The 127,077-nt window shown below is 42.1% G+C and overlaps 6 protein-coding genes across 8 annotated transcripts in view; 4 read left to right on the top strand and 2 right to left on the bottom strand.

Moving 5' to 3' along the window:
- The first annotated feature begins 10,752 nt into the window (after nucleotides 1-10,752).
- On the top strand, nucleotides 10,753-47,619 carry vldlr (very low density lipoprotein receptor). 2 transcript variants are annotated; one of them, XM_034095710.2, is made up of 20 exons: nucleotides 10,753-11,099; nucleotides 17,787-17,906; nucleotides 20,140-20,262; nucleotides 24,433-24,555; nucleotides 25,934-26,142; nucleotides 27,954-28,116; nucleotides 28,781-28,903; nucleotides 29,887-30,009; nucleotides 30,767-30,886; nucleotides 31,884-32,009; nucleotides 33,038-33,209; nucleotides 34,105-34,329; nucleotides 34,422-34,540; nucleotides 35,539-35,678; nucleotides 37,637-37,778; nucleotides 38,164-38,313; nucleotides 42,919-42,978; nucleotides 44,964-45,041; nucleotides 45,373-45,542; nucleotides 46,612-47,619. In XM_034095710.2, the coding sequence occupies exons 1-20, from the start codon at nucleotides 11,033-11,035 to the stop codon at nucleotides 46,642-46,644; spliced, it is 2,586 nt and encodes an 861-aa protein (XP_033951601.1). In that variant the 5' UTR covers nucleotides 10,753-11,032; the 3' UTR covers nucleotides 46,645-47,619. The 2 variants fall into 2 exon arrangements, with proteins under 2 accessions (XP_033951601.1, XP_033951602.1); XM_034095711.2 differs by lacking the exon at nucleotides 42,919-42,978 and having other exon boundaries at nucleotides 10,754-11,099.
- A 6,406-nt stretch (nucleotides 47,620-54,025) lies between these two features.
- Nucleotides 54,026-68,878, top strand: kcnv2a (potassium channel, subfamily V, member 2a). The gene is made up of 9 exons (XM_034096425.1): nucleotides 54,026-54,151; nucleotides 55,012-55,149; nucleotides 55,728-55,906; nucleotides 55,999-56,170; nucleotides 59,234-59,425; nucleotides 63,856-64,110; nucleotides 64,751-64,867; nucleotides 65,470-65,595; nucleotides 66,799-68,878. Exons 1-9 carry the CDS (start codon nucleotides 54,026-54,028, stop codon nucleotides 67,087-67,089), a joined length of 1,596 nt encoding a protein of 531 aa, XP_033952316.1. The 3' UTR covers nucleotides 67,090-68,878.
- On the bottom strand, nucleotides 68,725-76,420 carry pum3 (pumilio RNA-binding family member 3). Its single transcript, XM_034096020.2, has 18 exons — nucleotides 76,316-76,420; nucleotides 75,717-75,784; nucleotides 75,442-75,636; nucleotides 74,364-74,550; nucleotides 74,005-74,080; nucleotides 73,509-73,602; nucleotides 72,987-73,053; nucleotides 72,430-72,604; nucleotides 72,232-72,335; nucleotides 71,888-71,966; nucleotides 71,585-71,683; nucleotides 71,249-71,302; nucleotides 70,973-71,053; nucleotides 70,715-70,857; nucleotides 70,143-70,365; nucleotides 69,927-70,014; nucleotides 69,653-69,743; nucleotides 68,725-69,374 (listed from the first exon to the last, which is right to left on the bottom strand). Exons 1-18 carry the CDS (start codon nucleotides 76,351-76,353, stop codon nucleotides 69,245-69,247), a joined length of 1,992 nt encoding a protein of 663 aa, XP_033951911.1. The 5' UTR covers nucleotides 76,354-76,420; the 3' UTR covers nucleotides 68,725-69,244.
- A 429-nt stretch (nucleotides 76,421-76,849) lies between these two features.
- Nucleotides 76,850-112,062, top strand: LOC117456452 (cilia- and flagella-associated protein 44). Of its 2 annotated transcripts, none has more exons than XM_034096345.2 (35): nucleotides 76,850-76,981; nucleotides 77,136-77,247; nucleotides 78,014-78,140; nucleotides 78,250-78,412; nucleotides 78,993-79,095; nucleotides 79,170-79,386; nucleotides 80,458-80,572; nucleotides 80,997-81,161; nucleotides 82,167-82,325; nucleotides 82,409-82,456; nucleotides 82,687-82,786; nucleotides 83,435-83,529; nucleotides 84,512-84,721; nucleotides 84,854-84,964; nucleotides 85,852-86,004; nucleotides 86,969-87,178; nucleotides 88,058-88,200; nucleotides 89,433-89,712; nucleotides 89,932-89,987; nucleotides 90,158-90,320; nucleotides 97,380-97,510; nucleotides 98,424-98,632; nucleotides 99,133-99,274; nucleotides 99,559-99,736; nucleotides 100,557-100,798; nucleotides 101,193-101,427; nucleotides 102,378-102,581; nucleotides 104,815-105,010; nucleotides 105,108-105,218; nucleotides 105,543-105,673; nucleotides 105,856-105,972; nucleotides 106,629-106,830; nucleotides 108,619-108,779; nucleotides 109,151-109,285; nucleotides 110,341-112,062. In XM_034096345.2, exons 2-35 carry the CDS (start codon nucleotides 77,172-77,174, stop codon nucleotides 110,623-110,625), a joined length of 5,373 nt encoding a protein of 1,790 aa, XP_033952236.1. In that variant the 5' UTR covers nucleotides 76,850-76,981; nucleotides 77,136-77,171; the 3' UTR covers nucleotides 110,626-112,062. The 2 variants fall into 2 exon arrangements, with proteins under 2 accessions (XP_033952236.1, XP_033952235.1); XM_034096344.2 differs by having other exon boundaries at nucleotides 105,105-105,218.
- On the bottom strand, nucleotides 91,167-95,718 carry LOC117456453 (gastricsin-like). The gene is made up of 9 exons (XM_034096346.1): nucleotides 95,641-95,718; nucleotides 95,342-95,483; nucleotides 95,120-95,237; nucleotides 94,741-94,859; nucleotides 94,193-94,392; nucleotides 93,955-94,071; nucleotides 93,686-93,833; nucleotides 91,612-91,710; nucleotides 91,167-91,492 (listed from the first exon to the last, which is right to left on the bottom strand). The coding sequence occupies exons 1-9, from the start codon at nucleotides 95,694-95,696 to the stop codon at nucleotides 91,328-91,330; spliced, it is 1,164 nt and encodes a 387-aa protein (XP_033952237.1). The 5' UTR covers nucleotides 95,697-95,718; the 3' UTR covers nucleotides 91,167-91,327.
- A 12,894-nt stretch (nucleotides 112,063-124,956) lies between the features above and the next one.
- Nucleotides 124,957-127,077, top strand: part of LOC117456402 (gastricsin-like) — a 5,335-nt gene continuing 3,214 nt past the window's right edge. Inside the window, exons 1-3 of the mRNA XM_034096275.2 lie at nucleotides 124,957-125,028; nucleotides 125,186-125,327; nucleotides 125,432-125,549. Of these exons, the coding sequence (XP_033952166.1) occupies nucleotides 124,973-125,028; nucleotides 125,186-125,327; nucleotides 125,432-125,549 (316 nt within the window). The 5' untranslated portion in view covers nucleotides 124,957-124,972. The remainder of the gene's footprint in view (nucleotides 125,029-125,185; nucleotides 125,328-125,431; nucleotides 125,550-127,077) is intronic.

Genomic DNA, 127,077 nt, shown 5'->3' with positions numbered 1-127,077 from the left:
TTACATGCTACTTTACGGAGGCACATTGCCCATAAACTCCATGTCCCACAATGCATCTCAAATTTGACTTTTTTCTCAGAATTTGGCTTTTCTTTTTAAATCATTTTGTGACATTCTCACTGAAGAGACTTACAATTATTTGCCCTAGACTTCTGCTTTCAGACGTAGTTAATTATGAAGATATTACCCTATCCGATAATAATCCAATGCAGAGCCAATAATGTAATATAATACATTATTTTATATATGTTAAATATTTATATACGTATTTTTATATAGTCTTAAAGTTACAACCGGCCCTTTGAGTGCAACCAAAATGCGAATGTGGCCCGCAATGAAATTGAGTTTGACACCCCTGATCTAGATTGATAAATGGCACTACAGGCTAGAAGAACTATGACTAGTTTTTGATTTTGGAGTGTGTATAACGCGCGTGTGGGGATGTGGCTTAAATGGAGCGATCTGGTGCTGTACATGTGCATTGTGGGTGGTGTGCAGGCAACCTGATCTCACCAGAATGCGTGACTCCACCACGACTCCTTAACACCACAATGCGTGGTGGAGTCACGAACTTTGTTACATTTGCGTGTCGGCACCACGCAAACAACCCCAATGTAAAGTGAATGAGGCTCCTTTGTCGTGGTGCACACACGCATTTCTACAACGTGCATTGTGTGTAATGCAACTGTTATTTTTATTAAATTAGTTAGTTTTTAAGGAAGGCCAGAGCTTCAGCTGTGTCAAATAGATTGTTCCCTTCAGTTAACGTTATTTAAAAGATAATGATCATGTCCCCTGTATTGTATTACGAGCGTCCATTCCCATTGGATAACGGAGAATTTTACACCCGGAAGTAAGTAGCCTATTCCCCTTACTGTCGATTGATTTTACAGTGATATCTGCACTACTCATCGACTAAAAAACACCAAATTGTCCTTAATTACACAACATTGATTGGTTTGAATTGTGTGCAATGCTTTTGTATTTTCCCCCTTCGATTCGGAGAAACAAATATATTTTCGGAGTTTTTGGACGGCAAAAGACACTACACTACCCAGAATCCTCAGCTATCGTTTGGGACTACACCATGTGCTTAGCTTGACAAACCCCGTGATCAGTCCTCAACCTCTGTGATTGGATGCGCGACGTTTACACAGAACGTCCAAAAGGACTTTGAAATGGAATGAAACCCATCGACGGCACACTATTCAAAACAGGAATCGAACGTGTCCTACCCCCCTCCCCCCCTTAGGTCACAGGCTCCTCCAACAGTGCTGCTACGCAATAAAACAGATGCACAGAAAAAATAGTGAAATAGTGCAATAAGAGTCTATATACAAGTGATTGGAATATGATATATTAGATAAATAATTTCTAAGTAGCAGCCAGATGAATGTTATTTCTAAGTTCAGGTGTTTAATAGTCTTCTGGCCTGTGGGATGAAGCTGTCTCTGTGTCTGGTGGTTTTAGTCCGGATGCTGCGGTACCGCCTGCCAGACTGCAGCAGACAGAACCGTTTGTGGCTGGGGTGATGGTGGTCTTTTATAATCCTGAGGGCTTTCTTTAAGGTTAACCTGGTATTTTTAATCCACTACATTTATTTTAGTTACTTTACAGATTTGGATTAATGATGTGAAATATAAACAACCCTTAAATCAGACTTTAGTTACACCTGAATGAAATTCAGTGAAGGTGATTGTCAAGTGCCAACAATCAGGCGAGATATTTGATAGTTGGTTGCTTGAGAAGACTAAATATTTATCTGCAGATCCGTTTAAAGCATATTCATTACTCGTTATTCTCTAATAGTTCATTAAAGACTGTATATAATTGCTATTTTGCACATCCCTTTCAAGATTTCAAGATTTTCTAAGGTTTATTGACATATCATATACACAACAGTGTAGTTATGCAATGAATGAACAACTTGGGTCACAGGTTCATCAACAGTGCATTACAAGACATCTATCAATGTGTGTATACTTCCACCATTACACTGTTGTATTCTGCACATTTCTTTAAATAAAGCCTTATTAGTTTGTCTGTTTTGCACATCCTCCTATCAGGCACTAAACTGTTTTACTCTAGATATCATTTGAGTATCTTCTTGATATTTTCTATTCTATATTTATATAATTGACCTTCTACTTTCCCACTATTTTGTATGTACTCTTAATATTTGAATGTTTTCATAAAATATAACACATTCAAAAGTGCGTTACAAAAATGAAAGACATTAAGAAAAAGGCATTTTAAACAGTCATTAAAAAGCAACACAATCTTCCTGCATTGCAATTACTCTAAACATGTAATAACGTGCTTCAACCAGTAGGTGGTTTGGGTTAAAAGGCTGTCAAGTTTACAGTGTTAACAAAATAAAATATACTGCTGTTTCCAGTTTAGTTTACGACGAATATTATTTTGTTATTGTTTTGATATTTGTAACACAAAAGCGATGGGAAAAACCCATAGCAACACAGAAAAGATGGTCTTAACATGACCCAGTCGTCTAGTAGTTAATAAAAAACAATAATATCAAAACAAAATATTACTACTAACTTTATTGTGAAATTAAAACAGAACGGTAAAATAATAGTTTCCGGTGTATTCTGATGCCCGATCTCTGTAGATAAATAAAGAACTAAGACAGATGTGTAATATTTAATGCAGCCAAATCATTTATTACAATGCATTCATGTGATGACTATCAAAGAGTAAAGCAAGCACTGCTGAAGAAAGTATGATTTTCTCTTTTACGAAACGTTTTTTTTCATATGGAATGCAGTTGGAGGTCAACCAATCAAAGAACTTGAGGACTGATCACGGGGTTCATGGTGTAGTCCCAAACGATAGCTGAGGATTCTGGGTAGTGTAGTGTCTTCTGCCGTCCAAAAACTCCGAAAAAATATTTGTTTCTCCGAATCGAAGAGGGAAAATACAAAAGCATTGCACACAATTCAAACCAATCAATGTTGTGTAATTAACAAGGACAATTTGGTGTTTTTTAGTCGATGAGTAGTGCAGATATCACTGTAAAATCAATCGACAGTAAGGAGAATAGGCTACTTACTTCCGGGTGTAAAATTCTCCGTTATCCAATGGGAATGGACGCTCGTAATACAAGACATGATCATTATCTTTTAAATAACGTTAACTAAAGGGAACAATCTATTTGACACAGCTGAAGCTCTGGCCTTCCTTAAAAACAAACTAATTTAATAAAAATAACAGTTGCATTACACACAATGCACGTTGTAGAAATGCGTGTGTGCACCACGACAAAGGAGCCTCATTCACTTTACATTGGGGTTGTTTGCGTGGTGCCGACACGCAAATGTAACAAAGTTCGTGACTCCACCACGCATTGTGGTGTTAAGGAGTCGTGGTGGAGTCACGCATTCTGGTGAGATCAGGTTGTGTGCAGGATGACGCCATGCAGTGACATGTGTGTGCCATGTTCAATTAGAGATCATTGACAGCGCACACATAAATTAGCCTTTCAAATTCAACCTCTCAGTTTGCAGCGCCGCAGACTGGCTACATAGTGGTGTGCGGAGGGGGGTTTATTTGAAAGCATTTTTTAAAATGGGTATCTCAGTGTGCTAACAGGATACTTCTATCGTTAATTGTTTAACCCTGAAGTCAAGCGTCAAGGGAAAAACACATCTGAAAGTGTTAGGAAAATAGTTAGAGTTAAGTCACATACAAGGATATGGTTCAACTCACACACATGAGGTGCTGCTCAAAGAAGCAGGGAGTAACATCAAGCGTATATAGTCCAAAGTGAGGAGGTAACAAACAAAGTGGTAAATCGGTTTGGCGTCAGCAGGTGTCTGGACACCTCTGGAGAGGATTCTCATCACGCCGATGCTGCTCTTTGCCCCTCGAAGAGGTGAGGAGAAGTAGCTGCAAGGTCACACGCAGTGCAAGGTCACACGCAGGGCAAGGTCACACACAGTGCAAGGTCAGACACAGTGCAAGGTCACACGCAGTGCAAGGTCACACGCAGGGCAAGGTCACACGCAGTGCAAGGTCATACGCAGTGCAAGGTCACACGCAGTGCAAGGTCATACGCAGTGCAAGGTCAGACACAGTGCAAGGTCACACGCAGTGCAAGGTCATACACAGTGCAAGGTCACACACAGTGCAAAGTCATACAGTGCAAGGTCACACACAGTGCAAAGTCATACAGTGCAAGGTCACACGCAGTGCAAGGTCATACACAGTGCAAGGTCATACACAGTGGCATGTCTATCAGAAAAGAAAACCCACGCATGGGAAAGCAACTTGTATTTTTCCCAACAGAAAGTCTAATATACTAAAAAAATAAATCAAACTAGAGGAATGAGAAAATACATGTGGAAATATAAAGACAAATAACAAAATATAAGAAGTATTTTCGTTTATTTCCATATTTCTTTATATATTTGCATTTACATTACAACATTTTTTCTTATATCTTTCTTTTATGTATTTTTCTATTTTTATTTAAATTATATATCTGTGAAAAAAAACGTTCCAATCTTGTTTATTTTTTATTCCCTACCTATTTAGGGTTAAAAAAAGATCTTGTTATTTAGACTTTTTTAATTTAATTTGATTTTTAAATGTTACAGTAGAGGACGTCAGGACCATTTTAGTTTGAAAAGACAACCAAAATGAACAGATAGACTTACGTATTATGGTTATAGAGTGATATTAATACAATAATACATTCCCCTTTATTTAAAACATAAATAAGTCATTGATCTGAACATTGCTGTTTATTTGGTAAATAAAAAACTAGTTTGGTCTTTGGTGAATCTTTCCAGACCTTCAAAGACTTTGTAGTCAAAGTAGTGGGAAAGTACCTCATTGACTCCAGTCGGTCATCTTGACTAGTTTTATGGATGTGGTCTCCATTTGACCTGCTCACAGAAACAAAGCTTGCATTCCTGAGGCAACTCTCATTTGTCATGGCTCCACTTAAAATAAAAACAACAATAAGACACACGTGCTACTCTTGCCCCCCTCTTGGACATGTCTTTCCAGCTCGTCCCTATCTGTCTCCATGTATCTATCTGTGCGCTCATGGAGCCTCCTGCACCTCCCCCCCTTCTTCTTGACCCTCTTCTATACCAGGTGTGAAATCCTCATCTCTCTCATGTAGTGGACATTTGTATTATATCCTTATATGCTTAAACCAAATGCTTCTCAAAACATTGTAAAACACCTATATCATTTCCTGAGATGGGCTGTTTTCTTCTCATACTCTACTGTGGGTTTATTCCCAAGCGCTTCAAGGCCACAGAGCTGCTTTGGCTACGAGGGTGAGACTCACACAAAGTCACACAAGAACGTCCCTACTCTGAGAACCGTTATGCTATCTCCCGCTCAAGGCCAGGTGTCTAATAACAATGTGTGACTGTGTGAAGACAGATTTCTGAACTTCCCACTCCTTCTTGTATATAAGCTTTGCTACTATATTGTACTGCGCACACTCACGCAGACTATCCTACACTCTGTGGGACCTGTGACTTTGTATTGCGTTTTTGTATTTGAAGCTTCAATAAATAACCAGAAAGACAACTCTGTCTGTTTCACCATTTATTTGTTTTGATCACTCTGACTTGTACTCTCCACAGTGTTGGTCTCAGATTTCCATCTCTCTCATCATCTGAATCTCCCTGAACTTTCTGGTACAGGAAATGTCTGCTTCAGTTCCGTCTCCTGCAACAATATTGAGTCATAAAGTCCATGAAGACGGTCCTGCATTTGGACATGGACATTTATAAAAGAGCTGTTATTTCAAAACTTGAATTATTGAATTGCTTTCAGAACTAATTATATAGTTCCTCACATGTTAATAAACAAGATCACGTGATTTCCATGTTAAAAATAACAAGTATTCAACAATATTTGACTTCTCCTGCTTCTATAACATTTTGTTTTTGGTATGCCAGTCATTTTGGATGAAAATAAAGAGGAACTTCCCAGCATGCAATTTTAACCAATGGCATATCACTGGAAAGCCCAGGATGTCCTCTGTACCACTCCAGTGGACATTTGTCAATGGGCTGGGTCCCACATTTGTATCCCTATTTTTGTCTTGTTCTTTTCCCTATTGGTTTTTTTTGGGTCAATCTTTCATAATTGTATTATTCTACTGATGAATTGAATGTGTAACAACCCTGCCCCTTATAACAAATGATCATGTTTTGCCATGGGAAAACAGAAAACCCTACTTGTTGTCTTTTCAAATCTGTAAATCATTCTTTAGTTTTGAAATCATGGATTTTAATCCTTTAAGTCAGGGGTGTCAAACTCAAGGCCCGGGGGCCAAATCCGGCCCGCCACTTCATTTTATGTGGCCCACAAGAGCTTGCAAAGAATATAATAAGTTTATTATAATGTTACGTGCCGCTTTACAGGAGAACGTTGCCCATAAACTACATGTCCCACAATGCATCTCATTTTGTGACATGCGCACTGAAGAGACTTGCAATGATTTGCCCTAGACTTCTGCTTTCAGACGTAGTTAATTATAAAGTTATTACCCTATCCGATAAGAATCCAATGCAGAGGAAATATTGTAAAATTATACATTATTTTATATTTATTATCTATGTATATTTATATAGTCTTAAAGTTACCACCGGCCCTTTGAGTGCAACCATAATTCTAATGTGGCCCGCGATGAAATTGAGTTTGACACCCCGTTTAAGTCATCTGCACTGTTCCGGTTCCTGCTGGATAGCCTGCAAATAATGACTTTCCACAGTTGTATTTCACGAGAGGCTGGATTCCAACCATTAGATCTGCTATCTGTGTGCGTGCGTTGTGAGGAAGACACAGAGTCAGAATGATGGATTGTGTGGGAGCCTTTTTTTAGGGAATTTGAGAAATCTGGGACAGAAGGAGCCTTGGGGTGCTCAGCAGCCACCAGCCATCAGTGAAGATGATGTTCAGTCCTCTGATAAGAACCGAGGAGAGCCTCTGAAACCTGGCAGCACACAGCGATCTGAAGCAGCCAAAGGCTTGCTGACCAAAATATGGAGATATTGCATCAGACAGACGGGGGGGGGGGGTGTACGAGATGAATTTGGTTGCACGATTTGGTATTCACTTTTTGAAAAATTAGACATCTGCTTTTACAAAATGATCCGCAATAAAATAAAAACGTTACATATGGTGTGATTGATCCGCTGGGTACTTTCCTTCTTTAGTTGCCATTTCACTTTCAGTCATTGTGTCATTTTGACTGATGAGCTTCTAGTAAGTGTGCCTTTTCCCAGCTGGATACAAAAGATTATACCTGATGGAGAAATGTAGGTATCCTTTCCAGTGGTGTTTTTATATTTTCAAAAGTGGTGGGGCACAAACAACAGATGTGTATATATAAGCTTCTGGGGCTTTCTGGAACACGTAAACAAATAGCTGTGGCTATCCATGGTTCCGATAGACAGAGCAATAGCCTATAGGCAAAACACAGAAGATCAACAACATATATGACATAAGATGAACTTACCAAAACTGAAGTAGATCATCAACTTCATTCATTTTCTTTCCGCTTTACTGATTTTAATCGCTATACGCTGCTCTCTCTCGTCTTCTCTTCACAACACTTTTCGTGGCACACATACTTAAAGGAATGGTCCACTCATTAGATAATTAATCAAAACTTCAGTATTTAGTGAAACGTTATGTTTAAACCATACCCTGAAGAAATCAGCGATATTCCCCGGTAAATAATGATTTTATAGCTCTTTTTTATCAAGACCTGTATATTCCGTCTGGCCGCCGCCATGTTTGCCATTTTCAGTAGTCACGTGATGGTCGTGACGTCATCCATGCGTTCACTTTGTCAACACACGGAGTATTTCAGTTCGAACTCGTCAGCAGAGGAACAAGTTTTGACCAATGTGAAGAGATTGGATGGGGGAATTCAGCCATACATATCAGTATGACAATACGACACCCTCTGTCCGTAGACCCTCACATCGTACAAGGAAAAACTTCCGAAGAAAACCCCCAGTTTAAAGGGAACATGGGAGAAACCTCAGGGAGAGCAACAGAGGAGGGATCCCTCTCCCAGGACGGACAGACGTGCAATAGATGCCGTGTGTAAATTGAAAAGATAATACATTTGCAACATAGGTAGTCCAAATGTTTGGAAATGCATGTGTGTATAATGGGAAGATTATATACGATACTATATGTATGCATGTAGTACCACCCTTGCTAGCGATTCCCTCTCTAGTTTAGCATACTCAGCTTCGTTGTCCCTGGCCATAGAATCACGATTTTATGGGGCCGGAAAAACTGGGGGGAAATACACACTAGCCGGTACTACGCTATATGGAAAGGCCACCAAAAACTGTCCTGGCCTGGACGTTAAAACGGGGCTAGCCGCTGCAATGGAAATGCGCTATAACATACCTTATTCTTACTCCGAGCACTACTTCTGCTCCTCCGTCGCTTCACACTTGCAGAGGGCGATTTCTCTACTGGCCGAACTGGTGTCCTGGTCGGTGATGACACCAGAAAGACCGATGGTACTGCATCTCCATTGAGTAATGGTTGTTCTTTAAATCCCATGTTATGTTTGATCATACTCTCAGAGTAGTCGTCCGGAAATGTGAAATGTTCGCTGCATACATGAGCCTGTAAATCTCTCGGTTCGGGCCGGCCACATTTCGCTAGCCACTGCCTCCGAATGTACTTCTTATGCTTACCTTTTGGCAACAGATGGAACCGAGCATTCCGTGGATTGTTCCTATCCGAATTATGGCAATATTTCGCGATACAGTGAGGCATATTTGAATAGAGAAACTACAGTAAATAACATGGAGATCAACGTGTCTTCGAAAACCAAACGCATGGATTGCGTCACGTCCGGAAAATGGCGGCGCCCACAGTGTTGATGTTATTTCGGTATATAATCAGTTTAAAATCACTGATAATGTCATCGGATTAAAAAAAAAAAGAGAGAGAGAGACTGGCAGAGACTGGTCTGTTTTATCGGATGATAATTTTAAAAAAATGAGTGTCATGAGCATACCATTCCTTTAAAGGTGGGGTATGGTAAGTTTGAGAAACCGGCTCGAGATACGCTTGTTGTTATATTCCATGGAATGCTCTTCACATCCCGATAGCAATGAATATCTGAAGTGCTTTGACGAAAAATACATGAACAAATGTCATCTGTGGAAGCCGTGGTAATAGGCTACCGTAAAAAGCACGACCAATCATCTGAGCCGGCCCGGCTAAAATAACTGGAAGGCCTACCTGCCTGTCAGCCTTCCATCTGTGCACAAACTTGCACGTGCACGCGTCCGTGTGTGTTGGAGGGGGGGCTCTGTAAGGAAGTGGCAGATTTTTGAGAGACAGCAAGCGCAAGATGCCAGAGTAAGAAGAAGCGACAATTGCCAAGGGCGTTGTAACCCTCACTCGCCAATATTCCATCATAAATATAGCACGTTTGTTTATTTTAGCAAACCAGGCTCCAAGTCAAATTGAATAGAAATGATAATGTATAATCTTTTTGAAAAATAGAGATCGCACATCAGTCCTGTGTACTGATCAGTTCGATAAAGTCATGCCTAAACAGCGACATTTTACACGATAAATACGGGTTTAAATAGCAGCATTTGCCACGGAAGGCGAGTGGCAGCTACAGTAAACCTTCTCTTACTCTGGCATCTTGTGGCAACTCCCGTTGAGCAGCGGCAGATGCCTCGGCAAGTTGTGGCATCAGTGGCATATGCCGGAAGTACTTGCCACAGATGCCACGGAGTAGTGGCATCTGTGGCAGATGCCGGAAGTACTTGCTCAATAGGCACACTGTGGACTCTAATTGGAAGAACACAGACTAAAACAGCAATGTACAGACGAATCATACGACTAAACATGATCTCAAAATATATTTAACATATCTATTTTTTGCATATTTTTGGAATTATTATTTTCATTACTTTCTGCTGACACTAGGTGGGGCTGTGCCTGTACCTGCCCCTAATGACAAGTCGCCACTGATCCTTTCTGGAATATGTTTAAAGATATCTCTGTGATACACACCTTTCTGTTTTCTCTCTCCACTGACCTGCCATCCTTGAAACGTCCACTAGATGTCCTCTAACCCTAACCCTCCAGGCACCTGACCCCCCCCCCCCCCCCCCCCCTCACCTGTACAGTACACCTGTTCTTACACCTAATGGAGTGTAAGAATGCAATAACACTAAAGTACACTGTATTGCTGCTATTTTGTTGTATTGATTTTCAATTTGAGCCAACCACCATAAAACAAATGAGTGTAGACATATATCTGCAAAATATAATTATTCTTCATTATTATTAGTATTCATTATAATAACATACTAAATATTATTATTGTATTTTGTTTATTTGTTGTCTTTTTAAATGTAGACTGCATACAACTGATGATATTATGTAAATAATAATAATACTAAGAATATGTATTTAGACTACTGTTCATACAAGTATTATTCATAGTATTGATGTCCTTATTATTGTTTTTGTTGCTGTTATTATTATGATTGTTATTATTATTATTAGCCTACCTACATCCATCCATACATTTTATTATTATACATAACATATGTATTGCCTATATGTTATTATTTCATGCGGATAGTGAAGGGTTAACATTGTTCCAAGACGCAGCCTATAGGCTACTGAAGGAGGGAATCAAAATCCTGATCAGTGTAGTACCACTAACATAAACGGTTACCGGGGCTGCTCGTTACCGTCCACTTTAAGTAATGGATTTCAGCTTGAGGGGAGTGAACCGGAGCCCGAACGCCCCCCGCTGCGCGTAGTTGTAGGACGAGATCAAAAGGCGCGTGGTGTGCGTCTCGAATGCATCCGTTTACTTCAGTTGTGAGCAGCGCGTGCTGCTGATCGGTCGGTGGTGTCTGCTCTCTGTGACTGTGTAGGCAGAATCAAAGACGAAGCAGGCCAGCGCGAGCCAGCAAGAAGGATCGAGGCAGCCCGCAAGCGCTCAGCTAGCAACGGTTACGGTACACTGCGAGAAATGGTGACTTATACACCGGGAGTCCTTCTGCTGCTGACATGTCTCCAGCACTGCATGCACGTCCACGGTAAGTCGAGTCCTCGGTGGGTTTTAAGTGGGGTTTTGTTGGGAATAAGGCGCACTGTATCTTTTGAGGTTAGCTAACATTACCGAGCTGAACACCTGTCTTGAAGAAATTACCGTGCTACACCTTGGGCTAGTCCACCTTGCTGCTTATTCTTACCAAATAAACCATTTAAAATTATGTTCATTTGGGGTCAAAACAATGTATTTTCTGCTTGCTGTGTGCTTTAAATGCACTTAAAGGGGATGTGTTATTCCAATTAGTTATTCATTAGCTTGGCGTGTGTTATTGCAAGTGTGTATGGAATCAGGGGGAAATACGCACTCTCTCGTGTGGTTAGCTAACATTACCGAGCTTTAGCTACACCTGTCTTGGCTTCTGCTTGAAGGAATTACCGTGCTACACCTTGGGCTAGTCCATATTGTCCTTAGCTAATAACCCCTTTTTTAAATCGCGTAAATGTGGGTCGACCGCGAGTCATTTGCGGCTCTTTGTGCTGGACATGTATAATGTAGGGCTGTATTACATCTAGCTTGAGTGTATTGGCTCAATATATTTAGTAATGAAAGGAGGAAGGAGGGGCCGGGTGGTTTGTGTTGCCTGCTGTACAGCAACTGCTTGTCGCTTCTCATTTAGGGCCAATTAGCCCTGCGGTCAATTAACGTCCCCTTTAACACACGCAGCCCTCACGAATACACCCCTGCTTCTTGACTGTGTTGGCGTCTGTGCGTGTCCTGATTTCTCTTTCACTTCCACTGTGGGATTCTCTTTTACCGTCACCACCACCCCCAGCGAGATGGATAATTTATTTATTTATTCCTGAAGTGGAATCCGACACAGAGAGCGGTGGCAGGGGGAAGAAAGGGGATTACAGTGAATTGAAATAGAGCGATAAAACGAGAAGAAGCAGCTGAGTGCACGGAGGCTGAGGAGTGACTGGCCAATTATCGAGCACAGGTGATTTCAATCAGGGTCTAACTATGAGCAGGGGTGCCACACTTAAGTTGTCATTACATACTGGTGGAAATGGTACAGCATTAGCTGAAACTACTGATATCACATACCATAAGTTTTGATATTTATAAATGTTTTCAGGAAATGTAAGTTTGAGTTTCTCCTTGTCGTTTTTTTGTATGTCTTTGGATTTTAGGCCATCGGTTGTAGAACAAGAACATTGAATTCACAGGCTTTGTCATACTGTATGCACAATAGCTATATAGCCTAGTGTTGGAATCTTAAGTGTCCTCCAACAGTGCAACGTACAATATGCTTAAGACGTCAAACAAATAAAATTGGTGCAAGTGACCATGGAGCAACTAAATGCATACATAAGTAAACCATATACATGTAAAGTAGAATAAATAACAATGTAACATTTTAAATACAGTGGAATAAAAGTAATGTTGAATATTAATTAATTAACATGTAGCATGTAAACGGATGGATGTATTCTAAACAAGGCAAGCAACCTAAAGAAACTTGGGTTGTGACAATGTGAGGTTTTATTTTTTACCAAGCCTTTTTTAAATGATGAAACCTCTGTGACAATCTGGAGCAGATGTTTTGATTTTATTTATCAGTTACCTAAAGCTATTATAAATTGTTTATTTTTGAATTGCCTGACCTGACTGCAAAATGAACCAGTTATTTCAGCAATGATTAACATACTTGGACACTTTTGGCTAAGTGAAAAAGACATGGTTTGTCTTTACAGTCAATTTAATAAGCGTTTATTTGGCAAATATTATCATGACTGTTACTCCTTAGTCATTTGCTCCCACCATATGGGTTGCTATTAAGATAGATGCAACTAATTTCCTTAATTGTTCAGTGACTCAGTATCTGAGTTGTTGGACATACATTTTCAAGTATGTGATGTAGTATGACAGTCCTGGGTCCGGACTGAAGTAATTGCTGATATTGTAAAAGGCTTTTTCTGGCCCGAGGTACATAGAATACATTGCATACGTGACGTAATTGTATTCATGCAGTGTCTAATCACTTAAGCAGTAGTTTGCACGCATTGGCTAAATTATAAAACGGCTCATAAATGCAGAGCTGCTTCTAGCTGGCACAGGTTGCAGTCTCCAGAAAGCCCTACCGAACATGGAAAAGGGCCTTTTTGAATGGAATCAAAGCTAGTGCATGTAATGTGCACACGCTCACTGTAGCGTTGTCACTACACATTTCTCATTTTCAGCAGCAAACACACATGCGCTTGCCTACAGACTGAGCATGTGAGGCTATTTGAACAATACGTAAGGCTTATGAGATAGCGACCAGCACGGCGGCAGCAGCTTCACTGGCCTGATTTAAAATGGATGTTGTTTTTCCTCCACGGTTACTGTGATGCCATGCTAGACCCAGATCCTCAGCGTTATGAGGGGGGTGCGGGTGCGCTTGTTTCTTGGAGTGGTGGACAGAGGGAGGAGGGGGAGTACACTGCAACCATTTCTGTTACTGGGGAAAATTGCATTACCGTGACCTCCAGTGTGACGGCGTTTATACAGCGCACAATTATCTACTATTTTGGGAGGTAGACGGCTCGTTGCGGCTCCACGCCTGTTGAGTCTATTATCCCACAATAATCACCATGGGAAATAATCTGCCTCTAAGTCCTCGCCTTCAGTTAATAGCTGTATCAAGATAATTGGCTCTTCAAGTTAAAATACACCTTTTTGTACATATAAATATATATTTTTTATTTCGCATTTTTTAATCGATGTTTATTCGGTATATATATATTTTATTATATTCTAAATTGAATGAGTTGTCAGAAACCCAATCCTCCTCCGGTTTAAAGTATTTAGATGTTATCAACGCAGTGACTTGGGTGGTGTACTTAGTTAAAAAAAATCAATCTTAATTCAAGAATCTTTTTGAGTCAAAATGAGAAATATAAAGCAGTTTTGGGAAAATTCAAATCACAATGGGGGTAAAAAGTGTTTCATCACAACACTTCTTCTGAGAGTAGGGTTTTCTGTTTGGCTTATTTTTCTCCAGTTGGTCAAACGTGTATTAAAAACCTTTTTTCCCTTCATTAATAGAAACTTACTCTACAGTTTAGCCAAGGGAGAAATATTGCTTCTTTCTGGCGCTCTCAAATCGAAGGTTATTTGTTCTTTGTCGTCATGAACTATTGTTGCAGTGATGTGTGCAAAAGGAAACAGATTAGGCACACAAAGGATTCTGAGGGGATTGAAGCGGTTGTGTTTTCTCAAGACAAATAGGGGAAAGCGTTCAATTCGTATTACGTGTTAGCGTTCAGACTTTAAATGTCAGCTGAAATGGAGTCTGACGCTGCAGGGAAAAGGGAGCATACTCTGTTACAGGTTTAGAAATACTTCAGGCTGCTATTGAAGTCTGTTATTGTACCGATTGGATCAAAGTGCAGGGTGAGCAGTTTCCCAGACAGCAAGTCAATGCGTCTGTGGAGACGCCAGAACCTAAACACAGTGGTGTACAGTAGCAGCCCATTTGAACACGGGACCTATCATATTGAATTTACTCTGCAGTCGACCCTTTTGCAAAGTGTGCAAGTCATATCCCGATGTGTTTTCGGTACAGGGTGTCCCCACGGAGGATGTTGGATCGCGGAGGTGATGGGTGCTCTAAAGTGCCCATGTTGCATTCACATTAATTGGTAGGAGAGTCTTGAATTAGTTGCGATGTTCAGTCTACATTATGAATGTAACTTTAGCGCATGTATTCAGAATGAATGTTAAATGTGATGGTGGATAATACCGCCTAATTGGCTTTAAAGTCAAGATTCCTTTTGTAAAACCAATGGTGGCCATGATTTCAGAAAACTGCTAATCTGTGCTCAAGGAGCTTAATCTTGTATTCACATTGGCTTTTTAGGAAATGTCAGTAACCTAACCGATCATTAAAGTCATTTTAAATCTACAGTTTGGCAATTATCAGTAAACTCTGCTTATTCCACTAGTTTAAAAAACATTATTTTAACTTGTCAATATTCTAAGAGTCTTAACGTCTGTCTGTTGAAATGCCATTTCAAAACTGCTGGATTTCAGAGAAGAATCAGCGATTAGACCTTTATCAGTTTGCAGTTTAAGGAAAGTCTTTCTATATACTATGAAGAGATCATCACATACAGCAATACTTTCTAAGTGAAGTATTGAAAGATGGCGTTGAAGGCCTGGTCAGATTTCTTATTAACTTATATTTTGATCAGGAGTAAATCCAAAGTTGTACAAGCTGACAGTCTCATCTGAACCCTGCTGGCCCCGTGTTATGATACTGATGAGTTGAGCTGGTGGTTTGTTTTGATCAACACCGGACTCAGCAGTTCGTGCGCCTGAGGCTCTGATGGCTCCGGCTCTGCCTCCGTCAGCATTACATGGCCGTCAGCAGCAGAGAGCAGCAGCTCAGGCTGATGATGAGTCAGGGCTGTTGTGTTTACCTCTGACTTTGCTCATATGTTTCAGGGTTGTTATGTTTATGCATCACGACTGGAGTCAGTGGCTTCAAAGTGAAATGAAGTAAAGACTGCAGAAGGTCCCAGCAATGTTACTGGGTGATTTTGATATGGATTTACAGTCATTTGAAGAATACAGGCGCAATAGGTTTAAATTGTTCTCAGTGTGTCTGGAAAGTCTAAATCTCTGTACAGTGCTAACAAGGTTCTGGACAAGGGGCAGCACACTCTAACAGTGGATGCTCTCCTCAACATCTTACACAACTCTACTTACATTCACTAATGTATCATTTATTTTTAAAAACATCAGTGAAATCTTTCATTCAACCCACTGCAGGCAGAAAAAGAGCTTATTTTTGTTTCCTCTTTACCCAGGAAATGTCTTGGTCTAGTCAGATTTTCAGTTTTTGTCTCCTTTATGAAACCTTGTGAAATAAGTTAGTTTTCCAAGGAAGTCTTCTAGTTTGAGGAATCTGTATTTGTGCTCGGTTCATAACCGGGTAGATCCGTGAACTATGGCTGCTGACCCTTAATCACACACACAACTGACATGTGAGATGCGTATTGCCCTTCCCTCTAAAGTGTGTGTTCCAGTCTTTCTGTAGGTCAGTGGTTATTTGTTTGCTCAGTGTTTTGAACGGGCGGCGATCCAATGCTTTGGGTTGTTGTGGATGAAAGGTCAGCGATTCTCTGCTACAACGGGACATTGGTGCAAGTACAGCTGGTGTAGTCACGGTTTGAATATATTGGACTCGTATCCGCCAACCAAAGAGGAGTTAACCGTTAAACGGATTCCTTCAAAGTCATGTTTTATGTACTAAATGCAGGTTTTGGAGGCTTATTATATTCTGATGAGATTCAAATCCTGTGGTGAATGCCCTTAGAGCGGAGAAGTGTCTTCATTTAGAAAACATCATTAAGTTTTTACAGAGACTTTATGAAGAATAGTTGACCTTGTAATGGATCAGCGACGCATCTGCAACCTCTCCTGTGCTCCTATCATCACTGCTCCACTAACCCAGCTAAACGGACACAGAGCCACAATGAAAGCAGTCGCCAAGGTCACACGGATGTATTTCAAGCCCTAGTCGTCTCCAGTGGTAAACAATCCTCTGGTTGTTATGAGCTCAGATTCCCTTCAGTGTTTCTAACTGACTCGCCGTGTGGTCTTTGACTCCATGGTTATACGCCTAAACGGATTGGAACATCAATTGGGAGTCTGAAGTGCAATGTAAGAAACGCTATTAAAGAGTTGGTGTATTATATCGTATCACAGTTAGTGGGTCAAAAACTTCCCGTTGGAGCCCAAACAGTGTCTCGTTTGGTCCGAACTATAGTTACAGGTCATCAAGACGACTGCAGTGAAGACGAGAGGCTGGAGCAAACCTTTTCACGCTGGCTTGAAAATAAGTTATTTTAAAACGATGTAAGATTCTGTTTAACTGATGAGTGAAGTGTCAGTTCTTCTCGGTGCGAGTGGCTTCTCTCAGCGGGACCAACAATTTATTTGTATTTCCTCTCGACCTAGATATGGTTGATCTACAGCGCTGAATACTTCTGACAGTTTGTTTTCTTCCCTTGTAAGCGTCTGACTCTGGGACGTTACGATCGGCCTCATCGTTTCATTAAATCCTTCGGGCCTATCGGATTACATCGTTTATTTTTTCCCTCAATGTCAGTTTTTGCAAATCTGATGTCCTTCATACGACGGCTGAACAGATGTTACTGCAGTTGACATTTTCAGGACACCAAGGTTTAGTTCTTCTTTATAAAATATTGATGGCACTTCATCTTCAATTTAAAATGCCAAACGTGGGATGCAAGATCAGACTTCAAGAGTGCTTCAAGCGTTAAAGATGTGTTTTCTCTCGTATGTTTACAGGGATGTATTCTGAGGACTACACTGTTTTAGATCGGAGTCATGACTTGCACAAAACGAGCTTGAGCATGTCACTGCAATCCCTTCATTGTTGTTGTGGTGTAGAAGAGCTACAGTTGTAAAATTGCAAGTCAGTCACGAGTCCAAAAGAACCGGGCTTTCTCTCAAAGTCCAGCATGAAGCTATCTCCGCAGTCATGGCTGAGGTCTGCTCTGAGTGAGCGCTGTTTACAACATTGTTTTTAAATTGCAGCACCGCAGGCACTCTTGCTTAAGCTAATCAAATGATATCTAAACAAACAGTAACTGATGATGAAAGCATTGGGGACTGTAAACACTTTCCTAATGCCCCCCCTCTGTGTCTCCCCCCGCAGGTACGAAGACGGAATGTGAGGCCAGCCAGTTTCAGTGTGGGAACGGCCGCTGCATCCCGTCCGTCTGGCAGTGCGATGGAGACGAGGACTGCACCGACGGCAGTGACGAGAACTCCTGTGGTAAGATGCTGAACACGCTGCCTTCAGCACAAAGTACGACCTCACTAAAACCACTGGGCACGCAGATATGCACAAATCCCACGGGCCAGAAGAACATGCATAACATTCATCCGTTTGCAACTCGCATCATATCAATATTCCAATGACTGTATATTGACTATTCTGCACAGTTTCTATCATATTCTGTTTCTATTATATTCTATTTTATTTACTACACTCTAGCTAGTATGCACACTTTACAAGAAAAGCCTTGAAACTTGAAATGATAGAAAACAACAGATGGCAAGGGAATGTTTTTGTGTTCACTTAAAAAATGACAAATCAACCTCAGTGTAACGACTCCCAAGCCAGCAATGAGTTGATCCTGCTAGCAAGTTGTGTGTCGAATGCCTGATGTATGCGATTCCTCTGAATCAGCTGGGTGACGATGAACACATGTTTTCACTGCCCTGGAGATCTCAGGATTTGGAAATGTTGTTACCAATACAAGCCCAACGGGACTGTGCCCTGGCAGTTAGCGGTTGGCGTAACTAGCTCTCCACGCCCTCGCCTCCTTTGTTGCCTTTTCTCTGTGGATCAGTCGCCATTTCCGACACTTCTTTGCCGTATGTGGGCTGGGGTTGTTTGGAAGGCCACATTGAAAGTGTAAATACAAGTGTGGCCGACTTGATAACAATCCAACTAATTACATTTGAGCATGATTCCTGCCAAAGTGAACAAAATGAAGTCTGAAATGGAGTCTGACTTCAAAGGTCAGGTGAGCTTTTGACACGGTGGGAAGCCGCCTGTAGTTTCTTTCTGTCCGGTTAATGCAGCGCCACAGTGTACACTGCTTACCGCTTTAAGCCCCTTCCTTTTCCACCAGCTTGTCTTAGCTATGCAATTAACTGCAAGCAGCATTACTTACATTGTGGGAAATGAACAATATTCAAACCTCGGACTCACAATTTAAAATGGACCATGTTCACTTGTGGTTCGCTTACTCTCAGTATGGCTTCCAGTGTTTTACGTCTCGTACATCACTTGCTAGACACTGCATGAGATCATCAGTCTGCTGCACACATTTCCATTATTATTATACTTATATATATATATATATGTACAGTATGTGTATATATATATGAGAGAGAGCCCACAGACTACATAGAGCATAAGGCTCATGTTCTCACTTCTTCACACGTAGATGTCACATGACAATCTAAACCCTTGGCCCCTCCAGACTTCCCAGCATCCCTTGGGACTGAATGACCTGGTGACGTGAAGGTAGCAGATAGAGCAGAGCTAAATATGGATATGACGGAAGTGGGCATTTGTGTGTTTCTCCAATACATTTCATATCGGTCTCCATTTCCCTGTCCCTTATCTATCTGGGTCATATTACACTGGAGGGAGGAAAGAACAAGTGCAGAAAATGAGCGAGGAAGGAGAGGGGAAAAGAACAGCTGATCGTACTGCAGGGCAGTATTGGGAAATGTATTTCAATAAGCAAAAGACTCCCTTAAATATAAACAAACGGGACTTCCCTCAGGAAAAGACGAGGGAGGTGGGAGATCAGAGCTGCTTTGACTTCCAACTCGGACGGATCTGAGACGTGTGAAAGATGAGAATCCAAAATGAATTCCTAAAACAAGCTCGATAATGAGGCTCGCTGCGACTTGCTGCGGTCGTGGTTCAAATGTGGACTTGGTTGTTTCTTGGGTGCATATTTGTATTCTGGTCAGACTGAGGGAAAGCCTCAAGGAGACACTCGAGCCTTGCATGGAGGTGCCGAGATTGGAGGGGTTTAAGGCACTTTGGAAGACCCTCAACTCCTCTTGAAAGACTCTCTCATCCTGAAGGACCATCAGGAATACTTTCAATTAGCTTTGAACCCTTTGTTTTGCTTACTGTACATTGATTAGCAAAAGACCAACATAACCAGGAGAATGGGCGAAATAATTAACCAGTTATTTCAATATTGGCATCAAAATCTCCAAAGAAAGATGTATGAAATAATTAGAGTGTTGCACAACTTAAAAGGCGAAACATTTAAAACTTGTGTCTGTTCACCTGATGAAGGGCTCATGGTAGTGTACTACATTTAATATTCATGAGGTGTGGCAGCATGGCTTTGGTCCTTCCCCTTCTCTTCCTATTACTTCTGTGTTTCTATTTGTTAGATGTGAGAAATGTTATTAAAGAACATGTCTCTCTTCTCTGTCTAATAATAAATCCATTTATGTTCCTCCTCCAGTCAGAAAGACGTGTGTGGAGGTGGACTTCGTGTGTCGCAACGGCCAATGTGTCCCGAAGCGATGGCATTGCGACGGAGAGCCGGACTGCGAGGACGGGTCCGACGAGAGCGTAGAAATCTGCCGTGAGTACATCACTTAATCTGAACCAAATCTGACTTGAGGGCCTACCTACAGTATACGAGATATTACAGGCAGTTTCATTGCTTTGATATTTTAAGAATTTACTACATTTTCAGAACTGCTTTCAAAGACACACTTTTATTGAGTTTTAGCAGACAATGTAAATTCACTTGTTTGGGACGTGGAAGTAGATTGAGAGGTTATTTCAGGACATTTTGTTTAAGTTATTACTCGTGATTTAATGGTGAATGTGGGGATGGTACGGTTCCCTCCTGTGAGCTGCCATGTAAAATAAACAAGTATGAAATGGAACTGAGGAGAGCGGCTGAGCTTTAAGTGGTATAGCATGATGGGAGGTCTTCCCAAGGCGCTCGTTGGAATCAAAGAGATGAGTGAAAGTTTATACACGTCGTTTTTAATAAGCGCCTCTCCGGCGCTGCCTTCACCGTGCTGTTACGAAGACAAATGGCGTCTCCTCAAGCGCAGAGATAAACGTCACAGGGAAGATGAAGGCACCTCATCATCACACACGTTGGTTTCAGATTTACTGCCAACTGAAATCTTCCTGAATGCTTACTCGTTTTTAGCAAAGCAAGTTTATTTATATAGCACTTTTCAACACAAGGCAATTCAAAGTGCTCGTAAGTAGTAGCTAGTAAGTCAACTATAAAGCGTTTCATCCATGGTACACCAAGTTCATGCTGAACTTCGGGGCAATTCCAAACTCAAGGCAGAAAAGTACTTGGATGAAAGCAGACTTAGGAGAGGGAGACGGGAGAGAGGCTCGAGACTTTTCAAAGCGTCTTAGCAGAAGAAAAGACGACAATCTGTCAGCAGCTGGTGTATTAAGTCCATATCAGAATCAAGTGTTCTCTCAGGTGCTTTACCACAAACAGATATAGATACAAATATAGCCTGAAGAGTTGATGTTAAAATGAAACAAACGAATGCTTGCTTTTATCCAAAACGATGAAAGGAAAGTCAGCGCTGCATTACAGAAGGGTAAGTGGAGCGATGGTTAAAGAGAACATGAGTAATAGTTTGAAATATCTTCAGAACAACCGCTTTGTTTAACAAATGACAGCACATAGTTGTACAATACAAATATGATGAACAAGCAGGAATACATATCTCTAGAGAAATATTAGATGTATCATCAGATCCTCAGCAGTACGACGTGTAGAAACGGCTCTAATGTTGGCAAAGGCTGAGCAGAGGGCCTCGGACTGATGGGAGTAAAGCCATGCATCAACACGGAAGGTTCCACAGTGGGTATATTTAGAGCTTCGCATGTCATTCTGGGTCCTACGTTGAGAGCGGTTAAATCCTCTTTATGTGTCATCACATGATGCAACTGCCCATTAGAACGCCGACAGTTTGACCTTTCACTTGTTAATGGAGTTACCTAATGCTGCACAGTAATAGAGATAACTTATTTCATGCTGTCAACTATATCCTAACAGTAAAGGGCTTACAGTAGGTTGGTTTGGGAAGGCACACGCAGGCGTTGAGTTGTGTAAAATGTAGCTTTACTTTTTGGTTATAATAGCAAGCAATACTTGAGCCAGACGTGGAATAAGACGTATAACCTGAGACCCACTCTCTGTCCAACTCAGTCGTGTTGAGGTGATATTTGCTGGGGAAGCAGAGGTGTGTGTGTGTGTGTGGGTTACACTCCATCTGTTTCCCAGAGCAGCCCGCTGCTTCTTGCTGCAGAGTGTGTGTGTGTCAACACAGCAGGCTGAGTGCAGAAACCCGAAGCAATGCACAAATAAAATCTCTACCCTCTGGCAGAAAACAACACTGCATCTTAGACTCGGGGCAAATCCCGCTGCACTTGGATCTGCGTGGCGCCGTCTGCCCACACATGAGAGCGGTGCCGTTTGGGGAGTCTCTTACACACCAGCATTATTCAAAGCTGGTGTGTTTGCTGTTGCCAAGACCTTTACGGTGCACTCTGAGGAGCTGCTGGATCTAATTTGAACATTATCCCCCAGATAATGGACGTAGCCGTGTGGGGTCCCGAATCTGCCAGTATCTGTTCTCCAAGCTTTCTGGGATTACGTAGGTTAGCAGAGAATTAACTTGTCACCATAACAAGCGTGCATTTATTCAGACGTCACAAAAAAGTCGGATCACTTTCATTTTTTTGGGTCATTTGAAGTTCAAATTATTTTTCTGGGGTTCGAAACACTAAGATTATTATGTGACTCCTGCAGTGGTACTCTCTAAAAGATGCTGCATGGACAACAATGCACGCCTTTTAGTTACCGCCTCGTCTGGCAATGTTCCCTCTTTAAACATTTATTCCCACGCCTTTGTGATCCAAAAGGTGCCATCAGTGAGGTTCCCTGCTGAGAAGCTCAGAGCGACGGAAAGGCCATTTGATCTTCCTCTCTTTACACTGGTCAACTTCCTGACATTTGCCCCTTGTGTATAAAATGGTACGACCCGTGTGCGCATGTTTCCACTTGAAAGGTTGGCCGTCAACTGAAGGTCATCAAGCGTGTGCACGTGTTGCACGGGCCTGTGTTTTAAGTGGCGGTGTTAAGTTCCAGTCATGGCTACACTTGTGCACGTGCAGTTCAAGCCTGAGGCTATTGCTGTTACATCACTGCACTGTTTGACCAGCTGTTGCACATGACTTGGCTTCTGGGAATGGAATCTAAAGTGTGTGTGTGGGTTTCATGCAAACGTCTCCTGGTAGTTTCTGTGTTAAGTTACTGCGGGTGTGTTTCCGTCGGTGTCAAGTTAAGGAAGTGAATTTCAAAATAAAGGAAAGATACAAGCAGGACATCATTGACTCGGTTCCAATGGTTCCAGTCACACAGCGTTTGGCCACTCAGGTTCACTTTGTGGCTGTTGGGGAGAATCGTTATCTTCAGTCTCCACTTTTTGGAACAGAGATGCACAAATTGCATTTTCTTTCTTAAAAAGATGAAATGGCGACACGCACAAACAATTTTGTAAATGTTCTTTCATGGAAAATGTTGAACGCGGCTCTCTTGATAATAAACATTTATTAATGTATCACTTTTCTCAAAACGAGTAACAGAAATGTCCTGCTGTTAAAACCATTTTGGACACGAAGCCGCAGTATGTAAATTCTACCTATCAAAAATAAATAAACTTATCAACAGTGTTACCATCTTGGTGCCCAATTCAATATGTGATGTTAAAGTGGTTGAGCACTTACGAATGCATCACTTCACGAACAGTAGAGTAGTTGCAGTACACGGTTTGGATACAGGCTAAGTCTGATCCACAGTGAGCACAGTATACTGTCATAAACTGACTTGAGAGGACACGGCACACATGGAGGATCAACACAACTACATCCTAGTCAATAATTCACCGCAGCCTTTCAATCCGCCCAGCAGCTCTTATCTCAGCGCTCTCGATCTCCTGTGCCACGCTGCTTGTTCTCTCCCTCCACAGTGTTGATCGCAGGGATAAGAGGCACAACGTCTTGACGCTGCATTTTTATGCACACCTCACTTTGGGATGAAGATGCTGGGATACAAAGTGGTTCCTAGTGACGCAGGACGATCTAGAGTTTAACCTCCAGATGACATCAAAGTGTTTTTAGAACAGAAACTAACCATCTAAAATGATAGGCCAGATTCAAATCTTGAAAAATAATATGCAGGAGAAAGTGTTTACATGTAATTAAGACTAATGACATTACCGTCTAAATACAGTTGTTTAGACCTCAGCTTTGTTTTCACCTCACGTCTCTTTGACAGGTAGCTCAACTTCATTGGTTCCAACACAAAGCCAGTCGTTCCGTCCTATTGCTGTCGGGGAAACACTCAAAAGGGCAACAAGTCGAGCCACCGCAGCTGTGGGACTTTCTGACTCCCATATGATGTACAACTGCAGAAGTGTCTCATTCTCTCCCTTTGTATATATTATTAAAAAGTGAACGGGACATCTCTGATACAGCTGCAGGCAGTTCACTTGGTCTAGGTTACAATCCGTTAGAATTTAGTTACAAATAAAATAATTAAGTTGGTACTTTAAAATTGGCTTATAAAGTGGCTTCCTAGCAGCATTGTGACTTCCTACACTAAACGATGTGGATGTGACCTTGCGGTTTCTAAAGCCAGGTGTTTATTGGAGATAAAAAATCATGCCATACAATGTTGACGTTGTGTTTCTCTCCCTTGCAGACATGCGGACGTGTCGTGTGAACGAGTTCAGCTGCGGAGCGGGCTCCACTCAGTGTATCCCCACCTTCTGGAAATGTGACGGAGAGAAGGACTGCGACAATGGAGAGGACGAAGTCAACTGTGGTGAGTGGACATGCATCCTCGCATGGGAGGAATATCTGACTAGATGTCTAAAAGTTGTCGTTCTAAAGGCTGAGGCGGTGATGGTACACGTCAAGGTAGAACACTTCTAAATACCTGCAAGTTGAGATCTGAGAAATGACAAACATGTGTGTCTGTAGATCAGGAAGTCAGTAGTAAATATGAAATGTATCTTTTTAGCTGCAAGGAGATCTGAACCGGTTTTTCCTGTCGACGTGTTGGATGCACCGCCAGTAGACGCTAGACTCTTAACATCTTCTCAAAATGGTCCAACCTCATAATGACGAGCATTAAATGCCCATTTATTGTAACGGCTTGGTCGGTACTAGCACTGAAACATAACATGGACGTGTGTATTAGTTACTCCTCATCCTCCAGCTGTTTGTCCTAAACGCTGCATCACCACACACCACCAGCCTTTCACACAGAATGCCGCTCTGCCTGGACAAACTGTAAACTAAAATAATTGGATCTGACACAAAAGCAGCCTGTAGCGTGTTAGTCAATTGTATCCATCCATTTATTTGCTGCCGCTTACCTGAGGCTCTAGCAGCAGCTAAGCAGCGACATGTACTTCAGAATAAAGTGACGAATAATCACTGATGATGATGATGATGATTAGCATTGGATTTCTACTGCTGACGATGCAAGATGTTAATCACAACAAATATGACGCATCCTCAGTCTATACCAGGCCACTTCTGAGTGAGTACAAGGAGCGGTATGAGGACTGATGCCAGCGCTGTGTGTACCGTCCCCTCTGGATGAAGATGCTAATCACTGAAAGCTGCTTAGAAGGAGACGTGTGTTAATTGTCTTCACATTAAATCTCTGTAGTGGATGCTTTGTGTCGTGGGATGCAAGGTTTCAGTGACTTTAACCTCGCATGCTTCCTTAAGCTGCCACACATTGCATCCTTCTGCCATGTTCTACTCCTAATGTTAGGAGGAGGAGGTTTTATTAGGAACGCAGTGCAAACATGCTAGTTTTAATATGTCTGGTATGACAACAAGATTAAAGATGATGTGTACCTAAAGTGTGCGTTCAGTGTGAAGTCTCCTCACTGTGAAGGTCTTTACTGCGTTAGCTGTCGTGCTCCTTTCCTCCTCTCCGTCTGATCAGTGGGCGGCGGTGATTGGGTGGAGCGAGAGATGGCATTGAAACACTCTCTGCTAACATGTTGCATTTGATACTACTTGAAAATACTGACATTCAAACGTTAGGAAAAGACTGCTGACTGCTAAGCTGATTTACGCTGTATGAAATGACTTCTGGGACTTCAGCTTGTTGTAAATAAATGTATTTTCCTTTGAGCGACTGAGCCGTTAAGCCTCTCACATTCGTTCCTTCTGTCCTCCAGGTAACATCACCTGCGCTCCAAACGAGTTCACCTGCTCCAGCAGTCGCTGCATCTCCCGTAACTTTGTGTGCAACGGCGAGGACGACTGCGGCGACGGCTCGGACGAGGTGGAGTGCGCGCCGTCCTCCTGCGGCCCCAGCGAGTTCCAGTGTGGAAACTCCTCGTGCATCCCGGCCAGCTGGGTGTGCGACGACGACGTGGACTGCCAGGTAAGAGGAACCAAATAAAACGCCACACATTTAAGAAGGTTTAGAGGGAAAAGTTGTGGACAAGGTGCACGGATAGAGGAAGGCAGTTTGAGCCTCTAGTGTCCTCAGTTTACCAGCCAAACCAATTTAAGTGACGCATTGCCGCGGTATTGTGATGTGCGTTTGGTAAAGCCCCTTGACTACTGGCCTCCCCTCGGAAAACCGCTTCAATGTGATGAATGATTCTGTTCTGCATCTTTTTATAGCTGGGAGTTTTCTGACGCCATTTTTTTGTATCGCAAAATACTTAATACAGTCACACACAAACACACCCTCTTATTTTCTCTGCAGATGTTGCCTCACTATAATGAACTGTCCGTTGTGATATCCCTGGGGACACGTTACACACATACACACCGGTTCTACAAGTTACACACACAGTGACTTTGACACTCCCAACACAGCAGAGCCAGTCTTACCGAGTCTGCAGTTTGCCCATTTGCTGCTAATTGGCTGTGTGGTTATCACTGCGGCGACCTGAGCAGGAGAATGGAAACTGTGTTGCATATACTCACACCCACACATATTAAAATGCTTTCTTCAATTAGAAGGTCATTGTTATTCACTGCTCTCTCACACCCGGCCCTTCCTGTGTCACAGTTAATAGTAAGAGCGCAGACACAAAAGCACACAATCTTGGTCTCCATTCATCTGCTCCCACGGGAGTCGGTGACTTTCTGAGCTGATGTAAGGGAGAGAAAGTCTTCCCGCTGCTCCCCTCGATCCCTTCCTGTCTGATTGCCCGGGTTTGATTCCTATTAGTGCTAATCGCCTGTGAGATCAGAGTCCTTAAAGCGCCATCACTGCGGCCCTGCGCATCAGATCACCTGTCGATCAATGTGTCACACAATTGTCAACTAGTCAGCACTTCATTGTCGTAGGTGAATTGTTTGTCTGGAGAATGAAAGACTCGTCTCATCCCCTGCAAGGAAGCAGTCGTTGTTGTTACTGCAGTCTCAATGTATCCTGCTGGTTTGGGCCAATCGGATCAAGGCTCATTTCTTAACAGCCTCTCAAAGACTAGGTGAAGAAAAAATACAAGATACGTCTTCTGCAATTAATTTCCTTGATTACTTTCTGGGCGATATTGATGAAAATGCATCAGTCGTGAATTCCCTCGTGGACTATTGTGTCTTTGCTTGGATTGCCCGATAATGAGGTTGGTCTTTACTTTGTGTCTGATATCTGCAAATAACTAAGTCAGGAGCGCCAGCCTGCTGCATTTAAACACACAGGGAAATGTGTGTTAAAAGCGGTAGTAGGAATCCTCTCCTTATTCTTACTGGAGTCTATTTCCCCAGATAACATAAGAGGAAAGCTGAGTATGTAAATCTTCAGGTTGACAGATTAATGAATTGTTGTTTTTTAAAATATGATTTCCCTTTTACCAAGGCTCAGTGCAGTGACTCCAAAAGCTAACTGTCTGGCAAAGTAAAACATCATACGCGCAGAATTCAGATTTTAAACGCTACACAAATATATAACTGAAATTAATTCAGCCTTGATCTCGACCGGTATGTTTGTATTCTGTCTGTTCAGTCAGCGGGCCTTACCACTTTAAAATGTCACATGCTACAAAATTGCTCTTAGTTTTTCCAAATGCTTTTAAAGATTCATAAGTGAAATGTCAGGCTCCCTGCTGGGAAACTGCCAGCGAGCAAGTGTTGGTGACAGCGAGTGAAAAGCAAGAGGCAACACTGTCACACGATGAATGTGCGCTACAACAGAGCAAAAGCAGTAACTCAAACCAAGACAATGTCTGTCCTTTGCAGGATCAATCCGACGAGTCTCCCGCCCGCTGCGGCCGCCACCCGACGCCGCCCGCCAAGTGTTCGTCCAGCGAGATGCAGTGCCGCTCAGGGGAGTGCATCCACAAGAAGTGGAGGTGTGATGGAGACCCCGACTGCAAAGACGGCAGCGACGAAGCCAACTGTCGTAAGTACACACCAGCTGTCGTCACATAAATAAACAAGTTAACATCATAAAACATTTGTTACCCCAGCACGTGGGTAAGACTTCTTAAACTGTCACTTTGTATCCGTCAGATGTCGTTACTCACCTGCTTTTTCCAGCCTAGCTTTCAGACTGCCAAGGCAAATAAAAGAGTTTGGGATGTGTCACTGAAATCAAAGATATGCATCTTTATCAATTACTAGGAAGTTGACCCTATTGTGTTGTGAACCTGATGAAACATCTGTTTTTGAGAGACTTGAGGGTGTAAGTTGTAAAACCTCGTACCCCGTGTTTTATCTCTGACTCAAAGTCAAAAACCCATACGAATTCTATTTAAAATGACTGAAGAAAAGCACAAATCCTCAACTTTTAGAAGCTGGAGCCAGGGAATGTTGCCTTTTTTAAATCATATTTATCTTAAATTGCTATACCAGTATTAAAAATGATAGTTTAGAATCAGAATACCTTGAGTCCCACTGAGGGGAGATGTACGTTATTACAGCAGAAAAAAGTATTAGTTATAATAAAAACACACACATCCTGTAACATTGATTTTACTGCTTGAGTTTATCTCAATCGACACATTGAGGAAAGTTTCAGCACTACTTTTATGCGTAACTCAAGTGTGTGTGTGTGTCCTTGGCAGCTGTACGGACGTGCGGATCGGATCAGTTCAAATGTGACGATGGAACGTGTGTCCTGGGCAGCAGGCAGTGCAACGGCCTCCGAGACTGCGCTGACGGTTCAGACGAGGTCAACTGCAAAAACAGTAAGTGCTCCGTGTGCGCAGCTTTACAAATAACCGTTATAAATGTCAGGGGAAGAAAAACTGTGCTTTCAACTAAAGTCATGTTGGTCGAGAGCGTCTGAGGAAACGGTCGGTTTGCCTTCACAGTGTAGAAGAATTTCCTTTTTCTTCCATCTAGACCTTTTTGATTTTTCAAAATTCCTCCTTTGACTTGCATGTGGGTCAGAAGAAGAGAGGGTACTGGTGCAGCTGCATGTATTTTCCAAGTGGTTTTCATGCACGTCATGTTGTGCTCAGCGTGTGTTCACTGAGATGTGTTTTGAAAGCCTATTACTAACAATGCCGTGTTGTCGTGTGTGCTGATGGAGAAGAGAAATGAATCCTTCTGGTTATCAAGTTTACATGAGCGTTTGTTCCGTCTCCAGTAGCATACGCCTTGGCCGTGTACACACAGTAGTTATGGAAGATCGTCACTAGATGCTGAAGGTGTTTGTCACCATTTGAAAATGCAGCCATTTGAGGTTCCTGTAGCTGTGGGCAGAAAAGGGCTTTAGGTGTTTCAAACCTGAATGTTTACTTTGTTACAGAATCCTGTTTTCTCACTCATTCGAGCCGGTCTATTTTCTGCAGTCTGGCTTTCTCAAGTTCAAATGGAGTTTAAAAGCTTGTGGCGCTTTAAGGAGAATGTAAACACTTAAAGAATTGTTGGTCATTTTGGGAAATGTGGCTATTCGCAAGAAAGGAAATTGTGTTGCGTATAGAAAGAAAGTTGATGCCATAATTCTTGGTATCAAGTACTTCGATTGATCCACTGGGTGCTTAGCTTAGCTTAGCTTAGCTTAGTTTAGCATACAGACCTGATGAGGGCGAAACTGCTAGCCTTGATCTGTTTAAAACCAAAAGGTAGAGTCCTGATATGAAATGATGCATTTGCAGCTTTCTGGGTAATTGGAAGTTTGTGTGTATTAAAGTACGCGTGTAAACGTCTTCGTATCCCTCCACAGTGACTCAGTGTAACGGACCAGAGAAGTTCAAGTGTCGCAGCGGGGACTGTATCGAGATGAGCAAAGTGTGCAACAAAGCCCGAGACTGTCCCGACTGGAGCGACGAACCCATCAAAGAATGCAGTGAGTAAAAAGAAGACTTGTGTTGCACTGGAGTCTGTTGATATGAGAGATCTTTTAGGCTGAGCTGTGACCGACCCACAGGGTGTCCGTCTAGCGGAATCTGCCGATGTCCCTTGTTAAAAAGTCTCTGCGTGCTTCGCCTCCTGGCAGCTCTAAATGTCAGCAACGTGTTACTGAACTGCAAACACTCGAGCTCGGTTTCCCAATAAAAACAAACCAAAGCGCAGAAAGAAGATTTAACATTTCGACTTGTCTCGACAGGCCACTCGGTCACTGTTTACACGGCAAATTGCTTTTCAGGGAGTACATCTGATGACTTCCCCTCTGGGCAGGGAAGTGTCCATACTTTGAAAGATGCGAGTTGAATTTGGGCAAAAACTAGAGCACATTTCTCCCTGTCCAAATGGATGTATCTGATGTGTTTTCTGCCTTTAAAGTGTCCTGCACTTCAGCGCGAGAGAACGAAAAGTGCTTCTAAATCATTCTCTTTCATGGATCAAACAACTAGGCCGATCGGAATACTAAACGTCCGAGTTTTACCACAGCTCAGGAAAAAAAGATTATCGTGTAAATGATGAATTGAATGAAACCAAATAAAAGCTCCTTCTCTTGCTTCCAGGCTAAACTCTGAATACCTTTCAAAGAAGAATCTTGATGTAACATCAACTGTTGACTATTGAGCTCCAGTGTGTGTCTTACTTCCATGATGGCTGTCCCTGTTTAGTTTCAACAAAGCCGTTTCCTTCATGTGCTTCAGACCTCAACGAGTGCCTCCTGAACAACGGCGGCTGCTCTCACATCTGCAAAGACATGGTGATCAGCTTCGAGTGCGACTGCACGCCTGGACTTCAGCTCATCGACCACAAGACCTGCGGAGGTAGGTCGCCTGAACACTGGAGCTTTTTGACGAAATATTTTCACTGTCGAACCAAATGTATTTTGTACTAGGGATATCTTTTAGCAGTTAACATGTATTTTCCAAAAGAAAAGTTGTTTTAATGTTGCAACATAAGGATAATGCTTATATGTAATCGATAGTCCGCAACCCTTAAGTTGTGAGGAAGCATACTGTCGGATGAAAATGACTTTGAGTTGGATAGTGTGAGAAGATTGAATGGTTGCTTTATTGAATTACGCTCTGTATTTGGCAGCTTTTATTTTTTGTTTCCCACAGGTCATTAATTTACTGCATGTGAAGTGTAGGCTACCGTAGCAACAGATTTTCCGCTTTAATCATCACGTTGCTCACAATGAATCCCGATGACAAAGCTCTTGGCAGGTTAATGTCCTGGATGCTTTGTTTAGACTGAGGTGTGTTGCTATCCAACAGGCTGGGTCACACATACTTAGGGCTGCAGGTATTTCGCTTAAGGCTGGTACGTGGTCATACTTTGCCCTTCTGTCCTTCAAAGGCTTTAGTGTGCACTGTGATTGGCTGTTGTAGTTTAGTATTCCATCTCTAAATCCTCTTGATTATATTCAGGAGTCTCTGTTCCAACGCTTGTGTTATTGAGCCAGACTTGGCACGAGCACTCCTCTGGATACTGGGAGGTGTGTAATCCCTCCTGGAGTGAAAACACTGGTTGCATAATTCTCTTAATTGACTCCCAGGTACAAGATAACTACTCAATCATCTGCATGTTAACATTTCATTCTGACGAGGGCAGACACATCCATAGTGATTATATTCTGTATATCCCGAGCTCATTAGTTTCCAATCTCATGCAATAGATATCATGGGACTGTTTCAGAAGGCAATTGTTTTCAGAGCCGTGTGCAAACGACTGATTATCCAAATTAAGTCATTCAGCAGACGTGATTCAACAACTAGTTTTTTCCTCACCCCTCTTCTCTTCATCCCTCTCTCCGTGCAGACATCAACGAGTGCATGAACCCCGGCATCTGCAGTCAGATCTGTATCAACCTGAAGGGCGGCTACAAGTGCGAGTGCCACAACGGCTACCAGATGGATCCCACTACCGGAGTCTGCAAGGCTGTTGGTGAGTGCAAAGGAAACTAGGAAGTGGATTCGAAACGTGTACAAAGATATCGTTTGAGAAATGTTCATTCAGAAGCAGTGATGTGAGAAAGGTATGCTATAGTTGGTCCATTTAGCGCAGCTTTCCTGTCATGCTCAAGGTGTGGAGAATTAACCAAGATGTCCTGTAGAAATGCTGGGTTATAATATAACGGGTTATTTACGGTGATGTATGGTCTGTCACTGCACTGTCATGGAGATCAGAAGCGCCCGAAGTCTATTTCAGTCTGCAAGGTGAAGCTGGGTCAGAGCACAAGTTTAAATGATGTCGGGGGAATCTTCCAGCTTTAGAAACGGACGCTTCTTGACATAAACATCGTGAATTTACGAGGCTGGTCAAATTCATATTTTAATGGAGGGGCAACTTCTCTCGGTTACCCCACTCTATTCACGCTGAGCGTCGACTGTCCTTATTCACCACTCTTTAATCACATGTCAACACATGGTTCCTAGGTTTCAAAGAAGTGTTTCTTGAAGGAGACCTGCATAAGTCAAGTCGTAGTTTTATTTTACTTACATTTTGAGGTATGGTGGAAAATGTAACCATACATTGATGTGGTAGAAATATAATAAAAATAAGCTGTTAAATATCGAGAGGCTGTCGAGTTGTCCTGCTGCTGGATTCAGTCGTCTCCAGTGTGATCACATGCTGCTGTATTGTTGATTGTGTCGCTGTTCGACAAAGACGTCACTGTTTGTTTCCGCATGATGTTTTGTTTTCCAAGTAAATTGCATAACGTTTCTGAGCCGTTACTCATGATACGATTCCTCTTCTATCACACATGATTATCTCTTCAAAAATGGCACCTAGTTGGACGTTTACTGAGAAATGGTAGTTTCTGTTCAGGCTCATCATTTGTGACAAAGAAGCCCACACATTCATTATGTCATGTGATGGTCTCCAACATCAGCAAGTATAACCGAGCAACCAGATGTCCATTTTGAAGACCTACATTGTCAGATTAAGCTTCTCCTCCTCCCGGTCCTCAGGTAAGGAGCCCTGCCTGATCTTCACTAACCGCAGAGACATCCGCCGCCTCGGCCTGGAGAGGAAGGAGTACACTCAGATCGTGGAGCAGCAGAGGAACGCCGTGGCTCTGGATGCTGACTTTGGCCAGCAGCTGATCTTCTGGGCTGACCTGGGCCACAGGGCCATTTATAGGTAGATTACACACCTCCACACACACACCATGTGAAGAAAAACAACAACGATGCACAATAATCTATTTGTAATTATTTCCAGAAGATCTGATTTCAAGTCATCATTAAAAACTCACCTGTTCCCCATGGCCTTTGACCCCGAACCCATCGCAGTCCCCCTGCTTCCACTCCTACTGCTGGCAATTAAATGTTTTACTTTATTATCTGCCTATAAAGTGGAACGGATATTCATGGTGTCCAGGGGATGAACCCTCTTAGGTGATCACCAGTCGGTTTCTGTCCAGAAAATCAAAGTGGTCACTAATCCTGTGAAATATCTAAACATCTGTTCCATGTCATACATGGCCCCCTCAGGATGAAGAGTAATCAATTTGATGATGTTCAAACTTTTCATCCTGGCCCTTCAAAGCTAATGACATGCAGTCACAGCTGGACTATGTCAAGTGCTAATTGGCAAATGTTGCTAATATGCTAAAATAAGACATGTTGGCGTTTAGCTTTAATTGCCACCAAATGTTGCTAAAGTAAGGCATCTGCCTGACGGTTTATGGGGTGTTCTGTTATAGTGTTATGAGGCCAACTTGGATGTAAAGACTTGATTGAAGAGTTTTACCTTCATAACATTCATCTGCTACTTTGTAATTATTTATCTAATATATCATTCCAGTAACTTGTATATAGACTCGTATTGCACTATTCCAATTTTTCTTTTTTGTATTACTTTTAATATAATATACTTTAATATTGTCTGCTTATCTGTTTTATTGTGTTGCATTGTTGGAGAAGCCTGTGACCAAAGATTTTCAACGACATAATTACTCTGTAGCTATGTTAGTTTGACGATAAAGAGCCTTGAACCTATTGTGACTTAACCCCAAACGTTGTGTTCCTCGCAGCACGGTGCTGGACAAGCGGGGGGACGTCGGCACTCACAACAAAGTGATCGACAACCTCCAGACTCCTGTGGGCGTCGCTGTGGACTGGATCTATAAGAACTTGTACTGGACTGATCTCGGCAGCAAAACCATTTCTGTTTCCAACTTCAACGGAACCAAGCAGAAGGTTCTGTTCAACAAAGGCCTCAAAGAACCAGCATCCATCGCCGTGGATCCCCTGTCCGGGTGGGTGGAAAGTCGTTATGTCACGTCAAATATATCGTAATCTTCAAATGAGAATGTACATTTACTTTTGTATTCATGTCTTGGTCCCGTAGGTTTCTGTACTGGTCTGACTGGGGCGAACCGGCCAAGATCGAGAAGTCTGGGATGAACGGAGCTGACAGGCAGGTTCTGGTGGGGACGGACATCCAGTGGCCGAATGGAATCACTCTGGGTAGGAACACAGACACACACACACACATCCCAAATTCAAATGTGCTTAAACACATAATTGAGTGTAGTGGAGTACAAACCCCTATATTGGAAATACTCGGATACTATCCATAGTACAAGTACCTCAAAATAGTACTGAGTAAATGTACTTCACCACTGCACACACACCCATGAATGTGTGTCTGCTCTGAAGCTGTAACACAAACTCTTGTGCCGCAGCACGACTGCAACTGAAATGCCTTTGTGTTTTATCCAACACTCAGTAATTGCAGTGTGAATATTTGCAGTGATTACAATCCACTCGCAGAACACTTTCTTTCCCCTTGTCTGACACTCTTCACAACCGATGTCAAAATGTCCTCATTTTGTTCACTTCTGCCCGTCTTCGACTGCCATGTGGTGTTCCTGTTCTTAAAACCTTACGAATGACTTTTCCTTTGAAGATGAAGCCTTTTCTAGTTTGAATGTGCATGCTAAGGAGCACTTCCCTCCCACCCTGAGATAAAAGTACTTATTAAAAGGAATAAACAATACGGCTTGTCAGGTAATCCAATTCCCTCCTCGTCGATTTGATATTGATAATTATATTCTCTAACACCTGAGCAGATCGTTTAATCACCGGCTCCTTTTGCTCCCGTCTCTTCCTCGACTTCCATCTTTTACACCGTGGAACAAAGCTATTGAGTTGGCCCTGTTAATGAAATGTATTGATTTAGATTTCTCTCCTTATCTTCTTTTCCCCTTATCTGACCAACTGGCCTCGTCTTCTTTCTCGTTCTTTCATCCCTCTTTTCTTCAACTGCCTCGATTTCCACTCATCACGCTTTTATTCCATGCTCCCTTGTATCACTCCTTTCTTTCCTCGTGTTATTATTCAATCCCTTCTTTCTTGCTCTGCCGTCAATATACTCCCATTTATCATCCATTGTTGTTTCTCCCTCTATTTCTCTCCTCTCCCCCCCCTCTCCGGTTTGTTCTTGCGCTTCATCTTCCTCTCAGATCTGATCAAAGGCAGGCTGTACTGGGTCGACTCGAAGCTGCACATGCTCTGTAGCGTGGATCTGAACGGAGACAACAGGAAGAAAGTGCTCCAGTCTTCAGAGTACCTGGCTCATCCCTTCGCGCTCACTGTGTTTGAGGTACTGCTGCTGTTCTAATGTCTGCAACACACTCTGACGATAACAAGGACACACTAAGCTGAATATATGACTGATTGGAACAAGTTGCACGGCATCTCTTTCAGTCTCGGTCAGTTTGGGTTGACAGTCTGGAAATGATCCACCTGTGGCGTCTATCATTTACAATTATACTCAAGTGTCCTTTTAACGACTCAAATCAGCAGTCATTGTAGAAATGACATCAAATCGGAGGTACAGGGTCCCACCATTGAATACAGTTAGACTGAAGCACTCTTTGGTGCACCGGCCAATCCTTAAATGTAGCTAGATTTAAATCTAAATCTAATCTTTAAATAGAAAGTTATGTTAAATGCCTGTATGTGTCCTTGTGTGCCAGTGGAGCTGCTGTGACTCAAGAAACAATTCAGACTTGATGTGAAGATAAAGTAGTTTTGTAAATAAAGTTGCTGTGACCGATCAAGAGAAGGTGTCCATGTAGTAAAAGTGTACGGTGTTTAATGAGGATGAAACGAACCATAACTGAAGCAGGACTGGACGATCCATCAAACCACAACCGGGTGACGATTACCGTTAACTACAAATGTTTAGTGATAAGGATTCACTCGGACTCTGCAGAGTTACAGCTCACTTAAACTTCACATCACCCAAGCTGACAATTCTTCTCCCTCTCTCATCCAAATAGATTTGTGTCACTTTCCTGCAAAGATGTCAGTATAATTAAGAAAGCAAAGCTATTTTGATAAATCTTCTCTGTGAGAGTTCAGTTATACGTAAGCGCTCTTGGTAGTTTCCGAGCAAAGACTCACGTAATTAGTCTTGATGATGTCTCTCATTGTCCAATATGTGCCCCTTTTGTGCCGGTCGAGACCAACCGTGCATGTTTATGGAAAAAGTGTGGAGTGCATTTCGATCTTAATGTGAACACAAGTTATTCTTCCATCCTTTCACCCTTTGATTATAGCATTGAGGAAGTTGTGATTCAGAGTAAAGGCTCAAATTCGGAATAGCTTGGACTTTTTAGTGACACAAATAAAGCATCTGGATCAGCACCGCGAGGGACTGAAGAGCAGCTCATGGTTTCTATCTGAAACTAAAGTGTGCTCACGGTAGATACAATGATATTTGTTATGTGCATCAGGACTGCCTTCCCCATGTAACCTTCGTGAATCATGGACATGTGGCGCTCCGTCTGTCTCTCTCACCTACACCCACTCGTACAATGCCAACTCGCTTCACACACATCTACATGCAGGCCCATTTGCTCATCTCTGAACGCTCTGTAGTTCACCTTTTAACTGACCCATGCACGAACACATGGCTACATTACTGTGTAAACAAAACCACATTAGCTTTGTCCTTTTACAGCTAAAATAAACGTGATCCAACTTCTAATCAGTCCATGAAGGGCTTTATATTCAGTCCTCTCATCACACCCTCTATTGGGAATGTGTTCTGCTGCACAGGAAGTTCTGTTGTGTGTGTGTGTGTGTGTGTGTGTGTGTGTGTGTGTGTGTGTGTCATGTGAAGAACAGATTAACATATCACCTTGAGCAGCGACATCCTTCAAGGCTGACGAGACCAGAGTGCAGTGCATCTAAATCAGCAGAACGTCACATTGATTGACAGCTGGTTCTTGTGTGAACGCCACACAGATGGCATTAGGACACAGATGGTGGAATATGTAATGACAAATCCCACCTTCCCCATTTTGCGCAGTATTTAAGCTCGAACACTCGGAATAATCTAGTGCAATGTTTACCAGAACATCATCGAATATCACACTCTTTCTGTATCTGCAAAGAATGAATTATTTGTATTGTATCTAAATAATATAGATATGAATACTATAGTTTACTAAAAATGTTATCCTGTTTCTGATTAGCTGGCAGTTGTCTTTGGAAACGTTGTAGGTTTTAGCTATTAATATGAAAATAAGCTGTTTCCTGTCCTCCCTCCAGGATCGGGTGTTCTGGACAGACGGTGAGAATGAAGCCATCTACTGCGCAAACAAGTTCACTGGCGCCGACGTGGTGACGCTCGCCAGCAACCTGAACGACCCGCAGGACATCATCGTGTACCACGAGCTGATCCAGCTGTCGGGTAAGAATCTGCTGAGAGGGAAAAGAGAGCTGCAGGGATGACTCTTTAAACCTCGGCACTTTTTTTTTTGGATAGAAACCTGAAATAAGATCTATGGTTTTCACATTTCGTGCTATGAAAGAAAAACAGTAAAAACGTAACTTGGGAATGCCTAAAGCTTCTATGTAGTTGTGAACAAATATATTTGACAAAGTGGCTGAAAAGGTTGCTGAAGACGTCGTCATGTGGCTTGATGACTGGGTTTTATTCTCCTAATTGGACTCTAACTGTAGACTGGGACGCCGTACACAAAGTACTGGACCATCTCCCTGTGGCTTGTGCTTAACGATTGCAGATCTTGTTTCTCCATGGCCATCATGGTAACAAGTGTTGCCTTTTACTTCAGGTGCTAACTGGTGTGTGGAGAAAGGTGAGAACGGGGGCTGCAGCTACATGTGTCTTCCCGCGCCGCAGATCAACAAGCACTCTGCCAAATACACGTGTGTGTGCCCCGACGGACAGGAGCTGGCCGCTGACGGTCTACGCTGCAAGCCCGGTGAGTCGCGGTGCCAACACCTCCTTTACTTATTCATGCATGTCGTGTTTACGCCCAAACAGGAGCACGGATTTGAATCACGCAAGCTGCAATTTCAATAAATGTATTCTCATTATTTTTAATATAATCAAAAATATGCTTTTTCAATAAATCGTAAAGTAATTGTTACAAAGGAGGGACATCTGAATTGGCATGTGAGGCCTCCGCAGGACTCCCAAATGTATCTGCAATTTGCGAGCAACAATTATTTTTGAAACTGTATAATGACGTTGACCTTGCAAATTGCCTTTGTGAAATAGACCCCAGGGCTTTTAAAGACGAAACGATTTCTGTTCTAACGTCTAAGAGTGTACCAATTGAATCAATATCATAACAATCAGTACGAAGATCTGATCCATGAAAGCAAACACTTTTAACTCAAAGTTGCATCGCCAGATGACGAGACTGAATACCAGTGATTCAATAAAGGGGCAGAAACTAAATTATTCAAAATCATGAAACCCTGCAAGTGTCTACGAGAGAGAGGGAATACATTCATCAAATCTACATCTGAGATATTGCGGGATAGGATACTTTGTGACAATTGTAGTTCTAATTTAATCCAAACAATCTTGTGTGCTATTTTAGTTTGATTAGGAATAATCCATTGAGAAATAAGATAATATTTCAAGAAAATGAAACATTTCTTGACTTTTAAACGTTAAGAAACCCTGCCTTAAAATGCCCAGCGATCGGAGGGGATGACCTCATGGGAAACCGGGGGGGGGGGGGGGGGGGGGGGTGTTGTGTCTTGGGAGAGACGAACTAGGACGGTTTAAGATGCCAACAGACTGTAAACCCAAAGGCCGTCCGCTGTGCTTCACCTCCCTTTGCCTACTCAAAGTAACGGCGTTCACTACGGTCCCCCAAAACTCAGTTCATTGTAAGAAACGTAATTTATTCTTTGGGTTTGGTGCAAAACATAAAGAATCATTCACCCCCTCTCTTTTGCCTCTGCTTCTCCGCTGATGGAGCATGTTCACGGAGTGTCGATGTGTTCCCTGAGTCTTCATCTGTATCCATGCCAGCCTCAGGCCCAGCTGTCTGTGTGCGTTAGTCGTGACAGCTGAACAGATGCTGAGTCAGTTGCTGTTATCATCCAGTTTTTGGCGTCTCTACGGCGAGCCTTATCACCGTCGCTGTTCATATCTCAGCCTCGTCTCCTCCCTCGTCTCCTCCCTCGTCTGTTGAAAGTGTGTCTGTGGTCTCAGTCTGACAGATAAAGTGTGTGGGTTCTGCTCTGTTCATTTCTGCGGCTTGGTTCAGTGCCAGTGTGAGCTGCCTTCAATTCTGTGGACTCATGAGTGGAAATGGCTCTTGGAAGTGAAGATAAGAACGAAGTACTTACTTGATCCCAATTTGGGAAATGTTTGCATTGCAGCATAAAGGCTTTGTACATTAGAGGAATTAAAAGACTAGAAATAAACAATCACACATCTCAAATAGAAATAAAAGGGCATTAAAATACGTTAATATACATGTTGAAATGGGGCTGCTCGATTATGGCAAAAATCATAATCTCGATTATTTGGGTCAATAAATTAAATCTCGATTATTAAAAACGATTTTCCATTGACTTTAGAAACATCAATTTATTGAAAAAAAATTAACAGTATGTTTAACAGTTTATTTCCCTCAACTGTTGGTATAGTTTAACTGAAACAATAAAATAAATAATTAAAAGAAGAGAAAAAATAATAATGGTTTTGTTTCGATGTTTTCATAATCGTTGCAAGACAAAATCGTAATTGCGATTAAAATATGATTAATTGAGCAGCCCTATGTTGAAATGCAAATGAATCTGCTGACATGCCAAGTTCACTTTTATGTGATGGCTCTCCTCAAGATTTGTTGCAGTGATTTGCTTTCTGTAGCTAGTCGGCGCCCAGTTAATAAATAATAAATGCTGTTCATCCCAAGGTTTAGGGCTTTAACCATTTATTTTAACCGCTTAGTTTAAACATTTTCAAATAGTGTGGTCATGAAATGTCATTGCGACATATTTTACCTAATACTAAACTTGCTTTCTGTATATAATTAAAAACTTGTTAAATAATATTACTTCCCATTTGAGATTAAGTATCATCTTGTTCTTAAAAGTGCCAGTTTAGCCCTCCCATCGTCGGTCTCTTATTCTTTGCAGTGGAAAAGGTTGCTGGGAAACTCTCAGCCCTCTCTCCGATCTACTCGGCGCCTTGCTGCGCTGCCACAGATTAGCCTTTTCAAACGTATAGGAACCTGGCGGCTGACTTTAGCGCACAGACTCTGCTAATTGGACTCAAACTGTAGACACTGTACACAAAGTACTGGAGCATCTCCTTGGTAACTCTCCGCACTCTGTTCTCTTCTGTGCTCTCCCATTCTCTGTGAGAACTGAGTCCGCTCCCAGACTTCCTTGTCAGTTTGTGCAGCTGTCCTTCTTTCTATATGGCCCATTTTTATATCTACGTCAAATATAATTGCCTGTTCCATGTTGAACATTGGTGAAAGAGTAGTTTTTATTTTATGTGTCCCTCAATTCCCCCTTATCTTTGTAAGGAAGCTGCAGTCGCCAATATTCCACCGGAGCCTCACTCCTCCAGCCACTGAGGACGGACTGAACCACCCAGACTGTGCTTCTTCTTCCCCTCTGCATCATTTCATGCAATTATGGGTGTTGTTGTTTCTGCAGAGTGTCTGCAAGTGCGTGCGTGCATGCAGTTCCAGGGAGAGTTTCTGGGCCTGTATATCCATGCAAACTTGTTTCTTTAATCTTTACAAGTTTGTGCTTGGGTTGTCTGAGTGTCTTTTTGTGAGTGTTTCAACAACGGTTTCTCGCCTGTCTGTCACTGGTGCCGTTTGAAAGTGAGATTAATGTGGGAGGGGTTACGGTCGCACTGAATGCTCCTCCACCTTCCTCCTAGTTGGGCTGCAGCCAGACCTCCAGCGAACATATTTATCCCATTTTGCAGCGGAGACAAACGGGACTGGAGAGCATTGTGCAGTTGCAGCTTTGACCGGCTCTAATCTTGTTAGTGAAAGAAAGTAGTAAGCAATGCTCTTCACTGTCGGTCGAACCCGAAACTACCACGGAGAGATTTATAACCGGCTTTAGATGCAACCGGGGAGTGTTTCTCTTCAGGCCGAAGATGTTGTTGTGGCTCTCGGACTTCACTTAGTTCCACAGTTTGTCTTTAAACAAACATTAGAGATAAATCATAAACACTTTTACAGTTGTAGAAGGTTTTGTAGGGGATCAAGCTCAATTCTGAATCAGACGTGCCATCGCGATCAAAGCCTTTCTTATCCCTTCCATTTAGTACCCAGTCCCCTTAGAGTGATACTGGTAATAATGGAGTTCTTCATTGGATCGGTTTGTACCTGATTCCTTTCCCCGCAGTAGAAGCATCCGGTTGCATTCAGCCGCATTAACGTGATCAGATGCCACGGGGTACAAAGCTGTATATTCAAGCATGTTGGCGCCATCAACGCGCTGACCTGCCAACTCCTAAAATACATCACCCACGACTTCAGCCAATCACAGACTGTTAGGCTCGAAGCTGATGCAGTTAGTGGACCCGTCACAGGTCGCAATAAATCTGTTGCCCTGATTGGATGCTAGCAAAACATGCACCTTGGCTAGATGTAGCTTCATCAATCGCCTTAAGTATTGCTACTGAGCGGTCTGGTTATGTTGCCTTGTTGGTAATGTAGGTGTGTATATAATGTAGGTGTATATAATGTAGGTGTATATAATGTAGGTGTATATAATGTAGGTGTATATAATGTAGGTGTATATAATGTAGGTGTATATTGGTTCTGCTGAATCGATTTTGATGCTTTTGTCTTTTAAACTGCAATGCTTAATTTGTGGAAACTAAATAATTGCTAATTTTGCGTGATAACTAACTAATTGAATGACTGAAATGATCTACACTGTGCGGTTCATCTTTCTGATCACTTGTCTCGGCACTAGTATAATGTCCCGTAGATAACGGCTTCTACTTTGAGTTAGACGGCACCTACCATTATATTGTTTGGCAGTGAGTATGATGTGCATTCATTTGCCACTCCCACACAGCAGACCCCAGAGGCCTGTGGTTTCACAGTAAACAAAGCACCACCTCGCTGCCTCTGCATCCATCGACCTGCACATGTTTTATTGCTGCAGCAGCGTCTGTCCCTGCTGTCCAGAAGCTGATGGTGATCGATAGTTAACGGTGGTTCTAGACCTCTGTCTTCTGAATGTCGCCCTCTCTTTCAGCCTTTGTGTGTCTGGCTTTAACTGTTGTATCAAACCGGAAAACCACATGCATTGTCTCCATGTAAATATGCTGCCGTTTGTGTATAATGTCGACGGTGTTATGGAAACGCTCGTCTCTTTGCGAAGCGTCTGCGGCTTTCTCAGTGAACAAGAAACGTATCCCGCTTTCATCTGTCGAGCGTTTACTCGCTAGTTTAGTCCCCTGAGAGCTGGGCTATTTTCAAAGGAGCCTACTGTGAGAGTGTGCAGTTTAAAACTAGGACAACTTCTGCAGCCGGATCTGTTGTCATGCCGTAAGAATGACTCTTGGCTCTCTGTGACAGACCATTCTGCCAAAGGTCACTCAAAGGATGATGGGAAAGCTCGAACACGACCACCCTCAGGTAAAACCGTGCACTGTTGCCTCTCTTTAAAGCATGCTGGGCTTTTTACTAAGCGAATGAACCGGTCGTCTCCTTCCTAACTGCACCTTAATTAAGCTGCACATCTGTCTTTAATTATGTGTCTGCAGCTTTATGTAGTTTATATGGCTTTTCTTCTTCCAACATTCACCCTCCAATCAGGCTTCCTGTAACAAAATGAAATGGTAACATCTCTTCTCGTGTCCACGTTGCCGTATGCTGACTTTGTTGTTGTTTGTCCTTTAGCTGGTAGCGTTTCTCTAATAATAGCTTCTGTTTGTGCGTAAGTGTTTCATAACGCACTTTCAGATGTGTTTTAGGGCTTAGTGCAGAAAAGATAAACCGATTAAAGTCTGTTTAAACTTAATTTGTAACACATGGCCAAGTAGCCTGAGGTATTCATCCCAGCTGCCCACTGGTCTGTTACTCAGGCCTGAAAGCTGTGGGTTTAAGACTAAACTTCAATTTGGTGTATATGAAGTTAAGTTCATTGTTTCTTTAACACTTAACTTACCCTACAACCTGATGCTGTAACTAAATGCTTGCTCAGGCTACATGTGTCCCCTTTAGTGTTTATGAGATCGTCTCAATCTCTTGCTTTGTGCAGTGATCAGAGTATAGCTCAGTGTTCATATTGTGAGTCCAGTACTCTTCAGGCAGCTGCTGTGAGAAGGACAGTCTAATAAAGGAGGCTTCAACCAGTCCTCATTAATGATTGACCTTTGTTCATGGTGTCTGCTTCAGTGTGTCTAACACCTCTGTGCTCTGTCTGTCTGGAGTTCATACGTCTGGCTCCACCTAAAACACTTTGCACTCACTAGGTTTACATTTGATTAGTAAACCTGCATGAAGTGTTTGCTCACTAACGTTGTCCAAATGCAGTCGGTGATTGAATTAGAAACGGGAAGCCTAATGAGCGACACAACGTTTTCTGATGAGTGTTTGTTTCTGATTATAGCTTGTTCTCATAACTAATTTAGTTAGTCCCTCCATTTTAAAAGCTATCCATGTTTCCCAGCTGCTCAGGATTTAGTTCAGATCCGCCTGCACATTGTGTGGACGTTTTAATCTGCTCCGATACTTTATTGCTGTAGGAGGTAATCTGGATATATATCATTTACCTTCAAACATCTCACTATCGGTTTGAAGCGCAGCCCGTGAGCAGCACCTGGTGGCTGAGAAGAGGAAGTGTCTCGTCATTCATGATGACTGCAAGCTTTTACACTTGCATAGTTAACTTTAAATGTTTTCTTCATCCATGGAAACTAGAGGAAAAAATCGTCTCTGGGTCTTTCGGCTGTGACTCATGTTGATGACATCATAAGGCTAATTGGCAGCAGACTGACGAGCAGAAAGAACACGACTAAACAAACCCTGCTTTTTGTCCCTTTGTCCTGAACTCTTTCAGCCGAGCTGTTTGCCAGTCATGTCACTCACTGACACGAAACACTCCGGCCTGCTGAGACTGCAGGATGTTTGCTGGGGGGGGGGGGGGGGGGGGAAACTTAATTTACTCACTGATGTAACAAGTTTAAGGTTTTGGCCACACTGTCAATATCTTTGAAGGTTGTGAAAATGCCAGCTCCGTTTTACAGCAGCTGACATTATCTCAACATCAACCGGTCTGTATCCAGACTTTTATCCACCATGTTTTAATGAAAGAATGTAAACATAATCTGGACTTTCAATGGCTTCGATCATTCGATCATTGTGGTGCCGTTTCCCAGAGACATCACTGCCCTATTTTAGATCGTTACTTTGCTAGTGGTGAACAAACGAGCCATCTTCTTAACCTCAAAGACAAACTCCCCTCTCCAGTCCAGACCCCTCACACCGGTCCCAGTTGAATGTCAGACTAACACAATGTATTGCACAATTTAGAATACACACGTGTAAGAGATATCGCAGGAAGAGGTGGAACCTATTGGTGTGTTGGATTTGAAGTGTTTACCTGTCCTGTTTTCCAGAAGCCAACGTGAGCACGTCGATCCAGGTGAACGCCACAGCAAGAGGGTCAGCTGCTGCCTGGGCCATACTGCCAGTCTGTGAGTACACACACACACACACACACACACACTCGCATAGGGAGTCTGATGAATCGATTGAACCTTGCTTGATTAGTAATATGTCTAAAGTTAATCATACTTTATGTATGCGATCAGTTGGCTTGAAATGTGTCCTTTTTTAAAATGGGGTTGAGTGGGAATTGCTTTAAAAATAAATGTTACTCGTAAATAACTTCAGGTTTGTAGGCTGTGTGACTATTCAAGAACTCTGGACCAATCCACTTTTAGTCCCAAAGATATTCATGGCTTGCATACAGACACCAGATGCCCCTAATGAATGTGTCTGACGGCTGCCCTGTGTCCTGCTCAGTGCTGCTGGCGATGGCCGCGGCCGGGGGATACCTGATGTGGAGAAACTGGCAGCTGAGGAACCAGAAGAGCATGAACTTTGACAACCCCGTCTATCTCAAGACCACAGAAGAAGACCTCAACATCGACATCACCCGGCACGGCGCCAACGTGGGTCACACCTACCCTGCGGTAAGTAAACAACCGCTGAGCCTAGTGCATCATGGGTAAAATGGGTCCAGGCTCCATGTACTAATCCCAAAACACACTAATAATTCATTATTGATAGAGAATATGTGAGCTGGAATCCGCTCTCTGCTTCACACGGCAACCCTAGCATCACCAAAAGCTCCTCGTTTGGCTCAAAATAATTAAATACCAAATAATCTGTAAGGTTTCATTTCATCCTGACACAGGATGGAGACTTGATGTCAATGACCTTCACCTGCATCATGACCTTGTGGCCTTTACTAATCCTTAGTCTTATTATTGCACATCTCTTGGGACACAGATTAAAGAGATTAGCCTTCACCGGGCCAGAGGGCACAATATGGACACACACGCACACACACCTCTGCTATTCTCACAGTTGCAGCAGGCAGAAAGCAGCTGAAGAAAAATGTTTTATATTTCCTGTGCTTTGTAAGTTAAACAAACAAGATATGTGTGAACTTTAGAGACGTTGTTCTCTGTACAGAACCGGCCTAGATGTGTCTCCCTGCCTCCAGTATTGCAACAATGATTTTACATTTCTTGAATCGGGGTAATTCGAGGTTCTTATCCAAAGTCAGTGTATAACGTTCCAGTAGCGGTCGGCACGCTCTGAGTTTAGAGAAACGGATGAGTGCAACAGAAAGCCGAGTAATGCTACCGTGGAACGAGGTAACCGTACATCTTACTTTAGCCTCCTAAAAACATCAGTTAAAGTTCACCCTGTCATGGATATGTTATTTGAGGAACCCAAGCAGTCATCAATGCGCTCTTTAAAGCAACCGGACTACTTCTGACAAAAGGGACTGTCCATGTTCCAAGAGGTGAAATGTCTGGTTGGCTTAAAGAGCGCATTGAGACCGGTTCCAGTTACCGCCCAAAAAGACTACTGAACTGTAGTTCACACGATGATGCAGCTACTCCAACATTTAGACGGCCATCTTCTGTGTGGAGACTATGGAGAAGTACCTCGCACGACAAAAGAGATCTCTATGAAAACATTTGAATAACCGATTGTCCCTCTGTCCCCCCGTCCCTCTTCTGTCTCCAGATTTCCATCGTGAGCACAGAGGACGATTTATGATGATCATCCTCTTCTTTCGACGCAACCTCGTTACCATGCCTACGGTTCCGTCGCAGCAGCCCTTACTGTACGACCACATGCCTTCTGAAGTGCATTATCTTTGGAGAGGATGACTTGAGGAATTGTTATTTATTATGTGAATACTACAATGAATTTAATCAAGTGTCCGCAACTGCTTTTCACTCGTCCATGAGGATTATTTCCCCTTTTTCGGGTCCCTGCTTCCTGATTTTTGCCCCCGCCTTTTTTGAAGGAGGGAATCGGACGGTCCCAACTGACCGGAGGACGCAGGGTTTCTCTCTGCGAACAGATCTACTGCTGGACAGGATTTCAAACTGGATCTGAGCTGTCGGTATTCAAGACACTTTCCATCATATTCTAAGTTGAGCAGGTGAAAAAGAATCATGGGTGATATTGGTCTAAACTTCATTGCTTCCTCCTCTCGTCCATCAGATGTGTTAATATTTATTTTCCAAGATAATTTGCATTTTGTTTCCAACTCTTCCTCCTGGAGTGCATTCAGATTTCAGACGAGCTTTTCTTTCTACCAATGTTTATTCTAAGTATTATTATCTAGGCTTTGTAAGATCACTACAATTACAGCATTTGTAAACATTGTATATATTTACCCACTATCCCTCAAAGACATTGCCGTCAATCAGGACTCTCTTCGATGCACTTTGATCAAATGTTCCTCGTGTAAATAAGATTGTATACATTTGACTTGAAATTAATTTTTTGCTATGGTTGGGCATTGTGCAAGGGTTGGAGTTCAAATGTATTTAACAAGAAAGAAAGCGGGAAAAGAATAATTACTGAATTTGGTAAAACTATTTTGTATGTTTGTGTGCTGTTGCTGTGAACTTTTTCTAGCCTTGTACAGTGAGGGGGGGGCGGGATATTATTAGAGGGTACACGCTCTGTAACTGTGAAGAAACTGAGTCACTTGAGAATTAAAACCTAATCCACAACGTTGTTCGAACATGGTGTCTTGCTTTTCTCCATTGTGTGTTTGCGAGGATACTAACGGGAGACTACACTTACACAGGTTTTACTGTCCAGCGATGCTAAGGATATACTCTTATCTGGGATAAGACGATAGTGTTTCTAACTTCAACATGACGATGCCTCAAATATGGTTTATTCAAAGTGGTGCAGGGATGAGTCCCTAAAACCCAGAAAGGAGTTGGAACAAAACGTGTCATAAAACCAAACTTAATTCCTGCCATTTACCGAATCCCATTGGTTTTTGACAAGGGAGCAATACGATGTTTAACATCGAGCGTCTTTTTAATACTTTAGATCAGTGTTTCTCAAACTTTTTCATACCAAGGACCACTTAACCAATACAAAAACACTCGTGGACCACCTAACTCCACAAATATGGAGTGGCAAAATGTGTGATGAAGGTGTTTATCTGGGCTATATCATGCAATCGAAAGTGAAACTTAAGCTCGCTCCATTGCGGAGATATTCCGGCGAGAGTGCGGAAAACTTTAAATGTATTTCAAATGTGAAATGTTACCAATATACTCACGGACCACCAGTGGTCCGCGGACCACACTTTGAGAAGCACTGCTAGCTGATATCTCTGTGCATATGAAAGAAACCAATCTTTAGGATCAATGCTAACTTAACTGCGCCCAACGGTACGATGGGTCAAATGCAGAGAAACCATGTTATTGCAGTAACTGCACTGTGAACCAAAGCAGGGTGATTAATCTGGGACGATCGCAAGGAGTCATGTTAAGTTAAAGGTCACCTATCGTGCAAAATCCTCTTCACGTCTCTTCTACATCAACACGTGTCCCCTCTTCTTCATGTCTCTTCTACATCAACATGTGTCCCCTCTTCTTCATGTCTCTTCTACATCAACATGTGTCCCCTCTTCTTGTCTCTTCTACATCAACATGTGTCCCCTCTTCTTTTCTCTTCTACATCAACATGTGTCCCCTCTTCATGTCTCTTCTACATCAACATGTGTCCCCTCTTCTTCTTCTTGTCTCTTCTACATCAACGTGTGTGCCCCTCTTCTTCATGTCTCTTCTACATCAACATGTGTCCCCTCTTCTTCATGTATCTTCTACATCAACATGTGTCCCCTCTTCTTCATGTCTCTTCTACATCAACATGTGTCCCCTCTTCTTCATGTCTCTTCTACATCAACATGTGTCCCCTCTTCCACATCAACATGTGTCCCCTCTTCTTCATGTCTCTTCTACATCAACATGTGTCCCCTCTTCTACATCAACATGTGTCCCCTCTTCTTCATGTCTCTTCTACATCCACATGTGTCCCCTCTTCTTGTCTCTTCTACATCAACATGTGTCCCCTCTTCTTCATGTCTCTTCTACATCAACACGTGTCCCCTCTTCTTCATGTCTCTTCTACATCAACACGTGTCCCCTCTTCTTCACGTCTCTTCTACATCAACATGTGTCCCCTCTTCTTCATGTCTCTTCTACATCAACATGTGTCCCCTCTTCTCCATGTCTCTTCTTCATCAACATGTGTCCCCTCTGTGGAAAGAGACTCTGAAAGTTTCAGGAACAAAGATTTTCTCTCTTTTTGATCCATTTCTATAAAAACTTGTCTGAAAATGAGCTGATCAGATTTTGGCCACTTTATGATGTCATAACGATGTTTTGGCTCGTGTCATCATTAGCCAATCAGCAACCAAGGCACCCCCCCCCCCCCACCACCTTATCTGAGACCTACTGAAACCAGTATAATAGGGGACCTTTAAAAATGTGTTAAAGAGACCGTAGCAGAGCTCATAAGTCGTTTGTATTTGTGCGGCTCCGTCTGGTCATTATCCCGTTAAACTGCAGCACGGATTAATCTCCACCTATCAGAGGGACAGAATACGTCAAACCCACACTTGGATTAAGTCAGATGTCAGTTATGAAGGTCTAAGGTTTATAAACAAAGGGCTGTGGGGCAGTGACTGCATATCAACATATTTAATAACCTAGAAAAAATCTGAAATTGAAAGCATGACAAACCAAATGTTACTGAAATGACCCACTCATCTCTAAACAATGATTGTCATATGTAAAATCCATACACACATTTGACAGGCCACTGCAGTCAGCATGTCATGATGGCTGGTGCTTTGCTAGCTTTTCAGTATTGTTTCAAATTAAAAAATTTAAATAATCCAATCATTATTTGGGGGGGGGGGGGGAAGTAATGTATTTAATACAATATGGGGAATTTGTAATTTGACAATCTTGTTTCAAAATATATTTTTTGTTGAAGTCCAAAATCAATCAATCAATCAATGTTTATTTATATAGCCCAATATCACAAATGTTACATTTGTCTCAGTGGTCTTCACAGTGTGTACAGAATATCAGTATGACAATACGACACCCTCTGTCCTTAGACCCTCACATCGTACAAGGAAAAACTTCCAAAGAAAACCCAGTTTAAAGGGAAAAATGGGAGAAACCTCAGGGAGAGCAACAGAGGAGGGATCCCTCTCCCAGGACGGACAGACGTGCAATAGATGCCGTGTGTAAATTGAAAAGATAATACATTTGCAACATAGGTAGTCCAAATGTTTGGAAATGCATGTGTGTATAATAGGAAGATGAATCCACGAGGATATCCATCCAGGACCTATGATCCAGGACCACAGCCACGACTCAAGATCCAGCGCTCGCGATCCAGGACACAGGACCGCAGGATCATCCATGACTCCGGATCCCAGCGTATATAGACACCAAAAAGAAAGACATTTGGGGAAGCTGGGTTAATCGGAACATGAGTGTACACGGGTATAGACAGAGAGAAGGAAGAAGTAAGATGTCCCCCGACAAACTAAGCCTATATCAGCAAAACTAGGGGCTGAATCTAATCAGCCCTAACTATAAGCTTTATCAAAAAGGAAGGTCTTAAGCGCACTCTTAAAAACGGATAGGGTGTCTGCCGCCCGAACACAAACTGGAAGCTGATTCCACAAATGTGGAGCTTGATAAGAAAAGGCTCTGGCTCCCATTGTACTTTTAAAGATTCTAGGAACACCAACAACCCTGCATTCTTGGAACGCAATGCCCTAGTAGGACAGTAGGGTATAATGAATTCTTTAAGGTAAGATGGCGCCTGCCCATTAAGGGCTTTGTAGGCGAGAAGAAGAATTTTAAATTCTATCCTGTGTTCTATAGGGAGCCAGTGTAAGGCAGCCAGAACAGGAGTAATGTGGTCCCTTTTCCTAACTCTGGTTAGTACACGAGCCGCAGCATTTTGAATCAGCTGAAGCGACTTGATTGACTTCTTAGTACTCCCTGATAATAAAGAGTTACAATAATCCAGCCTAGAAGTAACAAATGCATGGACTAGTTTCTCTGCATCGTTTTGAGGCAAGATATGCCTGATTTTTGCAATGTTACGTAGATGGAAGTAGGCGGTCCTTGAAATTGATTTTATGTGGGCGTTAAAGGATAAATCCTGATCAAATATAACACCAAGATTCCTTACAGTCTCACTGGAGGCCAAATTAATGCCATCCATAGTTAGTATGTCTTTAGATAATTTGTTTCGTAGATTCTTCGGGCCAAGTACAATAACTTCAGTTTTGGTCGTGTTTAACATCAAAAGGTTTAAGGTCATCCACGTTTTTAAGTCCTTAAGGCAGTCTTGAATTTTATTTAGATGATTAATTTCATCAGGCTTGATTGATAAATATAGTTGAGTATCATCCGCATAACAATGAAAGTTTACAGAATGATTCCTTATAATATTGCCTAACGGAAGCATATATAATGTGAACAAAATAGGTCCGAGCACTGAGCCCTGTGGCACTCCATGGCTAACTTTGGTTTGCGTGGAAGATTCATCGTTAACACGTACAAACTGAGAGCGTTCAGATAGATAGGACCTAAACCAGCCTAAAGCAGTTCCCTGTATGCCAACTAAGTGCTCTAGTCTTTGCAATAGGATATCATGGTCGATAGTATCAATGCAGCACTAAGATCGAGCAAAACAAGAATAGAGACAAGTCCCTTGTCTGAGGCTATTAGAATATCATTTGTGACTTTAACCAGAGCTGTCTCTGTGCTATGATGTGTTCTAAAGCCAGACTGAAAATCTTCAAATAAATCATTGTTTTTTAAGTAATCACACAACTGTTTTGCGACCGCTTTCTCAAGAATTTTTGAGAGGAACGGAAGATTAGAAATAGGTCTATAGTTGGCTAAAACCTCTGGATCGAGGTTGTGCTTTTTAAGAAGCGGTTTTATCACTGCTACTTTGAATGATTGTGGAACATAGCCTGATAATAAAGACATATTCATAATATTTAATAAAGAAGTGCTAATTAATGGAAAAACTTCCTTCAACAGCTTAGTTGGAATTGGGTCTAACATGCACGTTGATGGTTTAGAAGAGAGAATCATTGAATGTAATTGTTCAAGGTTAATGGCTGAAAAGCATTCTAGTTTACTATCTAGTGAAATATTAGAACTTACGATTCCGGGAGCTGTTGATAACACTATACTGGTCGAAAGAGGTCATTAATTTTGTTTCTAAGAGTAACAATTTTATCGTTAAAAAAGCACATAAAATCATTACTACTGAGTGCTAAGGGAATAGAAGGCTCAATCGAGCTGTGGCTCTCTGTCAGCCTGGCTACAGTGCTGAAAAGAAATCTTGCATTATTCTTATTCTCATCTATTAATGAAGAGTAGTAGGCTGCTCTCGCTTTACGCAGTGCTTTCTTATATTCATTGAGAGTAATATGCCAAATTAAACGAGATTCTTCAAGTTTAGTGGAACGCCATATCCTTTCAAGTTGTCTAGACTTTTGCTTTATTTTGCGGGTTTCGGCATTATGCCATGGAGCTAATCTATGTTGTTTTATTTTCTTCTTTTTCAAAGGAGCAACAGAGTCTAATTTTATTCGCAGCGCATCTATAGCACTATCAACAACATGATCAATTTGGGGTGGTGTACATTTTGTATAAGTTTCCTCCCCTACATGCAGACATGCTATCGAGTTAAGTATTGGTGGAATCTCTTCCTTAAATGTGGCTATAGCACTAACAGATAGGTTTCTGCTGCAAGAGCTTTTGACTAATGCTTTGTAGTCTAGTAACAGTACTTCAAAAGTTACTAAGAAATGGTCGGATAAAGCAGGATTATGCGGTTCGACTAATAGTTGCTCAATTTCAATACCATAAGTCAGAACAAGGTCGAGAGTGTGATTATAACAGTGGGTTGGTTTATTTACACTCTGACAGAAACCAACAGAATCTAATATAGAGTTAAATGCAACAGTAAGGCTATTTGTATCATCGTCAACATGAATATTAAAGTCACCTACGATAATTACTTTGTCTGTTTTAAGAACCAAAGTTGATAAAAACTCAGAGAATTCTGATAAGAATTCTGAATAAGGACCTGGTGCACGATACACTGTAACAAATAAGATTGGCTGCAAAGTTTTCCAGGTCGGATGCGTAAGACTAAAAACGAGGCTTTCAAAAGAGGTATAATTACATTTTGGTTTAGTATTGATAAGTAAACTTGAGTCAAAGATTGCTGCAACTCCACCTCCTCGGCCCGTGCCTCGAGCAATATGAGTGTTGACATGGCTGGGTGGAGTGGCCTCATTTATGCTGACATATTCTTCATGTCTCAACCAAGTTTCAGTGAGACAGCATATATCAATATTATAATCTGATATTAAATCATTTACCAATATTGCTTTAGATGCTAGAGATCTTATGTTTAAGAGACCACAAAATATGCTTTTTACATCTATAGGCCTACTTGACGTTAATGCTTATTTACCTTAACCCTGAACAACTAAGTAAAATAACAATTCAGTATTAAACGAATGAAGTTGCACGGTTAAATACTTGACAGAATGAATATTGACGGTTTATTTTAGGTGGCTACATTTCGCTTTGCTCCAATGATAATATTTCTCTTGGACCAGTTCTTAATTTGACCAACAATCGGAACTATCATTTTAAAGACAATTATAATATATGTTTTTGACTTGAATGACAGTCTATGCCAGGATAGCCAGATGTGTAAAGTTATGAGATGTAGTAAGTGGGAGGAGTGAGAGATCACGAGATGGATAAAAGAGGATAACACTTTAAGCACCCAGATCATCTCAGTCAGCTGTGCGGCAGGACCACGGTCACTTCCTACCTCATAACCGTGTGTGTGTGTGTGTGTTAGCTGTATGTCTGTTGACATGATTCCTCTTAAGGTGGAAACATGTCCCGTCTATGAATGCCTGGTTACTCATGTGTGCATCTCGTGTGTGTGACCAAGGTTTTGTGCACACGTGCAAGGTGTGTGTGTTCGGTCAGGATGTCTCTACAAACAGGTTGATGGATTTTAGGTTCGAAAGACATTGAGCGACATGTTGACCCACATCAGGGCTCGCAGCAGGAGTCTGTACCCCAGCTACAAGCCCGGCGGGGGGGCTCAGGAGCTCCAAGACCAGGCCGACTATCGGGACTTTGTAAAGCCATGGAGGTCCATGCAGGTCAGACACTCCGTCTTTATTTTGAGTTCAATGTTCCTCCATGTATCCCTTGCTTTCTATATAAACATTTGTTTTTGTATTCGGGATTATGGGAAACGGTATTTTGATCTCTCTGTCTGTACACACAAACAGAGAGATTGACAATAAAGTTGACTTTGATAAATCACATCCCAATGTAATTTACCCGAATACATGTATATTCAGAAATATAGAACCTCTGTATATTTAAAATGTTCAAAACACAAGAATATCCTGTTCTTGACAAGTGATTCTGTTTCAAGGTCAACACACTACTGTCCACTGGTTGGATTACAGGCTAGCTCTTACCTGATGTTCAACATGGCAATCTGAGGACATCCACATAGTCTGTTAATATCCTCTTGATGCCTGACATTAGATCCTAAAGATATTACATAGCTATACATCCAAGAAAAGCAGCAACTTGACACATTTGAGAAGCTATAACGTTTTCCTTTTATGATCTATTGGATATGAATATTGTGGATTATTATTCACTTAAAAACAACTTGAAAATAAAGAACAGCAGAAAATAAAATACAGAATTTATAACAAAAACAACCAGATACATTTTCTGTCCGTTATTCAACTAATTGGTTAAGTGTAACATGCAGAAATAATCCATAAAGGAAATAAATCCTGCAGGTAATACAGACAAAGGTCTACAATATGATTATTAGATGTCTCTTTTTTGTTCGTTTTGTTGTTTAATAACCCAGTGGATGTTAAAATAGTTTAATTATTTCTTGGTTGTAACGTGCTTAGTTTAATCGTTATCGTCTCATTCACCTTGTTCAAAGCTTAAAGTGCTGCATTCATGAACCTTGGTGTTATTTGTGAAGGAGCTGGGCAGAGATATCTATGACATGTATGCTGAGTATGAAAGTGAGGATGAGGAGGACCGGCTGCCGGTGACTTCCTCCCACTTCCTGCTCTCGCCAAACAAACACTTCAATCTCAACATCAACGTCGGAGGAACGGTAACTTTACTCAACTTCTATTTTACAGTGCGTACACGTTGTGTGATATCGCCTTGTAGGAGAAATCGACCCTACTTCCTGCTTGATTTACGAACCCATTTCAGTTTCACGGGAGATTTCCTGCTCATGAAAGTTCGTTTTAACATTTAACTCCACCATGCTGAATTGAAGAAGACTTGAAACTATCTATCGAGACCATCAATTCATTAGGAATATGTATAGTGAGTTAATAAATCAAATGAGGGTTGTTTTTTTCATATACTTCTATACAATCAGGCCTATTTTTGCAAACCACGTTTAATGCACTTCCAGATTTACACGAAAAATAATTTCTTTCAAGGACAGTAAAAGGAATATATTTGTTTTTCAGCGGAGGTATTATGTAGTTTCAGCTGATAAATGAGAGGCATATTAATGGAGACGGTTGTAATTTCCAAAGATCATTCATTATAAGGTGTATTTTTCCGGTCTCCATAACGATTTGAATGTGTTCCAGTCTCACTTTACTTACTTAAATTCTCCTCTTACTTGTCATTAATTAGAGTTTCCTTTCCCCTGATTGTCTCCCTCTCCTCCAGGTGTACCACTTGCCCTACAGGTTAGCAGCCAAGTATCCAAAGACACGGATCGGGCAGTTGGCCACGTACAAGGACCACAGCAGGAAGTTGGATCTGTGTGACGACTACATCGTGCACAGCAACGAGTTCTTCTTCGACCGGGACCCTCAAATCTTCCACAACATCTTCACCTTCTACAGGTGAAAATAAGATGTATTGTTCAATGAAAGAAGTGAGTTTTCCACTTCTCAATGGGATCATTATGGACCTGTGCTTCTGTCCTCTCCATCAGAACTGGAGTGTTGTACATTAAAGACGAGCTGTGTCCCCACAACTTCCTGGAGGAGATAAACTACTGGGGCGTCAGAATCAGAAACAGCCATCGCTGCTGCCGCATCTCCTTCGAAGAGAAGCAGGACGAGCTGAACGAGCAACTGAAGATACAGAGAGAGCTGATAGCAGAGGTGGGTTGGCGGTTTTCTTTTTATGCTGAAGGTTTTTTAATTATTTCCATGGATCACCACAATAGGAATTTATGTTCTCAATGAAAAGGAGTGCTTATCACAAGGCCTGTGTTCAACATTGAACCTTCAGAGTGTTTGCTGAATACGCTTAGCCACAACTCAGATAGAATTAAGCGTGCTGTGGGGATGACTGTGAGTTAGCAACGCCCTTGACGAAAAGCAGATTTTTTCATTGGCTCTTGAAATATAGAATCTGTAGCAAATAAAAGTTCATTGCACTTAGAGACTTTGTTCAGCAAGATACTCTATAAATGAACACCACTTTATGGTTGTTGAAACCAAATGGAAGGGGACGATTCTAATTGAGTGAACTTTAAAGTGGACCTATCATGCTATATTTGAAACATATATTGTAGGGCCATACTTATATAAAACATGTCTGTGAAGTTTCTTTTTCAAAATGCCAAACAGATCATGCTTTTTAGCCATGCCTCATTTCGCTCTATTTGCTCTTTTCCAGCCCTGTTTTTGCAAGGGCTGATTCTGCTTTTGTGGCAGACTACAGCGCCACCTACAGGCCTGGCATATGTACTACAGCGTCTCCAGCGCTTTCGAGCGGTCTCTCATTCCCCTGATAGGTGGAGAGTTGCACATATAGGCGGAGCACCCCTTTTCTGACATCAGAAAAATTCAAATAATAATCAGCCCCGTTTTTAGAGTTTTGGGTACGGAGGAAACGAGAGAGGGTTGTGTTTTCTGACACTTGGTGAGTTCCCTGACACACCGGGGACACATATTATAAAAGACGTACAAAAGTGCATTTTGCGTGATAGGTCCCCTTTTAAATGGTCAGTTCCTTGTATTAGCAACAGTGTGCAGCTACGATATATATACAGTAGCATGGGGATCTTAAACCTTGTTCATTCAACTTCACGTTACCCTGAATATTCAAGGTTCAAGGCTTTTATTAGTCATACGTACATAGCTTCAGTGTTGTTTTGATGATGAACATCTTAGGTCACAGGCTTCTCCAACAGTGCAACTAAAACATTTGAAAAACAGAGCATACTTGAGGCAGTTCTCAGTGGAACACAAAATCCCCTCAACACTAAGTAATAATATTGTGTACACACACATGACTTTTTCTCCCTCCAGTCTCCTTATGTAGTTCTGAAAATAAAGATAAGAGGTCTCCACCTTCGGGCTGCTGTGGTTCAGCAGTCGATGTTTTGTATTGGTACCTGTGAGATTGAGTTGGCAATCTGCTGGCCGAGTCTGCGTCTGCCTGACCTACATTATAAATCACCGCTCCGCCTCGCCGTCTTGACAGATGGAGAGCAGAGAGTAAGCTTGTTTTATTGGCACAGGTTCGGACAGATGTTTCTATCACAGAGGTCCCACGCTCATGCGGTTTGCGTAACAGTTTCTCTCCCGTTGTGTTGTCTTGGCTCACGAGTTGGTGTGTTGCATTTTTTCAGTCCTCAATCCAAAGTGTCCTTGGGAAAGAGATTGAGACCAAAATGACGCCCAAAGGCAGCAGTGTGTGAGCATGTGTAGACAAGCATTAGATAAGAACCTGATAAGCCTCTACCATCAGTGTGTGAATGTGTGTGAATTTTGATATGTAGTGTTTATCTATTTTGAGTCGTAAGACTATAAAGACTCATTCTGACCATCAGTTTCTGATCTGGACATGTTGGTGGTTTTAAACTGGCTTTTTTGTTTATGAAACTGTGCTTTATTGTTGATAAAAGTTCTATTATTAGCCATAGTAAGCCCCTGTTAAAAAAAAATGTATTGTCCCTTGTCGTCCAGATGAAGGAGGAGGAGAACGAGGTGTTATCTGTGTGAGAATGTGTAGACAAGCATTAGATAAGAACCTGATAACACCCTACCATCAGTGTGTGAATGGTAGTGAGTTGTTGTTGGTAGTGAGTTGTTGTTGGTCTATAAGACTGAACTGCTTTTCCTTCCGGGAAAAGATTGTCCCACTCTTGACCTAACAATCAACATCGGCCCCTCTGTTGTTTCCCCGACCCAGACTGCAAGGACTCTGGGTGTGAGCCTAGATAACAACCTGTCCTTCACTGCAAACATCGCTGCTACAACCCGCTGCTGCAGATACACGCTTTACAACATCAGGAGGATGCGTCCCCAGCTGACCCAGAAAGCCACGCAGGTTCTGGTCCAGGCTCTCGTCACCTCACGCCTAAACTACTGCAACTCCCTCCTGGCTGGTCTACCTGCATGTGCCATCCGACCTCTGCAGCTCATCCAGAATGCAGCGGCTCGTCTGGTCTTCAACCTTCCTAAATTCTCCCACACCACGCCACTCCTCCGCTCCCTCCACTGGCTTCCGGTAACTGCTAGAATCCACTTCAAGACACTGGTACTTGCGTACCATGCTGCGAATGGATCTGGCCCTTCCTACATCCAGGACATGGTTAAACCGTACACCCCAGCACGTGCACTCCGCTCTGCATCAGCCAAACGACTCGCTGCACCCTCGCTGCGAGGGGGACCCAAGTTCCCATCAGCAGAAACACGTGGGTTTGCTATCCTGGCTCCAAGATGGTGGAATGAGCTCCCATTGACATCAGGACAGCAGAAAGCTTACACACCTTCCGGCGCAGACTGAAAACTCATCTCTTTCGACTCCACCTCGAGCGATAGAACTATTAACAAAGCACTTATATACTAATAAAGGGCTGGCTTACCTAAAGCCAGTTGAGCAGCACTTGAAATGTTTTGCTCTATGAAACCTGATGTACTTTATGATTCTGTTTTCTTCAAGTTTGTATTTTGTTGGTCGAACGCACTTATTGTAAGTCGCTTTGGATAAAAGCGTCAGCTCAATGCAATGTAATGTAATATAAAGCTGATATTTGACAATCAGTTTCTGCTTCTTTACTTCAGTTGCGTTTAGTTTTTCGTCTGGACATGTTGGTGGTTTTGCCATGGCAGGATTATTCTTCATTAAAGTCATATTATTGGCTGTCGTTGGCACATGTTCAAAAAGATATTTCCTATTCTCTGACCCGGATGTATTTCTGTCCCTTCCAGATGGAGGAGGAGGAGAACGAGGTGTTATTCGACGGCTTGGTCTTCGGGCCGATGCGGAAGAGTATCTGGAACGTCATGGAGAGGCCGTTCTCCTCCGTCATCGCCAAGCTGATGGGCATCGCCTCCTCCCTTTTTGTGCTCGTCTCTCTGGTAACCATGGCGCTCAACACCGTGGAGGAGATGCAGTACAAGGTGTGTGTGTGTGTGTGTGTGTGTGTGTGTGTGTGTGTGTGTGTGTGTGTGTGTGTGTGTGTGTGTGTGTGTGTGTGTGTGTGTGTGTGTGTGTGTGTGTGTGTGTGTGTGTGTGTGTGTGTGTGTGTGTGTGTGTGTGTGTGTGTGTGTGTGTGTGTGTGTGTGTGTGTGTGTGTGTGTGTGTGTGTGTGTGTGTGTGTGTTAAAGCACATACATTCTGTGCAGGTTAATGAGTTGTCAACGTTTTCTTCGATTGCAGGGCTATAGATTGAACTGCTTTTAATCCATAAACAAATAAATAAAAAACCAATGTGTAAAACAACTATAAAATAATAATACAGAAAAGAAAGATCAGTTAAACACAACGTGCATTTTAGCGTGTCAGTTAAAATCTTGATATTCTTACAAACCTAAAATGACGGACAGGGTTTAGTTAAGTAATAAATCTGATAAAAAAAAAATCTTTTTTCATAGACTTCTATACAATCAGTCTTTCTTGAAACCAGAGGATTAGATATCCTTTATTTATTTGTTATTAACCATGCCGTTTGAGAAATGTGACAAAGTTATAATCTTGAAAGGTCAATAATTATGAATAGGTTTTTTTTCCAGTGTTGATAACCATAAGAGTATTCACAGTATTATTAGAATCCAGCGCGATATTCATGGATGTATGTTCTTTTCAAACAAATAGAAGCAGTTCAACAAAAACGGGCATCTTGAATGAAAATCTGGACATTCAAAAAATAATAATTCCCAACTTAATTGTAAAATAAAACCATTTACATTAAAGGTCCCTATTATACTGTTTTTCATCAATATATTACAGCTCTCAGATATATACAAACATGTTTCTGTTTGGCTCCAAACAGATCATTGCAGCATTACCCATAATCCCCTCTGTTTCAGCCCTGTTTCAAAAGTGCTGATTCTCTGTCTGTTACTTCAGATGAAAATAAGGAGCCCCTCCCCACGCCCCTCTGAGAGAGATGTGGTTACAAAGAACTCAATGGTGCTCTAGGAGGAGATTCAGGTGATAAAGTGGGGGGGGTGCCTTGGTTGCTGATTGGCTAATGGTCACACAAGACAACACATCGTTATGACATCATAAAGTGGCCAAAATCTGATCAGCTCATTTTCAGACAGGTTTTTATAGAAATGGATCAAAAAGAGAGAGAATCTTTGTTCCTGAAACTTTCAGAGTCTCTTTCCACAGAGGGGACACATGTTGATGTAGAAGAGACATGAAGAAGAGGGGACACATGTTGATGTAGAAGAGACACGAAGAAGAGGGGACACGTGTTGATGTAGAAGAGACATGAAGAAGAGGGGACACATGTTGATGTAGAAGAGACATGAAGAAGAGGGGACACATGTTGATGTAGAAGAGACACGAAGAAGAGGGGACACATGTTGATGTAGAAGAGACGTGAAGAAGAGGGGACACATGTTGATGTAGAAGAGACGTGAAGAAGAGGGGACACATGTTGATGTAGAAGAGACATGAAGAAGAGGGGACACATGTTGATGTAGAAGAGACGTGAAGAAGAGGGGACACATGTTGATGTAGAAGAGACATGAAGAAGAGGGGACACATGTTGATGTAGAAGAGACATGAAGAAGAGGGGACACATGTTGATGTAGAAGAGACACGAAGAAGAGGGGACACATGTTGATGTAGAAGAGACATGAAGAAGAGGGGACACATGTTGATGTAGAAGAGACATGAAGAAGAGGGGACACATGTTGATGTAGAAGAGACATGAAGAAGAGGGGACACATGTTGATGTAGAAGAGACATGTAGGAGAGGGGACACATGTTGATGTAGAAGAGACGTGAAGAAGAGGGGACACATGTTGATGTAGAAGAGACATGAAGAAGAGGGGACACATGTTGATGTAGAAGAGACATGAAGAAGAGGGGACACATGTTGATGTAGAAGAGACACGAAGAAGAGGGGACACATGTTGATGTAGAAGAGACATGAAGAAGAGGGGACACATGTTGATGTAGAAGAGACATGAAGAAGAGGGGACACATGTTGATGTAGAAGAGACATGAAGAAGAGGGGACACATGTTGATGTAGAAGAGACATGTAGGAGAGGGGACACATGTTGATGTAGAATAGACATGAAGAAGAGGGACACATGTTGATGTTGAAGAGACATGAAGAAGAGGGGACACATGTTGATGTTGAAGAGACATGAAGAAGAGGGGACACATGTTGATGTAGAAGAAACATGAAGAAGAGGGGACACATGTTGATGTAGAAGAGACGTGAAGAAGAGGGGACACATGTTGATGTAGAAGAGACATGAAGAAGAGGGGACACATGTTGATGTAGAAGAGACATGAAGAAGAGGGGACACATGTTGATGTAGAAGAGACATGAAGAAGAGGGGACACATGTTGATGTAGAAGAGACATGGAGAAGAGGGGACACATGTTGATGTAGAAGAGACATGAAGAAGAGGGGACACATGTTGATGTAGAAGAGACATGAAGAAGAGGGACACATGTTGATGTTGAAGAGACATGAAGAAGAGGGGACACATGTTGATGTTGAAGAGACATGAAGAAGAGGGGACACATGTTGATGTAGAAGAAACATGAAGAAGAGGGGACACATGTTGATGTAGAAGAGACGTGAAGAAGAGGGGACACATGTTGATGTAGAAGAGACATGAAGAAGAGGGGACACATGTTGATGTAGAAGAGACATGAAGAAGAGGGGACACATGTTGATGTAGAAGAGACATGAAGAAGAGGGGACACATGTTGATGTAGAAGAGACATGGAGAAGAGGGGACACATGTTGATGTAGAAGAGACATGAAGAAGAGGGGACACATGTTGATGTAGAAGAGACATGAAGAAGAGAAGACACATGTTGATGTAGAAGAGACATGAAGAAGAGGAGACACATGTTGATGTAGAAGAGACATGAAGAAGAGGGGACACATGTTGATGTAGAAGAGACATGAAGAAGAGGGGACACATGTTGATGTAGAAGAGATATGAAGAAGAGGGGACACATGTTGATGTAGAAGAGACATGAAGAAGAGGGGACACATGTTGATGTAGAAGAGACGTGAAGAAGAGGGGACACATGTTGATGTAGAAGAGACGTGAAGAAGAGTGGACACATGTTGATGTAGAAGAGACATGAAGAAGAGGGGACACATGTTGATGTAGAAGAGACGTGAAGAAGAGAAGACACATGTTGATGTAGAAGAGACATGAAGAAGAGGGGACACATGTTGATGTAGAAGAGACATGAAGAAGAGGGGACACATGTTGATGTAGAAGAGACATGAAGAAGAGAGGACACATGTTGATGTAGAAGAGACATGAAGAAGAGGGGACACATGTTGATGTAGAAGAGACGTGAAGAAGAGGGGACACATGTTGATGTAGAAGAGACATGAAGAAGAGGGGACACATGTTGATGTAGAAGAGACATGAAGAAGAGGGGACACATGTTGATGTAGAAGAGACATGAAGAAGAGGGGGACACATGTTGATGTAGAAGAGACATGGAGAAGAGGGGACACATGTTGATGTAGAAGAGACATGGAGAAGAGGGGACACATGTTGATGTGGAAGAGACATGAAGAAGAGGGGGACACATGTTGATGTAGAAGAGACATGAAGAAGAGGGGACACGTGTTGATGTAGAAGAGACATGGAGAAGAGGGGACACATGTTGATGTAGAAGAGACATGGAGAAGAGGGGACACATGTTGATGTAGAAGAGACATGGAGAAGAGGGGACACATGTTGATGTAGAAGAGACATGGAGAAGAGGGGACACATGTTGATGTAGAAGAGACATGGAGAAGAGGGGACACATGTTGATGTAGAAGAGACATGGAGAAGAGGGGACACATGTTGATGTAGAAGAGACGTGGAGAAGAGGGGACACATGTTGATGTAGAAGAGACATGGAGAAGAGGGGACACATGTTGATGTAGAGGAGACATGAAGAAGAGGGGACACATGTTGATGTAGAAGAGACATGAAGAAGAGGGGGCACATGTTGATGTAGAGGAGACATGAAGAAGAGGGGACACATGTTGATGTAGAAGAGACATGAAGAAGAAGGGACACATGTTGATGTAGAGGAGACATGAAGAAGAGGGGACACATGTTGATGTAGAGGAGACATGAAGAAGAGGGGACACATGTTGATGTAGAAGAGACATGAAGAAGAGGGGACACATGTTGATGTAGAGGAGACATGAAGAAGAGGGGACACATGTTGATGTAGAAGAGACATGAAGAAGAGGGGACACATGTTGATGTAGAAGAGACATGAAGAAGAGGGGACACATGTTGATGTAGAGGAGACATGAGAACGTGGATTTTGCATAATAGGTGACTTTTAAAACAAACTGTCTAAAACTTGACCTGCTCATTGTTCTTCCAGACGCCGGCGGGCCAGCTCAGCGGCAGAACGTACGGCGAGTACGTGGAGTCGTCCTGCATCTCCTTCTTCACGCTGGAGTACCTGCTGCGCCTGGTGTGCACCCCCGACCTCAAGAGCTTTTCCCGCAGCGTGCTGAACACCGTGGACCTGGTGGCCATCCTGCCGCACTACCTGCAGATGGTCCTGGAGTGCTTTGAGGACCAAGACACACAGCTGCACTCGGAGGAAGTGCAGACCGTGGGGCGGGTGGGGAAGGTAAAGCTGATGGGAGAGGGGAAGCGGAGGTGGGAAGGAGTACAAATACTTTGTTACTGTACTTAAGTTCATTTTTCTGGTATCAGTACTTTACTCCACTACTTATTTTTCTGACGACTTTTTACTTTTACATACTCAACACAAATACCTGTACTTTCTACTTCTTACATGTTGAACTCAAATACCTGTACTTTCTACTTCTCTCATTTCCCAAACAGCTGGTTCCTTTAGTCTGAATGTGTGTTGGTGCGTGGTCATTATTCTTTAGAGTCATGGCGTGCCTATTGATTTGAACACGATCCGTGTATCCATCACTTCCTGGTCTTCTCTAAAGAAGAGGGACCAATGGAAACGTTGCCGTTGTTCAGCATGGAAACATTCATTAGCTAACAATGACATTATTGTTCTATTGATATAAAGGGAGGTCAGGTACTCTTTAAAACAGCTGCTAGCTATGGGTACTTTTTACTGAAGTACTTTTCAAAGCCCTCTTTACTTGAGTAAAGACGTTTAGTCAGTACTTCTACTTTTACCAGAGTATTTTTAAACACGAGTATCTGTACTTCTACTTGAGTAAAGGTGGGGAAGATGGGATGTTTGGACTCGTCTCACACAGTTCTTCCTCTGGGTTTTTCCGCAGGTGGGTCAGGTTCTCAGGATCATGCGTCTGATGAGAATCTTCAGGATCTTGAAGCTGGCTCGACACTCGACCGGCCTCCGAGCCTTCGGATTCACACTGAGGCAGTGCTACCAGCAGGTGAGACATACAGCTTGTGAAAGAAAAGCCATATCTATACATGGATACCAAAAAAAAGAGGAATTGATTTTGGAGTATTTTATAGTATGAACAAAACACACAAGGCTTTGCCAAGGTTCAAAATGCTAGAGAATATGTTTGCTTAGTTTTCATTGCATGGTACGGCTCTGCATGACTTGAGTCCCGTGTCTCGCTGGAATTCAAGACTCTACATTACACATATGTATGTTCATCTTCAGGTTTATATCTGTACTTTGGGATTGTAGCCTTTGCAGAAGATGTACATGCTCACTACAGGAAAGGGAAAACCCCAAAAAGCAAATAGATGGGGCCCCTTGACATCTTGAATTCGGATGAACTAAAAACCCTTAATTAGTCTCCTGATTTCGTTAACTCTGCTGAGGACGATGGACTTTGACCAAGGTTGTGCTTTCCTCAACTTTTGCTAAAAAAAAGAAAATAGCCAATGATGTGAGAAGAGCTCTGCCTTCCCATGCAGTTGGGATGCAGCATTCGATTAGAAACAAGTGTAGCCTGGATGTTTAGTTAAGAACGAAGACATTACATTTACGAGGGAATATTAAACATGTTTCCTTGTTCAGGTGGGCTGCTTGCTGCTCTTCATGGGCATGGGCATCTTCATGTTTTCAGCCATGGTGTACACGGTGGAGCACGACGTTCCCAACACCAACTTCACCTCCATGCCGCACGCATGGTGGTGGGCCGCCGTGAGTCCACACACATAAACATGAACACAATGACGTTCAAACAACATGTTTTCTATCTGTTGTGTTTGTGTGCTGGGGGATTACAATGGTAATCCACTGGGAGGCAGATCAGTGCTCAGTCTTCCCTGACTAACACCATTATCTTCCCGGATGATTTTCCTTATACATAACTCCGCATGGCAGCACCCAGGGAAGTAAGCATTGAGGTTAGGCGTTACAATATTTTATTTTTGTATTGACTTTATTGGTCCATTCATGTTATTTGTTCAGACTCATTTTTGTACATGCCGTACAGTAAAACAAGACAAAGAAACACACCTTATCGAATGCCTTGAATCACATACATACTTATATATAACTGTTTTGCAATCAGCTTATTATGCAAGTGTTTTATAGTTTTTCTCGTATCCCCCTTTAAAATTATTATTATTTATTTTATATCTATATCTTTTTTCCCTTCAAGTCAGTCTGATATGTAGAATTTGTAGGTTTTTTAGATTATAATTTTTTGATTTGAACTGTAACCCATGCTATTCGTGGTAATACATTCGTTTACACTACCTGTGACTGCCTCACAATAAAAGCCTGTATTTTTATGGCTTTATAAAATGTATGAATTCATTTCCGACAGTAACAGCGAAAACTACTAAAGAAAGACTTGGATTACATTTAATTTTTATAGTTCATTTCACAATATAAATTGAAAACACTGAATATCTTGAATGTCTTATATTGTGAAATTATGTTTAGGGAATTAGGGAAACGATGTATGACATTTGAAAACATTACACTTATTGTTCTCCCCCAAGAAAACACATTTTTAATTAAGGTCACACCAAGGGCAAAACGTCAAAATGGGAAATCCTTGCCCTGAAAAAAGAAAACGTATTATAAATATTAATAATAATAATAATACACAACACTTATATAGCGCTTTTCTAAAAATTGAAAGACGCTTCGACAGAGATAACACAACAACAAAAACAAAGAAAATTACAAAAAGAGACAAACAAAAACTGAAGAGAGGGGTGGGGGGGGGGTATTGATAAATATTTTGACAAGTGAATATATTGCATCGAAAGAAACTGAAAGGTCTTTGGAATAAGAAAGATGAGCATGTCCTCAACATCTCATTCGGTCTTAAGTATTTCCACGTGTTTGTCTAATTTATAATATTGTCTGGTTTTGTCTTTAATCCCCCAGGTGAGTATTTCCACGGTGGGCTACGGCGACATGCTCCCTGAGACCAACCTGGGCCGTATCTTCGCCTTCGCCTGCATCTCCTTTGGCGTCATCCTCAACGGGATGCCCATTTCCATCCTCTACAACAAGTTCTCCGACTATTACACCAAACTCAAGTCCCACGAGTACGCCGCCGTCACCAAGGCCCGCGGGAAGGTGCACTTCGCCAAGAGGGCGGTGAAGAGGTTTCACGACTGCTGTGAGGACGTCGTTCAGCCAAGGAATTCCCATCTGCACACAACAAGGTTTTAGATGTTCACAGTAACATGTGTGGGAGGTAAGGAGTGACAGTCAGAGATGTGAAATGAACCAAAGACTGACTATGGACATGGTCAACATGACGTCATATGTTGGTTTCTAAACTCTCAGTTTGGCATTTTGGCCATCTTGGATTTTTGGAGGCAGTAGTTTGAGAGGCTGGAGCAAAGTGCAACCAAACTCTGGACAAGACACTATCCTGAAGTGAGAAGACACAGAGACGTAAAATGGGCAACATAGTGGAAGTGGCCTGTCAGTCGGTCACAATTGAATCCCTAAAGCATTCCCTGCTTTAAGGGTTATTTCCATTATTAATAACATCATGCTGTATTGAAGAAGACTGAAAACTAGCACGGGAGACCATAAACCTGTCAGGAAAAGGTTTACTGTGGAAATAAATCAAGTGAGAAGTACGTCATTTTCTCAGAGACTTCTATACAATCAGGCTTATATTTGCATCCAGTGGAGTTGCAACCAGTTGCTGCTTTAAATGAACTGTCTGTGACATTCTGTACAGGCCGTTGTTGTTGCAGAGTAACCTTTATATCCTTCATCCTCCATATTTGCTTATTTGTGCTATCTCAGCATGCATTGGCAAAAGGTGACGGAGAAAAACCCTAAATATATTGGTTAATATTTTTATTTATACTCATCATTATACTATTTTTTTAAATACCGTAAATCTATGCTAAAGTTGTCTGTATCACAATCATCATCTCCCCCCCCCCCCCCACACACACACTCCATTAGTCCCTACAACCCACAAGTAATCCAGGAATCAGGAGTGCATGGCATGAATGGGTCAGAAATAGATCATAGGTTGAAGAGTGGACATCTGGACGACAGCATTAGACCTGTTTATCTTCCCCATGCATCTCTTTAATAATAAACCATGTTTCATACTGAATCCCAAAGCTGTTTGACACAATCGACATTCAATCAGTCGTTTTAGCTGCTGTCATATGAACAGTTACTTTATGGTTAAAAGCAAAAAGCATTATAAGGTGATCAGGATTTGGTGGAGGTACTCTATAGGAAATGTTGCTTTCTTGCAGAGTAACATTAGCAAATGGCTAGCAGTCATAGCTCAACACTTAATATAAATCCACCAAGAGATAAGCTTAGCACAGAGACTGAAATCATGGCTCTGTTTAAAACGTTTTAAAATAACTCATCACTGTGACATTTGCCAAGAAACCAACAGGAAGTAAATTCTCCTGACCATTACATACATAGTCTGGCAAATAACTGCCCTTTAAAACACAGGCATTATTTAACAGTTATGTTCTACCAAACAGGTATATAATCTTGATTGGTGAGATCTGCTGGAGGCTTGATTTTGTTACCTGATAAACCAGGCTGCGTTTCACCATGCTTTCTGGCGCTATGCTTGTCTAATGGCTGCAATTCGTAGTATAATCTAACTCTTGGCAGAAAGGCAAGAAAGCACATTTGACAAAATGCCATGATATTAATGTGAAGCTATAGCCAGGAGATTATAAAGATTAACTTCCAGACAAGAAGCACACTCCAGGAAGTGGTTCTCACATCACAAACAACAATGTGTTATCTTTTGACAGAGGTATCAATAGTTACTGCTTTTACGTAAGTGATTGTTAAATACTCAAATGTGAATACAATAGTCTTTATTTTGCAGATACAATTAAAACACATGATACAAAGAGGACTACAGTACTGGAGCAATACAGACGGATTGTTTTTATTTGTCCTGTTGAACAGATGCAGCTGAATCCAAAAACAGAATAAAGTTATTTTCACCATTCTGCTGCTCTGAGTTTCTATTAACTGTATATCTCCTTTGCCGTTAGACTACTGTCAATAAAAAGCCTTCAGCATCCCAAAGGGAAAGAAACTGAGTCATTGGGAAAAATATGGCAAAGTGTGTTTACATTAGATGTATAATGTTGACCTGTTGTCTTGTTCAAACATCTTTCATTTAATTATCAACAGATACATTTACACACAAATTCACGTCCATGTTTCCATCAGGGACGGACATAACAGAGATCCAGGTCGCATACACCTCCTGAAATCGTTCCCATTCGCAGCTTCAAGCGTCTGCAGTCTTGTTTCTCTGCTGCACAGGAAATGATACGATGACATCACCAGTCTGTTTGGAATAAAGTCTCTACTTGTTGAGGTTCTCCAGCAGGATCTCAGCTCCTTTGTTGTTGGCGAGGCTGCTGAGCTCTCCTTTGATGGACTGCAGCGCCTCCTTCACCTCCGCAGCCACAGACTTCTCATAGCTGTTCAGGAGGCTGCAAACAAAACAGTTTCATTATTTATCCATGTCATGCCTAGTGTTGCTCACATTAATGAAATGTTCCCCATTAGCACAGCTGACAGAATGTGGAAGGACAAGAAAAATATATCTTTTTTGTTTTAAGCGTTTAATTGTTTTGAGCATCACACCTCCAATCTCTAATCTCCATGGGGTTGTTATGGCAGAAATCTCACGCTTAAAATCACAGTACCCTGACAAGTACAGATACTACTAGAGGGACATTTGTGGTTGTGTGTGTGTGTTCTCACTGACCTGCAGAGCACCATGGCTCCTCGGTTGACTTTGACCCAGCTCTTCAGTTTGTCAGTTCCCACTGCGTCCACCAGAATCCTGCTGAAGCGCTCTGAGAGGAAAGACATGTTTTAGTTATCAATATTTTAGCTCATAATCTTACATTTGTTACCCTTGTCTCAAAAACGTCCCTGATTTCAATTTAATTTGGTTAATAAAAAAGAAAACGTTTGGGCGCAGTTTTGCAAATGAATGTATGACTTCATGGCCTGGCAGTAGGTGTGTGTGTCTTTACCTTCCTTGCCGGCCTCTGCCAGCGTCATGTCCTGCTCCAGGAGCCACTTCAGCACCAGGTGTCCTGCTGGGTGCTCGGCCATGTGAAGCTGCAGCAGAAACAGGAAGTCAGTGCGAAGAACAGCAGACGTTGTTTTGGAAAGCCATTCATTGTGATGAGAACCTCCATGCTCGCTTCTTCTGATAACCCTCCCCACACACACACAAGCACCCCTACCTGTCCGTCTATCCCCCCTGGAACTAGATCCTGATTGGCCAGCTGAGCCACGGCTGTCATGGCGGGCCGCAGATCCCCGCAGGCCGACGCCAGGATGTCACTGATGGTGACGCTGGACGCCTTGTCTATCACCATGGTGTCGGCGTTGGTACGGAGATGCTCCAGCAGCGGGGGGGAGACGACCTCCAGCAGCTCCTTTCGCCGGACCGCCATGTCCTTTTTACTGATGAGAAGGAAACAAATCTGATGTCACTCCGCTGCAGCGTTTACATCCTTCACTACTGATGTCCTCCCTTCAGGAAGCCGTGTGAATGAGCACTTTCCCTACCATGAGAAGTTTAAATGTTTATTTGGAAGCAGTTGGTGAACTTGCTTGCTAGTTGAAGGATAGACAACCCCAATTAAAAAATGGAAACTATCCCTTTAAGAGCAGCAGGGGGCATGTGATTGGCTGAAAGGTGAGAAGCTTGAAAATAACTCCATTGTCATAAAAAGTGAAAGCAAATTGGGATAAAACGTTGTTGGCAAAAATGTAGTTTTTATATTTTATTTAGACATTTGTGACGAGTTACCTGTGTGTGTTCCCGTCTCCTCGCGCCAGCACCTTGATGATCTCCGGCAGCAGGTGAGCGGGGTCTCTGGGGGTCAGCAGGTACAACAGAACCTTCTTACCGTATTTATTACCGATGACCTCATCCAGAGACAACAAGACTTCCTGCACAGGGAAACAGGCGAGACTTTTAGATCATAACTACAACCTGATCACATTAGCCATTAAATCATAGTTGAGTTTGATTTTGCACCATCAGAGCACGTGGGCTCAGACTCACAGAGAGCACGGCCTGTTTGACCAGCTTGGTGTCGTCCACACAGTCGAACATGGCCAGAAGAACCAGGTGACCGAACTCTCCCTGTGGACAGAGAACAGACACATGAACATCAGGAGTTCAGGTAAGATATTCACTGATGAGTTTAGATATTTATAAATGCAACCTTTTCTCCAAGTAAATACATATAATTAAGAGTTGTGTTCTCTAAAATCCAACGAGGCAACACAGGTACAGACGGCTTGTTTCTAAAATGAATTAATGGCATTGAGAACTCACCGTGGCAAACTTCACCATGTAGGTCTTCATCGTTTTGATGATGACTTTTCTGTCCTGAAACATGACAAATAAAACTGCTGTTCAAGACAAGGACATGATTGGTTGATGCATTTAGTTCTTGGAAAAAAAGCTTTTTAGCTGTGGTATTCATTTCCTGTGAGGCAGAATTAATGACCAGAACTAGTTTGAAAATATATATTCATGCGGGAATTTATCGCACCTAAAATTCGGCAAGTGTGTTGGGCATACAAGTTTATCTTCATTATAAAGAATACATCAGATGTGTGTGTGTGTGTGTGTGTGTGTGTGTGTGTGTGTGTGTGTGAAAAAACACACCTTGGCCGTCCCGAACCACAGACAGTTCATGGCCACTCGGGCTCCGTCGTGTGTGTGAGCCATGTAGACGACTGACTCTCTGATGGACTCGATCATCTCCTGCTCACACCGGAGAGAAGAAACATGTCATTCCATTCAACAGTAAATACACTTTAAAACATTTATATTCTTGTTCTTTGAAAGTGTAACATTGGTCTTGTTTTACTGCTTTTCATTGATACATTTACTTTTATTTGACAGCACATTGTATCCTTCTTAATAAAGAAATATATACAATGTGTTAGATGTCAAAGAGCTGCTCACCGTTCTCTGTTTCTCGGGTGCGAACAGGAAGTAGTCCAGGAAGACTTTGTGGACCAGAGAGTGCTTGATGACTTGTTCTCTGAAACACAACCACAGAAGATGGAGTTACCTTGTTTTTCATTCAACATACTAACATACAATCAACACGGGTGACATTCAATCACATGAATGAGAAGGAGAAACAGCTTTTTATTTTCTTTGACTTATCCAAGAAATGATAACTAAACATTGTTGGTAAGGAATCAAATGTCAACCGTTAAGACTCCAAACATTAAGAAACTGTTCAAATGACTTGTCTCAAAGGTTACCAACTAAAGGCAGTGACATAAAACACGCTGCCTTACTTCTGGGCCATGGGAGTGAGCGTCTGCTTCATCTCCTCGATGATGTTGGCCAGCTTGTCCGGGTTCGCCTCGGCCACTTTCTCGATGGTGTTACACACTCCAGACTGAAACACAGGAAGAGGAACGTTCAGGCACTCGGAGCAGCAGACACAGTGACATCATCAACACTGCCCATCATCATAGTGTGTGTGTGTGTACCCTGCAGACGGTGTAGGTGTTCCCGTACAGCTCCTCAGTGAGCATGAGTCTCTGCGCTAACACGGCTTTGTCGTTGTAGGCGTACTCGATGATGGACGAGGCGGCGGCGTGACGAAGCATCGAGCGCACGTGACCTTTGAACGTTTTCATCACAGCCGCCATCAGCTCCTTGTTCCTGTGGAAGCACACACACACACACACACACACACACACACACACACACACACACACACACACACACACACACACACACACACACACACACACACACACACACACACACACACACACACACACACACACACACACACACACACACACACACACACACACACACACAACTATTTTTAACAGAGTGGTGAATGAGTCCTAAAACCCAGTCGGGTAAAGGTTGAAAAATCCCATTGGATCTTTGCGATGCTAACTTCCAGCTCAGCTTACAAAAATATGTCGTCTATGCACTCCTCGATATATATATATTGATATATATTCAAGTCTGATTTGAAGACGGACATCTTCTTGAAAGGAATAGAAGAGAGCACTATGAGCAGACTCACCCATACATCAGCATCTTCTTCACCACGTGTTTGCCGTACTGCGACTTACACAGAGCGATGATGTCATCTGTGGGAGACAGGAAAATACTGACGGTTAATGTTTTGTTTATTAGCGGCTCGTATATAGAGCTGGAGTACAGGTCAGCTGACCCTCCAGCCGTCACGTGGCAGACGCTGCTGATCAGGCAGGACGTGAACATGGAAATGATTCAATTCATGGATGCGTTTCCTTTTTAAAAGAATGTAGGATATTGTCAAAATGTTAGAAATGCAGCCACCTCTCTCCACTGTGAGATGGTATGTTCTGGAAGTCATTGATGCAGAGTAGATGGCTTGGGCTTTTATTGTGAAAGTAAGGTCGTGAACCCAAGGCTAGTGTGTATTGAGAGTCTTACAGGGAAGTTTAAAAACCCTTAGCTTCCTGAAGTGTATGAAAACTTCAGTATGTCAATTTAAACGTAAGGTTTATTCACAATTGTCTGATGATGTGAACACAAAACAAAGTCCATGAAGCACACTCACCTTGGAGCTCATCGAAGACCTCCTGTCTCTGCTCGTGGCTGCCGAACTGTGTGAAACACTGGAGAACTCGCACCGAGTCGTGAGCAAACGCCATCTGGGGGAAAGAGAACAGTGAGAAATGACTGTCAGACAGATTTCATATTAGAAGTTATTTCCTGTCTAACTACGTTTGACATATTAGACCATTTTAAACGTGTCTGTGTGTGTCATCAAATCGCAGCTATTAACTTGGCAAGTCCAAGAAAGTATAATTATCCCGCCGCAGGATAAAGGAAAAAGTGTAACAAAAAAGGGGAATGTGTCTACTGGTTGAACGGCACCTGGCAGCAGGACTAAAGTAAAGTGCATCCAAATAAAGTCTTAAGACACTGATGTTCCAAACCCTTTGATTGACAGGCGACCTGCAGCCATTTAGCCGACATCACATGTTTGTTTTTCATTCAAGGGATTCTGTTAATGAGCCCTGTAGTTCCTGAGGGGGCAGAGTGAGGCTCACCTGCTTGATCTTCCCGCGGACCAGTTCGTGAAGCTCCCCCATCAGTTTGGTCTTCAGCTCTTTGTCACAATTCTTCCTGTTGACACACACACACACACACACACACACACACACACACACACACACACACACACACACACACACACACACACACACACACACACACACACACACACACACACACACACACACACACACACACACACACACACACACACACACACACACACACACACACACACACACACACACACACACACACACACACACACACACACACACACCATCATCAGTCAGTCAGTCAGTGAACAGGAATATTACATCATCTATTAATATGTTCGGCCCGTGTGTGGTTGTACCTCCTGAGGTCGCCCCACAGGCGTTTGCACTGACGGATGATATCGAACATGTCCTTCCTCTCCGCGTGCTGCCTGCTGTCCTTCAGATCCCTCTTCGCCTGCTGCCTGTTCTTCTTGATCTCCTCCTCCGTCAGCCCCTCTGTGTTTGGCTTAACTTCGCCATCCTTCAACTTCTTGGCCTCTGGGCCTGATCACACGCAGAAAACGCTCACAATGTGTCCGCACTTCGGTGATAAACAACAGTAATATTTAGGCTGAATCCAGAGGAGCAGAATTGAAGGCTTTACCTTACAGCTTTGAGCGGAGCAATGTGTACAGCAACTAATCAAAAGTCCATGTGCATGTTATTAATATGGTCAAACAGTTAATCAACATCACAATATTGGTAAATATTAAATAATATTGGCAAAGTATGTGAAAATATGATGGATTAGCTTTTGTGGTGTTGCATAGATTTCCAGGCCTACAAAACAGTATTTTTAAAAAATGCATTTGTTTGGTATATATCCTCCTAAAAAAACACCCTGATCATTTTAAATATATCTAAAAATTATAAATTCTTCCAATATAGTAATCTCCATACCATTCAAAAAAACATTTCAGTTATTTCTCCCAAATTGTGCAGCATTAATGATTGATATCCTTTTGCTAAAGATAAATAAAATATATTACTTGAACTGCAATTATAACTCCAAGTTTACTTGTGGGAGAGTGACATCACTACGTAACACTCGCACTTATATTGGCTAGCTCCAACACATTGTACTTGAAAGACTAAGTGGCATGACATCTCTTAGCGGTTGACCAATCACAATAGAGCCGGCCAGCTAACCAATCAGAGCAGACTGGGCTCTGGTTTCAGACGGAGGGTGAAAAGAGGTGCTGCAGCACAGTATGAGAACAATAAAGAGCTTTTTGAACATTAAAGCATGGAGACGTGTCCCAGTAGAGACACCAAATATCAACCTGAAAATGAGCATAATAGGGCCCCTTTAATTAAGCCATGAGGAGTAAATGACTAAATTTTGCAAAACCTTATTGACATCTTTTTAAAGTCAGCATGTAGAGGTTTCCTCACCTTCCCCTTCTTCTTCATTTTTCGCCTTAAATGGCATTTTTCTCTTCTGCGGACCAGGCCCAGCTTTGGAGAAGGCAGGTTTGTAGTCTTTGTTTCCGCCATTTCCACCCTTCCACGGTTTGCCCCCTGTGTTGTCATACGCTTTGAAGGGCTTCTTACCGGCCGGTTTTCCTCCAAGTTTGGTCCCCATTGAATCTGGACAGAGTGAAACATGCCAATGTCAAACCTGGTTGAAAGTGATGCTGTATAGCTGGTTAATGTTAACTAGAGCTCACCTTTTCCTTTCTGTGTAAACTTCTTTCCACCTTTAGGAGAAAAGGGTTTCTTCGATTTAGCCTCCATTCTAAGGTTGTACCCCAGAAAGACAGCAGCAGAAGACAGATTAAATATACAGAAATAATGCACAATCCCACATTTTTCCAGGCCTATCTCTTGAGTGAGCAGTTAGTCTACATAAAGTGAACTATCTGCAGAAAGAAACACTTCCATAACACATTTCAAAATCAATATCACAATCTTTTACTGCTAGGAGTATCTTAAACTTAAGTATTCGTACAAAACTTGCAGGAAAACGTATATTTCAAGACTGACTGTTTCTGTATCCTTCAATACTCAAGCAAATGTAGCTGGTATTCATTGTTTGTCACGTTTAATGCTGCATATTTCTTCAATTTGGTTTGTTTTCTCTCACTTGGATAACGTTGTAAAGGTGTTGCTACTTTTGCCAATGCTAGTTAACATAGCTAATAGCATAAACAATATCTGTCAACACATCTTAATAACATACATATAACCCTACGCCACGGTTTTTTGTTTATCTCTACTTTAAAGACGAACAACAACAGGTATATACAACATTTTACTGGTGACTTACATTTCAGATAAACACACGCTATCGCAGCTCAGTCCCATGCGTTCTGCGACCAACACGGTTTACGGCACCACACCATCCAACCAAACTGAAGCTTCGCTGCCGTAAAACGTAGGATGATGCGCTGCCAGCATGTTAACGCCGTAAAGAAGCAGGACATCACGCTTTACAAATATGTATCATTACAATAAAATCTGTAATCTGCTCAACAAACGTAAATATTAGCGACAACAACGTAGTGTTCAATAATAATTTTTCTAGCGTTTTAGGCATGTATAAAGAGCGTTCACAGCCTGGAACGGCCATGTTTACATCTATGGTTTGCCCTCTCGGTCACCGTACAGACATCGTCACTAAGGATACAGAGAGTTTAGAGCTATGATATTCATAGTTTAATGTTGTATTTCTACCCGAGTGAATGATTCAAATAACCAATATTAGATATATGTAATTTGTCCATGTGTCTAGAAATGTTATACATTCTTCATCCCAAGATAACACTGAATGAACTACATTAACCAGCAGGCTTTGCGGGAGAGTCACTCGACTTGTTGCCTGGCAACACCCCCAAACTTAAACGGATGACTTGGACAGTCAAATGTAAAGGTTTGACCATAGGGTTTGTTTGACGCGTTAAATATGAGGCAACATTCACGTTAAAACATTTTGGTAAGTGCTATTTTGATATAGAATATCTAAAAAAATTGTTTCCACCGCTGTCTTTTACGTTATATTCAGAGTTGTTTAAAGCTTAACGTTGGTTCGGTGAAGTTGGAAATAACGTTACTTTTGAAAAATAAATTGCCCTCTTTATTTTTCAAAGTGCAAAAACAGAGAAGCAGGTGAGTAAACAGCGGACATGTCGGAAGAAAACAGAACTACTGTTGGTGAACAGACTGAGGAGAGAGAGACTGCTACACAGGATAACGGTGAAGGTAGCCTAACTGTGGACGTTTACCTGTATAACGTCAACGTAACGGTCAGATAGCATCACCTTTTTTAGCTAGCGTTACCTAGCCTTAGCTAAAGGCTTTTAGATGAACATGTGGAGTTTGCAAGATGAGAACTTTAACTTAAAATTATTTCAGTATATTTTGATGCTTGTACTTTTACTGAAGTGCAATTTAAATGCAGTAGTGTTAACAGAGTATTTCTACTCTCTGATATTGCTACTTTTACTCTAGTAAATTATGTGAGTACTTATTTCACCACTGGAGATAAGTGAATGAAATGTCTCTAAAAGTAGAAGCATTTAAATATGTGAATGTGAGATGTAAACAACTCTTAGTTAAGTTAGTTAGTCAGTCAATAAGAAACACAAGTAGTGACACTGTTAGTTAACTTGTAGTAATGCAGTCACATTGTCATTTAAGAAATAGCAGATGGATGCAATAGACATTTTAGTTTAGGATTGCTGAGAACAGTCCAAGTGCGTGAGCTGTAAACAGTTGAAATAGCAGATGGTATGTAAGCACTGACCGCAGTGGAACATCAGTTGAAGTGTAAAATCTAAAAGTAAAATAAAAACGTGTTGATTCACATACAAATAACAATTTAACGAATTAAATCATTGGTGCCTGGAAGCTGCTTCCAAATGTCTGTTCAACCTCTCCCTTGTCTAACAAAAGATTGTATGCATGCTATAAGTGTTGCTGGAGTTTAACCTCTCCAACATTTTACTCCCTCACGATAAACACCCAGTGGTGCAGCTTGAGTCTGAAAACGGATCAACAAAGCAACTCTCTGAGTACTACAATTATGAGGAACTTCACTCCAGACCATACATCACACCGGACTCTGCAATCCCAGAGAACCTCCTGCACCTCTGGTATCCTTTATCATTGTTCTTAAACCACATCTCCTACAACTTTAGAAAGTACATGGTGTGTGACACTTTAGGGAATCTGACCTTGATACTTATTCTGTCCTGCGTCCAGTCACTCCTTTGGCTATGACAGTGGGCGCAGCGGGAACCTGCAGCTGCTGGATGACAACACTCTGATCTTTATCGCCGGGAACCTGCTCGTGCTGCTCGACGTTTCCACCAAGGAGCAGAGATACCTCCGCTCCTGCAGTGGAGGAGGAATCGGCACCATCAAGGTAAGATAGTGTACACACTTCAAGGGAAGAGTGCTCGTCTGTGGGATGGAGTGAGAAGGATAAACAGATGGTTAACTTCAATTTCAGAATCAATCAACATTTAAAATAAAATAAATTCCCGGGGGAAATTGGTTTTGTAACACTAAGTTCATTTTAGGGTCAAATAAAATATAATAATAGATATGGATTACAGACATTTTCTTACCTGTCTTTAAACGCAAACCACCACCAGAGGGAGACATAGCTCTTGTTAGGCCTTATTGATCTATTGTCAATTACATTTTGTATTTCTCCTCTTCTCTCTGCATCATATCTCTCAGAAAAAGCGGTGCTGCAACACAGGAAGTATGAGAAAAATAGAGCTCTCTGTTTCAGTAGAGACACACAATACAAAGATGAACCTGAGAATGAGCATAGTAGGGCCCCTTTAAAATCCTTTGAACATGCACACGTATCACTCTCACCTGGTGTATTCAATAAGACAAACATAACCTTAGCATAGTCTAATAGTATCAATATATAAACAAATGTACAAAAAGGTGGTATTAATGTATTTCATTTGTGTTGTGTGTATGTCAAGGCACATCCAAGCAAAGAGTGCTTCGCTGTAGCAGAGAAGGGAATCCAGCCCAGCATCATAATGTATGAATATCCCTCGTTACGGCCGTTCTGCATCCTCAGAGGTAAATGGGACCAAGATGCTGTGAGTTTTTCAAATGTGATGTTTTATTGATGTTTTAACTTTCGTGTTTTGCAGGCGGTACGGAGAGGGCATACTGCTTTGTGGATTTTAACCAAGACGGGAGCCTGCTGGCCGGCGTGGGGGGGGACCCCGACTACATGCTGACGCTGTGGGACTGGAGGAGGGAGGAGGTGATGCTGCGCTGCAAGGCCATTTCTCAGGAGGTGTACCGAGTCAGCTTCTCCCCATACAACCCGGGACTGCTCACATCGTCAGGATCTGGACACATCAAGTACTGAATCCTCCTGTTCAAAACAATGTTAGGCCCACTGGAAGAAATATAAAAAGAATGGCTTTGAAGCTTTTATGTAAACATGTAATTATGAAGCCATTTGCTGCCTTTATCCAGATTCAGCTAAAAACCCCTTTCATATTTTCCCCTAAGCGTAAAAAAGGACTGTGTGTAACTCTTACTGTTTAGCATGTATTGCTATGTGAAAGCATTTGCTTCGTAATATATCATTCTTTATTTAGAAGTTTACCTTTTTAAAAAAAAGTACCCTGATAATGTGACGACCCCTTCCGTATTCGTCACATTATATCAGCGCTGATTGAGGGCACCTGGCCGCCGGTACCGGAGGAGTGAAAGGCTCGAGCCGGAGTCTCGTTCACTCTCTCCGCTGAGGATCTGTTTTGGGAGAGCAGCTACTTTGTTTATGCTTTTGTCTTACCTTTATATTAACACCTCGCCACACACCATGTTCACTCACCCACATCTACACTACTGATCTTACTGACTAACACATCACATTGGGGTAGCTTTTGTGTTAAAGGTGGGGTAGGTAATTCACTTCAGAAACACTTGTTGTTATATTCCATGGAATGCTCTTAACATCCCGATAGCAATGAATATATTAAATGCTTTGACAATAAATATATACAAAATATCATCTGTGGAAGCCGTGGCGCTGTAAAAAGCACGACCAATCATCTGAGCCGGCCCGGCTAAAGTAACTGGATGGCCTACCTGCCTGTCAGCCTTCCATCTGGGCACAAACTTATCTCGTGCCCTCATTGGTCATGTGCGCGTTCGTGTGTGTTGGAGGAGGGGCTTGGCATATTTTTAAATTCTAGCGCACTCGAGCTGGTTTCTCCATTCTTACCTACCTTTAACGTTGGGTTATTGTAATAAATATATTTTCTTATATCTTGTCCTTTCCACGCTTTTGTTATGGCCAAGAGCCATGACAACAACTTCATCAGTTTCTCCCCAAAGCTGCTTATAAGATTACATGTTGTATGATAATTATATGTTATTAATGTTTCCAAATAAGAGGACAATACATTTTCTCCTCTCTGTCAGGTTCTGGAAAATGGCCGACACATTCTCAGGGCTCAAATTGCAAGGGCGTATGGGGAATTTTGGGAAAACTGCAGCGACTGATATCAAGGGCTACGTGGATCTTCCTGATGGAAAGGTGTGTGCCCTGCAGCTCTGACACAACATCTGACATGTTTCTCTAGATATTGATTTACTTCCCTAACGGAGCATTACAGAATTAGTTTTCAATCATCAAAATGTCAAACCAACATTTAAACATGTACTCACACACCAATAGAAACTCAGATGTGTCACTACACTGTGATTCATGCAGTCTCAAGCAATGGGTCTGTTTCCATTCAAGTATTTCCTCTGGACCTTATGGCTGTTAAAAATTGGATAACATTTTTTGAAGAGAATTCTCTCCATATCATGATTGGTAGATCATTGTTAAGGCATAGTTATCAGAATTGATGTGGAGCTACAAATCAGTCTAGATTGTTTTGGTGTGAGTTGACAAGTGTTGCAGTTTTTGTGAAAGTTCATCTTGACCCTCGCCTCTCTTCGTCTCCCCCTCTCAGGTGGTGTCCGGCTCAGATTGGGGAAACCTGCTGCTGTGGGAGGGCAACGCCATCAAGGTGGAGATTTGTCGTAAGGGGGGGGGGAAGTGCCACGCCGGGATGGTCCAGCCGTTCGCCCTCGAAGACGGACAGCTGATGACCATCGGCTATGATGGAGCGGTTCGGGTAAGACACTTCAAAATGCTTCACTTCAAACGTGTCAGGAATATTTTCAAAAACATACAATGTTCTGAATAAATTAACAATAAACTGTTTCGTCTTTTTTTCTACATTAATAATGGTTTTGTTTGTAGCCATTTCTTGTCTGTAAATACCTCCTGAGGGATGCACTATAGAGTGGTGCAGGAAGGAGTCTTAAAGGCGGTGGTGGCGAAGTCCACAGGGACTTGGCTTGGCAACTGGAAGGTCACCAGTTCAAGTCCCGGAATGACCAAGTGCTACCGAGGTGTCCCTGAGCAAGGCACCGCTCCCTACACTGCTCCCTGGGCGCTGTTCATAATGGCAGCCCACTGCTCCTAACACTAGGATGGGTCAAATGCAGAGAAACTGTTTAGTTACATAGTACCTGTACTACGTAATGACAATAAGTGGAATCTAAAGCCAAAATACCCCAATTCCCTCGTCTCGTAGTCAATGGTTTTTTGAACATATTTTTCTTTAGATACCTGAAATAAAGTCTGTGGTTACTACAAGCTAAAGAGATGTTCACGTTTTGTTCTACCACATCAAATACGCCAGTAAATACCCTACTGGTATGACGCTTCTATGTGTGATAAAGAAAGTGGCTAAATGAGACGACTAAACGTCATCACACCGAGCATAGCCGCCTTTAGCTTAGCGGTGGTGAAGTCAAGTCACTGCGATGTAGTTTGTTTATAGCCCAACGTTAGCTTTTTGCCTCGATATTGAAGTTACGCTTCAAAAATCTTAAAAGTGGTGTTAATATGTCGAGATGATCCTGCTGAACAAAAAAGGTAAGTATCATAAACGTTTTTTGCCAAAGATCATACAATTAGAAATATCATGTTCCTTTTTGAAGCTAATTGACCCTTCTTGGCACTCCAGTCCTTATCAACCTTATGGAGCCGCATTGATGATTTAAACTCTGATTTCTCTGTAGTCAGCTCTTTTGAAATCGGTCTGAATGTGTAACCCCCCTGCCCCCTGCAGGGCTGGGACTTTGAAAGCATCGACACCGCAGACAGCACCGGTGACAGCGGGCTGTTTGAGCTGGAGCCCATGAACGAGCTGTTGGTGGGACACAACGTGTGCCTGTCCTCGGTGGTGAAGAGCTCGCAGCCGTCCGACTCCTTCATCTGCTTCGCTCAGGTCAGAGTCAGAAGCTCATCCTGACAGCTATGCGTCATGTCTGATCTCCATCAATATACCAAACCTGATCTCTGCACTGATAGGACACCAGCGGAGCCATCTGGAAACTGGACCTTTCATTCACCTACACTGTGAGTTCCATACACTTACTTTAGTATTTTATCATTCTTCTTCTGGTTACTGTTAAGACCATTTTTCTTATACATTTGGTAAAAAGTGTGATTCTTTATTTGTCCATAAAATACAAATATGGACCTGAAAATGAGCACATCTCCTCTTTAAGATACAAATCAAACCAAAGAGGAATCCCATGAGACGCTTTATCACTTTAAATAACCGTTGATGTGTGATCCGTGTGCAGACTCCTGATCCAGAGTGCCTGTTCTCCTTCCACGCCGGGGCCATCCAGGGCCTGGACGTGTCCAGGATATCCCACCTGATGGCCACGACCACTCTAGACCGTGAGTCTCATACCCTTTCTCCCCTACACACACACAGGGTGTCGTCGTAACATAACACATCTAACCACAAATGATGTACTCTCTCTGCCGCCCCTAAACTGTGGAACGAGCTGCCCTGGCTAATCGGACTGCTCTCACACTGTCTGTCTTTAAATCCCGTCTTAAAACCCACCTTTTCCCCTTAGCATTCAAGTAGATTGTTGCTTTTATTTGCTTTCAGTGGTCTATTGTTTTTACTATATGGTTGTTTTTATGTTTACGTTTATTCTGTTTTGTTTTGTGTTCGTATCTTTTATGTGATTTTATACTTATTTTTATATTTTGTGAGTTTATATTTGTTGTATCTCTCAGCACTTTGGTCTGGAGGTTTTAAAGTGCTTTATAAACGAAGTTCGATTGGATTGGATATACGCAGCGGTACATTTCCTCTAAAGGATGTCGTAAAGAGCCCCAATTTATTTAATCTTCATCATTAAACACTTCATCCAAACAGGAAACCTTTGTTTTATCAGAGATAATATCACTTCAGTGTAACATCAAAACTTTCTTTTTATTGCAAGCAGAATTTGTTAAAAAGGTTGTATTGAAGCTTTTCCACCAGTTTTCCGGACAAACACAAACCGTAACAGGTCCGCCCTTTTTCTCCAGGTACCGTTAGAGTTTTTGACTTCCTGGCAAAAAGAGAGCTGACCTCCAGTCGCTTCAATCAGGGTGGAACTGCTCTCAGCTGGGCGCCAACTATGGTGAGTGTGTCCATAGAGTGGAACCCCTTCCAAGTCTCAAAGGCAGTTATATGTTTTTGGTTATCGGTAGATGCCTAAAATAAGTTCTGTGGTTTAAACAAATTTACGAAAACATTTTTATCATAGACATTAGAAGCGTACACACGCACACACGCACGCACACACACACACACACACACACACACACACACACACACACACACACACACACACACACACACACACACACACACACACACACACACACACACACACACACACACACACACACACACACACACACACACACGCACACACACACCAAGAAATCAGGAGTGAGAGGAGCTGACTTGAGGAAGAGGAGGGAGAGAGAGAGAGTGTCTTCGTCTCTCACTCTTCCTCCTTACGTCCTCCTCTTCCTCTTCTCTCCTCCTTCACACCCTTTTCCCTCCCTCCCTCTCTCTCCTCGTCTGACCTCCCGCCATCTTTGTTTTTCTCTCTGCTGCCAAAATCTCTCCCCTTCTCACTCGCCCTTTTTTTTTTACTTTTCCCTGCCGTGATAAGAAGTGTGAAGCAGCTGGGCGTCACACACACACACACACACACACACACACACACACACACACACACACACACACACACACACACACACACACACACACACACACACACACACACACACACACACACACACACACACACACACATGCTATTAGTTTGACTGTAATGAACCCAATTTGGGAAATATATTTTCACGGCAGATCGTAAACAAGGCATTGGACATGAATTAAAAAATAAAATAGAGTAGGAAAGAAACATATACATATCAACAGTTATAGATATGTATCTCTATCAAAAACACAATATAAAAATACAGGTAAAGTTATAACACACTATAATAGACCATCCCTATGCCAACATAATATAAGCAATATAAACATGTATAATTCTACCACATAAGAAGTGTACTGACAGGAAACTGAACTCTGTTGTGAGAGTGTAGGTGAACCAGAGTGGAAGTCTGCTGGTCACGGGCTTTGAGGACGGGGTTCTGAGGTTGCTGGAGTTGTACGACCCTCAGAGGCTGAACGTGGTCACCGGGCGAATCCCCAAAGGAGACGCCAAGCTGCGCCTCAAACAGGCCTTCAAGCCCCACGGAGCACCTGTAACTGCTGTGGCGTATGAGCGGAACGGAGAGATCTTAGCAACGGGGGTAAGATGTTTTCCAAGAACACCTGAGGAAATATAATTGGTTATTGTTTGCTTAAGGTCATTTATGCAGGAACAAAGAATGTTGTTAAAACCCCTCTGACCCTAACCCTCTGCCCCCCACCCTGCGGCTCAGAGCTCCGACAGCACTGTGTTCTTCTTCACTGTCGGGGAAAAATACAAACCCATCGGCTTTGTGCGCGTCCCCGGGCCGGTGCAGGCGCTGGAGTGGACGCCTCATTCCCACGTGAGTCTGCTCCGACACACATGCACCAAAATACAGTATCTATGGATACGTTATTGATTGAGCAAAAGATTCTTATATTTATTTCCAAAAATAAATTGGCTTTGCAAAGTTTTTTCGTTGAAAACTTGAATCCAGATAGCTTCTTGTTTGAGCTTGAAAAGCTTTCTATGTTATACAGGGTTCTTACGGTCATTACAAACCTGGAAAGTCATGGGAATTCAAAATGCTAATTCCAGGCCCTGGAAAAATTATGGAAAACAATATTTTTCCCAAAGTTTTGGAAAAGTCATGGAAATGTAACTAAAGTTGCATCAAATATAATTTATATTTTATCTAATGGCCGAAATAGTAATACTATAATGATAATAAATACTGTATCGTATAGCAATGAAACGTAAAATGGCATTTAACTGACGAGGTGTTTTGCTGGTGAGAGATTTGAGTTGCTTTAGCGCGTAGAAGCTAGTAAGCCTATTGGATTTGTTTTAGATAGGCACGACATGTTTCAGATGCAGAGCTTATTTTCCTGTTCCATGTTAAAATAAATCATTTTCAGTGGAACCGCTGAGAAAGAGTCATGTTTTTGGCCATGGAAAATTAGGTAAAGGTCATGGAGAAGCATTGAAAATCATTGGTGAAAAAGTGTATGAACCCTGTTATATTATTATTTGTATTTTATTTTACATTATATGTTATATTATAATATATTTTATATAGCTATTATCTACAGCTAAACATTTATACCTGGAGTATTTCCCCAACATAATTATTTTATTTATTATCTGTGGACCATTTTCATCTTAGTGGCCTTAATCTTGTACAATATATTTAATTGAATGATTCTGTAATGGGAATGATTGTTGTTGTTCTTTAATGGTTTTCCCCAGGGTGAGAACCGGCTGCTGATCCTGTGTCAGAGCGGTCACGTTGTTGAGGTGCACCCGCCTGACCCAGAGGTCCAGAGGCCCGGCATCACCTTCCACCTGCCTGAACTGAGCAGCAGAGCCTTCAGGTTCAGGAGCATCAAGTCTCGAATCAAGGTCTGAACCCTGTGCGTCCAATCAGTCATTCGTAGGGTTTATGTACATACAGACCTGTATCCGAATCAAAACCAGGGTTAGTTCAAGTTAGCTTTACACATACAAGACATGTGTTTTGTCGTATTAAATGTAAACAGTAAGAGGATATAAGTTGTAAAAAAAGAGCAAATATATAATAAAAAAAATATATAAAAATTAAGAAAAACATTTTGTTTCAAGAAATAAATATACAAATAAAAAACAATATGACAGATGATGACACATTTATAATTTGAATAAGGTTTATTAGCAAATAGGTTTACACATAAATGTAAAATGAATTGGGTTATAATGGGACATACATAAACACAATGGGACATACATAAACACAATGGAACATACATAAACACAATGGGACATACATAAACACAATGGAACATACATAAACACAATGGCACATACATAAACACAATGGCACATACATAAACACAATGGCACATACATAAACACAATGGAACATACATAAACACAATGGGACATACATAAACACAATGGAACATACATAAACACAATGGGACATACATAAACACAATGGGACATACATAAACACAATGGAACATACATAAACACAATGGCACATACATAAACACAATGGCACATACATAAACACAATGGGACATACATAAACACAATGGAACATACATAAACACAATGGCACATACATAAACACAATGGCACATACATAAACACAATGGCACATACATAAACACAATGGCACATACATAAACACAATGGCACATACATAAACACAATGGCACATACATAAACACAATGGGACATACATAAACACAATGGGACATACATAAACACAATGGGACATACATAAACACAATGGGACATACATAAGAGGTATTAGGTTGTAAAGAAAAGGAGAATATATAAAACTAACTAACTAACTGGTTTTAAATGTTGCATTTTCTTTTAGAGAGAGCAGGAAATTGCCAGACGACAAGCCGCAAAGGACAAGAAGCAGAAAGAGAGAGAAGAGAGGCTGAAAGAATCCAAGCAGCCAGACTTAGAACCAGAAGATGAAGAGGAGGTGGAGGAAGAGCTGCCCTCCATCTTCATCCCTAAGCCTCCAAGTCCTCTCTACTTCGGCTTCTACTCATCGCCTGGCCACTTCTGGCTCTCCATGGTACATAATTAAAAGAAACTGAAGATCAACATTACAGTTAAAGGGGACCTGTGATGCAAAATGCACTGTCTGATGTCTTTTATACATCAACATGTGTCCCCGGTGTGTCAGGGAACTCACGCAGCGTCAGGAAATAAAACCCTCTCTCTCTTCCTCCGTACCCAAATCTCTAAAAACGGGGATCAACGGAGCTGATCCAGATTTGCGTCCGATATGACGTAATATCTGAAATGTGGACCCACGGCCCAATCAGAAACGTTGCTATCAGAAACAATGCCCGATTGTTTTGGACGTAATATGGTCGGTGTTTACATTAGCATCGCTAACACTCAGAGCTAACCTGTACTGGAGAGCATGTGTGTGAAGAAGCAGGAAGTAAAAAGGAACTCACCTTGTGGTATAACCGGCAAGAGAGAAAGCCTTTGAGCTCCAAACTGCTTCAGATCCTTGATAATCCATGATATGTCGTTTCATCACGGCAGCATTTAGTTTAGACGGTAGCTGCCGGGTCCCGCGTGAGCTCAGACCCCTCCTTTTCTTTTTAAAGCTTTATACCCAAATCAGCACTTTTGAAACAGGAAGTGAAATAGAGGGATATGAGGCATGGCTAGAATGGGTGATCTGTTTGGTATTTTGAGCAAAACACTTCATAGACATATTTTTTATATATTTTTAATATATATCTGAGACCTAAAAATAGCATGATAGGTGACCTTTAAATAATGGGTTGATAAATGAAAACATGTCCTTGTAGACTCTACACAGACTCTAGCTGTGTTTTGGTACAAATACCAAACTGCATATAGTAAAACACAGCTGTAGATTGGAAAGTATGACAAAAACAGGTTCACAACCTTCTCTCTTTCCCCTCTCCTGCAGGGGGGCTATGACTCTGGTTTCCTGTATCACTGTCAGTTCTCTGAGGACCAGGACCAGGACCCTCTGCAGCGGCAGGACGAGCCCTTTGACTTCCTGCCTGTCCTCAACGCAGACGACGACCCCATTCGCTCCTTCACCTTCAGGTATACTGAAGGTCCACTGATCAATATTCTATATTTCAACAATGATTCAAAGACCTAAATGCAACGTGAGAAAGTTGCTAGTAGCTTCCACCTCTTTTGGCTCATAGCTTTATTTATTTGTGCCTGGTTCAGTCCCTTATCACAGCTAGTTTCAGCCGCTAACAACAACTACGCTCCAAAAATGTGGAACACCCTACCAGGAAATATTAGAGAGTTGAACTCAGTCCACATTTTTAACCGAAAGCTGAAAACCATTTTTTTGAATTAGCTTTTAAATAGCAACTTTGCTTTTCTATTGGTCTTATTTGGGGCGGTGGTGGCGAAGTCGATAGAGACTTGGCAACCAGTTCAAGTCCCGGCAAGACCAAGTGCTACCGAGGTGTCCCTGAGCAAGGCACCGTTCCCCACACTGCTCCCCGGGCGCCGTTCAAAAATGGCAGCACACTGCTCCTAACACTAGGACGGGTCAAATGCAGAGAAACAATTTCCCCACTAGGGATTAATAAAGTATATCAAATCAAAATGTATTTCTTTAATTTATTGTATTTATTTATTTTGGCTTCTTGTAATCCATGGAGTCACATGCATCATGAACATATGCTTCATGTATGCTAGTAGCTCTTAACCTTTGACCCTAACCCTTGAATTTAAAGTCTTATTGTCTGTTTGTCTTATGTTGTTTGCCAAATTGTTAAAGCACTTTGAGCTGCATCCTGTGTATATAAAATGCTATACAGAGTGTCCGCGGGGTCTTAAAATGTATTAAAAGTTGATTAATCAATTTAGCGAAAATTAAGGCTATTAAAAAGTATTAAACGGCATTTTCCAAGGTATTACATTTTGTAGGTTGTTTTCTTGATTTCTTGATGTGACGTCATCTGAACAGGACATCGCACGCTCACTGCTTGATAGCGCGCGAAGGTCCGTTTACGCCGGTTGCTAAACAACATCGTTATGGGGAAATGCAAGTTTGCGTCCAAATGGTTGGAAGATAAGGAGGAAGGATAATCAATACTGTATATAGACAATGTGAGGTAAAGTGTGTCGCCAAGGTAACCGGTTAAAACTCCAAGTGCAGATGAAGTCTTCAAATGTATGGAAAGGGTCTTAAAAAAGGTCTTAAAAGGTCTTACTTTGACTTCAGGATTCCTGCATATACCCTGTATACAAATAAAGATGTATTTGTAATTACTACTAGTACCTGTTTAAAGTATTATGTTGGTGTTGTCCAGCTCTGACAGGCAGCTGCTGCTCTGCGGCATGCACTCAGGCTCCATCAGGGTCTACCCTCTGCAGCCCGGAGACCACAGCCTCAGCTCCATGCAGGCCTACTGGGCTCTCAGTGTCCACGACAACCAGTACGGACACCTGCGGCACATCCGCTGTAGCTATGACGACCTCTTGGTGCTGACGGCGGGAGACGACGGGAACTTCTTCTCCTTCAGCCTGCTCCCTCCAGAGGAGCTGAAGAAAGGCATGCAGAGGAAGAAGGCAAAGGTTCCTTCACCCAGGGTCAGTCTACACTTTACTAAGACTTTAAACAGTGTGCTACAGATGATAAAGTCTACTCAATCAATCACATTTGATTTAAATAGCCCAATATCCCAATATTAAAGTTGTCTGTTGACGTCATCACATAGTTCAGATTTGTTGTAAGGGGCAAGAAAACAAACAGTTTATGGTGCAAATGGATTGTTATATAAAAAGTATAATGTCTTGTTATTCGAACAGGTGGGCCTTGCGAATGAGGCGTTAGCCCAGGATATTGAGGACCCAGCAGCCTGCAGGTGAGCGCGAATTATCTGTTGATCATTCTTGTTTTCAATGTTGCCTATCTGTATCTTTCTCTGTTTTTCAAAGTCATTCGGACAGTTGACACCGACTGCATTTGGCTTCCTATTATTGAGGGACTCAAGAATGTCATGAAATCACTCATCTAACTTTGTGTTCCCTCCAGCATCGAGTCAGAGAAGCAGAAGCTGGATAAGGACCGTCAGCGACGAGAGGCGGAGCTTAAGATCGCAGCGAAGCAAAATAAACTGGCTGAGCTGAATAAGAAGTTTCAACAGCTGCTGATCACCAACCAGCGTCTGCCGGAGCATGTCCGTCTGAAACCTGAGGTACGGACACCCGGATCACTGTCATCTGTATTCTAGTGTCCGACCACTGAGTTCTTCAGAATATGTTCCTATTTAAAGACAAATAAGTCAATAAGAAAACCAAAAGACATGATACTAGGGAAAAAAACAAGCTAGGTAAAACATTTAGGGTCCTATTATGGTTTTTGGATTTTGTTGTGTGTTATATAGGTTTTTGTGCATGTAAATGGTCTGTAAAGGCTAAAATCCCTGTGTTCCCTCCAGAAGGAGTTTCTCTCCCACACACTCCCCCCCTGCCCGAGAGTCCTCTGTGGTAGGATTGTCCTCTTGCTTAGCATATCACAATTCAGAATAGGTAGAGACCAATGGCTCTTTTCCTGCATGCAAGTGGTATGATGCTTAGTATGGAGAGGAACATGACGGGTAAGCTTCAAATCCCTATTATTAAGAATGATCCCAAGCAAAGGTGGGCTAAATGCAAAGGAAGTCACGGTGTGCTGTCGGGTAAGCAGCAAGCGGTACACAACATGGTGTGACAGGAACTGTAATGTAGACACTGCATAGGCGGCTGTGTCTCCTGTGATAGAGATACTGAAATGTAAATATTACAGAATATTTTAGAAAGGGACAAACAATTAATAATAATATAACAAAAAATATATGGGATCAGTCAGGTGTTTTAACTCTTCAAGGAAAGGACTGAGGCCTTTGCTGTTGTTGTTACTCTGTGCAACTTTTCACTGACACACATTTTGAGGTTTTGCAGTTTAGGGGAAATGGGGCCACACTGTTGACATGCATTGCAAAGACCTCCTACACTCAGCAGCAGATAAGCACTCAAACAAAATGTATTATTTAATGTCCAGATTTTCCTTTATTTTAGTTTTGAATACACAAAACCAACTTTATTTGAGCATACCACAGGGATTTAACTATATATTAATACCAATATATCAGAAGCAGTGGTCGAGTGGACACAGACTCCTTATATTCTGGTCAGGTTTATAGTTATGTTAAAATGATGACTTTTAGGCAGCTGAAGCGAAGCCGAGTCGGTTGTTGGTGCGGTCGTAGATGGAGTAGTACTCTCTGAGGAACACGTCCCCAAAGATCCACAGGGGCTGGCCGTTACGAGAGGGCAGGTATGTGGGGGCGATGTCCACAGAGCAGAACTGCTTTCCATTCTGGTTGCGCTGTAGGCGGAGACAGGAGATGGGAAAGGTAAATGACATTGCTAACAAACTAAATAAAAAGACACACACACACACAAATACATGCTTATAGAGTGAATGCTTGTACTGTAGTAACTTACCTGAGTGATGTAAGCAGAAGGAGGCAGATGGAGGGAAACACCGCTAACAACAAAGCTGAGAGTTGGCAGGTTGTTGAGCTGGCTGCAGTCCACCATGTACTGAAGATCAAGACAACAGAGAGATATTAGAATTGCTTTTAGAAATTCCAAGGGTATCACACGAGAGATCTCGGGAGGCTGCGTTCTGTTGTTACGGCCCTAAACTATGGAACAGCAAACTCCCGTGAAATGTTTAAAAGCAAATTAAAAACCTATCTTTTTAATATTGCTTTTAATTTGGGGTAACTTTCAATTCTCACTGGTATCATTGTCCATGTTTTACTGTATTCTTTCTGTTTTTTTTTTTGTTTTTTTTTTTTTTACATTTATACTTTATTAAACATTTTGAAAGACAAAAACACGGACAAGGACATGGCTCACACACATCACAAATAGGACTGGACAATAACATGAAGGGAGGGGGGTAGGGGGATTACAGTGTCAGTTACATTTAATGTATTTCATTGTTTAATAGGTAAATAGATAAATAGTCAAATAAATAAATATATATATATACACGCACACATCTCTTCCTATTCTGATTAATTCACCTATTCATCCATTTCCCATTATTTTCACTTCTTTCATTATTATTACTGTTATTTTTCTGTTTCTTCATAGCTTTATTTATATTTATTTATTAATATTATTAATATTACTATATTTCTTGTTGGCAGCCGGGATGGTTTGAGTCCAGGGTTTTCGGGACCCCCTTGAAAACGAGATGGTGCATCTCAAGGGGTTTATCCCAATCAATAAAAATGTCTATATAAAGCCCTTATTTTTTTATTTAAAGATATTTAAGGGTGCATTCACACCTGCCTTGTATAGTCCGGTTGAATCGAACCCTGGTGCGTTTAGCCGCTTGGTGCGGTTCATTTGGGTCGGTGTGAACGCAGTCCGAGACCTCTTAAGTCAGGGGTGTCAAACTCAAGGCCCGGGGGCCAAATCTGGCCCGCGACTTCATTTCATGTGGCCCGCAAGAGCTTGCAAAGAATAGAATATGTTTATTATACGGTTACATGCCACTTTACAGAAGCAGGTTGCCCATAAACTACATGTCCCAGAATGCATCTCGTTTTGTGACATGCGCACTGAAGAGACTTGCTTTAAAAGTAGCACAATTCATTATGTCAAACCTTGGGAAGTATCTAGATATCCCTGCCCTAATGCCAAAGTAACTTCACACTGAATATGTGTCACCGTTTGATGTCTATGTCTGGACCGCTGCGTAAAAAGGAGAGTTTCTGCCCGTTACTTCTCCTCTGTTTTTCATGTCCCAGTGCCCCAACTGTATACAGTTAAATCGACCGGACTTCTTTCTGAAGATGTGAGCGTCCATAACAACGGGCAATAAGTCCTTGACAGCGGTCTGTCTGTTCGGTATTAACAACGTGTCACGTGTTCTGAATTGACCAATCAGAATCGAGTATCCAACTAAGCCATGTAATAATGTTTTTTAACGGACGTTGTCTGATATAATCATATGTCTGTTGATCTTCAGATTAACAGCAGCATGAGAATAACCTGCCGATGCTCCATGGCGGAGGCTCCGCTAGAAATTGCCGGGATTTGCGTTTGTACCCCCTTAATGTCTGACCAATGGTTGAACAGCATTTCCGAGCACATGACTTGTGTTTAAAGTTTAAAGTCCGTTTGAGTGTTGCCCGTGTGAACGCAAACCGAACATTCTGAAAAATGAAGCAATGTAACAAACTGTCGTCTGGTGCGCACCAGAGAGCGGACTATTAGGTGTGAATGCACCCTAAATGTCTTGTCAGCTTTAATTCACGGGAATGTCATTAGGATCACTGTAGACGTTTTATCTTGTTCTCTAGATAACATTTTAATATTGTTGTTGTGTTTTCTGCAAAGCACTTTGGGCTGCTTTGTGCATGAAAGGTGCTATACAAATAAAGTGTATTATTATATTATTATTAGAAGAGACAGAAACTAAAACAAACCGGCCCAATTTATACATGCTTATTTTCCTACTTCTTCAATATGAGAGTGTCTGTCTGTTCATTTGTCTTACCATTCCATACTGGCTCTGTTGAGCGCCGATGGCCTGCATGATGTAACCAATGAACTGGCTCGGGGCTGTCAGTGTGGAGGTTCCAGTGTCCACAATGGACTGGCAGCCCTGAGAGCACCAGCCGGTCTCTCTACCATTGATCTCGAATCTGCAAAGCACAACAAAAGTAAACAAAAATGTGCAGTTATTTCGGAACGCACAATAAGCACTGAGTAATCAGAAGATCATTTGATATTTAACATTATTAATGAATGATGAAAAGCACTGACCCTTGAACTCCGATCTGCCAGTAGGTCTCAGAGGTGACAGGGGTCCAGTGGATCTGTCCCTGGTACAGGCTGGCGTCCACTCCTCCGAAAGAGAGCACACTGCCCTGCTGTCCTCCCCTGAATCACAAAGCGTATCTGAATGCTCACAATGTGGATATACAGTCATATCTGAGGTGATATCCTCCATGTGATAGTGTATGTTTTACAGTGCTTAATAGAAGTCTTGTGACAGTTATACCTGGAGAGATAGAAAGAAAATACGTTGTCACTCAGCAGCTTTTGAGAAATCATGTTGTCCATGACGGGAGTCTCTCCTCCAGCGGAGATGCTTGGGTAGGACAGGCCGAGGATGCCGTCAAACTTGGCAACCACAAAGACCTGACCAGGTTCATTTGTGCTCAGACCGATCTCCTGGTGGTTGATCTCAATGCCACCAACCTATGGTTCCAAAACCAACCACTGCGATGAATAGGATGTCAATTCATAGATTGTATTTATACATGTTCAAGCTACAGCCTATATGACTGTAGACAGCAATGTTAAAAAACAACTAGGGTGGGCCTCTGTTGTTTCTCATCAAAAATAATGTATATATTTTCACTAATACACATACTTACTACACACTGAAAACTGCCACACAGAACGTTCCAATGCAACATCTTTGACTGGTATGTTCTAACTGTGAGACATCAATCTTTGAGGCGTTATTGACATAGTATGCTTTCTGGTAGTACTCTTTCTCAGTCACTAAGAACTAGTCATGTTTGTTTGGTGGGTCTGACTCACATTGACAGTGTCATATCCAAAGGTACCATAGAGGCTTCCGGCTCCGTAGGGCAGGTAGAAGGTTTTTCCAATGGCAGAGTAGGTAGAGGACTGCCGGGGGTCGAACTTTGGGTGTGCGTCTGTGAATGACAACAAACATGCTATCATGCCTCACAGAGTCTTTTGACACTGATAGTTCTATTATTCAGTTGCGGATTGTTCCTTAAAGACTGAAAATTATAAGTGGCATGCCTGCAAGCACACTAAAACTCTAAGTCCCATGATTTTAAATAATGTAATCTCATGGAAACACGATGACTTGCTCTGCACGCTTGGCCTATGGGAGCTTTATGGCTACATGAGGGATTTAGTCATGTAAAGCCTGTTGGTTTATACTCACTGCAGGCCCGAGTGCTACAGTAGATGGAGTCCACCCACAGGTTGGCAGAGCCGGTGTCAAAGAGCACTTGGAAGGACTGGGGGGGTGTTCCAATACTGATGGCGCCAAAGTAGGTGGTCTGGGTATTGCATTGGTTGGAGGTAAAGAAAGAGAAGAACATAATAAAATAAAATGCAAACCCATCAGCTGTGTGTAAAATCGCGTTAAGCAAGGATTTCTTACGTCAGCGTAGTTATTGATGTACATGTAGGCAGAGGTGGAAAACTCATCAGGCTGGTACTTGAGAGCCGGATCATGGTAAGGCAGCTCGATCCCCTTCTCTCTCAGGGCCTCACGCATAGACTTGTGCTTATTCAGAGGGATCCTGAGGAAGAAGGAAGCATAAACATGAAGAAGTGTAACCTGATATAACTATCCTTAGCAACTTTAGCGGTTGATCTTCAAAGTCATTTGCTCTCATAAAAAGAAAATTGTTTCTTTTACGAAACAGGCCCATAGAAATACAGAGATGATTTCCTTACCTGACGAGTCCCTCCACAAGCGCCACACAGACCAAAACAGCAACAAGACACTTCATGATGCCTCTTGTCCACACAGCACTCCTGAATACAATTCTGAGTCTTAACAGGCTTTATATAAACATGTTCAAGCCCCTATCAGCTGGACTGTTATCAAAACCTCAGTCATATGACGACACACACACACACACACACACACACACACACACACACACACACACACACACACACACACACACACACACACACACACACACACACACACACACACACACACACAGGGTGACCCTTACAGGTTGTTTCTAAAAGCTACACACTTCATTTGCATGAATTCAATAAACACGAACTCCAATGAAAGCCACAGAGCCAAATACACATCATATTAATCAAGGACATGATAAGATGTCATCCATTTGGGTATATCCATTGGAATAATGTAGTGGTGACATTAACCCATCAGAGTTTTGGAATTTGACACTTTTCATAGAGTAAATACTTAACTTGTATTTAATGTCATGTATGGTAAATGTGTCTATTTTCTGTCTTTCAAGAAGATGATGTTGAGTACTTAGCGCTTACGCTGAATTATTTATACCTTTTTGCAGAATTAAAACAAATCTGTCTATAAAATATCAATATCAACAGCAAGGTCAAGTTTAATAGTTTGTTTCGAACGGTCACTTTCCGCAAATGAAAAATGAACGTTATATCAGGACTTCTCTATCAGTAGCACCTTAACCACACAGTTTAATCAACAGCTCGTGTGTCGTTAGGCTTATCAACACTTTTAACAGTGTTTGGATTTGATAGCTTTTATTCCTCAAGGACATTCAATGAAAAATACAACTTGTTTATGAATGTTAATTGATTTTATTCTTTGTGCTTTGACTGGACTATAGTAGTAATAACATCTCCCCTAAGATTGGCTTTTACTTCTCCTGTATTCGCTGCTAATAGCACCTTGTTTTATATGAAAGCAGACCAGTAGCATGGGGGAACTCTGATTACAGTGCCTTAATGACCCCATTTGTTATGCAATTAGATTAGATCAGCGCATTCTCATTTTCTCCATGGAACAATTGACATTGTGTACACAGGACCCTTTGTGGCGGTGTGATGTAAGCTTGCATCCATACGTAATAGGTGGAGTGCCCCTTTCCTATTGGGAAAGCTGCAATGCTATACCAATCAGAGCAGACTGGGCTCTGGTTCCAGACAGGGGGTGAAAGAGTATGTTTCAGTGGTGGACACGTACTTATTCAGACATCGAGAGGTCACCTTATGTCAGTTTGATGGAAATGAATCACAAGTAGGCTGCATGGGATGACTCAGCAATCTATCAAAACGGGTTTCCACAATCCACCATCCAAGTGTGGAAAACATGTTGACTTTTAAGAAAGCATTGTTACTGGAACCTAGAAAACATCTTTACCTTTCAATAGGGGATTAATATCTGTTTCACACAAAGTCAACCATTAAAGTAGGGGCTAAAGAACGTTGTATTTAAGGTAGAGTTTGGCATAACATCATTAAGATGTGGATAATTCTCCAGGGAATTCATGTACTTCAAGTCATTCTGTGTGTGTGTGTGTGTGTGTGTGTGTGTGTGTGTGTGTGTGTGTGTGTGTGTGTGTGTGTGTGTGTGTGTGTGTGTGTGTGTGTGTGTGTGTGTGTGTGTGTGTGTGTGTGTGTGTGTGTGTGTGTGTGTGTGTGTGTTTTTGTGTGTGTTTTTGTGTGTGTAGGAGCTGCAGCTGCACCCATGTTTCAGTGAGCAGGCAGAGAGGGAGAAGGCCCAGCAAGTGAGGCTGGTGAGGGAGCAGATGGCCTGGGAGGAGGAGCGCAGCAGCATAGCACTCAGAAAAATGCAGGACTGGTACTGGATGAACACACACATACACACACACACACACACACACACACACACACACACACACACACACACACACACACACACACACACACACACACACACACACACACACACACACACACACACACACACACACACACACACACACACACACACACACACACACACACACACACACACACATGCTATTAGATGAGGTAGTTTGACTTTATTGAACCCAATTTGGGAAATATAAAAAATTAAATATAGTAGGAAACAAACATATACAGTAAACATATACATGTCAACAATATCTATATCAAAAACACAATATAAAAATACAGATAAAGTTAGAACACACTATAATAGACCATCCCTATGCCAACATAATATAAGCAACGAATACTACCGGTATTAACATTATAAAAGTGTGCAAAGTAATTGCGGCTTTAAAATATTTATTGTTGAGTTTATTATTATTATTAGGAGTAGTAGTAGAAGTATTTACAATACATAGTGGTGGTAAATGGTGTATTCATTAGATCATTAGAATTATATAAAAACATTATTTTAAAACATCTTACTTGCTGTGTATTTGATTTTAATACAATTTAAAGAAGTGTTGTCTGTCTATGAGTGTAATACTTATCCTTCAATATCTGTGACTGATATTTCGTAACATGTCTGTTAAGTTACTTGTTAATAAGTTTAACTTTAATACGTTTTACCAAGTTAGGACATTGTGATGGACATTGAGTGGACATGTAGAATGTTAATAAATCCCTTCTTCATAGTCATCAAATCAGACTAACTACCAAATATTTGTACCGGACTGGCATCCTAAGACGTTTTCATGTCCATTCTGCCCCTGTAGGTAGTTAGGAGGTAAAGACATCCAGCCTCCAGAATCAAACCCACCTCTCATGTTTGTTGTCAGGTTCAAAGACTCTCTTTCCAACGTGGTTACCGTGGTCGCCATCTGCAGCGACCACAGAGTCTCCACCTACAGCCTGCCCACGCTCCCGGAGCATTCAGCGCAGCTCAGACATCAGACGAGGCCCGGCTGGCCTGAGGGAGACGGGGCTGCTGCAGCAGAACATGGAAGACCCAGAGTGGAGCCTGCTAAAGACAGTAGCATGCTGGAAGGTAGGTGTGATGGAAACTTCTGAAGCAATGGAGACGAGACTCAGAGAGACACGGAGAGAGCTGAAACTTGATGGCAAACATTTACGGTTTATTTGGAGCTACGGCCGGAGAATTCACAAGACATGAGGTGACACAGCAGTTGCCAAACCAATTCTGAAGATCTCTACCCCAGACCCATGTATTTAGCTAGTTCTGAGAGAATAATCGACATTGAGTTGATGACATTGAAAAAGATAAAACATTACCGAATTGTAATTAAAAATGGAAAGTAAAAGGAAATGGTTGCCCCCGCTCTTAAAAATAATAATAAAAGCATAATATATGGGGTCTACTGCTGTGCTGTACATATAATTAATGAAGCATTGAAGCTCCTTTCCTGAGAATTTCAATTATTTCCTAAAATGGGATCAATACAAGTTTATATAGTCTAGTTTAATCAAAAGAGAATTTTGACAGCTCTCTTATAATGTCTGCCACGTGGTTACTCCTGGGTCCTTCAGAGGAGGATCTGCGCCCCCTGGTGGCCGATTCGGAAGGGGTGAAGCTGGGAGACCGGCAGATGGAGAGGCTCCGTAAGGCTGCAGAGAAAGCTAAACAAGCTCGAGCCAAGATAGAGAAGAGGAAGCAGGAATGGGCCCAACTGTGAGTGTCTAACATCATTTTAGTTAGATTTATAAATGGCATTATTATTTCTTTGTAGTTATTGTGTTGCCTTTGATGGCTTTTGTAGCTAAAAAAGACAAATTAAAGCCCAGGGAAAGAGGCTAATATTCAGAGTAAAACAATTCAGAGATTGAAGTTCATAGAATAAGCTAAATTGTTTGATATTAGATCACACATTTATAGGAAAGAAACTTCATAATCATCACTCGATTGTAACTATTGTGATGCTAGTACAAAACTGTGACAACCTTTTGGTGTTTCAGTTACGCAGAGAAGCCGAGCGAGAACTGCGAGGATCCGCAGGATGTGCAGGCCATCGCCGAAGCCAAAGAGAACCTCGGAGACTTAAAACTGAAGTCAGACAAAGACTTCACGATGCCCAAACACCTGAGGATGAACGCTGAGAGGAAGAGCACAGAGCTGATAGGCCTGGAGACAAAAGTAGACACACACACACACACACACACACACACACACACACACACACACACACACACACACACACACACACACACACACACACACACACACACACACACACACCATGTATGCATCACTTCAGAGGACATTACATTGACTTACATGCATTTCCTGCAGACTTATCCTAACCTTAACCAGAACCAACACATGCCTAAACCTAACCAAGTCTTCACCCTAAAATGAATGATTCCCCTCATGGAGACCTCCCTTATGTCCCCATGAGGGAGGCGAGTCCCCACACGTGACTGTGTGAACAGATGTAGGTCCCCACAATGATAGTAATGCTAGGACACACACACACACACACACACACACACACACACACACACACACACACACACACACACACACACACACACACACACACACACACACACACACACACACACACACACACACATACAGCACAAGGACACACTTCATCATCATCAGCCATTGTCTTTTTATTGCACATTCTTCCTTTTACTTCTTATGTTTCAATACAAATTGTCATTCTATTTTACTTTATCTTTTATTGGACATTTTAACTTCAACTTATTACATCTTTATGAATATTTGTAGTTGTATCTTTCTATTGCACATCCTCCCTTTAACTTATATAACTATTTTACATGAATTAGTGATTTTTTTTACCATATGCAATTTTCACGATGACGTGTTCTTTGTCTGTTAATACGAATTGTAAATAGACTAATATAAATAAGCGAAGGATTGATGTATGACGGACAGATTAAGTTGCATTCAAAGCAGATTCAGTTAGTGAGTCCGTCCGTCCCCACAGATCCGTGAGAAGCAGACGGAGATCAATCAACGGATCGTGGCACTGCGGGACTCCAAGGTCCGCCTGGTGTCGCAGCTGCACTCTCAGACTCAGCAGGTCCTGACTGTGCAGCTGCGTCTGCCGGCCCATCTCCACCGCCCTCCACCCACCCTGCCTGCCATACTACCAGAGGAGACCCCCGAGAAGAGGCTGCAGTTCAACCGTGCAACCCTAGAGCGCTACCGTCGTCTGAGGGATCAGAGGTACAGCAGCCCGTTTGATCCAGGTTCAAATCGAAATGACAAAACAGCAAAACATTTATTGTACACTATTATACTTAGCTGGTTTAAAGGTCTATCTTTCGATGACATTTCTTAATGTATGACTGTGTATATCAAATGTTTGAACCTGAACCCATTACTAAGATAATAGAGCATTAGCTCCTGAATGCTTTGGATAGCACCTTTCATACAACAAGTGCAGTTCAAAGTGCTTCACATAGACATTTCACAGAAAGTTGATATCACACAGATACCAGTAAAATACATAGACAGAGAGTAGACATATAAAAAAGACATTTAGATTAAAGGTACAACGATGAAATTGTTCATTAAAAGGAGGATAGTGCAAATTCATAGTTTAAGAATATTTAAACAGGATGCAGAGCTTGGAGCAGGACGAGCAGGAGGACAGCACCTATATATTGGCGCAGCTGGAGAAGGAGGTGGGAAGAGAGGAAGGGACTCTGAGTCAGTCAGCTTCATCTGTAACCAGAGAAGAAGAAGAAGAAGAAGAAGAGGAGGAAGGAGCAGAGCTGAGCGAGCTGGAGGAGGAGCTCCGGAGGGAGGAGGAGATCAGACTGCTGCACGAGCAGGACTCTCTGCTGGAGCAGGTCTGCTTTGGAGTCTATTATAGAATCTGAAAATAAGCATTATGTGTGCTCTTTAAGGCGATTGTTTTATATATTACACGTTTTCTGGTATGCAGTGTTTGAAAATGCAAGCGAGGCATTTCGTAATATTTACCCATGGTGAATTTAGAAGAACTCTTCATACTGAACACAAACATGTAATGTAATGTGAATATGGAGGTTTTCTTTTCACTTGCAACATCTCAAAATATATTGATGCATTAAGAAGAAAATTGTTTTAGACAGGGGTGTCTAGCCCTAAATGTGTAACCACAAACAACATCTTCTAGAAAAAGAATGTTAGGTTCCGCTTTACAATAAGACTACCCTTATAAAGGGTTTACGAATAGTTTGTAAGTCATTTATTAATTAGCTTGTGAACACTTTATACATCATTAATACGCTTTTATAAGACATGAGATAAACAGGGCAACTGTGACCGGTTGCTTGCCAAATAGTGAGCCCACATGTATCTGTACTGCTAAGCCTTATTAGAAACGGTAGTAACTCATTAATAAATGGGAATGTGTTTTACACTTTACAACACGGCTCCCTTTTGGCGACTATAAATGTTCGTAACTCGTAAATAAATGGTCATAAGAGATGCCAAGAAACATCAAGATGGAAGGAGGGAGAATCAACTCAGTGAACAACAGATACCAAGGATGCTGGCTGATGAAGGAGACGAAGTAAGCTAGGTAGCCAATATAAGGCTTAGTCATCTTGCCAAATAGTGAGCCTGTGTTGATGTATGACAACTATGTTAGAACTGGTTTCTAAATGGTTCTTTAAGTGTTTACAACATAATTAATAACCTCATTATAAACCCTTTATGAATCCTTTATAAGGGTAGTCTTATTGTAAAGTGGTACCGAATGTTACAGACAATGTTTAAGAATATGACATTCTGCGGATGTCTTTCACCTCGTCAGATAGAGAGTTCGGTGTGGCAGTTTGACGCGGAGCTCGTGCTGCTGCGCCACCAGAAGCTGCTTCTGGATTGGCAGCTGAAGCAGGCCGACCTCCGTGAGCTGACGCTCTACCAGGAGCTGCTGCTCCTCAAGGAGTTTGAGAGGAGGGAGGGCAGCATGCAGGAGAACCTCAGCGCACGCACGAAGGAGGAGATCAGCATCACGGTGGGAAACCGTTTCAATAATGTGGAGTATCTTCTCATGTGTAGCCCTTTAGCTATCTGTTTGGAGTAAATGATGTAATATTGTTGACCTATCTCTAAAATATACTATCATTTGTTACCATGCTTTAAAGAGTCCTCTCCTGCTGATGTTCAGGTGTATATCAGTGTGTAGTGTCTCTACTTTAAAGAGTCCTCTCCTGCTGATGTTCAGGTGTATATCAGTGTGTAGTGTCTCTACTTTAAAGAGTCCTCTCCTGCTGATGTTCAGGTGTATATCAGTGTGTAGTGTCTCTCCTTTAAAGAGTCCTCTCCTGCTGATGTTCAGGTGTATATCAGTGTGTAGTGTCTCTCCTTTAAAGAGTCCTCTCCTGCTGATGTTCAGGTGTATATCAGTGTGTAGTGTCTCTCCTTTAAAGAGTCCTCTCCTGCTGATGTTCAGGTGTATATCAGTGTGTAGTGTCTCTACTTTAAAGAGTCCTCTCCTGCTGATGTTCAGGTATATATCAGTAGGTAGTGTCTCTCCTTTAAAGAGTCCTCTCCTGCTGATGTTCAGGTGTATATCAGTAGGTAGTGTCTCTCCTTTAAAGAGTCCTCTCCTGCTGATGTTCAGGTTCATATCAGTAGGTAGTGTCTCTCCTTTAAAGAGTCCTCTCATGCTGATGTTCAGGTATATATCAGTAGGTAGTGTCTCTCCTTTAAAGAGTCCTCTCCTGCTGATGTTCAGGTGTATATCAGTAGGTAGTGTCTCTCCTTTAAAGAGTCCTCTCCTGCCGATGTTCAGGTGTATATCAGTATGTAGTGTCTCTACTTTAAAGAGTTCTCTCCTGCTGATGTTCAGGTGTATATCAGTGTGTAGTGTCTCTACTTTAAAGAGTCCTCTCCTGCTGATGTTCAGGTGAATATCAGTATGTAGTGACTCTACTTTAAAGAGTCCTCTCCTGCTGATGTCCACGTGTATATCAGTATGTAGTGTCTCTCCTTTAAAGAGTCCTCTCCTGCTGATGTTCAGGTGTATATCAGTATGTAGTGTATCTACTTTAAAGAGTCCTCTCCTGTTGATGTTCAGGTGTATATCAGTGTGTAGTGTCTCTACTTTAAAGAGTCCTCTCCTGCTGATGTTCAGGTGTATATCAGTATTCAGTGTCTCTACTTTAAAGAGTCCTCTCCTGCTGATGTTCAGGTGTATATCAGTATGTAGTGTCTCTACTTTAAAGAGTCCTCTCCTGTTGATGTTCAGGTGTATATCAGTGTGTAGTGTCTCTACTTTAAAGAGTCCTCTCCTGCTGATGTTCAGGTGTATATCAGTATTCAGTGTCTCTACTTTAAAGAGTCCTCTCCTGCTGATGTTCAGGTGTATATCAGTGTGTAGTGTCTCTACTTTAAAGAGTCCTCTCCTGCTGATGTTCAGGTGTATATCAGTATGTAGTGTCTCTACTTTAAAGAGTCCTCTCCTGCTGATGTTAAGGTGTATATCAGTATGTAGTGTCTCTACTTTAAAGAGTCCTCTCCTGTTGATGTTCAGGTGTATATCAGTGTGTAGTGTCTCTACTTTAAAGAGTCCTCTCCTGCTGATGTTCAGGTGTATATCAGTATTCAGTGTCTCTACTTTAAAGAGTCCTCTCCTGCTGATGTTCAGGTGTATATCAGTGTGTAGTGTCTCTACTTTAAAGAGTCCTCTCCTGCTGATGTTCAGGTGTATATCAGTATGTAGTGTCTCTACTTTAAAGAGTCCTCTCCTGCTGATGTTAAGGTGTATATCAGTATGTAGTGTCTCTACTTTAAAGAGTCCTCTCCTGCTGATGTTCAGGTGTATATCAGTATGTAGTGTCTCTCCTTTAAAGAGTCCTCTCCTGCTGATGTTCAGGTGTATATCAGTATGTAGCGTCTCTACTTTAAAGAGTCCTCTCCTGCTGATGTTCAGGTGTATATCAGTATGTAGTGTCTCTACTTTAAAGAGTCCTCTCCTGCTGATGTTCAGGTGTATATCAGTATGTAGTGTCTCTACTTTAAAGAGTCCTCTCCTGCTGATGTTCAGGTGTATATCAGTAAGTAGTGTCTCTACTGGGACATGTCTCCATGCATTAATGTTCAAAAGCTCTACCTCTGTTCACCCTCTGTCAGAGCCCAGTCTGCTCTGATTGGTTGGCTGGCCAGCTGTGTTGTGATTGGTCAACGGCTTTGAATCATAGGCTCCTTTTAATAGATCCTCATCTGGTGTGTACCTCTCTCCTCAGTCTAAGCTGGAGGAGTATAATGAGCAGCTGGAAGTGAAGCGAGCTGACATAGTCAAGCTGCAGGAGAGAGAGAAAGCTCTGCACGCCGCCTTCTACATATCGCTGGGCGAAGAGAACAAGTTTGAGGAGTTTCTGACCAAAGTCTTCAAGAAGAAGATCAAACGAGTTAAGAAAAAGGAACCGACTGGGAATGAAGGTGAGGGGAAGAAACACAAGCGTACAATGTAACAAGCGTGATGGTTTGTGTGTAACTATGTGTCTGTTATGATCTGAATTTGCATGTACGGAAGAAGAGCAGAATGACGAAGACTCTGATGATGACTCTGACTGGGATAATGATGACGATGATTTTGACAGCGGCTCAGATGAAGGAGGAGCTGCTCTGGACAATGTTTGCCCTCCAGGTCAGTGTGGTGATGGTAAAACATGTCGAATAGATAATAATCATAAATGATGAACTCCAGCATAAATATAGGATACATATCTAGCTTGCTACCATGATAGCGAGCTAGATAATTTAATGTGAGGGTTTCCGATAGTTAAAAGTTATAGTTACGCTAGATTCAGGCTTATTATACCCAAACCAAATAACACAGTACATGTTATATTAGGCCATACGTCTGAACCCTACTTCAGCTGAATAAACAGAGTGGATATGAGGCGGTGCTTCAGTGTGATTAAAGTTTAATTTTAGCTTAACTATAAGTACGAATCTGTGTGTGTCTCAGGCTGTGTGCCGGCGCTGTTTGGGAACACTCTGCAGCTGCGTGAGCGTCGGATGGACCTCGAGGAGCTGCTGGTGGAGGAGAAGAAAAGTGCTGAGGTTCTGAGAAAGGAGTGCATCATGCTCGTCAAGAAGGTCCAACTATTTTCTCTGTCTTTCTGTCTCATCTCACATGTTCCCTTATCGCCATGTGCTCTCATACCCTGCTGTGTGTTGTTAGAGGTCAGGAAGTATAAGGTTGGGCCACAATATGAACATGGATCTCCTCACCAACAGTTTGAATCGTTAATAGTGTTACATTGTGTTTGTCTCTGCAGGAGAAATCGGTGAAGAGCAGTCAGAAGGCAGCAGAGGACGACTTGGAGTTAGTCAACAGGGAGAAACAGCAGAAAATAAACGAGCTGGATGTGGTGGTTCCTCTCCGACTGCATCAGGTACACACAACAACAGAGTGAAGATAACACAGGTTCTGGTCATCAGACTTGAAAGCACATTTTAAATCCATTTCACAATCTAAGGCCGCAACAGTTTATATTCATAACTGATATATGTTGGTTATTTTCTTCATTAAAAGATTGATTGTTTGGACCAAAACAAGTAAAAGATGCCCATTGGTTAGAAATGAGTCACATGATTAATTGATAATATAAATACTATGAAAATTCTATTTTAAATCCTCAGATATGCACATTTCATACGTGAACATTAAAATTAGATATTTGTTTTAATATGAGTTGCTAACAAACAGAAGTGCTATTCATTTTTCATGTTCAATATTTTTTATTTGAAGTCATAAGTGATACAAAACAAAGACCCACACGGAAAATATACAGAAAAATACAGAAAAAACACAAAGATGTACACAAAAACATAAATAAAAATAAAAATGTTTTTCATCAACTGACTCTTTTTTAGAAAATTGACAAACCTGGACTTTCATGCTAAAACTCTGCCTGTGTCTTTTGATAGGCCCTTTTTTGAAACGCGGGTTTAAAGTTGATTTAGTCGTTGGGAATTTTGACTTCCTTACAATTTCTCATCTCCTGCATTTCCTCCTCTCTTCCCTCCACCTTCTCCAACCCTGCACCAGATTATGTTTGTTGTTAACGGCTCAGTGCCGTCGGACCAGAGCCCGGCGTTGGTGCTGGACAAGACGGAGCTGACCCGTCTGCAGGATCGCATCAAGCAGCTGCAGGAGGAGAATAACCAGCAGAAGGATCTGTACATCGATGCACGCAAGCAGTACGTCGGCCTCACCCATGACCGCAAGGACATGAAAGTTAAAATCAAGGGTAAGCCCAAACCATGGATGTATAATAAGAACTGGATACAGCGTGGGAGGCGGGGTCTCGTTCTTTCCTATGAGAGCTGCTCATTGGCGCAAGAAGGCAAAATGGCCCAACTTTTGAGAGCGCGAAACGTCACAGATTACCCGTATATGAGCTCACAGAGCATGCGCCTCTTAAGCCCCGCCCCCCAAAACACACACTCTCGGCTCACTAGAATAGCCGCGTTCACACCGCGTACTATGCAGTATTTAGTGCCCCGGCACTTATTACCCCAGAGCACTAAGTACCAATCGCGTTCACACCGGAATAAGTTCCCTGAGGGAAGATTACGCAAATGAGCCGCTGACGTCACTTCGTCTTCTTCTGCTTTGGGTTTACTGGCAGGCCGCAAACAACTTCACGGCGTATACTGCCACCCGGAGTCCCCGGCCGGAAGTCCCCGGCCGGAAGTCCCCGAAGTTGGGGACTAGCTTCAGTAGAAGCTGCTGGGAGTCCCAGCAGCTTCTACTGAAGCCTTCCGAGTAAATCGCCAGAACGCCGACACCTCCTCATCTCCACCGCTCCCATGTTTTCTTTTGTGTTGCCATAAGTTATTCTCTCTCCGTTGGTGTGCGGGGATAATGCTAATAATGCTAATGCCACAAATACAATGGCGGCTTCACAACACTTTTCAGAGTTTTACGGGCCGTGGTTTGCAATTCGCCCGGCCAATCAGAACTGGGGCACTTTTTCCCCCCAGGAGAGTACCACCTCTCTAGCAGGCACTAAAAATGGGGTAAAAGTTCCCGGTACTAAGTACTCTTTTTGGTGTGAACGCAACATAAGGGGTACTGACGGAACTAAAGGGGAAAAGTACGGGCAAAAGTACTCCGGTGTGAACGCGGCTAATGAATGGAGAGAGAAAATAAATCTAGATTCGGATTTTAGTGCATTTTACAACTTTAAGGACCTAATGATTCTAATAAGGGCAATACAATAGTTCATACTGGGTAGTTTCTTTAGTTAAAAAAAAGTATCCGCTGATTTACAGACGTTTCTTTCCCCATGTTAGTCAATGGGAAAAAGTCTTTCTGGGCCGGGTGACTTCACGAAAGTTGCAGTACCGCCGTTTGGACACTACGAATGTTGGGCACAGAGTCCGGGCACTTCCTGGGGGCTTGGACCAAACCTACAGGAAGATCGCTAGGCGTTGAAGCTAATTGTCTTAGTGGCCAAACCACGGTACTACAACTTCTGGTCAGTCCGTGACATCAATGGGTCCAAAAAGATCCTTTCCCATTGGCTTACATTGGGAAAGAAACATCCGTTATTCAGCGTATTTAAAAAAACAACATAATCCAACTTCCCAGTACAAAAACTTGAAGAGCCCTTGTTTAAATCATCAGGTCCTCAAAGTTGTAAAATGCACTTAAAAGCCATTCAATTCAGCTGACACAAGATTTTTCAAAGCAAAGTACTCATCATACGTAATGGTACTTTTCAGAATTATGTATATTAAATGACTCGTTAGATGATTATTGCTGCATTAGTGTGTCTATTACAGCTCGTCAAGGTGGAGCTAATTTAATAATTTAACTTTACTGCTGCTGGATATCTTAACCTATAATTCTATGTGTTCATTTATTGTTTTATTTATATTAGTATTGGCTATTGATCTGAATCCGTAAAGTAACTCGAATTGTCAAATACATTTCGTGGTGTACAATATTGGCTTTCAAATTGTAGTGGAATAATCATTTATTGTACTTAGAGAAATGTACTTACTAGATACTGATGTGTGTGTTGGTGCAGTTCTGGAGAAGCAGTGCCACGAACTGATGATGATGAAGTTTGGGAGGGAGGTGGACCTGGAGGCTCTGCAGACGCTGTCAGGGAACAGGAGGCTGGAGGAGCTCAAGCAGGAGAAACTCCTCCGAGAAGCTGCATACGCCAAGGAAATCAAACAGTGGGATGTACGCTGACCTGTGTGTGTGTGTGTGTGTGTGTGTGTGTGTGTGTGTGTGTGTGTGTGTGTGTGTGTGTGTGTGTGTGTGTGTGTGTGTGTGTGTGTGTGTGTGTGTGTGTGTGTGTGTGTGTGTGTGTGTGTGTGTGTGTGTGTGTGTGTGTGTGTGTGTGTGTGTGTGTGTGTGTGTGTGTGTGTGTGTGTGTGTGTGTGTGTGTGTGTGTGTGAGTGTGTGTTTGTGTGTGAGATATCTGTATCTCTGCCTTCTTTAGGAGTTTAAGATCTTCTCAAAACATAACATTCATTTTCATATAGTTATTCAAGTGTATTGATCTTTTTCATTTTATGCAAATGTTTTGTGTGTGTGTGTGTGTTATTTAGGCCAAGGTAGAAGAGGCGCGTGACCGTTTGATGGAGGTGACCAGGTGTAACACTGAGCGAGTCCTCTGCATGACGACTCTTATGGACCAGAACCGAGAACTGGAGCGTAAAATCAACGCTAGCCAGAAGAAAATGGTAATTTCTGTGCACTCAATTATTTTTATATGTATTATCAAACAAAGCTTGGATCCCCACTGTCGTATAGGAGTATTAAGCTTCCCTTTCCTTGAGCTTTATTTCAAGCTGATTCAGAGAGACACATTCTGTACACACAGAATTGTATTTCCCTTTCTAATCTGCAGAGGCGTCATGTGATCTATTAGATGTTATATTAAAGGGACCTATCATGCAAAATGCACTTTTTGATGTCTTTTATACATAACTACGTCAGAAAATAAAACCCTCTCTCCTTTCCTCCGTACCCAAATCTCTAAAAACGGGAGTACAACGGAGCTGATCCAGATTTGCGTCCGATATGACGTAATATCAGTAATGCAGACCCACAGCACTATCAGAAACGTTGCCCGACTGTTTTGGACGTAATATGGTCTTTGTTTACCAAGCATCGCTAACACTCAGAGCTAACCTGTAAGATCATGTATGTGAAGAAGCAGGAAATAAAAAGGAACTCACCTTTTTTTTAAAGCTTTATACCCAGAATCAGCGCTTTTGTAACAGGAAGTGAAATAGAGCAATATGAAGCATGGCTAGAATGGGTGATCCGTTTGGTATTTTGAGAAAAACACTTCATAGACATGGCCAACTTGTGGCCCCACGCAAAGTTAATGCAAAGTTGATGGCCCAACGCAGTCTGTGTGGGGCCTGATCTGCGTGTAGGGAGGGGCGGGCCTGTCTGAGACCGATGCTATTGCCTGAAAATAGCATGATATGTGACCTTTAAAATGATTTACTAGAGCAGTCAAGAAACAATCCACACCCAGTGATCACACCCAGTCTTGTTTGTGGTAATTACATGTAATAGGTTATTGTTTTACTTCAATTTAAAAAGGCGGTTGACTAAATTAGACTCCTTAACGTCTACGATAATATTTGGATATTATTTGAAGATTATTTGCTGTGATGTATCGAAATCCAATAGGGTTTCTCGATGGTAACTTCTGGTTCGGAATATTCAAATACAGTCATCATTGCACCACTCATACCTTGGGGATGTGTTTGTGCGTATCCAGGGCAACAAGTCCCAGGACTACAGGAGCGGTGTGGACCAGGCAGATATCCAGAGGCTCCAGCAGCTGGTGAAGACACAATCACAGCAGGCTGAGGTGCTCCGGAGAGAGATCGACCTCCTGTCCCGTCAAGGAGGCCAGGTCCTGCCCCCCGCCCAGGCCCGGCTGCCCCCGATCATCCCCTTGCCCAACCCCACAGGACGCACCAAAACCAGGACACAAGGACCGGGGCGTCTCCTCAGCCAGGTTAAAGCACCAGACGCCAGCAGACAGGGAGTCAATTACTAACACTCTGCTTAGTAACAGTAAAAGCACTTTCTTATAAATTATTGTTCTGAAGATTAAAAAATACTTCGGTTTTCTGGCTTTTATGTTTGTTTTTGAAAAAGCTGCTCAGTGCAAACCTTTTTATATTATTGACCCCACGACTTTTCCTATCACGTCATCCTCAGCTAAGCTAACATGAATGAAAAAGGAGTCTCTGTCTGTATGTCCGTTCCTCCTCAATTCCTTCGACAACTGTTCATCAGTGGACTTCACACATCGGGTCGGTCATACTGTTGTACAACAGTATACACACAATATAGGGTAAAAACAAGAAACGAGTCTAAAAACTGAAACTGAAAATAAACCTAAAACACACAAAACCCAAATCATGACATAAGCGCCCCCTCAGGGGACGGATTCCAGGTCTCCCTTAAAACAAAACACTGTCCAACATTTCCAGAACGGTGGGTGGAGGGTGTCCGGAGGACGGGTTTGGGCTGACAGCCTGAGTACATGGCAGAGGACCCAGAAGGGGTCTCGGGCGGATGGCCCGGGGGCAAGGCAGAGTTTGAGGAGGGGGACTCGTGCTGACGGCCCGGGGGCAAGGCAGAGTTCGAGAAGCGGCTAAGGCTCGGGACCCCCAACAGGACAGGACATGGTGTTGGCAGGAACCCACAACAGGACAAGACAAGGTGTTGGCAGGAACCCCGGGGGAACAGGTGTCGACGGGACCTCCAACAGGACAGGACATGGAGTCGGCGGGACCCACAACAGGACAAGACAAGGTGTTGGCAGGAACCCCGGGGGAACAGGTGTCGACGGGACCTCCAACAGGACAGGACATGGTGTCGGCGGGACCCCCAACGGGACAGGACATGGTGGTGGCAGGAACCCCAGCGGAGCAGGTGATGGCGGGACCCCCAACAGGACGGGACACAGAGTTGGCAGGACCCCCAACAGGACAGGACAGAGTTGGCAGGACCCTCAGCGGAACCCCAGACGAAACAGGACATGGAGTTGGCAGGACCCCCGAAGAAACAGGTGCACCAACTACCTTTCACCCAGGGAAACATAAACCAATGGAAACACCTGGTGATACATCATATCGATTATTTTGTCCTTCAGGAGAAAACGGCCACATCTGATCAGTTGTTGGCAAAATGATGAAGTCAAAGACGTGATGAAGAGACCTTTTTCACAGCATCATTTTCACTTTTCACAGTAGAAAGGCAATGTGTACCCAATAACGATTATATTCTATAAGCCATCCTACTTTGCCAGTTTGCCAGCATGAAGAGTACAAAGACCCACCTCTTCAGACAGGCCTTTGGGTCGTCGGAGGAGGAGGTGAGTTAGTGGCTGTCTTTTATTGGTGTTTTATCGTATGTATTACCTGCTGTTGTTTTATGCCTTTTATTCTACATGTTATAGTTGTACTGTGAATTGTGTACTGTACTGTAAAGCACTTTGTACATACGTGTTGAGAAGGGTGCTATATAAATAAAGTTGTACTTACTATGACCCTGTAACCAACAATAGCTTTATTTACAACAGGCTTTAGGATTGGTTTCAGGTTTCCTCGATCCCTTTGGATTCATGTGTCTGTATATGAAGTGTGGCCCTACGGTAAGTGGGTGTGGCTCTGGCTTCCTGTTTAGTAACAGTCTATGGAAATTCCACCTCGTCTGGTGATTTCTGCTGAAAGAAAAGCCTGCAGTACTTTTCCATTCAGTCAAGGCTTTGTGTTATAACGAAACTGAAAAGCACAATTAATAATAAAGAACAGCAATCATAAGCTTTTTTCATTTCAGCCTGCATAACAGTTTAACTTTAAAATGCAAGTATGAAGAAGACATATACAATGCATTTAAAATGTTAGGTTAAAAAATATTGCATTTGATTTAAATACTTTGGGGCTTTCACCATAATTTTGACAATCTCATCATGTGTCTCCTGTTGATAGGTATAGTGAAGATTTTATAATAAAAAACTATATAATACATTTCATCAGATTTAGTACATGTGTATTACAATGGGAGAGGCTTATATCAGGAAATCAACAAAGCAGCATTGGTTCAACTTAGTTCTTCAAACGATTTATGAAAAACTCAATGTGAACAACACTGATGTTAACCAGACTTATCGTCACCATGATCTAGTGCTGGGGGGAAACGATTATTTTGAAAACGATTAATCGGGCGATTATTTTATCGATTAGTCGACTAATCTAACGATTATTTTTCTGTTGTTCGATTCATAAAAAACGTAATGTATCTCAAATAAATACCAACAAATTCTTAATAATAGTTTTTTTTTTTTCAATGAGCGCCCCAAAAAACAACAGCCGTTAGCTCTTAGCACTCAGAACTCACAGCTCTTCATATCTGTTCAGAAACTAGACAAAAGTTAAACAAGTACAAACCACAGACTGCCTGTGTCATGGCGAATACAGTCGCTGGTTTGTTTATGTCTGTATAGGCCGTTGTTGTGAGTGTGGACGGTCGGAGCATATACAACGTTAGCTTAGCCAAGCTACATTTAGAAAACACGCATTTTAAAAAGGCCCATTCCCAAACCGCCCCTATACACCCTACCCCTACTACCCCTCCGTTTGCGCGTTCACGCGGAGGGTCCGCCATATTGAGGGCTGTTCCAAAGCAACGAGTGTGGAGGGGGAGTGAGCTATCAAGCCCTCAAACAGCGAGTCTGCAGCGGTGCTGACTTGAGACCGGTCTCTACCTGACCGGAGTCACGCTGTGTGTGTGTGTGTGTGTGTGTGTGTGTGTGTGTGTGTGTGTGTGTGTGTGTGTGTGTGTGTGTGTGTGTGTGTGTGTGTGTGTGTGTGTGTGTGTGTGTGTGTGTGTGTGTGTGTGTGAAGCGTGATGTCACCCCATTCAAAGTGAATGGGCAGATGCGTTGAAGCTTCAACGCATCTGCCCATTCACTTTGAATGGGGTGACGTCACTTTTAGCTGAACTGCATTGTGGGATGCGACGTGGAGCGTTGCTGGCTTTGCTCGCTTCAAAAGTTGAACAATGTTCAACTTTTGGCGCCTCGGCAGAAGCGTCAGCCAATGAAATCCCGTTTATGCAAATCTGCCAGTACAAGCGCGAGCCAATCAAACCGCTTGTATGCTGGGAGAGACTACGCAGGTCATTTCCTCATATTCCAAAAAATGGAGGGAAAATTAATTATAGCGGTAGAGAATCACCCGGTGCTGAATGATCAGTCTCTGTTCATCTACCGGGATACAAACCGGAGGAGCGAGTCATGGAGGGAGGTGGCAGAGACAGTGGGTGAAACTGGTAGGTTTTCGCCTGTTTGGGGAGTTTATACCCAGTTTACTTCGTTTTAACATTGCTCTTGCTTTGTATGTCGGGGGCGGGAGATTCATGTGATTGGTTGTTGGTCGTGTTGCTCGCAAAAAATCCCCAAGCTTCAGACACGCCCACCTCCAAGCATCAACGCACGCTGCTGTGTGGATGCTCCATTACTGATATACACCTGAACATCAGCAGGAGAGGACTCTTTAAAGTAGAGACACTGCATACTGATATACACCTGAACATCAGCAGGAGAGGAATCTTTAAAGTAGAGACACTACACACTGATATACACCTGAACATCAGCAGGAGAGGACTCTTTAAAGTAAAGACACTACATCCTGATATACACCTGAACATCAGCAGGAGAGGACTCTTTAAAGTAGAGACACTACATACTGATATACACCTGAACATCAGCAGGAGAGGACTCTTTAAAGTAGAGACACTACACACTGATATACACCTGAACATCAGCAGGAGAGGACTCTTTAAAGTAGAGACACTGCATACTGATATACACCTAAACATCAGCAGGAGAGGACTCTTTAAAGTAGAGACACTACACACTGATATACACCTGAACATCAGCAGGAGAGGACTCTTTAAAGTAGAGACACTACATCCTGATATACACCTGAACATCAGCAGGAGAGGACTCTTTAAAGTAGAGACACTACATCCTGATATACACCTGAACATCAGCAGGAGAGGACTCTTTAAAGTAGAGACACTACACACTGATATATACCTGGACATCAGCAGGAGAGGACTCTTTAAAGTAGAGACACTACATACTGATATACACCTGAACATCAGCAGGAGAGGACTCTTTAAAGTAGAGACACTACACACTGATATACACCTGAACATCAGCAGGAGAGGACTCTTTAAAGTAGAGACACTACACACTGATATACACCTGCACATCAGCAGGAGAGGACTCTTTAAAGTAGAGACATACTGATATACACCTGAACATCAGCAGGAGAGGACTCTTTAAAGTAGAGACACTACATCCTGATATACACCTGAACATCAGCAGGAGAGGACTCTTTAAAGTAGAGACACTACACACTGATATATACCTGGACATCAGCAGGAGAGGACTCTTTAAAGTAGAGACACTACATACTGATATACACCTGAACATCAGCAGGAGAGGACTCTTTAAAGTAGAGACACTACACACTGATATACACCTGAACATCAGCAGGAGAGGACTCTTTAAAGTAGAGACACTACACACTGATATACACCTGAACATCAGCAGGAGAGGACTCTTTAAAGTAGAGACATACTGATATACACCTGAACATCAGCAGGAGAGGACTCTTTAAAGTAGAGACACTACACACTGATATATACCTGGACATCAGCAGGAGAGGACTCTTTAAAGTAGAGACACTACACACTGATATATACCTGAACATCAGCAGGAGAGGACTCTTTAAAGTAGAGACACTACATACTGATATTCACCTGAACATCAGCAGGAGAGGACTCTTTAAAGTAGAGACAGTACATACTGATATTCACCTGAACATCAGCAGGAGAGGACTCTTTAAAGTAGAGACACTACATACTGATATATACCTGGACATCAGCAGGAGAGGACTCTTTAAAGTAGAGACACTACATACTGATATACACCTGAACATCAGCAGGAGAGGACTCTTTAAAGTAGAGACACTACACACTGATATACACCTGAACATCAGCAGGAGAGGACTCTTTAAAGTAGAGACACTACACACTGATATACACCTGAACATCAGCAGGAGAGGACTCTTTAAAGTAGAGACATACTGATATACACCTGAACATCAGCAGGAGAGGACTCTTTAAAGTAGAGACACTACACACTGATATATACCTGGACATCAGCAGGAGAGGACTCTTTAAAGTAGAGACACTACACACTGATATATACCTGAACATCAGCAGGAGAGGACTCTTTAAAGTAGAGACAGTACATACTGATATTCACCTGAACATCAGCAGGAGAGGACTCTTTAAAGTAGAGACACTACATACTGATATACACCTGAACATCAGCAGGAGAGGACTCTTTAAAGTAGAGACACTACACACTGATATATACCTGAACATCAGCAGGAGAGGACTCTTTAAAGTAGAGACACTACACACTGATATACACCTGAACATCAGCAGGAGAGGACTCTTTAAAGTAGAGACACTACATACTGATATACACCTGAACATCAGCAGGAGAGGACTCTTTAAAGTAGAGACACTACACACTGATATACACCTGAACATCAGCAGGAGAGGACTCTTTAAAGTAGAGACACTGCATACTGATATACACCTAAACATCAGCAGGAGAGGACTCTTTAAAGTAGAGACACTACACACTGATATACACCTGAACATCAGCAGGAGAGGACTCTTTAAAGTAGAGACACTACATCTTGATATACACCTGAACATCAGCAGGAGAGGACTCTTTAAAGTAGAGACATACTGATATACACCTGAACATCAGCAGGAGAGGACTCTTTAAAGTAGAGACACTACATCCTGATATACACCTGAACATCAGCAGGAGAGGACTCTTTAAAGTAGAGACACTACACACTGATATATACCTGGACATCAGCAGGAGAGGACTCTTTAAAGTAGAGACACTACATACTGATATACACCTGAACATCAGCAGGAGAGGACTCTTTAAAGTAGAGACACTACACACTGATATACACCTGAACATCAGCAGGAGAGGACTCTTTAAAGTAGAGACATACTGATATACACCTGAACATCAGCAGGAGAGGACTCTTTAAAGTAGAGACACTACATCCTGATATACACCTGAACATCAGCAGGAGAGGACTCTTTAAAGTAGAGACACTACACACTGATATATACCTGGACATCAGCAGGAGAGGACTCTTTAAAGTAGAGACACTACATACTGATATACACCTGAACATCAGCAGGAGAGGACTCTTTAAAGTAGAGACACTACACACTGATATACACCTGAACATCAGCAGGAGAGGACTCTTTAAAGTAGAGACACTACACACTGATATACACCTGAACATCAGCAGGAGAGGACTCTTTAAAGTAGAGACATACTGATATACACCTGAACATCAGCAGGAGAGGACTCTTTAAAGTAGAGACACTACACACTGATATATACCTGGACATCAGCAGGAGAGGACTCTTTAAAGTAGAGACACTACACACTGATATATACCTGAACATCAGCAGGAGAGGACTCTTTAAAGTAGAGACACTACACACTGATATACACCTGAACATCAGCAGGAGAGGACTCTTTAAAGTAGAGACATACTGATATACACCTGAACATCAGCAGGAGAGGACTCTTTAAAGTAGAGACACTACATCCTGATATACACCTGAACATCAGCAGGAGAGGACTCTTTAAAGTAGAGACACTACACACTGATATATACCTGGACATCAGCAGGAGAGGACTCTTTAAAGTAGAGACACTACATACTGATATACACCTGAACATCAGCAGGAGAGGACTCTTTAAAGTAGAGACACTACACACTGATATACACCTGAACATCAGCAGGAGAGGACTCTTTAAAGTAGAGACACTACACACTGATATACACCTGAACATCAGCAGGAGAGGACTCTTTAAAGTAGAGACATACTGATATACACCTGAACATCAGCAGGAGAGGACTCTTTAAAGTAGAGACACTACACACTGATATATACCTGGACATCAGCAGGAGAGGACTCTTTAAAGTAGAGACACTACACACTGATATATACCTGAACATCAGCAGGAGAGGACTCTTTAAAGTAGAGACACTACATACTGATATTCACCTGAACATCAGCAGGAGAGGACTCTTTAAAGTAGAGACAGTACATACTGATATTCACCTGAACATCAGCAGGAGAGGACTCTTTAAAGTAGAGACACTACATACTGATATACACCTGAACATCAGCAGGAGAGGACTCTTTAAAGTAGAGACACTACACACTGATATATACCTGAACATCAGCAGGAGAGGACTCTTTAAAGTAGAGACACTACACACTGATATACACCTGAACATCAGCAGGAGAGGACTCTTTAAAGTAGAGACACTACATACTGATATACACCTGAACATCAGCAGGAGAGGACTCTTTAAAGTAGAGACACTACACACTGATATACACCTGAACATCAGCACAGCGGTGCGGACAGTCATCGGCAGTCACCTCAGACAGACAGGTAGCAGCTCCTCCCACCTTACAGTCCCATGTTATTCCGGCTTTTCTTGGCTTGTTTGAAGGTGAGTGGTGATGAACAAATGACTAAGCTGCCAGTGCCTCGACTTTACAGAGCTTAGCCAAAAACAAATATATTTAACTAAGGTGGTGGCTAATGCATACGTTTATTTATCATTTATTTATCATGGGCGTAGGCTAATGTACCAGCAGTCACATACAAAAACGTGTAATAACTACGTTGGTCCACTATGGAAGCCTATGGAAGCCCACTTGAACAAATAAAATCCCCATGAAAAGTCATTAAAAATAAAAGTCTAAATAATGAGATAAGAAAGTCGAAATAATGAGATAAAAAGTCATAATTATGAGATAAAAAGTCATTATGAGATACTTTGTCAAAACAGACAAACTAGCAGCTCTTTGGCTCGAGTTCTCCTATTTATCTTGACACGGAAATGGATTGTGCGAACATTGAGGACTACTTTAAAGGTGGATTTACAACAGATGACATACTTAATTTGCTTGCTGATTCACATGGAGTTGTACTAAGCAAACGCACCCTTGAAAGGATTTTAAGCAAGAAGCAGCTCTGGCGTCGAAAGAATAAAACCGATGTGGCTGAGGTGGCAATCTTCATTGAACAGCAACTGGAAACATCTGGTCAGTGTCATGGTTACAGATGGATGCACCAAAAAATGTTGGCTACATGGAATTGTGACTGACAGAGAAACAGTGTGAATACTGCTACAGTTATTGGATGGTGAAGGTGTTGATCTGAAGTCAAGAAACAGACTGCGAAGGCGCATCTACCACAGCTGTGGTCCAAACTATGTATGGCACATTGATGGTTACAACAAGCTTAAGCCATTTGGAATTGCAATCAGTGGATGCATTGACGGGTTTTCCAGAAAGATGATATCGCTTGAAGCTTGCAAAACAAACAAAGACCCGAAGATCATCGCTGAATACTTTATTGATGCTGTTATCAATGCTGGTGGGTGCCCTGCCAGACTCAGACTTGATTTAGGAACAGAAAATGGCCATATGGCTGAAATGCAGAAGTTTTTGCATTTTTCTGAGAACCAAGCTGAAACAGACAATGTAACCTTTGGTCCAAGCACTGGAAACCAGCGTATTGAACGATGGTGGCTGACCTTGCGAAGTGAGTATGTCCAGTGATCCAGTTCTGCTTTCTACAAATAATACAGGTACTTGTCACATTATGAAATAAATACATGTTGAATATGGTGAATATTTTTAAAGAGCCACAAATGACCATGTGTAAAATAGAAATTGCCTGTTTTCCGTGGAGAGAGTGAATAATAAGTTATTGTTTCTGGCTAACAAAAATATGTGGGTATTCAGAGTAGCTGTGTCAAATAAGCAGATACTTAAGAATTTTTATTTTCGGGTTTATCCACCACATTTTTATAGCTGTTAAGATATAACATTAGTTGCACTGCTGCAATTTACATTTTACAGGTATAATATGATTGTGCCAACCTACCATAGTACAACTAGAAGACCAATCTCACAAATATAACAAACCATGGGTCAGGACTACTTGACTAAGGCAGTAATCACCACTGCCCAGTATTTGTATACATTCTATTTGACTGAATATTATTTGCCTCCTAGGAAAAACTTAATGAGGTTGCATTGACTTGGAACAATCACAGAGTCCGTCAAGTCCATAACTCACGATCACCACATGGACGTCCCTCCATATTGCATGCAGTCCCTCATCTGTATGGAGGCAGAGATTGTTTGCACCACGTGGACCTGGAGAAAGTTCAAGTCTGCCTTGATGAGTGTGTGTTCAAGGACTTCCCATGTGATGAAGATGTGTTCCATATGATATCTGTGTGGATCTAATGTCAGAGTATAATCTGAAATTAACAAATGATGTGTTTGAAACTGTTAACCTGTATATCGCACTCAGACAACTGATGAACTGGATCATTAACTTTCCTGGGACAGTGTCACAATTTATATTTCAGAAATGTGTATTTGTTTCCTGTTTCATTCCAGGACCAATTGAAATATATATACTGATTGCAATTGTCAGAATTATAATATACTTTAACCTGTGATGAATGAAAATATAATTGTAGCTGTTTGAGACACGTCAAAAATATACCAAATATTCTCAGTACATATATTTTTATGTACACAAACAAAGTCATGTGTTGCATTTAGATTTACTATGTGTAAAAGCAGGATACAAATGCAAAATACACACATTAATAGAATTATTTATTCAATTATTTTAACAAATAGCATACACAACTGCTGTTTTCATTTTGACTGGATATAATTGTTTCCAAGCAGCTCTTTAATGGCTGAGTCACTGAGCATGTCCTGTATCATATCACGATAAGAAGAACATCAGTTTAAAGGCAGCAGCTGTTTCCCTTTCATCCTCTCTCCTTCTGCATCGAGTGAGCGAGCGTTTTTATGTTTCTGGAAGTAAAACGAAGCAGCAGAAAATATAGGTCTGTCAAGTATTTTGTGTAACAAGAAGAACTAAATAAATGCAACGGCCTCCAAAGAAGAGCTCGCCTCTCTCCAGTCATTTCGATATTATTGATCCTGAAGCTAGTTGCTTCGGCCCCTGCGCATTATGGACAGCGATTTTCACCCATTTATTAATTATATGTTTTACATTTGATAACACCAATGTGTTTAATACTGGCAACTTCTAATTGTGGGGAAAACGAAAACGTTCAGTAGAGACGTCCCATAGAACATTTTGCGAAACACAATAGTATAGTGTGTAGTTCTGGGGGGCGTTCGATTCCAGTTTTGGATAGTCTGGCGTGGTTTCGTTCCATTTCAAACAGCTGTTTGACGCTGTAACCTTGGCGCACTGCCACTCCAACATCCAATCCCAGACCTTGAAGAGTAATACGGGACTGTAGTCCTAAACGATAGCTGGGGATTATGGGTAGTGTAGTGTCTTCGGCCATCCTAAACTCAAAAAATGTTGACAATCGCAATGATGCTCGAAATGTCCCTTATAGGCCTACGTCTGTTTCCGGTTATTTTTATTTTGAAATTCAGTTCCTGACGAACGCCAAAAAAGGCCGAGATTATGGAATTAAACCAATAAATAAAAGCAAGGATAATTGTGTGTTATTGGTGAGTAAATAACAGTGTGTTATTTTGAAAAGAATAACAAATTAGAAGGAAAAAAAGATTTTAAAAATACGAGGCTCTGAGCCCCATGTATTTTCCTCACAGACGGCAACACTAAAGGTCTAAAATAAAGACCTAAATGAATATTTGGGATGTTCTTGCCTTTAGATTCTCCCAATAAGTCCAAGTACAGAGGGTGACTTTGCTGTGAAAAAACACATTTCCACCAAAAAAACGTTAGCATTCATGAAGTAATCTTCGTCATAACTAGCAAACTAAATATCATGTACATGTACTGCACAAATAATCAGAAATAAAAACTCATTACTCGCATAAAATGACATCAAAAAGCATTTTAATGGCCAAATGAACCTTAAAATAGGCATTTTCCACCGAGAATAACACGAAGGTTGGCCATCGTTGTTGATCACGTGGTCTGGGAGCTGTTGCAGCATCCATAGCAACTACCTTAGCAACCATGAATGTGTACACATTCATTAAGTAATCTTCGTCATAACTAGCAAACTAAACATCATGTACATGTACTGCACAAATAATCAGAAATAAAAACTCATTACTCGGATAAAATGACATCAAAACGCATTTTAATGGCCAAATTAACCTTAAAATAGGCATTATGAAGGTCTATGGGACGCCCTGCCCGTAGAAGCCTGACGGTCAAGGGGTCCGCTGTCCGCAATGAAGGTCTATGGGACGCCCTGCCCGTAGAAGCCTGACGGGCTTATATATTATATTATATATATTATATTGCTTATATATTACTGTACGTAATATAGCGACGGGGAGGGGCCCTGACCGTCCGTCAATATGTGACGGGATGGGAGTGAGAACGTGTTGGTGTGTGTGTGTGTGTGTGTGTGTGTGTGTGTGTGTGTGTGTGTGTGTGTGTGTGTGTGTGTGTGTGTGTGTGTGTGTGTGTGTGTGTTGTGTGTGTGTGTGTGTGTGTGTGTGTGTGTGTGTGTGTGTGTGTGTGTGTGGTGACGGGATGGGAGTGAGAACGTGTTGGTGTGTGTGTGTGTGTGTGTGTGTGTGTGTGTGTGTGTGTGTGTGTGTGTGTGTGTGTGTGTGTGTGTGTGTGTGTGTGTGTGTGTGTGTGTGTGTGTGTGTGTGTGTGTTTGTGTGTGTGTGTGTGTGTGTGTGTGTGTGTGTGTGTGTGTTCAGCCAGTACCAGTCCTGCATTTTTCTGAGTGCTATGCTGCAGCGCTCCTCCTCCCAGGCCACCTGCTCCCTCACCAGCCTCACTTGCTGGGCCTTCTCCCTCTCTGCCTGCTCACTGAAACATGGGTGCAGCTGCAGCTCCTACACACACACACACACACACACACACACACACACGCACGCACGCACGCACACACACACACACACACGCACGCACGCACGCACGCACGCACGCACACACACACACACACACACACACACACACACACACACACACACACACACACACACACACACACACACACACACACACACACACACACACACACACACACACACACACACACACACACACACACACACAGAATGACTTGAAGTACATGAATTCCCTGGAGAATTATCCACATCTTAATGATGTTATGCCAAACCCTACCTTAAATACAACGTTCTTTAGCCCCTACTTTAATGGTTGACTTTGTGTGAAACAGATATTAATCCCCTATTGAAAGGTAAAGATGTTTTCTAGGTTCCAGTAACAATGCTTTCTTAAAAGTCAACATGTTTTCCACATTTGGATGGTGGATTGTGGAAACCCGTTTTGATAGATTGCTGAGTCATCCCATGCAGCCTACTTGTGATTCATTTCCATCAAACTGACATAAGGTGACCTCTCGATGTCTGAAGAAGTACGTGTCCACCACTGAAACATACTCTTTCACCCCCTGTCTGGAACCAGAGCCCAGTCTGCTCTGATTGGTATAGCATTGCAGCTTTCCCAATAGGAAAGGGGCACTCCACCTATTACGTATGGATGCAAGCTTACATCACACCGCCACAAAGGCTCCTGTGTACACAATGTCAATTGTTCCATGGAGAAAATGAGAATGCGCTGATCTAATCTAATTGCATAACAAATGGGGTCATTAAAAGGCACTGTAATCAGAGTTCCCCCATGCTACTGGTCTGCTTTCATATAAAACAAGGTGCTATTAGCAGCGAATACAGGAGAAGTAAAAGCCAATCTTAGGGGAGATGTTATTACTACTATAGTCCAGTCAAAGCACAAAGAATAAAATCAATTAACATTCATAAATAAGTTGTATTTTTCATTGAATGTCCTTGAGGAATAAAAGCTATCAAATCCAAACACTGTTAAAAGTGTTGATAAGCCTAACGACACACGAGCTGTTGATTCAACTGTGTGGTTAAGGTGCTACTGATAGAGAAGTCCTGATATAACGTTCATTTTTCATTTGCGGAAAGTGACCGTTCGAAACAAACTATTAAACTTGACCTTGCTGTTGATATTTATATTTTATAGACAGATTTGTTTTAATTCTGCAAAAAGATATAAATAATTCAGCGTAAGCGCTAAGTACTCAACATCATCTTCTTGAAAGACAGAAAATAGACACATTTACCATACATGACATTAAATACAAGTTAAGTATTTACTCTATGAAAAGTGTCAAATTCAAAAACTCTGATGGGTTAATGTCACCACTACATTATTCCAATACCCAAATGGATGACATCTTATCATGTCCTTGATTAATATGATGTGTATTTGGCTCTGTGGCTTTCATTGGAGTTCGTGTTTATTGAAGTTTATTGAATTTAGAAAAAACCTGTAAGGCAGTGGTTCTCAAACTTTTTCTGTCATTCCCCACTTTGAACAGGTGGGCCTTTTCAAGCCCCACCTGTTCCTCATCGCTCCAATAAAATGGTAGGCCAAGCTTAAAATTGTCAAATGTATCGTTCTATACCAGGGGTCTCCAACTTTTTTTAGGATGAGGGTTACTTTAAAAAAATAAAACAAGTCGTGAGCTACTTTTACTCCTCTCTTTTGTTTTTTTGCAGTGTATATATTTAGCACATTTTAACATTATTATATGCTGCCTTTAACCTTTGAGTGCTGTTTGGGTATGTGGGACCCGTTTTCAGTGTTTACTAAAATAAAATGTATGCAATTTAATTATTTTAACCTGCTTTATTTGGTGGTGGACGTCACATCCTCGAGGGTCCGGGGGCATGCACCCCCAGGAAAAAAAAATTTAAATGTTGAAGTTGAATGCATCAATCTGGTGCACTTTGAGCTAGGGCTGCTCAATTAAATCGTATTTTAATCGCAATTACGATTTTGGCTTGCAACGATTATGAAAACAACATAATCGAAATAAAACGATTTTATTTATTTTTTAAATAGGTTTTTCAGTTGAATTATACTTAAAGTTCAGGGTAATCAACTGTTAAAAACATATTTTTCAAATTATTTTTTTGTTTAAAGAATTTTTTTTTTTCGTGACCCACCTATCACATCTCTGCGCCCCACCAGTGGGGCGCGCCCCACACTTTGAGAAACGCTGCTGTAAGGGTCACCCTGTTGAGTCGTCATATGACTGAGGTTTTGATAACAGTCCAGCTGATAGGGGCTTGAACATGTTTATATAAAGCCTGTCAGGAGTGCTGTGTGGACAAGAGGCATCATGAAGTGTCTTGTTGCTGTTTTGGTCTGTGTGGCGCTTGTGGAGGGACTCGTCAGGTAAGGAAATCATCTCTGTATTTCTATGGGCCTGTTTCGTAAAAGAAACAATTTTCTTTTTATGAGAGCAAATGACTTTGAAGATCAACCGCTAAAGTTGCTAAGGATAGTTATATCAGGTTACACTTCTTCATGTTTATGCTTCCTTCTTCCTCAGGATCCCTCTGAATAAGCACAAGTCTATGCGTGAGGCCCTGAGAGAGAAGGGGATCGAGCTGCCTTACCATGATCCGGCTCTCAAGTACCAGCCTGATGAGTTTTCCACCTCTGCCAACATGGACATCAATAACTACGCTGACGTAAGAAATCCTAGCTTAACGCGATTTTACACACAGCTGATGGGTTTGCATTTTATTTTATTATGTTCTTCTCTTTCTTTACCTCCAACCAATGCAATACCCAGACCACCTACTATGGCGCCATCACTATTGGAACACCCCCCCAGTCCTTCCAAGTGCTCTTTGACACCGGCTCTGCCAACCTGTGGGTGGACTCCATCTACTGTAGCACTCGGGCCTGCAGTGAGTATAAACCAACAGGCTTTACATGACTAAATCCCTCATGTAGACATAAAGCTCCCATAGGCCAAGCGTGCAGAGCAAGTCATCATGTTTCCATGCGATTACATTATTTAAAATCATGGGACTTAAGCCCCTGTCACACTGTCCCGAAGTTGACACCCGATGGGCACACGAATATGCAATTGTGAATATCGCCCGAAGATGGCCCCGAACCACACACGACGGCAACATTTACATTACATTTAAGACATACAACTGTAACAAAAGTAACACAAACAATTATGTTACAGTACTATGATACTGTACTGATATCTTCAGACTTTGTTCTTTACTTTATCCGTCTTTATATGTAGAAAATATTACGTTTTCTCCGTAATGTTGTTTCCATAGCAACAACAACTTCCTGTCAACTCGCCTTCAAAATAATATATTATATCCTTTTCAGTTTCACAGAACACAAATTGGGTTATTTACATAATATGTTTACATGATTTTGTTGTGCAATGAAACAACCCGATGGACACACGATAAAGGAAATGTTCAAATTCGGCTGTGATCGTAGCAACATCGGGCCATTCGTGAGGGCATCTTAAGCCATCGTATGACCGCCGGTGGAGTTTCTCAGGCTCCAGCAGCAACTTTGTGAGCGGTGGTAAAATCTTTGGCATGCCAAAAAATAGCCGAAGGACCTTGAGAAGGTTCATTTTCGTGTTGAATTCGTGTGTCAATTTTGTCCTTCGTAAGGCCATCGTGAGGCCTTCCTACATCCAGGACATGGTTAAACCGTACACCCCAGCGCGTGCACTTCGCTCTGCATCAGCCAAACGACTCGCTGCACCCTCACTGCGAGGGGGACCCAAGTTCCCATCAGCAAAAACACGTGGGTTTGCTATCCTGGCTCCAAGATGGTGGAATGAGCTCCCCATTGACATCAGGACCGCAGAAAGCTTACACACCTTCCGGCGCAGACTGAAAACTCATCTCTTTCGACTCCACTTAGAGCGATAGAATGACTAACAAAGAACTGCTAACAGAGCACTTATATACTAATAAAGGACTGGCTTATCTAAAGCCAGTTGAGTAGCACTTGAACTGATTGGCTCTATGAAACCTGATGTACTTATATGATTCTGTTTTCCTCAAGGTTGTGTCTTCCTGGTCGAATGTACTTATTGTAAGTCGCTTTGGATAAAAGCGTCAGCTAAATGCAATGTAATGTAATGTAATGTGAGGGCATCTTGTTATCATCGGTGCCATCGGGCATTCGCCCCGATCAGAGTGAGGGTGAATGCCCGATGGCACCGATGATAACACGAAGATGACACGATTCGACAAGATGCCCTCACGAGTGCCTTACGAAGTTGCCGCTCACGAAGTTGCTGCCGGAGCCTAAGAAACTCCACCGACGGTCATACGATGGCTTAAGATGCCCTCAAGAATGGCGCGATCTTGTTACGATCAGAGCTGAATTTGAGCATTTCCTTTATCGTGTGTCCATCTGGTGTCAATTTCAGGACAGTGTGACAGG

Source organism: Pseudochaenichthys georgianus, chromosome 12 (genome assembly GCF_902827115.2).
Source record: "Pseudochaenichthys georgianus chromosome 12, fPseGeo1.2, whole genome shotgun sequence".
Classification (NCBI taxonomy): Eukaryota; Metazoa; Chordata; class Actinopteri; order Perciformes; family Channichthyidae; genus Pseudochaenichthys; species Pseudochaenichthys georgianus.
The sequence above is the reverse complement of the archived record's forward strand: the minus strand, read 5'-3'. Positions and strand labels throughout refer to the sequence as shown.

Bases quoted from the DNA above. Each gene is read 5' to 3' on its own strand.
- vldlr (XM_034095710.2), top strand. From the start codon at position 11,033: ATGGTGACTTATACACCGGGAGTCCTTCTGCTGCTGACATGTCTCCAG. The intron at 28,904-29,886 runs GTAAGTGCTCCG...ATCCCTCCACAG, and splicing joins CGAGGTCAACTGCAAAAACA to TGACTCAGTGTAACGGACCA. The intron at 37,779-38,163 runs GTAAGAATCTGC...CTTTTACTTCAG, and splicing joins CGAGCTGATCCAGCTGTCGG to GTGCTAACTGGTGTGTGGAG.
- kcnv2a (XM_034096425.1), top strand. From the start codon at position 54,026: ATGTTGACCCACATCAGGGCTCGCAGCAGGAGTCTGTACCCCAGCTAC. The intron at 55,907-55,998 runs GTGAAAATAAGA...CCTCTCCATCAG, and splicing joins AACATCTTCACCTTCTACAG to AACTGGAGTGTTGTACATTA. The intron at 64,868-65,469 runs GTGAGACATACA...TTCCTTGTTCAG, and splicing joins TGAGGCAGTGCTACCAGCAG to GTGGGCTGCTTGCTGCTCTT.
- pum3 (XM_034096020.2), bottom strand. From the start codon at position 76,353: ATGGGACTGAGCTGCGATAGCGTGTGTTTATCTGAAAT. The intron at 73,603-74,004 runs GTGAGCCTCACT...TCTTTCCCCCAG, and splicing joins TCCGCGGGAAGATCAAGCAG to ATGGCGTTTGCTCACGACTC. The intron at 71,303-71,584 runs GTGTGTTTTTTC...GTCATGTTTCAG, and splicing joins TGTGGTTCGGGACGGCCAAG to GACAGAAAAGTCATCATCAA.
- LOC117456452 (XM_034096344.2), top strand. From the start codon at position 77,172: ATGTCGGAAGAAAACAGAACTACTGTTGGTGAACAGACTGAGGAGAGA. The intron at 89,713-89,931 runs GTCAGTCTACAC...TTATTCGAACAG, and splicing joins CAAAGGTTCCTTCACCCAGG to GTGGGCCTTGCGAATGAGGC. The intron at 98,633-99,132 runs GTAGGTGTGATG...TGGGTCCTTCAG, and splicing joins AGACAGTAGCATGCTGGAAG to AGGAGGATCTGCGCCCCCTG.
- LOC117456453 (XM_034096346.1), bottom strand. From the start codon at position 95,696: ATGAAGTGTCTTGTTGCTGTTTTGGTCTGTGTGGCGCTTGTGGAGGGA. The intron at 95,238-95,341 runs GTAAGAAATCCT...TGCAATACCCAG, and splicing joins ACATCAATAACTACGCTGAC to ACCACCTACTTTGGCGCCAT. The intron at 94,860-95,119 runs GTGAGTATAAAC...TGTCATTCACAG, and splicing joins CTGTAGCACTCGGGCCTGCA to ACGCACACCCAAAGTTCGAC.